The sequence below is a fragment of the Melospiza georgiana genome, chromosome 12, assembly GCF_028018845.1.
Source record: "Melospiza georgiana isolate bMelGeo1 chromosome 12, bMelGeo1.pri, whole genome shotgun sequence".
In the NCBI taxonomy this organism is placed as follows: domain Eukaryota; kingdom Metazoa; phylum Chordata; class Aves; order Passeriformes; family Passerellidae; genus Melospiza; species Melospiza georgiana.
The window spans coordinates 11240732-11383630 of record NC_080441.1 but is presented as its reverse complement, the minus strand read 5'-3'; the positions used below and the strand labels follow the sequence as shown (position 1 = coordinate 11383630).

Below are 142899 nucleotides of genomic sequence, written 5' to 3'. Positions count from 1 at the left end.
CTTTACCTGCTCACATATTAGAGTGTTTTCAAATCAATTTCTTACATTCCTTATCCATTTGTTTGAATCTTTGGAGTTATTAATTTTTTAATAAGGTCATGCCCTCACAAGTAGTAAGGTATCTTTCTGTGGACATGAAAAAATGCTTAAAAGAATTTTTAAACCCAAAAAGTTTCCTCAGAAAATGATAAAATTGTAAAAGAAGTAATGAAATTATTACTCTTAGTACTTTAAGTCTGTTTAGAATTTGTACGCTGGCAAGTCATGTTTTTAGAAATGCCCGTATAAATGTACTGTAACACATTATTACTGAAACAAAGTTAAATAGATGAAATGACACACTGAGTAATAGCTTGACTTTCCCAAAGAGGAGCAGGACCATTTTAAAGTTGTAATAGTTCCCCTTATATAACTTTTACTGTGAAGTATTGTGCAGATGCCACTTGCTCTGTAAAATGTATATTTTAAAAACTTTCTTTAAAAGCAACTTGGAATTATTACTACTACTGTAGTAGAAACACATCAAAACAATAGGAAGGTGAATCATTGTATTGTACTTGGATGATTAAAGCTATCCACAAAGCAGGGTGTAACTCAACTGGAAGAACATAGCCTGCAGGAACAAAAAGCAAGCTTGGAAAATTAAGAATTTATAGTACTCTTCAGACTTTTCCATAAAAGGAGCCTGTAGGCTTTCAGCTTCAGCCTTGTGAAGTTTTAGACTATTATCCAAGTGTGTGTGAGGGGTTGAAAAGTTGGAACATTATCTGTGTAATCAGTGTATCTCTGTAAATGGCCTCTCCATGAAGTGCAGCACATATGAAGTGGGGATTTGGCTGGAAGGTGAGCTTGGCAGGTCCTGGGTTGCACTGCACAGTGTTTAGAGCATTTTGTATAGAAAATGCTGAGCCTTTATTGCCAGAAATTATAGAAGTGTGCTGTGTCTTGGTCTCGTGGGATGACTGAGGTGATTTCTAGTCAGCCCTGGGTGCCAGAAGTAAGGTGCTTTGTTCTGGGGTGATTTGGAAAGGTGTGTTTTTTGCTCTGCTAGGGAAATAGATGTGACACAAACACATTGCTTGCTATTTAGCAAAAGTTTTCTGTCTGTTTTCATCAGAAACACGGTTTTTAACAGCTGTCTCTTCTTGTAAAATTTGTGATTTTTACAAAGGAAGGGTAGTGCATTTTTAACGTAATAAAGTAGTTTTGGCTTAAACTAAAACAGGGTATGAAATCTTTTTCTACATACGGTGCTTGGCTTTTTGCTGTGACTTGAAAAGGTGTATGATGTAAGAAAAATGTGGAGAAAATATGCTAATATGCTGATGAAAAGAAGAAGCTTTCAAATCACTCCTTTAACAAATGTGTTCTTGTCACCAAAGTAAATGTCAGATCTTCAGCCCACTTTTACCACAAATAGTACAGAGAATTTCCTTGAATACCACAGAGGTTTTAAAGTTAAATGAGTTGGTGACCATAAAGAATAGTTAATGGTCTCTTCAGTGTAGTGATTATATGGTTTGCTCTGTGGTACTTTTAACAACCTTAATCTCTGTGAATGTATAATCTTGTTAGGATTAAACCAGAATCTGCCTAGATAATTAGAGTGAGCTCCAGCCTGTGGTTTGACCTGTATCTCTTAGTGGAGCAATTTCCATGTGAATGTGTTGGCCCTGGGACGTGTGGAGTGCTGGGAGCCTTCAGCAGAGTCTCAGGAGTTCCAGTGCCTCAAGTGCTCTGTGGAAAATCACACGGGAGCTTTTGCAGTCTGGGACTGCACCAATCCGGGGCTGGGGCAGAGCATCTTCTCATGTGGCACAGCACGTTTTGGTAAACGTGTTTGCAGACCCTCCACTGTGCAGAGTTGCAGGATAGGTTGAATCCTGAAATGAGCATTCCTGTTGAAGTTACAGCAACATTTGATATGTTTCGACCTTTCTCTAGGGTTCATTTATTAAATTAATTTCACACTGTTTCCTTATGCAATGCAAAGAACCAAATTGCCGGTTTTGCTTTGATGAGGTTGCTGTGTTGTCTTTCACCCCTGGGCGATTTTCAGGTGTCCTTGCACTGGGCCAGGCTGAGTACTGGTGTTACTGTCCTGGATGTGTGAAGAAGGCTTTGCCTCGAGTCATGCATCGAGTTTTGCTTCTTTGAACTGTTGCACCGAGTGCTTTGTATGCCCTAAGGCTCCTCTCTAAATGAGGGACTTGTACCATCTGCCTTTGGAGATCTTGAAAGCTTGAACCTCTAACCAATGAGGCACAAAACAGTAAAAAGTTAATTATGGCTACTTAAAGACTCACCATTCAATTGCACTTTCTTCTATGGGCAAGCGTGAGACTGTGAAGTTTCCAAAGAATCTGCCTGATTTTTATCTTTCAGGCTAGTGCTATCCAGCCAAGTTCTGCAAGTCTTTCAGAGAGGAGGGGCAAGGTTTAAAATCCAGCTAGTGAGTCTTAATTACAGTCTGTCAGTGGTATAGTAGGATTAATTAATATATATATGGGATCCCCAGTGCTGCTATCACTTTTCAGCTCTATTAAAGGATGCTTTATGAATCACAAACCAAAGTATTTACCAAGTATTTTGGATAGAAGTAAATAAAGGCTATGAAAAGGCAACTTGAAGGGTTTTTTTGGTTGTTCAGTTGAAGTTTTTATTTTTTACTAAGTTACTGTCCACATTTGGAGTGATTGTTTTACAGTTTTCTCTGCAGAGAAGACTGTCAGCCCAGACATCTTTGTGCAGTGATATTGGCTACAGATTTTATTTGGATTATATTGTAACATTGAATTTACCAGAGATAAATTTTCCTCAAGTGGTTCTGTGTTTTCTATATATAATAATAAGTATTCTTTGTGAATAACCAGACAAAATACTTCAAGCATCTGTTTCATCAAGATGTGTTCTTTTAATTTCCATTAAAGAAATTCCATTGAGAAAGTTCCTTCCCTCCCCTTCATTCTGGTGTTATGAACTCACTCAGAGGAGGGCAGAGGGGTACCAGGTTTCAGGCCTAAATTCCTTAGCCAGAGGAATGTGCAGTGAGGCACAGGTACAGACTAGCTCCACGACATACTTGTTTAGAGGGGCCTTTCTGCAGCCCAGCAGCTCACAGATCTCAGATTTACAGCACTTCCTTATCTGCTTTTGTTTTAAAAAAGTGAAAAGCAGGATTAGTCTTTGCGAAGAATGTTGTTCTTTAATTTTTCAGAAGGTGGATACTTTTCTAGATAGGCAGTACAAGTGCTTTGTATGACCCTTAAAGGCTGTGTATGTGGTTGTGAGAAAGGTGAAGTCGATTGCAAAGCACTTACCCTGCTGTCAGTTGTACTCTGGCTGCTGTATTCAATTGAGGTCACTGAGAATTTAGTCTGCAGCTTACTTAGTGTGTCACTGGGGGCCTCACCTTCTTTTGGCATTTTATTTAGTGTCTGGCATGAGTAATGCTGATTTTCCTTCTATATCGAATGTCAGTGGCATCTTCAACCTGCCTATTTAGATGTTACCTCACACTGTATCAAAGCCGCACCAGTGTCAACTTGTATCTCCAAAAAGTTGCACCGAAGTGCTGAACTGCTTCCATTAAATTCATCGTAAAGCTACTATGGGAAAGGAATTCAAATTCTGTTTGGAACCAGATTATCTCTGTAAGATGAAACCACCACAATTCATTCAATTGCTTGACAGAGTTGTGAAATTTACTGTGCTTGCTCAGTTTATAACCACTGCAGCCTCTGCTCTTGATAAGCCTGAAATCTCTTAATTCCTGTGTGATGGTATCAAGAAACTGCAGCAGGATATTGACTTCTATCAGATATTTTATGATTAGGGCAGGAAGCTAGCATTTTGTAGATAAAACATGAGGACATAAAGAAGATTGTGGATAAAGAATCCTAGATTATATTATCAATATAGCTTGATGAATGGCTTTGTGTAACTTTCTTAAATGCTCCATACCATGTTTGTAGCTATCTGTAAAATAATCATACTGCTCCAGTGGTTTGTATGCCTGTTTATCAAAAATTGCATGTATTTCTTCTTTTTTTGAAGTCATTGTGCTGGGGGGGGCTGCTCCCAGAGGGGAGGGTATGCCTCAAGGCAGGTAACTGTTGGTAACACTCAAACAAATTTAGTGGGGAATTGAATGAGCACTTATTTGTGTTTTCCTCAAGTTCCTAAGGTGATTCAAGTATTTTTCTTTCTTGAGTTTCATAACCAATCTACTAGCTTTTCTAATATGTATTAATAGAGAATTATAATAATAATATAGAAAATATATATTTTGTAAAAACTGATCTGAATGCAGGTTTGAATTTCAGTTTTAATTTGACAAAACTGAAAACTTTACCTAAATCTTGTTCTTTTCTTTGCATGTATTCCACTCAGGTGCCATGAGGCTGGCTAGAAATTAGTATCACTTAAAAAATTAGACTGTGCCAAGCAAATAGCATCTGTGTAAAGAAGCAGAACAAAGTTAGTGTTATTTTGTTCAAATTATAAAGGCATAATGTAAATAAAACCATGAGGTAATATAGTATTTTACACAGGGATACAGGTGATGCCACATTTTTCCTTGAAGTATTACAGCAGGGTTGGGTTTAAGAGCACCAAGGATTTACTAGCTTTAGAAAGCTCTCGTTTTAACAGTAACACATGCTATTTTTTAAATATATAAAATAAAACATCAGTTTCTATCCCTAAAGCTTATTTGAGGAAACCAGGAGAAAACAAAATTCTCTTTAAAGTATCAGGGTTTCTTCCTCAGCTTTTAGGTCAGGTGCTTGCCTGTAGGGACCTGTCATGTAACATCTGGATGTTTGACTTAAGCACTGGTGAGGAAATCAGAAGAGGAAATCAGGAGATGGTTTTCCTGAGACTGGATTATCTCACACCTGTCAGCTCTGTGGTTTGCTGCATCTTTGCAGGAAGTAATTGGCACCTGGACCTGTTTGTTTAGGATATCTGACAAGCTGGATGGAGATCTGTTTAGAAAGGTCAGAGTTGGACAGCCGGAAAGAAAAATATAAATCATATTTTCTGGCCTGCAGAATCTGCTATTTTGGTTATATCATATTTGATGCACACTGGGCACCAGTTAAGTGTTCAGAACAAAGTTCAGTTTTTAACAGACAGTAATTGCTTGAGCCTTTTCTAAATAATGTTTTTAATTGCTGTGTGTTTGGATGAGCTGGAGTGGGAGGAGAAAAGCTGTTAAATGGAGTGAGAAACTCCAGCAGAGAAGCCTGCCAGGTGTCAGGAATCTTGTTTGCTGTTGGCATTTCCCAGCAGAGGCTGTGCCTGGCCTGGAGTGGGTGCACGTGTATGGAGGGAGGATGGAGGGCAGGGGGATGCCTCTGCTGTGTCCTTTTGGCAGTTCTGTGTGAGATTTGGTGCAAATAGGGAATATTTCTGTAGCTGGGTTAAATACCAATAAGTTGGACAATTTATATCTTAATACAAGATAACATATCTAACTAAATAAATTGGGTAATCTTAATTCATTCTTTATTTCCCATTTGTGCCACTCTGCAAGCCTGTGTGCTTTAAAAGTAATCAAATAAAGTATGTTCTTTCTTTCAGTTACTCTTTCCATGCTGTTTTTATCAAATGTCTTAGCTGAAATTAATTCAGTGAAAAAACTAATTTGAAACCTTTCCCAGGTCATACATTTGACTGAAACTTGATATTAATTAATTTAGTCTTCTTTGCAAAGTACCTGTGGTATATAAGCTGCCATTGTTAGGACACCTTAGCAAAATCTGAAATGAAATATTTTCTTTTGAGCTCACTGCTCGTAGATAAATGAACACTCATGTAACCTTTTGTTTGGTTTTCTATAGAATTTAATTTACAAACTTTGCTGGAAAATAACCTTTTGCCCTTATTAATGTATTCCAGCCCACAAAGGAGCCTGCGGGGTGTCAGGGTGTACAATGTGCAGCCCCTGCTCTGCAGTGGGAAGTTGCTGTTTGTCTCTCATGGGGGGAGGTTAGGAACTTCATGTTTGGATCACTTCACAGCTGAATTTTTAGCTCAGATATTATTTCTCCCATGGCAAGTGTAGGCCTTGTGCCTGTCACAGCAGGTTTGTCTGTGAGATGAATGTTGTGGGAGTATAGATAGCTGTGAATTGTTTTTCTTGTGGTTAGAGGAAGGAAATCTAGCACTTATCAGAAGTCCAGAGCATGCAATCTTATTCAGATTTTACTTTTCAAAAATACCCTTTAGATAGTACTTGTATCAGCTTTGTTAAAAATCTGAGATTTGAGTATCTCCATGGAATACTTTTTTCTCTGGAACTCCCAACTTTGTGAAGCTGTGAACTTTCTTGCATGTTTATCTTGGTTTGTAATGCTCCCACCTGTGAACTCAGGTCACCACATCTGACCCTAGTGTGCTCTCATACATGAAAAATCAGAGTTGAAATACAATCCTACTTTAAAGATTTGCAACCTGCCAGATATGTGTGAAACCTAAAGAAATCCTGGGAAAATATTGCTCAGCAAGGGGCAGTCTCATCACACCAACTGTAGAATTGTGCTGCTGCTGTTTAAGAAACTGTGTACACACAGCTTCCTCTGCTATTCTAGTTAAGGATGGCAGCTTCTCTGTCTCTAAAAACCTGGAGAATACCTGAGCTCCATGTTGTTCAGGGTATCGAAGTGGAGTTTCAAGACTGATTTTAATTTAAAATCACTGCAGTAGGAAGGTGTTGGTAATCATCTGGCTGTGAAAAGTCTTGGAAACAATTGTTGTTGCTCCCAAAACTGTTCTTTCTCAGTCTTGTGGCAGGATAGTGAGCTCAGAGCACAGCTGTGCTTTATGCTACTGCTGTGTAAATAGGGACCATAAAAAAGGAACCTTTCTGCAACAGGATTTTATTGTTAAGCTGATTGTTGATGTGATAGCTCAGATCATAAATCTTTTGAGTCAATGATCCAAAAGAATCATTCTCTTCTTTTCCTTGCAACAACAGAAACATTAGTCTTCTTGAAAACATCAAATTATTTCATTTACTGAGGGAAAATCTGCCCCAGCCAGAAAAGACATCTCATTTTTCACTCTGAGAACATTGCACACTCCTCTTATAAATACAGAAATTAATCAGGGTTGTAATCTTTGGGTCAGACTAACATTAGAGTGTCCAAAGTTATTATACTTGATTCAAGTCAAAATCTGTGTGGGTGTATGTTTATATACAGCTATTGCTTAGTTTTGACCTCCTGGGAATCTCAAAGAACAGTAACGGCAGGTGGAAAGAATATTTGGGGTGAATTTGACATCATATCCAGATTATTCAGTACCTCTCACTGACACTTTTGATCTCTAGAGGAAGCTTAAAGGAGAAGAGGATATTTAGCCAATCTAGTTTTGGAGCTAATTTATCCATTTAACTGAGGCATGACTTGGAGCATAACCATTAATAACCTGAGTCCTTTTATGACCAAAGGAGGATGGGAAGAGAGGGAATTCTTTGGGCACCAAGGTCAGATGACTGACTGACCTGAGGAATGTCAGTGCTCACCTCTGACACAAAGATTGTTTTTCATAGTGTGCACACTTGTAAACTGGCATGTGGGTGTACATGAGAGATCTGCAGGAGGATGGGACACAGCACAGCTGGGCACCTATTCTTTCCTTGCAATGATACTCCCAGCAACTCTAAAGGATTTCATCCATCTAAACTATTTCTGTAGGTCCCAGTGCAGGGTGGGCAGCCTGTCCATATTCCATCACTCTGGAAAATGGGGCTTCAGGGTAGTTATATTGGTAACAAAACCTAATATAGCCATTATCAGACAACAGATAAAATAGAAGAAACAAGTGTTTTGCCATTGTGGAGTGCAGTGTATTCCTGCAGTATTAGCAAACCAAAAGGTTTGTTTTGCAGCATACCAATAAACATTGCACAGCACCTTTCAGGTGCTAGAAGAATATACGATTTTCTCTGAAACAGTGAGGAATTTTTTAGGAAGGCTGAATAAACTTATTTGTCTTGGAATATGACCAGGATTCAATGTCTAATAACTCCAATATCTCTAGCTTCCTAATGGTCACCAGATGCTAGGACCTCTGGCTTTTATCTCATCTGAAAGAAAGTCTAAGTCATCAGAGCCCCTGATAGCTCAGGATGGTCTGAGATAGAAATGCTTCCTGCTAATTCCCAGCCCTGTCTGTTCTATCACTTCTGCTTCTGGTGAAGTTTCTTATGACAACACAGTTGTGCTGAGGTTGGGATTTGTGAGCTGGGGTTAGGTGCAAAAGGTTGCAACTTTCCTGTGAGATACACACATTCCTTCATGTCAAGGCAAAGGTTGTGGTCACTATTGTCATAACAAATCAAAATATATCTAAACACATTTCTCTAATATATTTTAACAGTATTGGATCTCTCCCCCAAGAGTAACTTAATAGTCAGTCTTTAAAATAAGGATTTGTTATCAGTCATGGATTCAGGAGTAGTTTTAGGACCAGAATTAATTAGAAAACAGCTTGCTGCTTATAATTTCACGGAGGGATTTCATAACTAGTGAGCCCTTTTTTTGCCCTTTCCCCCCTCTCTTTTTCTTTTCTAACCATTAAGAAAGCAATCAAATATCATATAATGTGCAAGAAATTAAGTATTTAATGACGGCTTCCGTCTGGGATGTTTTGCAAATCTCTGTATTTGTGGACCTTGTAAGGAAAATATAGAAACAAAAATGTTCCTTCTTCAGTCCAAGTGAAGGTGTCATGCTCCTGTGTCACAATACTCAACAACTGTTTGTGAAATTCTTCTCTTGGCTTGTAGTCAGTGAAGGATATCAAGGCTTTAATTATTACTAAATGCAGGAATTTCCCTCACCGCTTAGGTTCAGTAGTGATTGTATTGCATTACATGCTAACAAGAGGATAAACTAATGCTGTTTGTGAATGGGAAAATATATAGTATTTCTTTAATGCAGTAATTTGACAGAAGGAGAATCATACAGCGTTGGTTTTGCTTTCTGTATTTCTTTAGCTATCTAGATAGCTGTAAAATACATAACCAGGCATGTTTCAGACACATGAAATAATTTTATTGTATTATATTTGTTAATGTTGTGCTGGCTATGAGCAACTACTGTTGTTTATAAAGAAAACAGATCTTTTCTTCTGAACTTTTTCTGGTATGTTGTGTGGCAAGAAATTTAAGCCCTGCTGCCCCTGAAATTTTGGACACAAGCTAGTGTCCAAAATGAGAGTGAAGAGCAACTGTAGTTCCCTCACTGAGTCTCCAAACAGCTGGTTCTTGTTTTCAGCCACCACAATTACTTATAAATACAGAAACTTAGCACATATCTTCCAGGTGAATAAGAAGAAACTTTATTTTTGGCTACTATTTTGAAAGGCCAGCTTAAATTCCATATGCTGTGCTGTGCATCTTTGTTAATGGAGCTTGGAGGGTTGCCAAGGGCAGTTTGTTGTCTCTCTCTCCTTTTTAGTGGCGAGTGAGACTAGAAAAAAGCTGCTGATACTGTGGGACAGTAATAAGCCTGTAAAGGGTCGTCCTACCACCTGCTGCAAGGCAGGATATTGAACTCCAGCTCCTGCACAAAGTGAGTGCAGTGCATGCTTCATGGAAACTCACACCAGAAGTGGAAAGAGGGAGCTTTCAGTCCTGCGCTCCTCTTTTGACAAACCCTAGGAAATGTTTTCTGATCCTGCATCTCTGAACTTCTGGCCAGCTTTTGTTCCTTCTTTAAAGAATTATCAAAGTTCAGCAATAGTTGCAAACTAGAGCAGCAAGGTTTGTAGCAGTCCTACTTAGAGGGGAAAATGGGAAGCAGCAGAGAGTCATCTCTTAGGGAGATGCATCTACTTATCCTAGAGGGAGAATGATAGAAGATGAACTTGACTGCAGATCTGAAGGTCAAAAGAAAGTCTGTGTCCTGGGGAATGCAGTGAAATCTGCAGCACTTTTGGCAGCTGAGAGTGAGGTGGGTGAATTTGGGAGTTAGGCTAACTAGAGAGATGCAATAGCTGTTTATGGGAATGGAGAAGCTATTTTATTTATTTTTATTACAAGTGCCAGTACAGTATTTCCAGCAAGAACTTCAATCCTTAAAGCCTTGCAAATGAGTTTCATATAACAGCATTTGTAGAAGAGCTGTGAGCAGATTGAATGATCTTTTTTTTTTTTCTTTCCCATCTCTTTTCCCTCCCTCCAGCTAAATTCCAACCTACATCTGCCCTTCCACTGAACGATTAAAACCTTTTTCCTTCTGTGTGACCTTTGCCCTCCCTTTTAAGCAAGTGCAGGAGCAGGGGTCAGGAGTCTTGTCCATCTCCTCCCAGCAGCAAGAGCTCTTCCTGAACATGGGAAAAATCCAATGAGAAAATCAGGATTCACATTCAGGCCAGTCCTGCATATGTTAAAACCTTGACACTTGGATGTTATCAAAATATTATTGCCAATATTGAGCTCTTTTTAGTCCTGTACAATTTTTCTTTTCTTCTTAAAATTTTGGTAGGTGCTTCTGCTCTTATTTTTGGAATCGAAGTATGAAAAGCAGAGGGTGATTTGAACATTTCCATTTTTAATAGGTCCATTAAGAAGACAGTACTGTTACTGTCAAAATACAATTATTCACACAGATCTTATATGTCTAATCTGACATGAAAATGCCTTAGACAATGTAGGCTACCTTTGCTCTCCTAGGAATCTGACAAGATCAAGACCTACATGTTTCTTTTCACAAACTATGGGCAATTTATTTTCCCTTTTAGTATAAATTATTTATTTCCTTTTCATTCTGACCTTTACAGAGGGATGTCAAACCTGGGAATTGCATCTTTTGAAAAATACCTCTGAATACAAAATAATTGAAGCTGATGGTTTACATTCAATTAGATCTTATGAATGCAGATCAACATATATAAGCCATAGGTTGATGGTGAAGGTTGTATAGAATAACTAAAGAAATGTCAGGCAAAATTCTGGTTTAAGCCACATGAGGAATGAGTACATGTTTTTAACATTTTAGATATTAGGTATGTGAAAAATTGAACATTCTTTGTGGTCTGGCTCTTGCTTTTTCTGTATGTACCATCCTAACAGTTTTTCCTGAGCACAGAACAGGGAGGGGTGGTTTGCAGTGCCCAAGCTGTGAGGTGGCTCCCTCCTGGTCTATTTTGGCATTTTGCTGACCTGTACTAATGCCAGACTCATATGTTCGTTGTTATTTAGATCTCTTAAGAGATAAATTTGTCTCTGCTCATAGTTACTAAATTTAAAGGGGCTTATGTATAGCAACTCTGGGGAGTTGCTCAGATAAATAATACTGAGAGATTGTTTGGCCTTGTGTAGATTTAAATGACCCATTACATCACGGTGACATGTTTTGCAATGAGTAGAACTGTGGTCTTGTACAAAAAAAAGTGACCATTCTTATTTGCTCTGTGCTGTCAGTGCTGTAATATAACAAGATATGCAAGGATACACTAAATAGTTTTCTATATTCTGCTCTGAATATGTGAGTGTCAAACAACTCAAAACAAACACGAGGCTGAATTAGGAAAATGAGCCACATGTGTTCTTGGTTGTGTTGACTTGAGTCCATGCTTGGCATCAGTTGTGAACTTGGATCCAAGACTTCATGCAAATATATATATCTGTGTCAGAGACAGGAATAAGGAGGCCAGCTGAGCTGTGTCACCCTTGCCTTCCCTGGCTCTCTTGACATTTTGGAAAAGTACTTTCTAAGAACAACCTGAGTATTGGGAGGAACATACAATGTTCAGACAAGATTGTGTGCAAGTGTTTGGCAGTAAGAATCTAGAGCTCTCCTAGTGAAATCAAGGTTAATGTGTCTGTGGTGAGTACCTCTAAATACATTGATTTATGACAGGCATTGATACTTGGTGTTGTTATTGACAAATTTTGCTCCCTATATTTTATTTCATGTGTAAAGAATAATGTTCAGAAAGAATGTTCAAAGGACCGTGAATTCTTCAAGAGTATCAGGGAAGTGGAATCCTGTCTATATTACCTTGGGGTTTTTTTTGGCCATTATTTTGGTGTTAAAAAGATCTAAAATCAACACATTTCAACTGCTGGTATGCAATCTTTCAATCATGGTCAAAGATACCTTAGCATTTCCCTATATTCTTGTGCTTCTGCCTTCAATTACATGATTTCTTCTGCTGCATTCAAGGTGGGTAAAAGTCACAGAACATCCAGTTGTTCCCATAGTCCATTGAGCTGAGTGGGGAGATGTTATGATTTAAGAGGCCCTGGAGTCTTCAGGTAAACAGTCTTCACTGTTTAAAATGTCAGAGTTTGTAAAACTCTCCTGGTGCTGTCTTCTTTAAACACGCTGTTTAAATTCCAAACTGAAAAAACAAAGAGCAATTATAACAGATATCCCTGACAGAATTCTGTTTACTTTGCTCTAACAATGACACCATATATTTGTTTAGAGACATAAAATATATATGTACAAATAAAGGCAGAATTGGCCTAATCAAACTGTGGGTGGGAGGAAAGTGAATAACCTTGTTCTGTGAATGAATGTAAATTTCTGTAGTGTGGTCTCTTTAGATATGTTCTCAGATGTGTTCTCGTCATTGTTTACATCTCATCTGTTCCTGTTTTCTAAAAGCACTAGTTTGTTTCACATTGCTGACATAAAACAAGTCTTTGAAGATGGTCTACTGTAAGAGAAACAACCTTGTGTCATAATGCATGTGCCAAGCTGAAATTAAAAAAATCAGAGTTTTGGTTGTGGGAGCAGTGTTAGTAATTTTGCTAATGTCCCTCTGTATTTCACTCTGCGGCTGTCAATGGGAATAGTGATAAAGGTGATGAAAAGCTGTTGGCTAACACTGATGAAGTATATAGTATTTCCAGTATACTTTAAGCTTTGAGTATTAGCAGATGCTGTGTATGAAAAAACATTTTGCCAGGAAACAAAATTTTAAACATTTAACTGTGCTTGACACTGATGTTGTCCTTAATGATGTTGTCCTTATGCTGCATTTGCAAGTTGATTTCACACTGACAGCTCTGATTTCTGCAAGATCATTTCTGTAGCTATTCTGAAATTAACCATTAGAAACAGCATTTGCAGAGGAAGAGGAAAAGAATCCAGCTAAGATATTTCTGCAGTAGGTAGAGCTTTTAATGCAGTTTAAGGATCTGGACAGTGCTAAAACTTATCTTCTACAAGATAAAACAGTAGAGCATAATTGCAAAACCGTGGAGAAATGTAGTTCTGGTGATGCTTCAGCAAATCATATGCTAGCCTTCAGATGACAGAGCACTGAAGTGTCAGGCTAAGTCATAAAGAAAGACACTGAGTTGGCTGTCACATATTCTGTGTACAGACAGGAGTGAGATTTGCATCTTCCAGACCTTAGGAACATTTGGTCACTGTGACTTCTCAGATATAACCAAGAGTAGCCATGCAACATCAGCTGGCTCCCTTGGTACTTGTGGGGACACTTTTAGGTTATAGGAACCTGTGTATGCCCAGTTTGTGTAAATGTCCTATATCCAGCAAGCTTAAGTCTTACAGACTGCAACCAGAATGTAAAAGACCCCAGATCCACAAGCAGGTTAAGATTCAGTAGAGTGCTAAAATGTTGGCTTTGCAAATGTAGTTGCGAAAGGAAGGAACATTACTATTGTGATTTAGTTTATAAAAGGATATAATGTGACCTTCAAACATCTGCTTATAAAGAGAGGGTGTTAAGCAGGACTATAGGCCAGATCACTTTGTTCTTAAAATGACATTTTTGGAACTTTCATTACAAGGACTGGCTGTTCCTTGCTTTGTGAGAGGCCCCTACAAAAGTGTACTGACATGTGAAATTCCTCTCTCATAGTGCTGCCTCTCTGGGCTGCTGTCCTTCTGCCATATGGTCAGTCAGAAGGATTATTTGCTTAAATGTTTGACAATAACAGGAAAGCTCTTCAAATGGTGAAAGTTTACTAGTGCTGTACAAATGTGTTTAGTCTTGGCTTAGCTTCCAACAGCTGAGGCAAGGAAGTTTATCAATCTCAATATAATTATTTACTGCCTTATAATGACGACTCTGATGGCCTAGTAGCTAATGCATTGCTGGGAAATATGCTCCTCTATCATATGTAGTCTTTATATTAAAATTCTGTGCAGGAAAGAGCAGCATAAGCAGTCCTGTTGTTCCAGTCTTTTAACAGCGCCAATAGTCCCTCCAGAGCACAGTTAATTTTGTGGGACCATAGACTGGAGTGCATGGATGCAGTGATTGCTGCCCTGCAGCTCCTTCCTTAGCATGTTTGCCCAGACATCTCATGTGTCAGGTACACCCCCTGCTCCTTCCCTGCATGGCTTTTGCTATGGATTGAAATGAAATGGGAAGTCTCTCACAGTATGGGAAGAAAGTAACACTGAACAGGGTCTAAACCTCCCCATACTGAGAACTGAGTAGCTGTGGCTCTTTGCTGTGCTTTGGCAGGAGATGGCTGTGAGGAAATTCCAAGTGTTGGAGCAGCAGTGTAACAAGTGCAAGAGATGGCAAATTACTTTAATTTCTTGATCATAAATAAGAGGTAAAAAGGAAGCATGGAGCTGAGTATGTAAACTACTTCTTTCCAATAATAGACTGTGTTTGTGGAGTTCTGTGTTTAAAATCCACAGATCCTCTCTTGGTCCTGGTAAACATGAAGGTACCCTCAAAATAACATTTCAGTCTTGTTCGTGGCTGGTTCTTATACATAAATTGAAAATGTGGGCTGTATGGAAAATGTTTTGGTAGTTTTATATCTATAGTTTTGTGTGTATATATATATATAGACTACAATTTCTGGTGCATGTACGAGGTGCTTTCTCTAAATATCAACTTAGGGTTGGGCACACAGTACAAAATACTGCCTTGAGACACAGCCAGTACTCAGTCACCAGATAAAATGGCATTTGAATTTGCTTGAGAAGGACATTTTGGTAACAAGCTCAATCTCGCCTCTGTTGGAGTCTGTCAGAAGTTTCCATTGACCCCTCTGAATGCAGGATTCACAAGTGCTTGCAAATCTTTAGTGAGGTCAGATTCTTTGCCCTTCATGCCAGTGCACCCAGCAAAGAAAAAGACTAATCCCACGAGGATCTGAGCCCATCAAAGTGAGAGAAGTAAATACAATTGAATACTTAAATTCAAACCTTGTATCCCCTATCTTCTATGAAGTGCAGTCTTACATTGCACTTAATCCTATCTAAGTGTGGGCTACCCTGTGTCCTGATTGTGGTTTCCTGCCTCCCTTTTGCTGGATCAGTTGGTTAGATGGTGAGGCAGATCAGTTTATTGTTCTGACAGAGAAGCACCCTCTGCTGTTCTTCTGACCCTTCACAGACTCACAGTTTGCTGCCTCTGAAGAGGTGGGAATGGGGAGCAACAAGACAGGGAGAGGAATCTGTGAGTGGAAATGAGACTTGGGGCAGCAGTCTGCAGTCCAGAGGAATTAATGTGAAACAAGGATGATTGTATGAGTAAACCTTGCCAAATCAAACTCTGACTGGCCTGTTCAGGTACCAGAAATGTACTCAAACTTTTACTGACTGGGCAGAGTGAAGGAACTAAGCTAGAACAGTGTCAGTGAAAACACTGTGAATGTTGTCACAGCAGATGTGTTTTGTCCCTGTATGTTTAGGGGTAATGTAGCACCCATTCCTACTTGCATCAGGCTGAGACTAGCCTAAGTGTATGTGCCATCTTCTTGAAGAAGTTTCATAGCTGTTTAGCTTCTAAAGACTGTTACATCCTTCCAATACATCCTTTCACTGACCTTTGTTACTTAAATTTCAGCTAGAGGAAGGAAGAATTACAGCAGTTGTTGAGTAAGTTGCAGAAACTTTTAACTTCAAAGTGCTGCACAAATGAAGGGGGCCTCTCAAACAAACATGCTTTTTCTGTTTAGTGCTATTGCAACCAGATTGTGTTCTCTGTGTGTGTGTGTCATAGGTGATAATGTGGCAAAAGTACCCAGGAGTTGTCTGGTGGAGATTGTTGCTAGCAGGAGGCTTTCAGGACTGCAGGACTGTACAGCTCTTTCTCACTGTTGCTTTATATCCACCTCTGGAGAATAATGCAATGACTAGCTTGTGCTGTAGATGTTCTCAGACCTCAGGCCTGGAGAATTGAATTTTTTCTTGTGTGAGGCTTTTAACCAGAAGGGAATTGTGGAAGTCTATTTTAATAATTTTCTTACTCAGTTATTTGTTACAAAAATTTCTCTGTTTCATTGGGTTGTGAGCTCAGATGTCAGTCTTATTGAGCAAGACTATCTACTTTTTTTATTTATTCAGGTCTCTAACATTGGATAGAGGCCAATAGTCCTGATACTTACCTGGAATTGTCCTGTGCATGTATTAGTATTCTGTCCTGCTGATATAGTCTCACTGCTGTACTGAATGGCTCTGCTCTGTACTCTGTTTCTGTATGTGTTAATAATGCTATATACAAAGTGCTGTAATGATGCCTGCAGTACAAAGCATTCTCTCAGAAAACACTGATTTTCTTCACCAAAATGGCGTTTGTTTGGTTTGTAGGCCTATAACAATAACACTGTTTAAATTTTCTTCACTAGATTTTAGATTTTCTTTTTTTTCCTGCTGTTCTATGGAAAGAACAATCACAGTAAGAGCGAAAACAAGGCTTTCAAGACATAGCTTTTTGAAAATTGATTTGAAATGGTTTTGACATCTTCAAGATTTTGAACCAGAATTTGTGGCTAGTTGTTTTGGTGATTTCAATTATTACCACTATAGTAAATAATATTTTCTAGAGCTTTTGTAGGTTTCCTGGATGTTTGTGTCCTGCAAGCCCAGGAAGGTGATGTCTCTGCCTCTGCATTTACTGTCTCCCAAGCCTTCTATAGCTGGAGTAAAAAAGCAGCTAGGGAAGAAAGGAGGCTGGGGAGTCTAACTGAAGTGTGTTTATTGGCAGAACACACCTGGTCTGCTCAGTGTGAGGTTTGTGATTATAACCCACAAGGCAATGGCCAGGTCCATCTATGGGTACATGGCTGTTGTAACCTTGCAGCTCTGGGAGTCACATCCGTTCAGACTTGATGAGTAAAATCATCTTGTAAAAAGCAAATTATTTAATCTGAAGTTACCTAGATAACTCAGTCTTACTGGACAGTTCAAAGTATAAATTCTTTCCACTCCTGCATTTTCAGAAATTTTGGGGAACACGAAACACTAAATTTTAAGTTATCCCTCGTCCAGATCTAAACTGTGTTGCTGCCTAGTTTAACTCTTCAAGGGGCCATGCAATGGGAGTCTTGAAATATTCTCCTAAATTGCAATGCATGCAAATATTACTAAGCCTGTTCTGATGCTAGGGCAGAAGTGGCTTTGGGAAATTCAGTGCAGGTCTGTAAGTGTTCTGTCTGTTTAGATGGATAGCTTTTCTTTTTTCATGCTAAATTTGCTGTTTTGTCCAAAATTCTCTCCAAAGTTTCTTCTTTAGGATATACTATTATCCTCTAGGCCATTTTTTTTTCTGATATTGTAGGATCAGAATTCTTCAGTGTGTTATGTTGTAACTCTGTATCCCTGAACAAAGCAGCAGGGCTGCAAGGATGTCGGCTTTCATTGTGATCTGCTCTGCTGCTTTTTGGGGCAGGGTTGGTCAAGGGGAATTCAACAGAGTTTTGGTAATAGGCTCCAAAATCAAATGAACTTGTGCAAGGCAAATTTACAGCGTGCCTTTTCTCCTTAAGAAAAATCTCAGTGGCAAACAATGTGAAAGGACCCAACATCTCAATAAGACACGGTCCCTCCCCTCTGCTCCCTGTCCTGAAAGGGCCCTTTGTTCCCAGGTTTCAAGGTGGGCTCATTGACTTTCATGTTACCATGGAGCCAGCGTGTCTTTCTGCCTGAATTATATTTGCTGGTAATCTCCACAGCTTTTTCAGCAAATTAACACAGGTGATTTGTGAGTGGACTTGGTTGGACTAAAGGCCAGCGAAGAACCTGTTTGAATAACCAGATGAAGAAATTAAAGGTGTAAAAATAAAGTTCTGGGGTAAGCCTTGGTTGAAAGAGGGAGGGCAGCTAACCAGAAATGCTGTTAACTTCTAGTTTCTATTATGTGTAACACAGGAAGGCTGGTGTTGGATTTGAATGCTGGAAAACTTAAATACAAGTGAATCAAATAAAGGTCTGTTAAAATTTAGAATTTAAAATTGACAGCAGTGCCTATGGAGTTACTTAGATGAAGAAGGAAGAGATACTTTCATGGTAATTAATGGTCCACACAGTTAAAAGCTAGATGATTCTGATTTGTTCAATAAAACCTATACATACATTTACTATTTTTTCTCAATACATATAAGCCAGTTGTCAAATAATACAACTGCATTTAACCACTTAGATGGAATAGTTTTTCCCTAAAAAATTCTGATTCAGCGAATTTGAGGAATTTGATGAAATGGACCAGTTTTGTTGACCTTCTGTGCAAGAATGATGAACATTTTCATTAAAATAAGCAACTTTGATTCTAGTCCTGTTGTGGAAGTTTCATGCTTAGGTATTCCAAGGAAGAATGGATAATTTCCTAGAAGATACATATGTGATTTTTCATCAGTACTGTGTTAGACATATTTTCTGTTGGTTCTCAGAGAGTCCTTGATTTGCTGAGTGTGCTGTCCTCTCATTGAATCTCAGAGTGCTCAGCACATGGTAGGGCAGGTCCCTGCCAATAAGAGCAGTTCCTTTTGCCTGGCATTTCCTTGTGAGTGATAGCACTTGGAAATCTCTAAATCTCTGAGTCTGTTATTTTAAGAACATCTCTTGTTTCGTGTCACAAACCATGGTATTTTTCAACAGGAGCCAGTGTAAAAGTTAGAATCCAGTTTGCCAATTAAGGAAAAAACGGAGTAGTCCTTTCTTGATACAGTACAATTTGAACTAAATAGCATGCAAGTGAAAGTACAATAAGCCAGGCTGTACAAAAACACACAGGAGAAATTAATATCCAGTATAGAGAAGAATTGTTTGTTCTTCCATTCGACTTTTTACTTATATTTGTGATGTTATTATTATGCATGTGGCCAAAAAATAAAAAAAACTGCTTAAGTTGGCAAAGTCCTTGAAAAAAGTTGTTTGAAATAGCGTGGGTGTTTTTTTCTCAGGAGGGACAGCTGTGCTTAGCTAGCTTGTTGCTCAGTGAGACCGTAAATTTTAGCACTAATCTTCATTTCATGAATTGTTGGGTTTGCTGTTCTGAGTGATAATGTTCAAGGTTGGATATTAAGTTACTAAGAATTTTCTAGTAGTGTGTTTTCTACATTGCATGTACAGCAACTTTTAATCTCCTGGGTAGGTGCTGTATGTGTAGTGTAAGTCATCCCTTATCACACAATGCCTGACAGCTAAGAAATAAATGAACTCAAAGCTCAGCTTAGGGCACTTTGAAAGTTTCAGATGAGTTATTGGTGGTATGGTTTCAACTATTACAGTGTCCATTCTGAGCAGTAATTCCTTTTTTGTTTCTTTTATCTTCTTTTTCAGTTTTTTTTTTTTTTTTCTTTAGTAAAACTCACTTTGAATATGGTGGCAGCTGGTTCTTAAGTGAAAAGCCTTTTACCCTCTGAGTTCTCCATGTCTGAGCAATTCTAACTGCACAACAGTGGAGTCAGTCCTGAGGCTCTGCTTGAGAGGATTTATACAAACAGGTCATAAGATGTTGATTTCAATGAAATTTTGTGATTCTTAATTCCACTGTAGTGGTTTCTCTGTTTAGGTGACATCTGTCCTTTATTATCTCTGGTGGGTTTCAGGGAAGACAGAGCAAGGTAATGCCCTAAGCAGAATGGATGTACTCTTACAGGACAACTTTATTGTTTTACAAAATAACTTCCGTAAACATACTTGCTTGGACTTCCAGAATTAAATAACTCTTTATTTAACATTTTGTCCATTTTTTAATGTTAATTGGTTAAGACTTCATTTTAGCTGCTTTTACTTCCTGAGCTGTTTTGTGCGATCTCCCAGATGGGAAGTCCTAAGATATGGCTTTAGGTTGGACAGGGGTAAAAGGGGATTAGAGGGTTAAAAATTGTAACAAGTCACCATTTCAAACAGTTGCTTGCAAGGGCACACACACCTATTGATAAAGATCTATGCCTCTGGCATGAAAGAGTTCTGAAGATTATATAAAGTAGGCATTTCGGTTCTAAATTGCATCAGACTCCACAATCTAATTTTGTAGATAGTTTTAGTCTTTCTGATGACAGATTTTCCTTTGCATGGTTTAATAAAGACTGAAAAAATATTTCTTTAAATTTCATGTCAGATTCTGTGACAAAGTGGACATCTGAAGGTTCATGTTGAATATGCTCAGTATATGCCTTTCCTTATCTGTAAAAGACTCTGAAACAAAAGTCTTGGTTTCTGTCCTCCAACATACAAAATAATATGTGAAACAAAAAAAAAAATATAAAAAAAGTTTTACTTACATAGAGGAAAAAATGAAACTAAAATCTTAAATTAATGTTTGCATTATTTTCCAGTTGAGGAGTTGTGATAATGATGTCTCCAAAGACACATTTTCAGTTTTTTTAGCTGTTGCTAAGAATAGTTTCCTTTTGCCTCAGTTTTTCCTTCCCTTATCCAGTACTAGCAAACCAAGACATTTGGTTCTGTGCTTTCTAAAGCATACCATTCTAAAGTTCATACTCTGCTTAATAGCCTAGAAATACGCCTAAAAAAACCCCAGGATATTTGTAAGTAAAATCACACATTTATTCTGCCAGTTCTATGTTTTGTCCTTTTTTGGTTTCCTGGGAGAAAGTGTGGCAGCACACTTTGTCTCAAATTTAATCAGTACCTATTCCTCAGCAAACATACTCTTGTCCTGTCAAAATACTGCATCAAGCTATACCTCCTCTGATCTGTTTAATCTAGATAAATGTTATAAAGGCTTTTTGTCTTTTCCCACTCCAGACAGGTAAGATTATCCATAATGGGGACTGTACATTTTGTCTTGGCAAAACTTTACAAGATCCACAGTTGATGAATAGACATCCGCTCTGCTCTGAAGTGTTACTTGAAATTAAATAGGCCTAACAATAAATTAAATACATGGCTACACAATGGAACTACTTAAATTTCCTTTGATATTTTATAGTTGTTTACCTTAGTTTATATTTTCTCACTTCTCCTTTATCAATGCCACTAAGAAGAGAAGTTACCACGATATGCCAGGGTCCTCTCCAGCGTTTAGAACACCTTAGCCTTTTTTGGTTTCTCAAGTTGCTGCCTAATTTACAAATAGCTCAGTCGTGTGCAGTGTGCTCTGTAGTGAGTCTGCACTGTGCTTGCTGGGCTGGCTGCAGGGGAATCCTTAAGCAAAGCAGTTGTGCCCTGCAGGGAAGGGCTTGGCTGGCTGAATTACTATAAGGGGTTGTTTTACCATGAAAGGACAGGTTGCTTGAAAGCCTCAGTGAAATGAGAAGGGCAGCCTAGAAAACCAATCTGAGCCAGCAGCTGTAATAGTAAATACAACATCCTGTTGTATATGTTATGTGCTATATCTACAGAGAAAAGTTGATTATTCTGTGGCAAGAAAGTCACAGTTTGATTTTACGGCTTGGATTCATCAGATAAACCAGAAACCTCAGAGTCCTGAGTGTTTATCTAAAACTGTGGACTGTGGTGCTATGTTTGCCCTGCACATGTGTCCTACCAGGTTCAGAGACAGATCCAGGAACCTCTTCCAGGGGCTCTGCCATTGCTGCTCTACAGAGCAAAAGTGCAGAAAAGCACACTTTCAGTATTCTTTTTTCTTGGTCCCCCCTTTGAATTTCCAGGGCCTGGGATGAGCTCCCCTCAGAGCTGTTGTGTGAATGTGAAGTAAGAGAGGGATTCCTGAGAATGTGCAGGACCTGCATCTTTTAAAGTACCCCAGACATACTCAGCTGGAGGATAGGGAACTAGCAGTCTTGGCTGTAGCTGTTTATACAGGTTGGGCAGAATTTGGAAAGGATTTGTAAAAGAAATTTGTATTTCTGTTGCCTAAAAGTCTTGAGTTCCCAGCCTTGTGTCCTCCAAGCCCTTGTTACTCTGCTCTGCCTGATCTGAAGCTGTTCTGTCTCTTCCTTGCACCCCTTCACCCCTACCATTTGTATCTGCATTTTGGGATTGCTTGCTTTTGTTAGCTTCCAACTGATGGACAGGTGTTTTATTTGCTCCCATGGGTTTGAGAAAGCAACTTTCATTGGGAATACTGCTGGGGGTAAAACTTGAGAGGCCCCACAGAATCTGTTGGTGTAGATGAATGCTGGGAAATAAGTTGGTTTGTTTGTTTTTTTTTTTTCTGTAGAAAGCCTGCCTGGTCTCTGCCTGCCTTTTTCTTTTCTTTTTCACGTCAGCAGCCAGAGCCTGCAGGCATTTGGGTTCACATGCTGCTGAAACCCAAGCTCCTGGGTCTTGCTACAGAACTTAAAAGGTGTGCCCAGATCTTTCTCCAATGTCAGAAACATCCATTTTATTTTATCCTGGAAAGACTAATTTTTCAGGTTTTCTTTTTTCCTAACCTTTGTTCCCTATGGAATGAAAAAAATGTAAGAAATGTAGTATTTCCAGTAGATAAAATTTTTGCCCTCCCTGTCTCTTCCCAGAGATAGTTTGTTTGAAAAATACTTTGCAGGACCACCACTGTGTTTGTAGAGAACATTAAGATAAATGTGTTTATAGATAAGCTGTGTTTAGAAACATATGGTTATTTTCATCAGTATGATAGGAGGGCTCATCAAAGTCACTTCAGTCTCTACAACTATAGCTAGAAAAGGGAATTACTTTAGTAAATCCATGGTTAGTTATGTAAGCCTGCTTGCATGATGATATAGTATCTCAAATGCATACTCTTGGTTTTTTAACATAATTTACTTTTACGATTTTCTACCTATTGCTTACTCTTTGTAATTCTGATATTTTTATAGCATTGGGAAATTCTTAATTGCCAACTGATTTATCCTCTGTTAGGGACTAAGTGGGCAGCCTTTGGACTTCAAAGGGCATTTAGACTACATTTGCTGCTTGGATGGGCCTTTTATGGAACTTCTCTTTTGCAGAGTTGTAGGGCTACAGACAAACAACATGTCTGAATTTTACTCTTATTACTTTTAATTTGTTTGCTTTGTTGAAGGTGCACACAGATGTACATGCAGTTTTAAGGATGTACTATATTCATTATTTTTCATTTTAACATAGAGGAACTGATTTATCACTGACATTTTTGCTAGCACAAGATGTTTGTAAATGGTACTGATGTCCTGGTGGTATTCTACATTTCTCATAAAGGATAAATGACCAGTCAAGAGTGCAAAGTTGTTAACAGCCAAGAGTAGACAGTTGTATGATGCTGGGACATGTTGAGACTTGATAAGTCCCACTCCCTGAAGATAGAAATAGTACACTAGAAATAGCATAGAGGATAGAGGAGCAGCTCCAAAGATACTTACTTTTTAAAAAAATATTTTTTTCTTAATTATGTTTGCTAGTATGGTGCCCAAACATTAATTAACAACAAGGACCCATTGTGCAAGGACACAAACATAGTAGCAGACATCTTTTTCCCCTAAAGGAGAGCAATTTCTCTGTGATTCTACTCTTTGAAGTATTTTGTGGGTGGAGCATGCAGTGCCTCCCTGGTTTCTTTTGTGATTTAATTAACCAAGAAGACGCTATGTGCATGGTACTTTCCAAAGCTGATGTAGTAAATCTTTCCTAGAGGACTTAAAACACAGTGGGATGTCTCACTGTGCTATTTGCAGTGGCTTTACTCTGTTCTTGCTTCAGTCAATGACAAAACCTCCAGGGAAATTAGTGAGGATGCATCCACATCCAAGCCAGCTCTTATTTTCAGGATCACAAAGTGCAAGGGAATGTCTACAGAGATGGAAGCTAAAGAGTTAATCATGTTGGTACTGTAACAGGTTGTCTTCTGACAGTTCCAGGAGATGACTGCATATGTTTTTATTTAGATACTCTATAATTATATAGGCTTTCAGCTGTTTGGGCCTTTTGGCCCTTCTGTAATGTGTGATGAAGATTGTCTATTTAAAAAATAGGGTGAAAGCTTAGGTGAGAGCAAATGGGTTGCTGAGTTGTTTATCTGTGGCACCCCAAAAGGAAGGAGTGACCTTGGTGTAGCTATTGTAGGTGACCTGGGAAAGATGGGTAAACCTTATACCCATGGGCCATCATACTTTGCCAACTTTTGCTGCTCATGAGAGTGGTTCTTGGCAGATTCCACCATCTGCAGCTGATGTGTGCCATTGATTTTGGAAATTTACTCTGGGGTAAGTATATTAATTATCTGAACAGACAAATACTGAGTCTGTAGCCATTTTTTTGGGATACAGGCATAGGTAATTGTTTTTGTATAAAATAGACAAGCCCAGCCCATCTGTGTATAAATTCCATTATTAATTAATTCCACAGTTATTAATGACAAGCTCCCGGAGCAATAATCTCTTTCTATAGGAACATTTCTTAAAGTAAACTCAATTGTTAGTCACTCACTTTCATTTTCAGAACTGTAGTCCTCTGGTAATTAAGCATGGGACATCAGAGTTTCTTAATGAGTGACTTGATAATGTGACCAGGGATTTGAATACAAGGCACTGTGTGAGATTATTTAGTGCAGATTTGGAGTCCCTGCTGCTGTTAGGAGTGCTTGCATTCAGTCCCCAAAATATGGACTTTGTAGAGTAAGAATTGTCAGACTAATCTGGTGGTTGAAGTTGTCCCAGACTTTTTTTTATGTTCTATGTTGTGGGATGGGGATGCAGAAGCTTTCCTATGTGTGCATTCTGCAAATACTAGAGGTATAAAATGGCTATGACTAATAAGGATTCTTTATTATTTCTGTCACTTTGCTGTGGAGGAAAGTTGCTGTCTAGGTTTTTTCAATGTCTGTGCAAATGTGCATACCTGGGCATTCAGTGCTGAGGGCAACCTTTTCCTAATCTGACAAGGAAGGAATCTGTAATATTCCAAACATTTTATTTTATCCTATGGGCTAATCAAGGGAAACAAGTGCCACATTCCAGCTAGAAGCTACATGACATATTTATTTAAAATAAAATAAAAGTATCAGATAAAAAAGGGATTTTCACACACTTCTCTCATGTGTTTAGGAATAACACTGCTTTTCTTATAGAGGCATTTTCATCTTTCTCAAGGTGATTATTTCTAAAGAAGGAATTGTGCTATTTGGTTTTTCTTTCCTTGTCATGTTCAGAGTCATCTGTGGCAGGGAAGGCCAGTCTGCTGTACTGCTGTAGCCTTTGTGGAAGCTGAGGCAAATCCAGGAGGACCTAATGCATATCCTTGTTTCTTTGCAGGATTGTTCTGTGCTCAGGGAGGTATCCTGTGGGTGTTTCTGAGGCTTTCTCTGAGCAAAGCCAGCATGTGCCCAAGTTCATCTCTGTTAAGCAGGGCATTCAGCTGTGTTCTTTAGTCCCAATGATGTCAGAATTAAGCATGGAATTGTAGAATGGATTCTTTTGGGTTTTTTTCATGAAATATATATTTAACAGGGTACAGCAGTGTGCGGTCATGCTTTTGGGAAGGTCATGTTTTCATTAGGGAAATAAAGTAGTAGTTAATAAAAAAATTAATAGTAATGTGGATATGTGTGCCATATATGCACAAACAGAGCAGACCTGGGGGGGTTTTGGTTATTTTTTTGGACACAAGTTGTTTTACTTTGGAGAGAATTTAATGGAAGAAACTGGAATGAAAATAATTGAAACCAATGGTATTCCTTTGAGCAGGATTGGTGATGGCTTCAGTGACATTGGTGGTTACACAAATTCTTTTACAATACCTTGAAGGATGCAATCAGAATAGCAAAGGATTAGACTCAAGTGCAGTGAGGGTTGACTGGCTGGAACTCCCAGTTTGCAGCTCCCATCTGTGTTTTGGGCAGTGTTTAATGCTGAGTCAGCTGAGCCTGCAGACCAAGTTGTCCATGTGAAGAAATGGCTCAAAAGCCCCTTGGCTCAGAGGCTCTGTTCATGAGCAGTTCCTTGTGCTCATCCTGCTGTCACTGTTACTCCCCAGCGGAAAGATCAAGTCCTTTGTTAGATGGTTTACCTGCTCCTACCTACAATTTTTGTATTTGCAGGCAGGTCCTTCCAGGCCATGTACTTTTATTCTGTTGCCTTTTATGTTGCTCTAGAGAAGTTGGAATGAACACTCTGGGACACCTCTTTTGGCATCACAGCTGTGAGGTCTCTTTACTCTTTGGCTCCAGTCCAGAACAAGCTGAAGTCAATGGAAAGATTTGAATGCCACTGCTTCTTCATGAATCAACTGTACATAAATGCTTGATAGAGGTACACCAGGAGTGTGAGAGGAAAATTGTCCTTACAATGACTCTTAGCTTTGAATGTCTTTTAATAATAGTTTCTCACTTGCATCAATACTTCTCAAATAGAGTGTTTTGGGTTTTTTCTACATTGAAATCATGGTAGTGATTCTTATGTAAGCCTGAAATAACTCAGTTAAAATCAGGATGTATGTTACTCAGTTGATATTATGGCTGTTTAAATCTCAGAGTATGAGTTTTTGTAACAGTGCTGCTATTTTGTTTTTTCTTTTCAAGATCTTGGTCTGCTTCCATGCAATGAAATGAAAATAGTTTCATTAATTTCTCTTATAGTGCTGGAGCTTACCAGTAAAACTAATAACCTTTTTTAAAGTCTTTATTTTTTTCAAGAGCATATTCATCAATCTGAAAGGTAGAGTAGTAGGAAAAAAATCCCTTCCCTGAACATGCACAGAACAAGTGTGACAGGCTCATGTTTATGTGGGTCAGGTTACAATCTGTAAATGTTTGAATGACCTTACATTCATATATTTGAATGGGAAAATGTATTAACCTTTTCAGAAGAGAACACTGTTGTCTAGAATCTTACATGCAACCTTTAGAGTTGTGTTCACAAATATTATGCACATGGCTGTTTAGGATTTAAATAGCCATGGAGTGTCTGATGTCAGCTACTTCCCCTAAATGAAATACTCAGGACATGTACACCTGGTTTGGAGCCAACTGGCTTTGATTTGCTTCCTTTCCAAATGCCTTCATTCATAAGTGAGCAAAGTGATCCTCATGCTGTGAAAAAGAAACCTAGAAGTACATGGTGAACACAGTTTTACACAAAATAAGGACATATCTTCAGTTTTTCACAAAGCTCAGTAAGAGTTTTATCCAGCTTCCTATAAATTAAAGAGAAGCTTCCTATAACTTAAAGAGAAATATTTCTTCTGACTTCAGTGGGATTTTGACTAAAGCCTTATTTACTACACTGCATCAATGATGGGAGCAGCAGGAGCCTGAGGGATAGAAAAAATCATGGATATTTGTCCAGTCCTTGCCCCTGGGAAAGACCTGACTGCCACCAGAGCAGGGGATTAGTGCTTGGAGACAGTGACTACTGCAAGGCAGTGAGCTCAGGGGGATGCAGAGCTATGGTGAATGGGAACTTCTTTGCCACTGCTCACTCCTGGGAGCCATCAAATGGGCAGAAACATGGGCCCCCAGGGCTTGTGAAAGTGGCTGCTGGAACAAGGAATAAGCTGGAGAAAAAGTTGATTGGAAGTTTAAATCTTTGAAGAATTCAAGGTTGAATAAGTGTCTGGGGAAGCATAATCTGACTACCTGGAGGCATAAAGCTGTGTGAAGAGTTTAAATGCAAGGTTAAGCGTCAGGAATAGAGATATGCATTGCTTAGCAATGGGTCCAAATCTCCATTGTGAAATGTGCATATAAGCATGGGAAAATATGTATCTCAGTGCTCTTCACTCTAAAAACAGGTTGACAAAGAAATGACCTCTCAGCAGGGTGTCCATTAAGATAAGGACCAGATTTTCTGTACTGAGCCCTTGCTGTTGCACATTGCAGACTCAAGTTCATGGTGACCATTCCTTGTCTGAGGAGAAAGCTTGGAGATGCTTTTACAGTCTATTCTATAATCTCCAGATGCAGTTTGTCTCTTTCTCTTTGCTTTTGGGTAGTTTATAGGCTGGCTGGTAATTTTTGTTTTCTTAGCTGTTTGGTTTTCTTTTACCTCTACTTCATTCTTGATTTTCTGCTGCTGGCAGAATTGTCTGTGGTGCATTTCCCATTATGGTGCCTCTCTTTTGGTGCCTTTCTTCAGTTCCAGTTTGGTGTTAGATCCTACCATAGGATTTTAATGAGTAGTCCAAAAGCCCCATATCTAATGGGGCTTCATCTGAACAAAGCTGCCACAATGTCTGCACAGTGTTTCATAGGATTTTTTTAAAACTTGATACTTCTTAGATTTGCTTGAAGGTTGTTATGACTATTTTACAGCAAGAGATAACACTTCTTTCTGTATAGGGAAGTATGGGAGATTGGATTTAAGGCTTTTTGTTAATATCTGTTAATTCTAAGTCCAAAGGTGTTTAATTTAGCAAAACAGCATAAATATCAGCATGTGTAGAGGTTTTGATTTATCTTCAGCAGAACACTGATCAAGTGATATCAGACTAGTTACTTTCTTTGAGAAAGCTGATTCAAAGAAGCTCAAAAGTTGAGAAGCTTGCATGAATTGTCTTTCATTTTTCACGTTCCTCACTGTCAGAAAATTTTAAAGGCTTTAAAAATATTTCCTGTGAATGCTTTTAGTAAAGAAATTTTTGGCTCCAGTCTGAACTTGTTTTGGCATTTAGTTTGATCACTTTCATATGAGTAGCTTAAATGTTTATTCCTTTCAGAATTTCAAACCCAGGCACTGTACCTGAACATGCTAGACAGTGAAAGTTTCCTTTAAGAGGGGTTTTCATAGTGTGTGACAAAACTACATTGCTAAAGGGGACCTTTTTTCCAGGACTTATTGCAGGGCTTTGGGAAGCCCAGTCCTTCAAACCTGTTTAGTGTGGAAGCAGGTCAAACTCTATAAACTAAATTCATGTTGTTAACTTTCATGCACTCTATTGGCTGGGAATTAAGCTTGTGATATAGGGACTTCTGATTGACATAAATATTGTAATTATTCTTGAAACAACTAATGCCAGTGCAGAAAATTGGGAATATATTTTCAGTTTAAATCCAAATCCACGGTGGTTTCCTACACACTTCCTTGTACATGTGTTCTTAGTTAAAAATGCCATTTTCTCTCATCCAGTAGCTTTTGTTCTTGTGCTTTAGGGATGCAGCTTCTTGTTCTTAGAAACATGGAAGGGTCCCAAAATTAAATTTGTCTTGATAGTTCCTATTGATGTAAAGATACTTGTTTATGCAGGATGGCTGAGGCACAAGTTGCTGTTACCAATTTTGATCCTAGTCTAATAGTGTACTGAGAATCTCAAAACATCATCTATTTTCATGGGTTGAGAGCCTGGGGAAGCACTCTGCACCTTGCAGAAGAGCACCAACTTGTGTAAATTCACTTGTCCTCAAAGAATTTCTAGCCCAACTTTTTCTGTTTACTTGGTGATTCTGAAAAGGACTCAACTGTGGAAAATTTAAAATGTAACTTTGCCCAATTACTTCCCAGAAAATTCACACAACAAAGGTAATGTAGGTGAAAAGTGTTGACAGAGCAAGTGGTTTAATTAAAGAAGATCTTCTTCAGCTAACAAACAGTTATGAAATTCGATTTTTTCAAAATTTTTCTTTCTTTTTAGGGTGGAAAGAAGTCCTACATTGGGCCATGTGGGGGCCGCAACTGCAGTGCTGGATGCAAATGTTTTCCAGAGAAGGGTGCACGGGTAAGTTTGTTTACACTAATATAACTTGTCCTTGCCTCTTACCAATCTTTTTAGAAATAAATGAATAAATAAACACCATGTTAAAATGTGTAATTCTCAATCTAATGACCTCATGAAATGACAAATTATGAAGACCAGCTGCATTTCAAATGTCCCTGGCCAAGATTTCAAAAGCTGTTCTAAAGATTTACAAATGGCTCGCTTTGTAATGAGTCTTCAATAGAATCCTATTTCTTTATGGGATCTGAGCCCTAGTTCAAAAGAAGTCAGATGGTCTTTAAGTAGATTACAACAATTAAAATTAAGAAAATCAAAGTAGTGTGGGCTTCTAGTACAGATTTTGCCCAGGCCTTACTGGAATAGCTTCTGTTTATTTGTGGAAGTGTTTTTGATTTGTGTATTTGGTTGTGGAGGAGTAATAACTCAAAATGGATCTAAGCAATTCACTTTGAGGAAGTTGGTTGTGTAGCTAAAGTTTTTCTCTCCAAAGTCTTCATTTGAAGAAGCCAAATGTTTAAGCAAGATTTCTGTAAAAATCTTTATTTCTTTTGCTTTTATGAGCAGACTACAACTTATCTTAATGCAGCTGCTTATCTCCTCTCTTAGGGGAATGCAGTAATTGATTTCACTCTGCCTTCAGTTGCAATGTTAATTTTTGTCCAGACACCATCTACTTAATGTTTTATCTTAAGCTCTAGAGCATTTTAACATGTATGAAAATGAATCTTACAGATTTTGCTTTTGGAGATGAAAGGAGGAAAGAGCACACAGTAGGTACTTGAGGAATTTGAAAGGCTTAAAGAGAAGGGAAATAATACAAGTTGTCTTGTTTAATTAATCAGCTGTACTTCCTGAAATCATATTGAAAACTTATCCTCTGAGCAAAACCAAAAAAGAAAAAGTATTATTTAAACACCAGCAATCCTGGTTTTTTTCCAGTCTATTTTAGTGACACAGTATGTGTATATGCAAGGCATTACTTTTTGGGTTGAATTTAGGAAAATGTTGCCATTTACAAATGATTGTTTTAAAAATTATGGTTTTTCTAATTACAGACAGAGTGTGAATGCTTAATTGATAACTGGTGATGTGTTTGCTCTGGAAATATAAAAATTCTTTTAGTACATCTTGTGGCGGAGGGGAAAGCATGTCTAAACAGATAAGCAGAAAAACTTTGCAAGGAAGTTCTCAATATACCCTAGAATATGAACTAAAGTGAATTGCTCAATACCTTTGTGATTAGATACAGTAAGGGACAGACCTAATTTGGTTCTGGAACACAATATCCTGTAAATGCTTTGACCTTTAGACAGCAATGAGCATCATTCTTCTGTCTCTCTACATTCCTGGGTCCAACTTGATTGTTTGAAGTGGCCACAATGCTGTTGACCTTGCAGTTTGAGCTCTTGGCATCTCTTTTGTTAAGATGTCACAAAGATTTTAGGCTGTTTTCATTGCTGACCTGAGAACTCATTTGGCTTTTAGCTTATTTCTTATGTGACCTGTATGGGTTGAGCATTTTCAGTCCCCCAAACACATATTCCATCCTGCTGAGACCTGTCTATGGAGTGGAGTGTCTGCTACAAGTGGTAATCTTTCCCTTTTACAACACTACTTCCATCAAGTGTGCTGAGCCCTCCTGACACCTTCTTGGACATCTGCAGGCAGCTACTGGAGGCCTGCCATGCCTGAGGATATGGAGGTGACTGGCTGAACTGGGAAGGGATGGTGTGATTATGTATCCTGCAGCACAGCTTGTTTCTTGCACTGTACAGCCTGAGGCTAATTCCTTGGCTTCCTGCCTAGCTGCTTCCCCACTGCTGCAAAGCCTTTAAGTTCAGAAACAGAGACAGGACTTTGTCAATGCCCTGAATCCATATTTTGTGTAAAAATGTTTCAGCTGTCAATTTTCCACAATTAACCAGATCAGAATAAAGCTAAGCTTTCTTTTTGAAAGAAGAAAATAGCTAAAAAGCACAAAAATGACAATAAGCTGACAGCTTAATGAAAATAATATAGACAATGTCCTTAAATGTCCTCCTTGAATGCACTTTTGATCAGATCAAGCTTTAAATTTTTTATTTAGGCAATAAAAATGTAAAAACTGCCTCAGACTACTTGATTAGTAAGAGATGTTTCTAGAAACGGGATGCAGATGTGTGTAATCCACAGGTGCTCACATTCTTGTTTTTGCTATAGACTGCTGCTGTATGTGCAGGGTATATTAAAAAACACCACAAACCGCAAAGAAACACCAACCAACCAAAAAAAAAAACCCACCCCAAAACTCAACAAACCAGTATAATCTCACTATCTGTAAGACTGACCTTGTTAGAAGGCTAATCTCTATGCAGTGAGTCAGCAATTTGTGGAATAATTGAGATTCTTTTCTGAAGGAAGGGTGGTAGAGTGCTTCTCTAGCACCCCTTAGGGAACTCTCCTAGCAGTGTGGTAAGGCACATCTCCTAAAAGCACAAAATTTCCCTTCTGTTGTCTGAATGCTTGCCTTACATTTGAAAAGCAGTAATGTTACCTTGTACCAATTTTAGGCTGTGCATTGAATCTTGATATGATCCAATTTACTGTGAGGCCTGCACAAGGAGAAATCTGTTATGGAAGCATTTTCATCTTAGCCAGTGATTCAGAATTGGTTCTTTTATCTAATGATGAGTTAATGAAAAGCCTGTCTCTGTGTAATTCAGTGGCCAAACTCCTGGCCATTGCAGCCATTCTCCCCTCCTTATCAGTTTTTATCTTGTAAAGATGTGTGAGTAGCAATCCAGTGATTTGTGCAGAAGTCCGCTTCTTCATGGAGAAGTGTTGTCTTCACTGGAGGGTCCCAGGTAGGACCTTGTCTGGAGGTTTTCTCAGAGGTCAAGTTAAAAGGTTAAACTGAGTGTGTGGCTCTTACTACTGAAGTGCTCAGGAGGATATCTGCACATGGTGTGATAGGGTAACAGTAGATATAATAGCAAGTCAAGCCCAGAAACCTAGGAGTTTTGGATCTGGTTGTTCCCCTAAACTGCTTTGCTAGAACTTGTACTGATTTTGATATGAAAGTTAATGTAATGCTCTGCAAAGAGCTTCCCAGAGGCTGCATAAGCCCTGCCTAGCTGGAGTCTCTAGGTGAACGTATGCATCTTCTAAATCTCTGTGTCCCTACTCTCATTTTTCTGGCCAGCTGAGATACCAGTTATCCAGCTAAGGCAATTTGAAAGGGAATTCTGGTGTGATAGTACCCAAATGAACCCTGGTACATAGAATTTTTTGGGACAGGAGACAGTGTGAACACACACTTACACTGAACCCACTTTTGCATACAAGACTTACATACAGTCATCTTTAGGAACAACAACTGATGGGCAGAAAAAGTGCTTTATATTAAATTATGAAGCACAAGAGGAAAGGTGAAAGAAAATCAACCATATTAAATAAAAAGTTAAATGAGGAGGCGAATGTAAATTCTTATACTAGTTCCTATCCTAGTGCAAAGATATGTTCAGTTTCAGTGCAGGTGAGTGATCTCCAGCTAGAAGATTTTTGGGACTGTCAGAAGAATTTACTGTGTTTTAAAAAGTGTTTTTCATTCCACTTGCTCACTGTTTGTCCACAGTTTATGGGCAGGGATAATGCTGCTGAGAGTTTCATGCTGTATTGGTGGCTGTCTTGCTAAGAAATGCTCTGCAGATAAGTCAGCAGGGAACAGGAGGCATTTTTCATACTTTCAGAGTATTAAGAAGCACTAAATAGTTGGCTGCCTGCACAATTTCATTTTGCAGCTCATTTTGCATTTGTTTATAATAATGTTGGCTTTTTTGTTTTTATAATGTCATCAACTTTCAAACACTCACGAAGATAAAGTAGCAGACCCAGTCTTTGTTGCAAGTATACCTTCTCCTGATGCCTGTTCACTTATCTTGGAATTTATAACAATATTAGAGTTTGTTTTAAACTTTGCTCAACATGTGCTGGAGCTAATCTTTTGGGTTTTTTCATTCTCCCCCACCAAAAAAGAAATTAAGGAACAACAATTTTTAAATTGTTTCCAAGGCTTCACAAACTACTCAGGAGAGGCTGTGTCCCAGGCAGCTTTTACAGCTTACAGGTGCTGTAAATTGGGAAAAATTGGTATTGCTAATTATATATTTTTTGCCTGTAATGTGTAATCATATTATCAATTAGAAAATTATTAATGGCACTATAGAACCACTTTTCTGTCTCAAAAAATATCTCCACAGAGACTGTTTCTAGCAGCTGGTGTGGCTGGAAAAGGGTGTATCTGTAGAATGAGGCAATTGGTTCTGGGGACATGGTGGACACTTTACACTGGTCCATTAAAGGACTTATAGAGTGCATCAGATGTGCCAGGCAACCCATCCCCTGACCTGGTCCCACTCCAACAAAATCCTCTCTGTCTACTCCTTGACTATACCACAGGCTGCAGCAAAGCACTGTGAATAGGAGGAATTGACTAAGATTGAGAGATTTGCTGAAAAATGTGGTTGCTATCTGAATGAAAGGTTGATGTGCCCAGAGACACATGCAATTCCCCATGATTTTTGTGAAGTTAAAATGATGACAGTAAATGTAGTGTAAATTATCTCTGGGCAATCAGTTTTTGATAGAATAACTATGGTATTCAAAGAAGCAAGAAAAGCTAGACAGATCCTCAACCTCCATGCAGTGAACAGTGTAACCTGAGGTCAGAACTTTGGATGATTAATCTAATTGTTATCTAACATAAACTAATGTCGCACTGGCAAGAGATCTTAGATTAACTTTTGTCTGGAACTAATCCCCTCAACTTAATGCTGGGTGTACGAAGTGTCTCTCTTGTGATAATTAGTTGAAGATTGGTTGACCTTTCTTTGTTATGAGATTGTAATAATTATAAATGGTATTGTTAATAATGTTTGCTGATTTCTGCTTTGGCTGGTTAATCACTCTCTTTGGAGCAGTCAGAGATTTCCTGATGAAACACAATTTCTTTGAAAGTGTCGACTCAACAAAATGATTCTTTTTTTGCAGAAGTGCTTTACACAAACATATTCACTGGTGACAAAAATTCTTTAATGCTGTTGGTTCAAACTTCTCTGTGTTTCAATGTGGCTTCCTACTCCCTGGCTTGACAAGCACTGCGGGACATAGTGCTGCCATTTGGATACCCATGGCCTGCAGGTTGACCAGTTAAATTCAAAACAGACTGTGGGATGCTGCCATTTCTTTCAAACTGACAATGCCAAGGTGTGAGCAGTGATAAATGCACTCACCATGGATTCAGGTACAAGTAATACTGGGATTGTTATCTGGTTATTTTTGTAAAGATAGACTATATGTAAATAATGTCTAATTCTTGTTCCAGTTCCCTTCTGGTTAAACATATAAAATGCCATCATTTGGTTTGAGAAGAGGATTATCTATAACATTGAAAAATGTTGACCATCTGTTTGCTGTCATTAAGAAGTTCTGGAAATATTTTGGAAGAAAATGAGGTAATAGTTAAGTCAAACAAGTTACGTGCCAGCTGCTTTTTTTAACAACTGCCAAGGTTTGTTTTTTTTTAAAGTAATAAAACAAACTTTGCCAAATGTAGCATTAAACAATTATTGTACATGTCGTCCTGACTGAACCTAAATACACTGAGCTTAGCTCTCTAATGAGAAGCATGCCAAATACTAAAGCAGCAGAAATAAAACCAAACTCATTGCATTTGAAAGGGTTCCTTATGCAATGGGTATCAAGACCAAACCTGTTCCTATGTGCAGTCTTGCATCATCTCTTTGGGAAGACTTTTCATGGGGACAGACCCCCATCTTTTTGTAGAATTCAGTATCAGTAACAACTGTGTTGAAGCAGGGTGACCATGGAGGCTCTGGCAGCAAACCTTTGGTTTGCAGTTTTGTCTGAGAGGACATGTGTACTAAGGGAGGCTGAGTATATTCTAGGAAATATATCTTGTTAAGAAGATTTCCACAGCTTTCAAAACTAACCAGGATCCATGGCATTTCTGTGTCACCAGGGTGGGTGAGGTAACTCTGTGACCTGAAACTGTTTTTCACTCTGCCTGCAAGGGCAGCAGATTTTGTAATTGCAGTGGGGACCTTTGAAATCAACCAGAACACAGGTCTTCAAGCTGTGCTCCACAGAGCACTTCCAGATGGCTTAGAAAAACCCAATGAAGATGTGTCACTGTTCAAGTAATTGTGCTCCATGTGAGCTTTAACCCAGGATTTTTAAGTCTTTACACTGTTTGGGAAGCAAATCGGGCATTTAAAAAGCTCCTTTTTTTCATCCTCCAATACTGTGAGTTGTCTTAGTTTAAGAAGTTGTGTTGTTTCACTATATCAAGTGAATGTCCTTTTTGTTTCTGTTTTTTAGTCTGAAAGTTTCTCGTTTTCCCAAACTGAGCTTCTCAGAGGTGAGGTGTTACTGATATGGATGGAAGCTGAGGTGACTCCTAGAAGTTGTGCTCAGCTGGCACAGAATTGGGTTCCTCTGCCCTGTACTGTGATAAATCCTCCCAATCCAAAGATACTCGGTGATTCTCTGCTCTGCTGCTGGCACAGCTGAGGGTGCAGGCACGTTGCCCTGGGAATGGGAACTGTATCATCCCTTGTTTGTCCCAGCTGCCATGGCTACCCCGGTAACCTGCAGGAGGAACGTGCTGTTCCCCTTGAAGGCAGCGCCATCACTCCCACTGATTTCAATTTAGGTGTGCAGACAGATGGGAAGGCAGAGCCAGACTAGCCTTGTCTCTCCCTCTTTGGAGCCTTGCCACGACCGACCTTCTGTTCTAACTTTGTATCTGTGGCACTTTCTCCAAGACCACAAGTGATAAGCTGTGCTGAGGATTTGCTCCATATGGACAAAACAGAGAGTTCAGGAGTTTCCTAGTACCGACCTCCTCAGCTTCCTAAGTACTGGAGAATAAAAGCATGTATCCAAATTCTTTCTTTGTAAAAATTTTCGTTGCCTTTCTTGGCTATAGAATGGAGACTTTGATGAGTCTGTGATGTCTCACTTGCCATGTAACTCCCTAGAACAGGACTAGCATCAACCTTTCGATTTCTCTTGTGTATTTATTTATTCAATCAAGGAGAAGAATTGTAAATATTCTTAAAATTGTTTTCAGTCAGCCACTTCACCTTGAAGCCAGAAAGAAAACTAAGAATTTCTGCAGGAAGATAAACTCTCTAGTGTCCTGCCCAGGACAAGAAAAACAAATGTTATCGTGAGTCTTAGAAACATGTAATTGCCTGGTTGGGCTTTTGCCTAATAAAAGCTGTAGAATTTTGTGCAATTAGTCCTGCAATGCTGTTTCAGTTGAAGAGAGATTTTTGGTACCCTCTTACATCTGAGAAATGGCCCAAGACTTCCCTCTCTAAGCATTTTATGGACAAGAAGGGGTAACCTATGTCCTGCCTTGAAATTACCCAATTGGCATTTTCTTCCAGCACATTCTATATTACTCGTGTGCAGTACTCACCACCTAGAGTATATATTTTTGTCCAGGTTAAATTTTTTTAAATACCTCATTTTTGTCATGCCCTTTCCTCTCACCTCACTCCAAAACTTGCTCATCTTCTAAGTGTGATTGGCTCAAAGTATTCCTGGTACTAATTATTTTTTAAGCTTCTTAAAATGAGAAGAGGTGCCCTTTGCAGAAACAAGAGTCTTTTTTAAAGAGTTTCCGCTGGCAGTAAGTGAAAGGTGTGACAGCAATTTCCAGTGTGATTCCTTGAGCAAGTCAGCCTTGGAAACAGAAGGATCACAGAACCAATCTGTGAGCAAGGCCCAGTTTGAGGAGATTTGGCTGACAGTCAGGTTAACCAGTTCATGAGCCAGGAAAACAGCCAGCAGCAGGGATTACCACAAAGCAAACTTAATTAGGCAACAGATAGGCAGGAAGTACGCCAGTCATGGAGCCTGCAGCCAGGGAGAGCACACAATGGAGGGGCTAAGCAGGCAAAACTGTGTTTGCAGTGGTAGGAGAGGCTGAAGTGCCAGTTAGTTGGAAGTAAAGCTGAATGCATAGGTGTCTCAGGCTACCTGTTTTCTGGGAAATATGTGCAGTATTTTTGGTGTGAGTCATAGCTTTTCCTGGTAGGAGATGGGAGATTTTAGGAGAGAGGAGAACAGATTATACATTGTCCATCAGTGATAGGCAAGGACAATGGGGAGGTGCTGTCTCCTTGTGAATGAAGAACATGTGAACACGTGTGTTTGCTGGTGTCCAGCAAAGTGCTAGGGCTGACTTTCTGAACACTTGATGGTGAAGAAAATTAAAAACAGGAATAAAAGGGAATGATGGCACTTTAAAAAAAAATTTAAACAAATAAAGCAACATCCAAATAACAGAACATAGTGGGAATAAGAGAAGAATTTATAACATGTAGGATACAGAGTGATCTGGCTGAGAATTTGGGTATAAGTGTAAATGGTATAACTTTTCCTTTGATTTTACGTAGTCAACAAAAATAGAAAGAATGTTCAGGTATTTGCCAGTCTCCTCCTTTAAAGCTATTGATTAGAGAAATTTTAGCTCTTGCTCTCTAATCAGTCATAAATCCATTGATAGAATAAGCATTTTTTTGTGACTGTCCTGATTTGATGATTTGATGGGTGACATGTTAGGGTTACTCTTTGACCTTCTGTGGAATTGCCAAAATAGAAGACAAATTTGGAGGAAAGATGCAACATTAGTAAGAATAGGATACTGTGAATTGTATCAGGTATTGCATCCAGCTACTTGTTTTGGAAATAAAAACAATTTAGTAGTCTGAAAAGTAGCGTAGATGCAAATGTCCTTGTTTGTAATGAGTGATTTTTGGAAAGGTTTTTTTGTGGGTCTTTTTTTAAAAGGCAGTAGAGTGTTGCCAAAACTAATAAGCAGAAAGTTAAAATAATTGCAGAATTTCTGGGTTTGATCCATAATAAAAACAGTACAAATAGTGCACAAGTTTTGAAGGACTATTAAGAAACATCTGGTTGTCAATACTTCTTTTAAATGATCAAAGAAAGCTGTCTGTATAAAATGACTCAGCGTGTGCTGAATTCTCAGTGTATGGTAAAGGAAGAATTTTTTAGTACCTGGTGTTTAGCTCTAAGGGTGGTGCAATTCTGCACTAAATTCTGTTTTTCAAGTTCTATAAAGCTGCTATCTCTTCAGACAGATCTCTCAGATTTATGTTCTCATCCATGATATTCTGCTGGAACAGTACAGGAGAGCTTGTCCTGCTTTATACCTGAGCTGTGCTCTTCACCGGCTCTTGAAGCTGGGATATATTTTAACAGTGGCAAATCCCTCTGAACACCAAATTTCTTTTGCTTCTATCTCTATTGTCAGACTGGCACCATCTGTCTACTTGTGTGTCTCTATTTCCTATCTGATTCTACAGAGTAAAAATTTCTAAATGAAGAGGGATAAAAAAAGAGAACTGCATCAGCCAGGGTATTCTTGCCATAGCTGTTTGCTGCAACTGCTACACTTAGGGAATAGATTTTGGTGTAGAAAGAACTCCAAGCTCCTGGAGTGTGCACATGCAGAGCCTGTGCTCTGGAAGGCAAAATCACTACATACAGCAATTTCAGACTTTACCTCTGTGCTAGTCAGTGTAGGTCATGGAACTAAAGGATTGTTTTGAGTGTGGACATCCTGTCCCCCAGTAGTTGCAAGATACATGAATGATCCTGTTCAGTAAAGTGGGATGGCAGTTTTTTGTGTGTAGTGATTTTATTATTTATGACTGGAACTCCTAACTGCACTGCTGGTGGTTTGGATTGATCAACACTGAGGCCACTCTCAAAAGTGCAGAAACTGTAGCCTGAGCTCCTGGACAGAGACTCTGGGACCTGCCCAGCGCAGTGGCTCCCTCTGGTTTGGAGTGGTGCAGGAGAGCTTCACCCCAGCCCTTCCTGGGGTCTCCATGCAGGTGTACCAGCAGCCTCACTGGGAACACTGGGTGGTGGTGCTTCCCAAATGTGTTGAGAACTGCTGACCCTGGCATCACTGATTATCTAGGAACAGCTGGAATCTAAGTCAGGATGTTTTGATATGAGAAATATAGGTGATATGTATTTTCTAGAAAAATTTTAAACAAGTTTTGTTGCTTCTTTGTGCAGCTTCATTTCCCTTGATGCTCAATGTTGTGTGTTCTGAATACCTACATGATGTTGTTGTCTCATTTCCTTTATTGTGATGACTAATGGCCGAGGATCCAGCTGAGATGGGGAAGTCCTGCAGTGCAGGGCAGTTACAAACATACAGTAGGAGAAAACTCATGCTCCAAAGTGCTTTCAACTATCTGAGAATTACATTTGTTTTATGTTTCTTCAAGTTTTAGTTAAGAAATCTGTTGCTTACTCAACTATATTTTCAGGAAAGTGACTTCACAGAAAATATTTTGATATAAAACTCTAAAAAGTTAGCTTTCTGTACTCCTTAATAAGAGACCTCTGAAAACAGTTAATCACTTCTTCTGGAATACATCTTCTCTCCAAACTTAGAGACATTTCAAAGAGAACAGAGCAGAAGAGGTTTTCTTGTCTCATTTTAATTAGGGCATATCTTCCTAAGAGGACAAAATGTTTTTGGAAGATGTCAACCTTTGGAATATCCTTAGCTATGGAAATATAACCCAGCTTGTCTCACAGCAAATTTAAACTGAAGAAGTAAAGTCTGCATGCAAAATCAGGGCAGCAGGTGGTCATTCCCTGTATAACTCCAGCTGTACTTGAGTTGTAAATCCAAAAGCATTACAAAACTAGCAATAGGACACCCAGTGATTCCTTACAGACCTGTGTTTCTGGGACCTTAAAGGAAATTTTCCTGAGATGTAATGTTTTCTCTTGAAACAATAAATGACATAAGTGTTATCTCCAGTTTTTTTCCAGAGCTATAAATAATTAAATTTCACTTGTTTTTCTAACATCAGGACTAAAACCTGAACTAATCTAGTTTAATCATTCCCTTTTTTTTTATCAGCTGGAATGTGCATTAACTCCTGAGAACATTTGGGTGAATAGAAGTTCTGCTTGCAGTGGCTGGATTTTGTACACTGGATAACAAAAAGTAGTCAGGGTTTTCTTCACAGAGTTGATGTAGATGCTGTATTCTGCATTATTCTTTCTTGCAGAATCACATGGCACATGTTCCACATTTAGATGTCTTAAGGTTTATTTCCTCAGTATCTGCTGTAAGCAGGACTTGGGCTCTGACACACTTTTATTGTGTTGTGTATCAGTATTATCACCTCTCCAGTCTGGACTGAAGAGGAAAACTGGGTTCCATTGGTGTTATTGAGGGGTTTCCCAACATCTGTGAGAAAGACAGGATTTTAATTTTCAAACCTTTAAAGCAAATTGCTTTCAGGCTTCTAAGAATGACTGTTCAAATAAGCATTTATGTGAATTTTATGTGAAATTTGTGTTAATGGAAGCAATTTCAAGGGAAGTACCTCCTGATCTATTTTTCTTTACATTTGTTTAGAAGAGTTGTGTGAGTGCTCCATATGGAGTTGGCAGGATGTTATAGCTGGAGGAAGTGCATTACTTTAAAGTGGATCTCCTCTGCAAAACTGAGACTTTATTCTGCAAATGATACTCAGCTGGGACCATGCTGAGTCAATGTCACATCTTAGAACTTCATCCTACTTCACTCAGCTGCAGTGCAGGGTTTTACCCTGGGAGGAGGTGTCAGCTCTGTGATCTGGCTGCTAGAAACACACACAAGTTCCTAAGGTTGAGTTTTTGATGAGATCAATTACTCTAAAGAGGTGAAGATTTTCTCTTCAGCACATGGACAAACAGGAATGGGCAGGAGAAAGGGAGGAACACTGGCATTTTTCATGTTTTACAGTATCACAGTATACTTTGCCATGGAGAAAAAAAACAAGCTGTGTGTCCCTCAAGGATGTGGAAATTGAATGATCGTTCCATCTTGTGCAGTAGTCTTCTTTGGAACCTCCAGATATGTGATCTTTTCCAGACCTCCTCTTCAAGCAGCACAATTCTGCCATTTTCCAGACTGTCACTTGCAGTGCCTCATGAGAACTGTTTAACTGTTTAACAGGGGTTTGAGATTTTTATTGTTATTTCATAAAATGTCTTATCAACTTGTGAGCAACTTTGGTGCTGGTTGTTTTTAATGATGTTTGATTTTAATGATGTTTGAATTTTAATGATGTTTGAAATTTTAGAAACATCATTCTGTTCTTCCATCTTCCACTTTTTCAGTGAATACGTCTCTTGGCATAAGGGAAATTGAAGTGGGAGTGTGTTTCATTAAAAAAATAACATCCCTGTCAAATAAATCTGTACTTAATTAAATTTCCTCTGTTTTAACTGCAAATAGGAACAGATAACTGTGACAAACAAAAATAAAGAATCTTTAGGAATACTGACTTACCTCTGATAAGAACCATCTGGCCTATGCTTATTCTTTTTTTTAGCTTATGCTTTACTAACAAGTCAGCATTTGGTTCACATTTCTTCCTTCTACTTTGGGCTTGCCTAATAGATTAAAGATATGTGACTTGAAGACTAAAGCCCTATTTTAGGATTTTTAAATTACCTTTTTCTTATGTACTGAAAAGCATAAGGTGCAACTAGCTTTTGCCTAGTAATTACATGCGCACAAACAAATATTTGATATTTGTAATTTTTAATTTTGTAATTAAAACTGATTTGATAATTTCCCTATTTGATAATTGTTAAGAGACTAAAAAGAAAGGGATAACTGGTTTTCACATCGTTAATAGTACAGCTGTGGTTATTATCTTGATAGCCAGCTATGTTAATTGGGATTGCTTTCAGTGCTTCAGACTGTGGCCATAAAAATCTTAGATGACCTGGCAAAATGACCTTGGAAAAACAGTTTCGTGTTCCTGTGGCTGTTTCCACTTCCATGTGCTGCTGGTCCCAGCTGTTTGTCCCAGGGCTGTGTGGATGTCTGCAGAGCACAGGTCAGAGGCTGCCCAAGGCAGGAGTGTGTGACCTGCACATCCCTGCCCAGGTCACCCAGCTCCCTTCACTCTGCATTTCCTGTCTTTAGGAGAGGGCCAGCTGCCTCTTTTCCCACACTGCTTGTGCTGAGGGGCTGCAGGGGATGTTGGGTGCTGTGGTTCAGATTGGGAATGTGGAGCTGTCCTTTCCAAGCTCCATGGCAGTGAGTGTGGAGTTCTCCTTTAATGTCTACCCAAACTTTTCCAACTCCTCCAGCTGCACAGACACTGCACCTGCCTGCCAGGTGCCAGCAAAGCACAAGCTTCAACTTGGAGTCTGGTCAATATACAATGTTAATCTGTGTTATAAGTTTGCTGCTCAAAATGGCAGAGCACATGGATGGAGTTTAGCTCAGAGAAGAGCCTGGCACCCTGTTTGAGGATAGAAATTCTCTTAGTAAAAAAGGCAACTTCAGGGCCTGATAATTCTGTAATTTCTGTTTCTGGCCACATTAGAATATTAGTTGAGTCATAGGAACAGGCAATGAAAAATTGGCTTTTTGAATGGCAATTGATCATGTTAAATGTAAGTTGATTCATTTCAACAAAGAGTTTAAATAATTTCTCTTATACTTCTCATTATTTTATGTGTGGAAATTTTGGTCTGAAAATAGATGTGAAGTAAACTGTGAACAGAAGAGTTATGAGACTTTTATGTTTTCATGGGATTTGTAGCTACTTGTCCATTCCCTCAACAGATCAGCCATAGAAATATCCCCTGTAAAGAAGCTGCCTCACTTCAGTCTTTGATTAATTAGGGAGCACTAGGGCCAGTATGGTTTTAATATATTACTGGTTTGGGCATTTGAAAACTTGAATGCAAAAAAGCTCTGACAGAACAACTGTCTTTTGGTCCTATCTCATCACAAGACCACACAAAAATGGTCTGATTTTACTGCAGAGGAATAGAATTGATACAAGAGATGGGAGAGGAAATGTATTGCCACTCACCTTTTGAGGTCCTTTTCTGAAGGAGAGTAACACAGAAATTAAAGATTAAATAGTACATTTTTAATATCTCAAAATTTTTGGCTGCTCTTGGTCCCATCTGAATTGTCTTCAGCAAATATTTGTGATTCCAGGCCGAGATTTTTCTGTGGGGATATATGAAGCAGAACAGCATCTTCTGTTGGTGTCTGCCATTGATTTTTAACTGGGTGATGTTCCTCTTTGCCAGTAGAAAGGAGAATGATGCACAGGGAACTTCTCAAGGTACTTCAGGAAAAGGCATCACCAGGTGAGAGGAGCTTGTGAGGTTGGACCTTTTCCACAGCTCTTTGCAGAGTAAACCCTTCCTCTGTTCCTATACATTACATTATTGGTGAAATGCATCAGGAAATGTTTATAGTCAAGGGAAGTTTGTACTAACACTGTGTCATGCAGCTAATCTGTTTGCATTCTAAAGAGAGAACACTAAGTTAGCTGCATTTTGCTCCAGACTCAAGTGTCTTATTAAATATTTATACATGGATTAGACTGTTTACTTTCCATCTCATACTATAGTTGTATTGGGAAGATCCAGAACACCTGGGATTTAGTGAAGTCTTAAGGAAAGTTTGCTTCAACTTTCCAAATTAAAAATTAGGAACTCGCTGAATTACTGAGTATATGCAGGAGAGTTTTAAATCAAGAAATATCTGTTCTAGAAACATATTTCTAAAACTGTGTATAACCAAATCTTTGTGAATACCAGATCTTGATTTCACTCTATTCTGCTGCATTTCTACACTTCTCAGAGCAGTGTCAGAAATACCAAAGAAATACCAGTTTCTCCTGGTTTAGCTTTGCTGGAGGTCTGTTCTTTGCATTAGTGAAAACCAGTTGCTAGGATTAAGAAGTCACTTGGCCAATTTTGGTGATGCTACTTTAGCTTTGTGCAAAAAAAAGGTAAATGAATGGGATCCTGGATCACAGTATTTCCAGTATGCTGGCTATGTAAAATATCCTTTATATAAGAGTATATCTACTCTTAGTTTCCATATTAAGGTGTAACTACATGAGTGTAATTGATATCCAGAGGTAGAGATGAAGTGAGAACAGTTTGTCTAGGCAGAAAGCAGAAAGAATAGCCCAAACTTATTTTGCAGAGGATAATCCAGGCTCTTGGTGTGGAAACACTGATTCCCTGTGTATTTAACAGTTGTATCTCCTGGAAGAAACATTAAAAACTTTAATGTTCTTTAAACTACAGAAGTGCGAGTGAAAAGCTTCACTTGTAGAATGAAAGCTACAGCTAAACAAAGTTGAAAGCTGGTTATTTCTGTGTAAGTCATCCTAGGCTGTGCATTTTATTAGAGAAACTGGGGAGCACTACTTTTAAGCCATGGTTTTTGGTGTTCTATCTCATCTTGCCCAACACTGCCAATGTTGGTGCTGTCCAACCATTTCACAAATCAGCAAGAACTTTTCTGATCAGCACTCACCTCCAGCAAATATCTGCTCACTTCACTATGGGATGTGAACATAGGAGACCTTTAACTCTTTCTCTGTTGGCCTGGGGTCTTGGGCAGCTTGGAATGTAAATGGCTTCTGAACAAATTTACACATTTGTAGGTCTAGTGCCCTTTGCCAGCTCCTAAATGTCACTGCATATCAAAAACTCCCTCCTAAACACAACTAGCTAGTCAAGTTACACACTTTGGAGAGCTTCCGAAAACCATAGCAAGTACTGCTTGTCAGAACTGGTAGATTTTGCTAATTTTTGCTAAATATATAGGATTTGGTCTCATTTCAGCTTTACAGGAACTAATATTTTAACCACTGTCTTACAAGAGTGAAGGAACCTTCTTCTGGCAAGATGAAGTAGTAATGAAATGTGGCTATGACTAATAATGCACTTTACTTTCTTTCTGCTGATTCTGAGCTAATGCTTCCTATGTTTAAATTATTTCCCAAATATTTTGCCCAAGTTTTGGAAATAAATAAAACCTAAATTTCTAGGTATGTACTCTTATAATCTACTTTGCCCCTGAGTTTGTTTGGATAGGATTTAAGAGTTGTATGTGCTGTGTAAAATTTGTGTTCCAGACTAAACAAAAAATATATTTACAAATTGTCTGCTTAGTTTAATTTTTAATGTTCTTTCCACAGAAGGTACTGTTTGAGATATTATTTTGTTGATATATAAATGAAAAAATATTGAAATATTTTCACATAACTTTTGTTGAAACCTAACAAGTAAAATTAATTGTGGAAGAGATTTTGTTTCAATCAATTACTTTTTCTTTATTTATTACTTGATTACTTTTTCCTTGCATTGAACTTACATGCTACTAGAAGTACTACACAGATTTATTTCACCCTCTTTGTAGAAGGATCAATTTATTCCTGTAAATTAGAAATATTTCTGTCCTGCAACAGCTCTGGTAATGTGGGAGGTAAAAAGCTATTTCCAGTAGAATTGGAAGGCACCATTTGTGCAAAGACTCTGGTTGCTTTGGTCTGGTGATTGTTTTCAATATTTACAGTACAGCAGGGCCTGGGGCCTCAGTTACACATCAGGATCAGTTGTACTTTGTATAAACAATAAAAAAGCCTTGCACCAAATAACTTTTCTTCTAAGCATTAAATGTCCTGATTTTTTAAGGAAAACACACAGCTGGGACCAAACCATGGAATGATCCCAAACCAGCTGGACATAAGGGCAGATCGGGATTTCCTTCCATCTGTGTTCAACTGTGGAGCATTTGGATTTAGTGCTCACAGGAGACATAATAGATTAATAGACATCTAAAAATTCATTTCATGGCTCCTCAATTTAATTAAAATAAAACATTCCCAATATACACCCAGGCAAATCTGAAGGATAAGACACTCAATGAAGAAGAGCCTGAGAATATTTTGGTAGCATCTGATTCAAGCAAGCAGAGGAGTTGAGGAGGGCTGGGGGTGGAGTGGGGCAGCAGCCAGCTGGCCATACCTGACTGGGTGAGGGTGTGCTCAGGTCATGCAGCCTCTCAACAGAGTTAAGGAGCCATAAAAGCACCACATGACTCTGTGGAATGTCCTGTTTCTAATCATCACAGTGTGGATCAAGTTTTAGCATTCTTTTATTTAATTTAGAGAAAGATAGGTCACTAATTTTACCCTTATTGTATGGCTGAATGTATGTACACCACATAATTTAGATTGACTTACAGTCAGGGGTACAAAGCATCTTCAAGATAGTGTTGTCTTTCTGAGTGCTGGCCTGCTAAATACCAGGGGGGATCTGATCTGTCCTGCTTTCATGAAAGGTTGCTAGATTTGGAGATACAAAAAAAAAAAGTCTTTGAAGCTGCTGGAAAAGGATGTGCACTTCAGTATTTGGAAAAGAATGTGTACTTCACATATTGCCATAGTGGAGAGTAAAATGAAATAGTTGGTACTGATAGTCAATTATTTGTTTGATAAATACAGTATGAACTCTTAGCACCAGAAAGATGTAGTGATAGACAAAAATCTATTTGCTGTTTCAACCAAGCAAAGATGGGCTGTGCTGGCAGGAGCAGTGGCAGTGGAGGAGTGATGCCTGTCCCTGGCACAGGGCTGTGCTTCACTGCAGCCGTCCTCATGTGTCTGTAGGGATGTCACTGAGAAGATACCACAGTCTTTATGTGATCTAAAACTCTGTAGAAGTGAATGTGTGTTCACTGAACCACCTCACTGTTCTGCTGTTCTTGCTGGCTAAAAGGCTGTTATAAATGCCTGTGGGGATTATCAAGAGCTTAGCCTGGTGTGAGAAGGGTGGTATGTATGTGTGGGCTCAGGGCAGTCTGTTGCATGCTAGGCAGCATGGTTTGAAGCTTTAAAAAACTTCCTATGGAAAAGCATTGCTGCAGCTAGCTGTGGTTTAACTGAAGTTGGAGTGAGTGCAGGAACAAGGGAAGTACAAAGCCAGTTTACAGCAGTGATCAAGAGAGGATTCTTTTTTTCCTCTATTCTTTTAAAGTATGCTTTGCTTATTTTTCTCAAATGGCAGCTGGATGGTTGGTCCTGGCTGATGGCTCCAGGGAAAGGGCTTAGAGTAGTTTGTGTAGCTCTACAGTGGCTGTTCTGGCTGCAAAAGGAGCACTGGCAGCAACTTCCAAAGAGTCCTGCTGAGTCTGTGCAGACCAGATCCACTTCCAGTGCTTGTCATCCCAGGGTTTCTGGGGGCTTGCATTTTTTTATGAGCTGTGGGAAGGCTATTTGCAGATCTGAGACAGTTTTGGTTTCTCTGAAATGACATGTCATCATGTTGGCATGTAGTGACACTACTCTTTGATGTAATAGGACGATGTTGAACTAAAACATCACTTTATTGTTGTGTACTGGTCCCCATTTGTTATTTTTTAGCAGAGTGCTGTCTGAAACAAATCTGTAGAAGTGGCTGTGCTGTGAACTTTGTATCTTTCAAACCTTAGATAATGCCTGTCATTCACTGTGCTCCAAGTGAGTTCAAAATACACGAGAAATATGCTATCAACTTTCAGAGCAATATTGTTACATCAACATAACAAAACTTGTGAGATCTCAGTATTTGCTGTTAGAAGAATATGTATGCAAAGAGGAGAAAAGCAAAAAAAAATTAATATCTACTATTTCTTAAAAAGATAAAAAGGGAAATACCTTGTTTTTGTAAAATGTGGTGTCTCTCTACAGACTTTTCCTGATTTCCATCATTATACTGTCCTGGTAACTTCTGAACTACTAAACAGTCTTAACCAAAGCTTGGAGTTGCCAGTCTGTAAGCTACATTGGGGTAAAGACTGCTTTAATCTCCTCAGTCTCTTCTAGACATCAAGATTAAGGCCTACTAAAAGATTCTGTTTTTTCAAGTGAAAAGCAGTGGATAAAAGGCATTCAATATCCTTAAGGTTTTTAAATTTATACTGGTACTTCAGGTCTTTTTTCCTTGGTTTTATTTTTAATTCTTTCATTCTTTTAATGTAACCTTAAAGCATTCTGAAAACAATCAGAAACAGTTGCAGCTTTGATTAGCAGCTAAATTAAAACAACTGATGAGCTACCCTACCTCTCCCTTTGTCTTGCTGGCATGTTTGCTTAACTGCAGGATGCATTCCTAGCCCTTAGGCTTTTCAGTTCTGCTGGGTGCAGTGAAGGCCATTTTCTGGCTTGCCATCCATCAGAACTGGGAACACTTTCACCTTTTATTTTGAGGAGGAAGAAGCTTCTGAGCTGATATGGAAATAGCAGGCTGGTTATTGTCTGCGAAAAGCTGCTGAGACCTGTGTGCAGGACAGCCCCAGTCAGGCTATCCTGTCATCAAACACAGATCGCTGATTATCACACACCAGTGTTTGTGATCTTCTGCAGTGCTGCTTCCTTCTGTCTCCCATCAAGGCCCAGTGAGCACAGACCGTGACAGGTAAAATCTTCTTCCAGACCTCAGATGCTCCCATACAAAGAGCCATGCTTAATCCCTGGCCTAGTGTGTAATTTAGTAATCTGCATGGTCATGAATTCCAGGGATATATGGGCAGGAAGCGCAGAGCAGTGTGGGTAGCAGAGCAGGCCTACAGAGTCATTTAAGTCTTTGTTGTATTGTGTAGTGAGGGATTTTGGGGACAATGAGACCTGTCTGTCAAAGATTAAGCAGACTGGAAGTGTGGTTTATACCAACAAATGAATGAAGCTTTTTGGAGTGTTAATACAGCCACGCAGTAAATGTCCAAGGACTTAAACATACAATTTATGTGATGACAAGCAACATTGGAATAGATCATTTATTCTATATACCTTAGCCAGTGGGAATTCAAGTAGGTGAAAAGTTCATTTCCATCCTTACCTCGATCAATTTGCAACACTTATATAGGACAAGTGAAAAATCCTCTGTTTTTCCCTCCCAGACTTTGGTTTGAAGTTATTTTTACTAATTGCAGTTTATTCTCTGCCACTGCCCAGTAAACCAGCTGCTGACTGACTGGCGCTTATGTTATCAGGTCCTGCAGTGAAATTTTGCCTGGACCTGCTCTGCTTGAGCCCCTAGAGATAACTGGAATCTGGCCAGATGTTATGTTAGTAGATATGCAGACCTCTGCTAGTCTCCACTCCTGCTTTGACCTGTGTATTTCCAAGCAATGTATGGATGAGAATTCACAGACTCCATTTTTTCCTTTAAAGTGAATTGTTTACGTGTTTGTAAAGCTGCCCTCGGCTCTGCTGTGTCACAGATCTCTGGGAAGAGGTTTTGTTCTAAATCTGCTATCTTGAATAAGCGTGAGATGGTTCCCATCTGAGTTTTAAATCTTGACTAATATTATCTATTCCAACAGATACTGTTGGTTTTAGCAGAACCCCTTGCAAGGAAAGCTGCTCAGACCTTTCTGAAGTGCCAGGAACATGCTGGGAAGGCTATGGGAGGCAAAATGTAGGGGAAACTGCTTGCAGAGAATCTATTGTTTGCTGCTGACCCTGTACTGGCCAGATCTGTGCATGGCCTACTTTCCCTGCCTGCCTTTCTAACTAGAAGCATCCTTTGGGGCTGAATGACCTTAGTGGATAATGAGAAGTTTTGCTGTGTTTCTCCCTTGTAAACAGAATGTTTAGCATGTGGAACATGATCTAGTGACTAAGATGGATACTTTTTCTGAAAAAATGTGTGGAGGGGCTTTTTGTCGTTGTTGTTTGTTTTGTAATTTTTTTTCTTTTCCTAAAAAGAGGCTACTTTGTTCACTAGACTATTAATGTTGTACATGATATGGTAGTTAAGTCTTAGAGGCAGTCATGCTGCATATATCACATGCCAGGCTCAGACTTGCTTTCAGAATTACATTGTACTCAGCACTAATTTGGATGTAATAGCACAAACACTGAGTATCAGACAGGGGAAGGGACATGGTAGGGCATCAGTAAGAACAAAGGGAAAAAGACAAGATTGTTTTTCTGGAACATTGCTTAACTTACAGCAATTTACAGATACACATTTTCTGTGTAACAGTAAAATGCCATAGAATAATTAGATTAGAAAAATAATAGGACAATCCAGTATGATAAAATTGATCCAAAAAAGCAGTCATAAGATTGTTGTTCAGAATAGGCTGACTGGGATTTCTAGCTAAAATAAAGGAAAGGTTCAGGTTTTAGATTCAGTTATCTGAGCATTTTACACACTTTCAGGAATTTGAGACAAATAGAGAGAAACTCCTAGAAGCATAAATGGATGCAGACATTTAAATCTTCTTTTAGAATAGCAATGTTACATTTGGGATCCAAATCTCTATTGTTCATCTTCTAATGATACACTTTGCATTCTGCAGAAACAGAGAACACAATAACAATAATTGAAAAGTTTTATTTAATGATGCTATTATTACCAACTGAAAAACCACAGCTATGTTTTATTCAAAATATGAAAAGAAATCTGTATGATTTTAGTTAATACTAAGTAATCTCTGCAAAAAATTCATCTTGATATTTAATTTATTGCAAAATGCAGTAAGACAAATGTCACTGATATGAGCAGCCACATTACTGACTAGAATATCTGCAGATAGACAAAGAGTAGAAAGCAAAGATTGAGCACCTTTTATGAAGATTCAAAGACAAGCTGTTAAATATAAAGATTGTTATATTAGTTGTTAATTTTGCAGCATTTAAACCAAGATAAGTTGTTCTGGTTTAACTGGATTACCATGAGAGGGTTGACAGCACCACAGGAAACTTCTGTAAGAAGTGTGAAAAATAGGGAATTCCTTCCTTCCTCCCTCCCATACAGAGTGCAGCTCTCATTCTCTCCAGGTGCAGCCAGGGTTCCCCTGGACAGTGCCTGTGTGGGGTGTGTGACACTCAGCAGCTCTGCCCCTCAGTGCACCAGGGAATCTCAAACCATCCTTTCTGCTAAGGAATAGCTGTACTTGGAAAACGTGGTACAGGCACTCTCTTCCTGCTAGATCTACTCTTAGCCCACATCTCTGTTCGGCCTCTGAGGAAACACTAACTTTTCATAGCCTTTGCTTGCAAAGGGGAATTAGACATTTTTTAAAAAGGGTTTGTTGTAAAGGAAAGAACTGGAGAGGAGCCCAAAGCAAATTAACAGATCTGGACACAGCAGACCCTGCAGAGGTTTGGAGTCTGCTCGGCTTCAGCATGTGGCTGAACCCTCCCTGCCTTTCTAGATACAATGTCCTTTTAATAGTCTTAACAGGCCTGACACTGGCAGGATTTCACTTGCTCAGTACACTACTTAATACAGCTAATTTTCTACTGACAACATTTTTTTGCAACAATGAATCTTCTGTCACTCCAGTCCATGGGGAAGGCAGCTTGGAAATGCCAGCCAGAGGCAGGGGGAGCAAGTTCATTGTAACTGCTCACTTAAACAGTTCTTTAGAAACACACTGAGATTTCTTTTGGTTTGTTCTTTGGGGTGCTAGGGATAAATGGAAGGGAAAATAACACAACACTGTGTGTTCTTCTTTCCTCATGAGCCCACAGCAGATCCCTGAACATTGTAGGGGGTATCTTAAGGAGGGGCAGAAGCTGTGGGTTTGTGGGCAGCAGTCCTGATGTGGCTGCCCACGAAGTTACTGCAATTCAACATCTGTTTTCCCCAGGAGACTTGTCTAATATCTGTGATTAATGTTGTGTCTTCCTCTGTAATGAGTTAAATAAAATCCCTTTAAATTGTTTGTGGAAAATAACTTGCTTGATCTTACCAAATGTGTGGGAGAGATGATAAATATACACATTTATGTACTCATGGCCATGAGAGCCAGGGGACAGAGGGGCTGTGACCCTCACTTGTCATTCTACCATCCCCCTGTGGGGACTGAGTGCCAAGGAGCTGCCCTTGGTCATTGCCATGCTCCCACCAGAGATGAGCTGTGTGCATCCTGGGGAGGAAAACACTTTGCATATGCTACCTTGTCTGCTTTCCTGTACAGCCACCAGGACAATGGAAAGAAGTTCTACTAGGGAAACCCTGTGTTTTCTTCTGAAATAACTAATTCTTTTGTATTAAAATTCAGCTCAGGACTTACTCTACTGACAAGAGATGTACACAATACTCAAATTCTCTTCCTTCAGTTAAGGGCAGGAAAATGTTATGACAGCTGCTGTCCTATGTGAACAGGTCGGGGAACTGTAAAGGCTTTCTAAAACATTTTTCAGAGATTAAGCACTGAAGGCTTGAGGGAGAGAATATGAACTGAGGTTGCAAAAGACCATAAAATCTCATAAACCATTCAAACCTTTGGCTGTACTGTGCTCTTTTGTTCCTTGAAGTCAGGAATGAAAAACTGAAGTCAGTTAGACCTCACTTGCTTCAGCATTTTTGTTAAGTTTTCATAATTGAATATTTCAATATAAGCCCTATTTTTTGAATGTTGACGAGTGTAATGTAGTGCCAGAGCTCCATGAGGTGCAGCAGCAGTTCCTGCTTATGCTACCTCCTCCTTCATGTCTCATTTCCTCAGCTGCCTCCAATTCAGGCTTAAACATCTGCATGATTTTAGAGGAGTGCCTGTTGTCAGTCTCATGTGCTGTCTGCACGAATTGTCTTCATTGACAGTGAATGTGTATGAAGCTTGTACTGCTCTGCCAACTGAAAGCACGAAAAGGCCCTAAAGATATCAGTCAAGGTAACAAAAAGAGCTTTTGCTGTGGCAAATAGCAAAAATTGAATCTCAGATGACCAAATATCACCTGGGGCTCACGGCCAATTGGCTTAAGCAAACAGTGGGTAAGCTGGGGATTCGGGGTTGATCACCTCTGCTCTGGTGACACTCTGTGATGCAATTCACTGGGATCTAGTCTCTGCAAATCTTTTCTTTTGCTCAAAAAATGGTATAATTTTGACTGATCGTGAAAAAGGCAAGTAAATGTAATTCAAACACGTAATACAGCTCCTTAAAAATAAGCTTTAACTCATCATTTTCATACGTTGGTTATTTGTTTAATAGAATACAATGTAAGTTATCACTCTGCTTTGTACATCCTGCTGCTTGTTCTTTAAAAAGTCCCCATAACTCAAATCTCTCTGTTGCTGCAGTGCCCATCATTGTGGGTGTTTCCTGTGGCTCCCCTCCTGTCTGGAGCTCAGCACAGGAGGGCTGTGGCCTCAGTGGTGCTGCTCTCACACAGATGTTACAGCCCACAAGGGCTCTCATGGCCTTTCATGTTATCTGTGCTCTCTGGGGCCTGGAACCCTTCCACAGGAGCTTATTTCTTATCTAACTTGGACATTTCACAACATCAAAGCAAAAAAAGCAACCAAAGCTGAAGTAATGCTTTTTCACTTTCGCACATTTTTCATAGTTGCTTCAGAAAGTTGTGAAGTATAAAATGGAATAATTACTCTCAGTTCATATTGAGTCACTCCTGGCATTGTCCATGGTGGGGAAAAAGATGACAGTATGTGGTCTCTTTGTGTGTTTTAAATAGAAATAGCAAATATGTGGAATTGATTGGATCAGGATGTTTCATGAAAGCTTTTAACTGGAAATCAAGCATTCTAAGGAACAAGCTTTTCATAGATTTAATATCCAATGAAAAAAATACAGATATTTTTAAAAATTGTCTTGAGTTCATATGTAGTTCTGTATTTATAATGTGGTAAGCCATCCTTTGCAACTTTGTTACTGAAGTATGGAATTCATCAAATGATTTGTGGAATCAATTTCCAATAATTTTTTTAAGCAGTTAAAAAATAGGGTGTAAACCCATATATTTAAATATGCACACATACATACATATACACACATATTTTTTGTCACCTAGATTTTCTACTTGCAGTCATGTCTAGTCAGGCTTAGTGGAAATAAGAGAAATATTTTTGAAAATGGATTTTATCATATGAATTAAAATTTTGAATTGTTATAAGAACCCAGCCTGCAGTTGCCCATTACTACATTACCAATTTTACTACATTAAAAATTGGTCCTGACATGACCAGAGCAGCCTTGACAGCCAGCAGCATGAGCATGCCAAAGGCTGCTTTGCATAAACAGAAGACTTCTGAAAGGCATTGTGATACTAAAGAATTTCATATGGTACATGAAAAAATTGTCTCTTGTGTTAAAATTAAATGAAAAAAAAAAATTCACCCTAATATCCTTCCTTAAACAGAGAAAAAACAGAAAAAAACCCCCAAACAATGGCATTTTTGGGAGGATGCTGAATGAAGCAGGATTGTTGCGCAGGATTGATTTCCTGGTCCATTATTTCTGTGTGCACATACAGTTTTTTGTATTCTTCTCGTGCTGTGTAGGTAAAAAGCTGTGTAGAGGATTAATGAATCATATGACAGAAATAAAGGAGCCATTTTTGACTTAGGACTTGCCCTAAGTTTTTAGAGGAAAAACTGGAGAATAATTTTCTTTAAAAGTACAAAGCGTTTTTCAGTTGAGAGAATAATTACTTACTCTGGAATGTGAGCAGGACACTGGATACCTGACCTGTAATTTAGGAAAATGGTGAAGGGGTTTTCATCAGTAATTATTATTATTACAGTAGAACTGTGGGGCCCCAGCTGAGAGCAGGACTCTGTTGTGCTACTCCCTGTCTGTCTGGCAAGAGAGAACCGCTGCTGTGGGAATCTTGCTGTGGAGGCAGAGCAGACCAGAGAGGAGAAGGGAGGAAGTGGAGGTGGGAAGCTGAAGGGTGGCCCAGGGCTGTGCTGCTCCCAGTGGACACAGCTGCCTTGCACTGGTAAGTCACTGGCAGAGCCCTCATCTGAGTTCAGGGCGATCCCTGGGTCAGCTTTTGTAACATGGTGGCTCTCATCAGAGAGAATGTCCCTGGTTTAAGTGGGAAATGCAATCTGTGTGTGTGAATGAGCATCTTGAGGGACCAGTCCCTTGGACAGGCTGTGCTGTCCAACAGGAATTGGGAACACAGATCTTCCTTTAAAGTTTCAGCCTTAGAGTATGCAGTGTATGAGAACATGCATTTTTAGGGCCAGAATGTAATGAGTTAATGGTTGGCTGTTTGGTTCACCTTTATGTCATCAAACAAGCATAAGATGCTTCAAACAACAAAGCATTTGCTCATGAAGTAAATGTTTCACTAACAATATTTTGTGTCAATAAAACATGTTTTATGGGGCAAATAATGGTGAAGGAATAGAGCACGTGAATAAGAACCTTTTAAAAATTTTGGTCACTGAATTCTCTTAGAGAAGGAACCACATGTTAGTTTCAGAGGACATGAGCATATTTAAATTCAGTTGCTCTTTTCATACACGGGACGTTAATTTTGCTTAGAAAATGAATAGTGCTTTGCTGCTTGAAATAGGGCAGTCTGCAAATTTACTAATCAGTAGTATTTTCTGCTCAGTTACCAGAGCTGCTAGATTTATCCTAGTGGGTTCCAGTGTTTTTTATGGTGATGAATCACTGAGTTGGCATTTGACAGTGACTTAGGCCAGCTGAATTGTTCCCCAAGTAAGTATGTACTTGTTGTTTTTGTCCCAGAAATAAGGGGCCTATCCAGTGGTTCCATACCACTTCCATGTGTGTTCCTTTACACAGTGACAAATCAAATAGATTCATGCTTTATTCTCCAAGCTCACAGAGGCAATGGGAAATAAAAGAATGTTTGGAATTTGCAGTACTATGTGTAGCAGCTCTGCTTCAGTGGGCGAAAATTGACGTGGGTTTTTAGAGTTGGAAAAGGGGTAGGGACAATAGAGAAACTGTGATGGGTTGGGCAGCAGCAGAGGCCCCATCATTACCCATTGTTCAAGCCTTTCCTCATGACACCCTGGGACACAGGTGAATTTAAAAGGGTATAAGGAGGAAGGAACACGTTTCAGAACCTTTTCCATCTTGAAAGACACTGCCATCAAATTACACTTTCAGGCTGTTTGGTTTTACTGCCTTCTGCAATGTGGTGACTCAGAAGCAATGGGAGGTTCCCTTTCCAGGCATTTTTTGCCTTTGCTTACCACACATTGAGAATGAAAAGCTGAATGTCTGAGCCAGCTGTGTATTTGTAACGGTTTGCAATGGATATGTGCAGAACAGAGCTGCACATGATTCATGCTGATCTTATGACAACAAACTTGGTCAGAATCCAAAATTATCTGTGCAAATGCCCAGGTATATAAAAAAATGATGCTATTTTTACCAGCATCATATTCATTACAGACAGGCATCTCATTTAGAGTGCTGCTACATTGTAAAAGCCTGGTGCACAAATATGTTCGAGAATGCAGGTCATAAATTTCAAATATGAAATTCTAGTGGGCATTTGAGAGAACATTCACAAGTAATTTCATTGGCTTTGTTATTGCTTGGTGTTATTAGCATTCTATAATTTTCCACTCTTTAAAAACGATTATCATACATCTGGGAAACCAAAACACTTGCATTAATTGCTAATGGCTTTTCTGCAGGCTACTATGTAATATATGTTGAACATTAAAGATTAAAAATAGGGACCTCTGTTGATTCGTTGTAGTTTTTGTTTGATGTAATCCACATTTTATATTTCAGCTTGTCCTCACTGCTAGGAGTTGTTTTATCCTTTTTATCCTTTGGATAAGTAAGAGCAACCCTGGTGCTAAAGCACAGTAAAGACTAGGTAAGCACATTGAGGTCAGACAGAAGTTCCACCTGGCACTGAGCTCTCTAAGTTTACCTTGTGGTAAAACCTGAGCCTTCATTGTGCTGTTATCCCCGAATTGCTCCTGCATGCCACTGTGCCTGCTCTTTATAATGCTCTGATCTTGGAACAGTTCATGGGAGTGCTGCTGAGTGACGAAAAATACTGCTTTTTTAGCAGTGAAGGCAAGTCCTTTGTTTCAGCATAGAAAACATGATTTCCATCCACACGGACTTCAAAAGAAACAGTGGGAATTCTTGAGAGCCTGATTATAATGGCATAATCACATTATCAGAGAGATTAGAAGCACTTTACTGTGTCCTTATGCTTTAGTGACACTCCAAGGCACTGGACAAAATCTTCAAGTGCTGTTAAAATCTTTCTTGTAGGGCACTAAATGGAGAGAGCCCTGAATGGGGCTGTGGGCCCTGAAATCACACAGAACATACTTAATTCTTCTGTCAGAGAGCTGCTCATCCAAACACAAGCAGAAGGTGTAGTTGCTTGTCTTTGCTCTCCAGTCTAGGTATATTTCTCAGAGCCACCTGCAGCAGAGCAAAACAAAAGCCTCCTAAAATGTTAATTCCCATCAGTTCCAGTCATTGTGAAACACTGTCATTAACCAGGCAATCAAGCTAATGGAATACAGAAGTATTAGCAATTCAAACAAATGAGGAATTCACAGTGTGTTTTCTCTGCAAACTTGGTGGGCTCTTGGATGCCATTTCTTTTGTGAGAGGTAAGTAAGACTGTGAGTGTAACTGTGCCCATTTTCAGGTTATGCCTCAGCACTGCTGTGATGCCTTGAGGTAAACAGTCCACGATCCAAGCTTTGTAATTGAATTGTTGCCTAAAAGCCTCTGAATTGCTTGTGGTTATGGCAAATTCAGTCTCAGCTTTAACTTTTTTCAGTGAGAGCAAAGCATGTGATTTTTAACGTTTCTTATTGTGTATGGTTGCCAAGGACAGCTGAAGATTTGGGGATTTATGTTTTGATTATATAGTTTCCAATAAAAAGGATTCCATTGATAATTAGCCTAGAGTGAAGAAAGCTAAAAATAATCAACACAAAAGCCTTTTCAGATGTGAGTCTGTGCCTCTGGAAGCGCACACTATGGACAGTGTCTAGACAGAAAAGGTATGAAATATCAAACATGCACTTGACCTCCGTTAAAAGGCCAGGATGAAACAATCACAACAGAAAGCGCAACATGGGAGAATTGTTGCAGTTAAAAGAAAACGGCAGCAACAGTGAAGACGGACACATGGAATATGGGAAAAAGTATTTTAGCCTAAACAGGTACTAAAAGTGATCCTGGAAAAAGAATTTTTAAAATCTTGTACACTTTGTTTCACTTTGCTTGATTTTAAACATGTAACAATGCGTTTTTAAATTAACAGTAAAAGTCTTGTACCTGCCAAGCCATGAGTCAGGGCTTTGTATGTCTCCAGCTGAGACTACTAAAACACTTGCAGCAGGGAGCTGCATTCTTTCTGCTGTTTTACGGAGTTAGGGAACAGAGAAACACACTTCCATGGACATGAGAATTAAAGGGAGGGGGGATTATATGGTGGAATTATGAAGGTGTGGGGATTTTTTAACTTCCTCCTCTATTTTATTTTATGTAAGTCATGATTCTTTACGTGGGCAACTTTGTGTGATCCACTGATCGTCTTGCCGGTGGAAAGCATTGTGATAAACCGCATTTTCTGCTGATAGAGTGGGAGCTTAGCGTGGTGTCTGTCTGGGCATGGCCCCGCAGGGCGCTGTGGGCGCAGAAACGCCGGGCCGGGCCGGACACTGTGGGCGCGGTAACGCCGGCTCCGACGGATGCTCCGAGCGCGGTAACGCCGGGCCGGGCCGGGCCGGGCCGGACACTGTGGGCGCGGTAACGCCGGCTCCGACGGATGCTCCGAGCGCGGTAACGCCGGGCCGGGCCGGGCCGGGCCGGACACTGTGGGCGCGGTAACGCCGGCTCCGACGGATGCTCCGAGCGCGGTAACGCCGGGCCGGGCCGGGCCGAGCGCTGAGGGCGCGGTAACGCCGGCTCCGACGGATGCTCCGAGCGCGGTAACGCCGGGCCGGGCCGGGCCCTCCCCGGCACCTCCGAGCCGGGCAGCGCCAACCCGCGGGGGCCGCGCCCTCTGCCGGCAGCGCCCGGCACTGCACCCGCGGAGCGCTCCGCTCCCTCCTGCGCTCGGGCTCCTCCGGGCCAGGGGATTCCTGACAGCGACCCCGCACCCTGAGCGCTGCGGCGAGTCGGGGAAGGGCAGCGAAGCCCTTCCTTCCCATCACACCTGTGCTCCAGATCCAGCTGAAGCGTCTGCAACACAGGTGTGAGGGGAAGCGCCTGCTGGAGCTGGGCTTGTTTAGCTTGGAGCAAAGGAGGCTCAGTAGGGACCCTGTGGCTTTCTGAAAGGAGGCTGTGGTGAGGTGGGCATCGGCCTCTTTTGGGCAACCATCGATCGAGCAAGGGGAAACGGCCCTCAAGTGCCAGGCGAGACTCAGGCTGGAAAATAGGAAAAAATTCTTCACTGCAAAGAGTGGTTAAGAAGTGGAACGTAGTGGAGTCACCGTGCCTGGAATTGTTAAGGAAGTGAACAAATGTGGCACTTGGCAATATGGTTGAGTGTGTATGGTGGTATTCAGTCAAAGGCTGGACTTGCTCTTGGAGGTTCTTCCCACCTTAATGATTCAGCACATCATCACCAGACAGTTTAGGGAGGTGGTTGTCTTTCTCTACTCTGTGTTGGTGAGGCCCCATCTCTAGTCCTGTGTGCAGTTTTGGGCAGTCTTTGTCTGAAAATGTACAGGGAAAACTTTAGGATGTCGTAACTACCTAGAGAGGTATCAAATTGCTTTGAAAGTCAAGTTGGAAAGAGTAATTACAAATGAGTTTGTGGACATGATGCATTGACTTGTTTTTAATGTATATTAGGGTCGACCAGGACCAATTGGGCTTCAAGGACCAATAGGAGCACCTGGATTTACTGGCCCAGAAGGTTTGCCCGGAGCCAAAGGTGAGAGAGGAGCAGTGGGCCCTCCTGGACCAGCTGGACAGAAAGGTGACAAGGTAGGCTCAGCAGTGACTTTCCTGTCCCTGCAATAGTTCTATGGCCTCTTCTATGTTTTTGAGTGAATAAAGATAATCTTGGGCTATATGTCCAGGGATAAAAACTACAATGGCATTTCAACAGTATCTTTTGAGAATTGTCTGCTTTTATTTTTGAATGAGAATACACATGCTAAAGCTACTCAACAGTGTAGCCATCCTGGTAGGTGAGCTACAGCCAAATGAGTATTGCTGTTGCAAGTAGTCTGTCACTTCACATGCCCAGGGGTAGGTGGTTGTTGTTCACACTCTGTTCAGGGAGACATGGAGACGGTTCCTGTGTAGAAGATCCTGAGCTGGCATCTAGAAAAGCAAAAAGAACGGGTACTAAACAAAATTTGCAATTCAGTTTTGCAGGTGCAAAGTTATTTCTAACTTTGTATTCTAAAAAGAATACAATAAGCTACATCATAATAAATATAGTAGCCCATAAGGTATAGGTGTCAATGAATGCAGTGCGCAAGATTGGAAACAATTTCTTTGCACTGAAAAAAATCCATTTAGTCCAGAACTGTTTCTATCCCCTGAAATGATACATATGCAATACCAGCATGCCATAAGATTCTCTCTCTTCATCCCTTGAGGGAGAAATATATTTTACCTTTCCAAAGCAGGAACATTCTAGGGAATTCTGCTTGCACAGTCTGTTTTGCTACTATTCAGAGCAGAGCAACAAGTTGTGGCAATTACTTGCAGCTTGGGCAGTCTGTAGTTAATGCAGTGGTCTGCTTATCTCTGAGGGTCCCATCCAACTGTAGACAGAAAATTATGTAAATTTTGTTGAAAGTCTTGGAAAGACAAGGGTTAAATTTATAGCAGATTGTTTATTTTCCTGGCATCTTGTTTTCTCCAGATGTGCAGTAGGAGATTATATTTTTACTTTTAATTGCCTGATTAAAACGTTCCTGAAGTAATCATGAGATATCCAGTCAAGCTCAGATGCTCAGTTCCTGTCTTCACTGACCCCTGTGGTCAGAGGCAATCTGCATGAGATAGTTTGCTCCTTTTGGTTTTGAAAGCAGAAGTCCAAGACTGAGAGTGTTGGAGTGAAAAATATCTCAGAGGTGACTGAAATCTACAGATCAATGAAGTGAAATATAATGTGTACTCTTTTTCATCAGGGTCCAATGGGAGTTCCAGGATTCCAGGGCATCAACGGGATCCCAGTAAGTTTGCATATGTAAATAGAAATCACCAGAATGGTAATCACAACCAAAAGCACCTGAACATGATTAGATTGTCCTAGCACAAGCATAGTGTACCTTGCAATTGCTTGCCTCTATCTGGGTGTTTGTTAATCCACCTGGTGATTCTGTGCTGGTTTGTAAGACAGTAGGAAGCTGATACATATCAGAAAGTGACCCTGAGTTACATGGGGATCATTTGCATGATTAATTAGTTTTTCTTTCAGCACCACTGCCTAAAAACCCCTGTATCATTAAATCATAGACTTTCAGAGTTGAAAGGCACCTCAGGGAGTCAAACAGGCATGGTCAGCTGTGCTTCAGGCCATTTTTAGCATGTGTTTCCTAACCAGTTCTTAAAACCTTGTGATGATGGAGACTACATTCTCTATTAGAAAAGCTTTGCTAACTTCAGTCTTTCTTTTTGCAGTTTAAAGCTCTTAGTTCTCATGTTACTGGTCAGGGATACAAAGAAAAGTTTGTTCACTTTTGCTTTGTAGTAGCCTTCTTGTATGTGGTAGCTGTTACCAGGTCTCCCTCAATCATCTTTTGCTATGACATGAATGAAAACAGTGATGAGAGCTGAGGCCCTCCAGATTACCCTTAATTCTCTTCTAGTTTCTAGTCCTGGTTTAGATCAGGTGACAGGTAGGTAACCACTTTCCCTGACCATCAGGAGCATTTTGTTTCCTTCATTCTTTAGAACTTTGCATTATAGAAACAGTTTATAAAAAATTATGTGGCTAGAGTGTTTTTGCCAGCTTTCTTTTGCTTGGTCTCTCCAGTGATTTTTGCAGAGGTATCTTGCTGTATCTCAGGGGAACTTTAACTGGATCAGCTTTAGAAGTTGCCCCAAACTTCCTTACTCTTTCTACTCTTTTTGGTTCATCCTGCTTTCTCCTTCTGATATTAGAATGATTTTTATTTTCTTGATGGCATTTTTCCATCCTGTGTGTCATTGTGCCTTCAGACTATGCTCATACCCTTTCTCATCTTTCCTGCTTTCTCAGATGGCCAGGAGTTTCCAACAATTGAGCTGTGTTTTCTTACTTCATATCAAAAACAGAATAGTTGTGATAGATTGGCTGAAAATGCACAGTTGGCCTTGTAAATGAACTTGTTTGATTCCAGTTCCTTCCTGGCCCTTGTCCTTTAGTCCCCCTCTGCTCATCCTTGCCTGTTTTCTCTCCTGCTCTACTCCCTTGCTGCTATTTTTTTTCTTTTACCACCAGCCAACTGTCTAGGTCTGAAGAGAACAAGCTGTTCCCATAATACTTAATTTAATTGAACACACTGTGGGAACATGCTGTTCTCAGGGTGTTTTTTCAGATGAGGCTCTGGAGAAAGGGGATTCCCAGCAGTGAGGGGAGGCAGAGATAGAGCAGCAGCCATTGCCAGGTAGTTGGCAGGGACAGGCGTTCCAAGGAGAGAGCAGGGAGGCAGATGAGAGGATTCAAAGCCTCCAGCATATGCAGATCTACTCTGCTTTGCAACATTCTGCAGGTGGCTGAATGGGAAAGAGGCAGATTTTGCTGGTCAGGAGTAGCAAAGTGCTCAGCACTGTGGCTCTTCTCTGCCACAACTGCAGGGCAGAAAAAGGGGAAAGGGAAACTTGTTCATACTGCTTACATTATAACCACTAAGATAAATGCTTCCATTGTGGCGTGAAAATAGCAACCACCACTGCTTGAGTAAATATTTTTACTTTTGTCATTACATTTCAGGATAGGGAGCAGCTTAGATTTTTTGTGAAGTGTATACCAGTATAGGCACTTTATATGGATGTGTGGAATGTGGAGCAAAGGAGAGAATGTGTGTGTGTGTGTGAGAAAGATGGGAGAAGTAAAAAGATTTTTGCTGTCTCTGCACATCCAAATACAAAGAGAGATTCTTTGTAGTGTGCAGGTGTGTTAGTGTGGGCAGGTGTAGTTTAGTCATGGCCATGGGCAAGGCTCTTTTTCAGAGGGGATTCCCACTGTTGACCTTAAGGGAAGGTATTCCACAGAGTTCCCTTGGGGAGTGCTGGTGGCAAGTAAATCATGTTGTTGCAGCTGGCCTGACTAATCCCTTTAACCTAGTAAATACAGCAGCTACATGTGTTTATTGCTAGACTTTCATGTCATGCTGTAGGAGAAGCCCTCAAATCCTTAGACCTACTTGGGAAGTTTATTTTTTCTTATAAGACAGGATTCAAGGACACCTCTGGCAAAGGCTGGAACTGAAGCTGGGAGATGTATATAGCTTTTCATGAACTGTCCAAGGAGTTCTAGAAGGAAATACTTTTATGATAAGTGAGCCCTTGTCTGTGCCATGAAAGCCAAAGCTGTATGAAGAGGCAGTTTTGTGACCTTCCTAGAGTAAAAGCAAGCACTTGGCAATAGTTGTAGAAAGGCCACTTGCCTTAGCAACCCATGAAACTGTTTATTCAATTAGTTTTGTATTCATCCCTAATTGCATTTGTTTCTCTGTTTTAATTATTCATTGAGCTCTCCTGTTGGGATTGCCTTTCCCCTGTTTGATTTACAAAAGAGGCCCCTTGGGATCACAGTGTCAGTGTACAGCAAGAGTCAGATAAAGGAGGGCCCAGATAACCAGTTCAAATTTCCTTATCTGCCTCACACCAAATGCCTCCTTTTGTGAGTACAGGGAGCACAAGCATCTCTCCAGCCTGTGTTTTAACTCAGATCTGTAAACGAATCACCCTGACATGTATGAGTAAAGTCTGTGAAAGTCTTGTGCCTTAGTCAGTTGAGGTGCTTGTGTTCAATTGGCACATCTGCCAAAACAGGAATTAGAGAAGGTGAGAGCAGTGAAACTATTAACCACCACTTTTTCAGGTCAAACCAGCTCTTTAAATCAGTATTTTAAACCCCTGGGAAAAAGCTTCTTTTAAGGCAGGACTTAGCAACTCTGAAGGAAGTCCGTTGTGGGTGTTCAATATCTCCTCAGATAAGGGTCTTAAAACAAAATATTATGAACTCTGATTGCAGATTAGCTTTAAAGTAGGAAGTCCTGTGGATTGTTTTCCTAAAGCAAAAGACACAGAATGTGTGTGTGTGCTTGTGTGTCAGTCTGTGTCATGCTTTGGCACAGAACCACAGACACGGATGCCATGGGATTAAGTGACAGATTTATTTAGCACACATAAGAAATCACTGAGATCAGCATATTTTATGTCCTCTCTCTTAAGTCCTACTCACATTTTAGGAGGATACCAAAGTCCTTTGGGCCTCTTACAGGTTGTCTTGGTCTGAGGGTTAGGAGATCTCACCCCAAGCGTTTCCCAGGACGTGCTCACCCAGCAGCTGTGTGCCACGGGCTGGCTCTGGGCCAGCAGGAAAGCTGCAGCAGCTTGGCTCCCTTCTGTCTCCCTCTGAGGGGCAGATGTTGGCCCTTTCAGCTTCACTAAACCTTGCAGCTGGTCACCTTGTGCTGTAACCAGATATGTGTGCACCCACATAACTCCTGATCTTGTTTATGCTGTAAACAAAGTGGAAGACCTGATAGACACTGACAGCTCTGGCCTCTGACTCTGCAGCACTGCCTGTCCTGTCAGAGACTTGATGCTCTTGGCTGTGACGTACTGCACGGATCAAATTAGTTAAGTAATTTCTAAGAGAAAAATCTAGATGGCAATACATTGATGCTTCAGCCTGCTCCAGTTGCTTTACCAGGGCCTGGCAAGTTCCTGCTTGCACGCCATGTGTGGTTATTTTGACAAGCAGACTAATCATCAGAGCAACTGGTACTGTTAATGCAGTGATCTCTGATGGTAATGCTTTAGGTTGACTTCATTCCATTCCTTGTTAAATCTCAAATTTATTCTTGTCTGGGTGAGCTGCCTTAATTGTGCAGTTGAGACACGCCTGACATTGATCAGTTTGTACCTTGTTGACTGGCAGAAAGCAGATCAGGTCCCTCTCGATCTTGTTGGCACAAATCTCAATGCAGTTGCCAAATGAACTGGACCAAGGACTTGATCTGACTGGAAATTAGCCCCATTAAGAAATAGAACAGTTATTTCTCTGCTGTGTTTGTATCCAGCACAGGGAGTAGGTATGTGTGAATAAGCAGCCATATGGAATAGCTGTCCTGGCAGCAGCTGAGCCCAGTGATCAGCTGGAGTAATTACATAAATGCGGCCCAAGTAGTTCTGCATCCTTGGGAAAATCACCCTGCTACTGTGTGTCTTGAGCTTTCCATCTATAAAATTAGATTATAGCATTCCCACATTTTTTCAAGGTATTTAAAGATCCTTAGATAAAAAGCTTTACATTACTGCAAAGTTCTCATTGAGTTTCATCACAGTATATGCTATTGGCTTGGTCTGGGAAGACTTTTAGTGCTGCAAATGTGCTTTATTTTAAGTGTCAGGCATGAAGAATTGTTAATGTTCTGCTTTATCTCCATTTTATCCGTGTTTGTTTTTTTTTTACTTTCCTAATGTGAGTCATAACTTGCTTAGTGCCATATCTTAAGGACAAATCTTTGGGATCAAACAAAAGTACTTTTGGGATGAGTCAAGATCACTGTGTACAGAGAGGGGAGAGAACTGTCAAGTTACTGATACTATCTCCATAAGTTTAATTTTTCTTCTTGCCTTAAAACAATGCTGTTGAGTGCCACAGGACTCACTTATAGGAAAAGTAGTGCAGAATCAGGAGCTGCCTGACACTTGGGCTTTGTGACTGACAGTTCTGCCTTTCTGTCTTCTGCCTTCACATATTCATGTGGCACTGAGGAAAAACTGCCTGAAGTCCCAAACGTTGATCTCCTTTGCATTAGTACCATGAGTAAACTCCAGTCAAATTAGTAGAGCTATAGCAGGGCAAAAGACTTGTGAAATCAGAATTAGGTACAATTATATTTTGCTCTGCTTGATTAATAATTGGCCATTGCAAATACTTTTTAAAAAATGTTGTTAGTTTAATTGGATCTTTCTCCCAATTGCTTTGCCTAAGGTCTTATGTTTAATTTAACAAATAAAGCTGTTGTGCTTGAATGGCCTGATACTGGAGCTTTAACATCTGTTGATCTATTAAAAGAAGGAATCCACACTGGAGAGGAAGAGAAGCCACTGAAACTCCAAGCAGATTTGGATTATAAATGCTCAGTATTGTTGAGTCTGCCTCTGCCCTTTCTTTCACATGAGCAGCTTCCATTGCTGGTGTCAGGTGTGCCCTTGCGTGCTGTTTGACACTGTTACATTCCATATGGTCCACACTGCTGTGGGATGGTCCCTTTTGGGACCTACTCATGCACAAGTTATGTTCTTCAGAAAACTGTCCCTTGGAGAAAAAGGTAATCAGATGAATGCAGCCAGTGTTCTAGGATTTAACCTTTAGGGAGGATGAACAAATCTGGCTGAAGAAGCTTGTTCTGTTGCACTCTGCCATACACTGAACTTGCTCGGGAGTTGTGCAATTCTTTTGGTTTGTGTTGCCATTTGGAAGGAAGATATGAGTTTTCTGGGGACAGCAGTATTACTGGCAAATAACAGATCCTGTTGGTCATTCTCTGTCTTTCCTTTCACACAGGGTCACCCTGGGCAGTCGGGACCCAGAGGCCCTCCTGGCCTCGATGGCTGCAATGGCACCACTGGGAGTCCTGGCATTTCTGGACCTGATGGGTTTCCTGGCCTACCTGGACTGCCTGTATGTCCCAACTCAAATGTGTTCTGTTGTCTCTAAAACAGGATTTGATTTTTGTGATATTGTTGGAGAACTAACTGCCAAGTACTTACGAAGAACACAAAACCCCCTAAGTTTATTGGAGTTGTTAGAGCTCAGTTTTCTTATCCACTTTGAGGATAAAATTAGGATCCTGTGGATAAAATCCCCTCCCTCACCTGCTGCCATCACTGCTTTGGATGCAGCCCAGGATATGGGTGGCTGGCTGGGCAAACTCACACTGACAGTTTTTCATCCACAAGTGCCCCCAAGTCCTTCTCCAGGGCTGCTTTCAATCCAGTCATTGCCCAGCCTGAATCTGTGCTTGGGATTGCCCCAACTCAGTTGCAGGATCTTGCACTTGCTGAGGTTTACATGGCCCCATCCCTCAAGCCTGCCAAGGTGCCTCTAAATAGCATTGATGTGTGTATGAACAGGGGAGTTCTACCATGTAAAAAAGGTTCAAAAAGGATCTAAGGTTGTCAAAGGCCTAAAATGAAAAGGAAATCCTATATAAACAGGGAAATACCAGAGAAAATGCTTGCAGAACCTTGTTTTTCTAAAGCTGCAGGAAGTCTTTAGTTCTCATAATAGCACAGCTTCTCTGGCAAAGCAGCAGTGGTACTTTTACACTTAACTGAGCCAGGAGTTTGCCTTGTTCATTATGCTAATCAGAGAGTCTTTCAAAACTAAAGCAATATTTTTTCAAGAAATTTATTTTTTACTATTTTTTCTTAAATCAGGGTCGTCCTGGCCCAAAAGGCCTCAAAGGAGAACCTGTTTTTGCTCAAGGCAGTCTTAAAGGAATGAAGGTAAGACTTGTCATCGCACAGGAGAAAATACAGTACAAGAAACTTTGATGTCCCACAGGTTGCAGGGCTGATACTGCAGCTTTGATTGCTCATGGTGTCAGTTCTGGGTGTCTGAGTGCAGAGCTGTGCAAAAGGCCTTGTAATAACTTCATTAATGACACAGGATACTCTCAGAACCTGGAATTGCTTGGTTTTTAAAGAGATCTTGTTCATCCCATACTGGGATGCTGAGACACTGCTCATCCTGTTACGGTTCGGTGGATGTTACAGCTTCTGCTGTGAGATTCCAGCTGCCTCTCAGTGTTGCTGGTACTGGAAGGTACTAGAAGTTTATCAGTCACATTCTCAGTTTACATACGTGCTTCATTAAATATTGAAAATAATAAAAAATTCACTCTGTGATATAAGGCCTCTCACACTGATTTTGCTGGTCAGCTTTAGGAACTTTTCTGAAATTCTATCCACACTATGTACGCTCATAAGTTTGTAAAATAGGTCCTTATTAATTGACTTCTGTATTTATGGGAAATGAAGATAATTTCTTATTATGATGATGTGCTTTTGCATATTTTATAGCAGTCACGTAATAAGTTTTTATAGTGTATTTTTAGCAGTTTTGTAATTAATATTTTTAATGCCACTTTATTTTCTCTTGTTATGCACAAATAAAATGGTTCTAATTTCTCTAGAGGTCTCCATTACCCAATTCAAATATGGAAGCACAGATTTCAAGATATTTTCCCATTTACATTTGATCTAATATTAACTAACAGCAAATATTTCTATTTACACAAAGCTTGATGTTCCTTATAGTTTGCTGCAATAATGCTGTGTAATTTTTACTTATGCATTTATGATTTTTAGGGTGAAAATGGTCTTCCTGGACTGGATGGAGTTCCTGTAAGTTGTTTGATATGGGGCATAATGATTTTAAACAGTACTAAGTAGGTACATTATCAGGTATGGAGTCTCAAAGACCATTTTCAAATTAGTGTGAAGTGTATTTACATGTGTGATACCAATAGTGTAAGCAATTCTGGATTTGTAAGGGTATGAGTAGAGGAAGGGTATGGTAGGGGGAGTCCAATTTTTCCTATTACCTCATTATTCCTTTTTCAAATCAAACTTCCTTCTACCATTGAACTCTGTAACTTTGTTTTTCAAAGTACATCTAATAATATGAAATAAATTGCTTTAATATTTAAATTGGCTTACTTAACTAGAGGATATTACTTAATGTCCTGAGACTCACTTGGGTGGGTTAGATGGAGTAAATTCTACACATCCTCTATTTGTCCTCTGCTCTTTTTATAGGGCCCAAAGGGTTTTCCAGGTGCAATAGGTCCTGCAGGCCCTATAGGATTACCAGGTTTGCAGGTAAGGGACCTCAGCTGTTGCACTTGTTGATGGAACAGTTCCAACTGTTGGCGGTTTCCCGTTCCCCGTCTCTGTTTGTGTCATGGCAATGAGCAAGAGTGCCTGTGCAGCTGAAAACCCTGAGCACAGCTGACTTCCAGCACAGGATGCTCAGTCTTGGGAAGTTTAATCTGATCACAAGAGCAGAGGCTCCTCTCTGGGCATCCAGAGCAGCAAACGAGGGCTCCAGCAGAGCTCTGCCATGCTCCCTGCAAACACCAACACCTTGTTACACTGCTCTGAGCACTGCCTCATCCCAGGGCTGGGGAATGGGCTGATCGCTGATGCTTGAAGCCTTTGTTGCCATGAGATATGTTGGAGTTGCTTTTTCAGGATCCTACAAGAGAATCTCTATTGGGCAAAGGTAAAACCAAACTACATTTTTGTTGGGTTTAAGTTGAAGTTTTCTCTTAATTAATGATGTTGCCAAAGAGCTGTGCTATTAGAGATGTGAAGACTTGAGAGCATGTGTGTTGCTTTTGCTTTGGAGGCAAGAAAGTTCAGGTACCACTGCAGATCCCTGCATTGCTCTAATTAAGTCAAAAGGAATAAAATCTTGATCTTGTTTACATTTAGGGTCCAGTGGGTCTTCCTGGGCAACCAGGTCCCAAAGTAAGTAGCTACCTATCCTGTTTTCTTTTTACACCTAATTTTTGGGGTTTAACAGTGCTGCGGGGTTAAATAATAAGGAGTGGTGTTGTTGCTGTTGTTTTATTATTCATTCATCCATGGATTTTTTCTCTCCTAGGGTAACATGGGATTAGGCTTTCAAGGAGAGAAAGGAGAAAAGGTAAGTGAAACTTGTTTTATTATGGAAAGAGCATAAAATAATACTCCAGAGTTCCATCACATCTTGGTCCTCTAGAAAGTGTCTAAATTCTAGCATTTTTCTTCTTTTCTTCTCTTGGAATGACTGGCAGTTCAAATGCTAAAGAATCTTTCCGCTTCCTTGTTTGTTGGTACACTAAAAAGGATGGGAGCCTTTTCTGGGTGAAGAAGAAGGGGAAATCTCAAGTCAGTGCAGTATTTTTGTGGTTATCAAGACTGGAGGTCATTAGACATCTTTTGAATCTCCACTTCTCAGTTTCTTTGCATCATCACCTGTTGTGTTGAGTTATTGCAATGACTTCATTCTTCCTGACTTTCATTACATTCTTTGAGTAAACTGGTGTGTAATTGATAATCTCACTATCCTAAAGGAGTGTCTTGCAGTCAAAATTTACACAGGCAAAATGGGGCTTCTTCAGGTTCTCAGTCTGGAACTTGATTCTGCTGATTTAAAATTGGTTCTCCACCTTCCACAATTCTAATTGTTCCTCCTCTTCTTTTTTTTCATATTTCTCCCCAAAATTTTTCTGCAATGTTTTCCTGTTGGTTCAATAGCTGAGCTTTTTCTTTTTTTTCTCTTGGCGTGTTTTATATCCACAAGGCTTTGGAAACAGATGCATTTTGTTCATCCTGATTTTCCATCTGATCTTTTGATTCCCATGACCAAAGTCCCATGCCAGCATTCAGGCACACAGATTTATATACATGAGATATAATTGAAGTGGTTTTTCTTCTGATTTGAAGGCTATTTCCATAGAAAATCAAACATGGTCTGTTATGTTAATATCTTCCTCTTTTGTTTACAGGGTGATGTGGGGCTGCCTGGGCTTCCAGGTCCCCCACCATCCACTGGAATTCTGGAATTCATGGGATTTCCAAAGGGGAAGCAAGGAGAAAAGGTCTGTAAATTCAGTTTACAAACCCTCTCCTTCTCCATGTTCTTTCATTCAAGAATGAACAAAATTACTGTTATATTTCCAAATCAAAATAATTTTTTGTACCAGTTTATTCTGCCAAATGTTATTGAATAAAAGTATTCATAGCTCAGAGCATTGTGGACCACTAGAGAATACATACCTCTCAGAAGAAGAAATCTGGAAGCTATTTAAAGGTTTTTGTCATTAATCCTAAAAATAAGTGAACTGTAGCTTGTTTTTGTTAAACCTGTGAAATTGTGTCAGCTGAAGCAAAAAAATCAATTTAGAAAAATAAATGGAAGCTCCAGCTCTTTTGCCTTAGTGCACACTACTCTGGAATAATCGGGTTTTTTCACCTTTGCATTGTTATTACTGAGATGTGAATTTAGGTCATCAGTGTTTTTATGAAAGCTGTGTGGTTTGAGTTAAAGATTGAGTTAAAGATTCTCTAGACATTTGAAATTTAGGCATACTGAGTTTATCTGGGATTTATACAGGCTGGTTTGGGAGCCCAGTCTGAGCTTTCCTGAGCCCCTGTGTAAAGTTATGAGAGATTGTTGTACTTGGTCAATTGACATTAGTGTGAGCTGAGGCTCAGACAAACCCCATTCCTTTGGGCTCACTCTGGAGTTTGTAAGCAGAGTTGTGAAAACATTGCTGTCCCACCATGAGCTGTTCTGCTGCTCTCACCAGGCACTGTGCATGCTGCAGTTTCCCAGCTGATGGTGTGACATGGCCCTGCTTTGTCTTGTGGCAGTTGTGGCAGCAGAGCAGCAGCTGCCAGGCAGTGGCCAGAGGAAGCACCAGCTCTGTGCTGGGAGCCTCTGATGCAGGGTTTGGTGACACAAACCCTGGTGGCACTAACCCAGGGCACTCCCTGGCAAACAATGGACAGAGCTTTGCTTTAGGTGCCAGGAGCACGGGTGGACAGGAAGGTCTTGCTTTCACAGGCACAGTGATTTATTGTGTTTGTCTCTTCCCCCCTGCCAGGGAGAGCCAGGTCCTCGAGGATTCCCTGGAGACCAAGGATTGCCTGGCATCCCGGTAAGGACAGAGGAGTGTTTTTAACATGTGCCCAGCTGGGGTTAGATGGTTCAGCAATCTCTGAATAGCTCACAAGGCTTCTACAGGAGTTTCTAGGCACCAGAGAACTTTGAAAATCTGATAAAAGTGTTCACAAGACTTTTTGAAGAGTGTAACTGTAATCTGATCATTTTTTGTCCTGTAGATACAAAGAATAAAATGCTGTCCTACTACAGACTTGCAAAGCTGCCCAGATTTCAGTACCTGCAGACCTGCTCAGAGCTCTACCTGTGTCATGGCCACTTGATGGCAGTGTTCCTTGTCCCACAGACATAGGAACAAAAATCCTATTTTTTTCCCCTTTTATTATACCTAAACATATATTTTGTTATTTTACTTTAAAGCTGTAAAGCACATGCAGATCTTTCTTTCTATCCATATACACCCAGTTAAAATGGGCTGTTGAGTATTAGTGCTAATCAACTCAGCATGGTGTTACATCTCCTCTATATGAATTAAGAAAAACAATTTAGCCCTGAATTCCAGAGAGCTATTTCCCAGCTTAAAACATTTTGTAAACAAAGGTTGTTTCAATAACTTTAGGGAATAAATATTTTTGGAAACTTGTGACTAATAAGATAAATTGTTTGCCAGTTTCTTCAGTTACAGATGTTCTTAGGAGAAATACGTGCAAGGAAAACCTGTACATGAGGCACAGTTTGTTATTAGCCTTCCTGGACATATTCCATGCTTAGCTTTATGCAGCACAAGAGGCTCATTGAAGCTGGTGAAATTGAACATATGTACAAACTTAACCACAACTGTAAGATATTTTAAGATTGAAGCCTGGAAATTGCTTAACTACTGTAACTCTTGCTGAAATTAAATCCTGGTGTTCTGTCTCTGGATTTGATACTTCTTGCTGACTGGGAAAGCCACCAAACATTTCCATATGTTGAGCATGAAAATGCTAGTTTTGTGTCATTCATGGGCTTTGGAAGGGAAAAGCATGTCCTGAGCATTCCCGGGAGCTGCTGCTGTTAAGAAATGAGACTTGAAAGAGTTTCTCAATGTGGAATAGAATACAGAGTAGCATTGGCAGGTCTTTGCTGTCTGTAACATGGGGTCACTTGCAGTTGCTACTGAAATATATGCCATGGTTTAAATGGATAGAAGTCTTGGGGAATAAAGCAGGTCCTGTACTACACACAGTGCCAAGTCTGATTGATTGGAGCTTTTCTTGCTGGGACAAAGTAGTCCCAGCAGAAACAGTCAGCTCCCTTTGTCTCACTATTGTACTGTTTGTATACATAAGTGGGTTTGTGTTCCCTTTACTTAGGGATGTGCTGTTCAGTTCCAAACAGATCACAGAGATTTAATGTTGACATTTTTCCTCAGGGCTTTGCAGGTGTTGGAGAAAAAGGAGAAAAAGGTGTGCCTGGCTTACCAGGTGGCAGGGTAGGTAACTTCACCAAGTCTTTAAATGCCTGTTCTCAAACACATGAAGTGGGCTTTTCATCAACAGACTCATTCCCTGCCATGATGTGCTCCTGTGCAACAGGAGGACCAAGACATTCTGTTCTGTGTGTGCAGAATAAACTGTCTGATAGAAAGTCTTCACCACACTACAATTTATTAGTTTTGTGATTACAAAGTAACACCTAAGTTCCTTATAAATTGAAACACCATGACTTCCTTAACTTGAACTACTAATTAGAAATCCAGTGGTTAAATGAGATAAGCCTGCTTTTATCAGTTATTTTGTTAAATTCTTTACATTGTTATTGTTAATAATTGAGAGATAAGAAAATCAGTGGTAGCTTCTCCTTTTGAAAATTTTAACTTTTAATTCTTTGATGCTGAGATATTTGAAGCCACATCAAGCTGGGATGGAGCCTCTAAAAGTTAATGTGTTTGCTGTTCTAGGGTCTTTTGGGACTGGATGGATCTGAAGGAATTCCAGGGAGAAAGGTGAAATTTCTTCTATTTTTTACTGTATTTAAGAGTTACAGAAGCCCTCTAACTGCTTAAGATTTACCAACTTCTTATATTGTGGCTTCAAGTTTTCTGGTGGATAAATATACCTGCCTTATTGAAATAGTTAAGCTAAGTAGAAAGTACAAAATCAGTAGATCCTACATCTCTAGGTGTTATTTTAAATGTTTTGGTGACAATAATTTTTTAGAAGGGAAAAACAATGGGGAAAAATGTGTGGGACAAGGAAAAGAATGTTTTAGACTCTTCATTTTGCAAGCATTTCTACAGTTCTGTGAGAACTCCTAGTTGTTCTCCTGATTTGTACACCTTCAGCCTGCTCACAAGTTCTCACCATCTTCACAGCACAAGGAGGCCTGAAGGAGCTCTGGTATTTTGTGAATGCTGAGAAATTGATACCATCAGTTTTCTCGTTCTTTAACTCTTCCTCAGGTGTTTGGTAGGACAAAGAATTTGGTTTGTGATTTGAGTCCAGGCTCTGCAGATGTCTAGCTAAAAAGTAACACCACTTACTGTCTCACTGTGTATCATTGTTCCCCTGTGGGGTTTTGCAGGGCCACCCAGGTGTTCCAGGCTATCCAGGACTGGATGGAGTAGAAGGCATGAAGGTAACTTCTCACTAAAGCATTGGGTTTTTAAAGGTATTTTTATGAATAAATAACTATCATTGCTCTAATCAAACCTCCTGTTTGCCCCTATATCACTGTCATTTTCAGTATGTTTCAGTTTCTCATTCACTTTATTGTTAAGCACAAAAATGAGTTGTTGCTGAGCCATGAATACGCAGGTATTTTAATAATTTTTCAATGTTAATCATTGAATTCATGACTTAGAATTGTAGGTGTAGCCTTTCTGGTCTCCTTTATCCTTGCACCCACATTTATTGGGCCATTGAGGCAAGATTAGGTGGAAGTGAGTTGATGTTAAGATAGTTGCCAAGTCTATCTGAAGTCTTGGATCACAGTTCTACAAGTAGGGACAAGTCTGAGAACGTGTTCAGTTTCTTGGACTAAATATAGGTGATGCATAGCAGACATTTTCTGGGTATCTTACAATTTGGGCAGTCAGACAGCTGGAAACAGAGTGGAAAATGAGTTTGCTGTGAAAACACCGATCTGCCACCAAGATTGCAGACTTGTCAAATGCAAGTACAGAAGGGATGTTTTGTGCAGAGTACATGGAAGAAGTAGTATTAGATGTTTCTGTACAGAGAAGTAGTACTGGAAGAAGCAACGAAGTGTGCACTGCCTTGGCTCACTGCATGGTGTTTATGTGATAAATATGATGGCAATTTGGATGACAGTCAAATTTTGTGCTTGTGATTTCAAAGAGGATCTGATACTCTTTGAGAGTGTCAGTGAGAGGAAGGAATGACGCTGCAGTTTGTCACAACTTGCCTGTTCTACCTGGATGACTTTATGAAGGAATCCACCTTTCTGTAAGCTTCTATTATTGAAATTCAGTGTTGCAAGGCAACAGATAGCTGAAGTGATGAAAGCTTTTAAAAATGAGATAGCTCGTAGCAGCTTTCACCACAAAGTGAACAGATATTATCTACCTGATGCTGGTCAGTGTGCTGACATAACTGGTCTCCAGTACACATTGTTTATACATGTCTGTGCTTCCTACTGAGGTAATTGGAGACCTTCAGAGGATGGCTGGACAGCAACAGCCATCTTATCTGAAGCAGCCATCAGCTTCATCAGACAGGAACGATGTAAGTCAGGACAGCAGATGATTATGAATAGCAGAACAAAGTGAATTCTTCAGCAAGACAAAGAATGATGGTTACTCAGTGTATGGCTGCAGACACTGGTACCATAATACAGTCTGCTTCCTGACCAGCAGTGTCCTCTCCATCCCCCATCTGAGTGTGGTGTGAATCTGTTTTCTTTACAGGGTGAATTAGGTGACATCGGTCCCCCAGGTCCTCCTGTCATTATTGACAGGGAAGGTGTAGTCATTTCAGGTACACATTTCCATTTTCTTTTGGAACTCATCTAAAGCACTTTTTCTGATCCAGCTTTCTTCCTTACTGTATTTTAACACTTTCCCACATTGTATACTGGCTCTAATTTATCCCTTGTTATTTTTTCTTTATTTCTGTATTGTTTGGCTACACATATTTAGTTTTTTGTTAATAACTTCAGAATTTAAAGAAAGCCATTTGAATGATGTGTCCCAAGGCAGAATGAAATGTCTTGCCTGGGATAGACAGACTGTGTGTGAACATGGGCAAGTGCTGTGTCTGCTCTGTAGACACACTTCAATCTCTCTTCATTGTCCCAAGGAAGAATGGCTTCCTGGTGCTGCATGGTAAAGGGTGATCTAAATGTCATTCTGCTGTTATTTGTTGTCCAATGAGGTAAGACTATTGTTGAGAAAAATGAGCTTAATTAATGCCACAGCTGATTGAGGCCTGCATGGGAGCAGTCTCTGAAGCCATAAAGGTAAGGGACATGGCATGGTCTCTCCTTTTCTTTCTCCTTCGGTCAAGTTTGAAACAACCTCTGTAACAGCTCAGGAGGAATTTTTCCCAATATTATTAACTTTGACTAACAGGCTTCCTGCTCACAGCTTGGCAGCCTTTGCTATCTGAGAGATCAATGGCCACTACAGTAATTGACTGAACAGTATTTCAGCAGAAATTCTGATGAGATTTTCTTCTTTGCTTTCCTCTTTCTCTAATAGGTGCCCCAGGTGACCCTGGAAACCCAGGAATACCTGGTCCTCCAGGAGATGAAGGAATTGTTGGCTTACCAGGCCTTCCAGGGGCTCCAGGGTTTCCAGGCCTGGAGAGAGGTAAAGGAGCTGGGACAGTGCTCTTGGCAGGCTGTTTGCTCTGGGTTTGTGGAGAAATTTCTGGGTGGTGGCCTGGAGATGGTTAAAGGTATTGGAGCAAGCCTCTCCCTGCTCCTGCAGCTGATTTGCAGGCTGCTGTATGAGAAATAGGAGGCAGGGATGGCTCATAGGGAAGCCAATTGTTGGCTTAGATGTGAGCAGAATTAGTGCCACAATTATTACAGCCCAGTCGTCACATGTGAATATTTGGTGTGGCAGTGTACACAGGAGGCTGTGGTTTGATTTCCATTTTAAATGTGCTGATTGGAAGAACTTTTCCTGCCCTTTAAATTATAATGAATATTTTTGAAAAATTTTAATGACTTTTTCTATTTGCAATAAAGAGCTAACAGATTGGCTTGATAAACCCACTGGGCGTGCAACCCATTTGTCCCATCCAAGATCTCACTCAAAAGTTTTTGTTTCACTTGAATGTCATCTGGGAAATTCTGGCCTGCAGTAATCCAGATATTTGGAACTGCCAAGAAAATCAGAAAATAACCCCCCTGCTCAGTGTTACATAGTTAATTGTCTGATTGTTCACAGGGACTTAAACAGTGCTATGAAGTATTTTGGGTCACCAAAGGAGTGTGTAAATGGGAGCCAGTTATTCCCTACAATTAATACTTTTTCCTTGGTGTAAAATTATGAATTGTTCTGTCCTAACATGATTGCAGTTCAGGGTACAATGGTAATTATCTTAACATTAAAAATACTTAATGTGTTTGCTGCTGGAGAGCTGCTCATTGTGTCATTGTTGTCTAGATGGAATGGGCCCTGGAGGGTCTCCAGGTATTCCAGGAGTGAAGGGTGAAGTTGGAGAACCAGGAAGAGCAACAATTGGAATACCAGGCCCTCCTGGCAGAGGTGGTTTGCCAGGTCTGCCAGGGGCGCCAGGATTGCCTGGTTCACCACGTATGTAGAATTTTTACATCCATTTTTGTATTAGATTCAGAGTGAAATAGGATAAATAATCATTTATATATTTAGTTTTTTGCCAGGAAGGATTATTCATCTGTAAACTGTAAATGTTTGACTGACACCTCATTGTGATTGTAGCTCACAGACTTAAATATATGAGTTGACACTCTTTTAAAGTAAGACAATAAATGTAATTATTGTTGAGCGTGGTAGCCTGAGAGACTGAAGCACAAAGTTGTGTACACACAGTTTATGACAGCAAGGGCTTTGAAGGTCTAGGCTAGTCTCCTGTTGGCTTAGGTAAAGAACAGACTTTATGAACACCTGAGGTAAATGTCTGTCTTGTGAGCAAGTAGTTTGGGTACCAGGAGTCAGATAGGATTCCAGACCTAAGGAAATAGATTTTGTTTTTGCATGTTCATTTGCATGAATGTCTGTATTAAATTAGTAGTGCATTGTTTTGTTTTCCTCAGAAATTGAGTATTACAGGATCAGGGTTGAGTTTACAAAACTGTGTTTTACCATCCTGCCATAAGCTGGGGTTTTTTTGAGAGCCAACCCTTCAGAACAGGGGACATTTCAGTGATGTAGCCAGTGAGCAGATAAACTGGTTTTCTGAGGAGAAGAAATAAGTGTTCTCTTAACTTTTTGCTAGTCCAGTCCGGCTCAGTTTTCTGCAGAGTCTGCAAGGCTCCTGTGGCTGTGTTTAGCTGATGGCTGCAGTTTGTCTCCATGGAGCATCAGACTGTGCTGGTCAGCACTCCATCTTACTGTTGTCACAGAGGGGAAGGGTTTGCAGACAGTGTAATTTTAGATTATGTTTGATTGCTTTCTGCTGCTGTTTCCATCAACTTATGTTTCGTTCTATTTAGCATATAAAGAGATGTAGACAACAGTCCTGCAGTCATGAAATGAGGGACAGGGAAAGTCCCCTTAACCCTTTTGCCCTTTAGTGTCTTTCCTGAGCTGCAACCACTGAATGAAAGTAATTTGCCATTCTTTACACTACCTGTCCACAGTTTGGTGAGTTCTTTGGTCAGCTGGTAAATCTGTGAAAAAGTGCAGTGGCAGAGTAGAGGAATTAAACTCTGTTGGATGCACACTGTGAGAACTTTTGCTTTTCTGTATGAGGAGCTGGAAGCAAATGTGGCAGAGAACCATAGAACTACCATGGGTGGTACCAACCAAGACCCATCTCCTTGTGTTGCATCCACAGTTACAGTTTTATCTGGTTACAGTTGTATCACTGATTTTGTAAGTCAGTAATGAGCTGGAGATCAGCCTTCTCATGGCTTTTCCTTGCCTTCTTTCTGCATATAGGCCCTTCATTCTCCCCAGGGATAATCCTGAGTGGAAGAACTGGGGTCCCAGGGGAGCCTGGGCCAAGAGGGCTGCCAGGAGCTTTGGGTCCAAAGGGCTACAAAGGTAACTGACTCTTGTTTTCAGAGAGCTTTTCAGCTGTCATCAGGCTGAAAGATATTTTTACATGTGGTTAGTATCCTAAGGGATGAGTTCTTAGTGTCTCTATGACAAATCACAGGAGGGGTTGAAGGAGCCAACAGCCTTTGCAATTTAGAGAGAGTTGTGCCCAGCACTGTCAGTAAAATCCTATTTCTTCTTCTTATTCTGCTCAGGCAAATAAGCTGATAAACATATCATGCACAGAAAATTGCCTAAGTAAGTTATACTTTAAAGCCATGAGACTTAGAAATAAAATCTTATTCACTGCTTTTTGCAATAGAGGCTGTAAATGACAGAAAAACTTAATTTCATTCTCGCCTGTGCTAAAAATCATGAGAATTTGGGTCTTAGTGTGACAGAACCAGTTATTTATTTATATATAAAAGCCGTGATGACACAGATATCACTGTGCTTGGTGATTGTGTGGGTCCATGACCAGTAACAATTGAGGGGGTCATTGTAACCTACTGGGAGGGGGGGGAGTATGGATTTGTTTTCTCTGATAACCATCTCTTAAAAAATGCACAAGACCTCCCTAAAACTCCCCTAAACCCATCTGTTTAGGAAAGTTTAAACCTTTGGTCTAGAAGTGCTGAGGTATGTGCCACACACAGTTATTTGGTGATGAGCATTGCATGGAAATTAAACTGGAGAAAACCTGAGCTCCTCTTTCTTGGCACTCGCATCACTTGAGCAGAGGAGAATGAGAATATGAGAATGGCTTTGTCTTAATCGAATCAAATACTGCTTTTGGAGCTCTTGCAGGTGAAAAGGGTCTTTATCCAAATGAAACTCAGTTTGGAGTGTTGACTGTTTTCCAGGAGAGGCAGGTGATTGTGCTTGTGATGGAGGAGTTACAAGAGCTGGCCTAAAAGGCATCTCAGGCCCACCAGGTCCATCAGGAAGCCCTGGTGTGCCTGGTGCCAAGGGCATTGGTGGGGACCCAGGCTCTGTGGGAGCACCAGGACTGCGAGGCCCTCCGGTAAGGCAGCAACAGTTTGTGTTGGTTACTCTGAATTGTCACCAGCAATTGCTGGTCTTGAATGTAATGAAAGAACTTTTTTTTTTTTTTCATACTTGCTTCTATTTGTTTGGATTAAAAAAAAATCAACCTAGAAACTGATCTGTGTAAAGAAACTGAAAGTAGAGATACTATCAGCTATAAAAATGGGAGAACAAATGGTTCTTAAATTCTGAGAACTGCACATTCATCAGTCAAGAGAAAAGCAGTAAGAGTTATTCATCCCAGGATTTCTTGGAAGTAGACATACATTGGATTAGACCCAGGGCTCTTCCTAAGTGAGGGCTGGCTGGGAAGGCAGTTGTACATGTGCATGGAGAGAAGATCTGAAAAATCAAACAAGGAGATCTTTCCACATTATTGCTCGTAGCTGTAAAAACTGTGCTCCACAGATGGAGTCTGCTTCCTAACTGCTGTATGCTAAATACATCAATGGGAGTTGAGCTCTGGTTTTTATCAAACAGCTACCATAACAAATAGGATTTTCCAAAGTGCTGAGCATTGCTCATTGCAAGTATTTACTTTTGAAAATCGTAGTCCATAAGGATACAAATCATTTATCTTCAGAGGATCTTTATCAGTGTCAGTAAGTGCAACACACCAAGCAATAGGGAAGAAGTTTCATTACTTGGGTCTCATTATATCACAAGTGATGTCATGTTCCCAGATGCCATGCAAAATTGCTATCACTGTTACCAAGGTTTGGCTTGCCACTGCAGAGCTGTAGTGACAGTAGAAACAGCTGAAAACAAACCAACCTCTTTCCCCTCCCAAGTTAATGTACACAATAGGAAACCCTCTGGAGATTCATTCTGATCTGGTCATTGTGTTCTGCCCTTGTATGACATTTTTAAGAAGCAAAACCTTCTCTTTATGTATTGGTCTGTAGGCTTCAGCTGGTCAGCAAGGACTTCCAGGCCTTAAGGGAGAAAAAGGGGATCCATCCTATGCAACAGTCAAAGGTGCTCGTGGGGACCGCGGTGCGACAGCACCCCCAGGACCTTCAGGCATCCCAGGAGCTCCGGGCAGGGATGGACTTCCAGGCCTGCCAGGCCCACCAGGCCCTCCAGTAAGTCCAGATTAACCCAGCAGCAGTGCTTCAGAACTGGAATAAGGAGCAGAGAAAACAGCCAGGCCTGGCAAACTGGTCCTGATTAGCCCTGTGGTAAAGCTTCAAATACATCAAAAGCTCACAGTCCTGAGCACAAATTTGTCTTGGTCAGGATTAATAACTGGCATTCCAAATGCCTCTATCAAAAGATAAACTTCACTAGGCCCTAATGCTGTTCTATGTTGAGTCCTAAAAGACATAAGCATTGTAGGCATAATTATAAGTAAAATCTTGAAATAGAAAAAAAAAATCACAGCAGAATCTTATCAATTAAAAAGAAGGTAAATATCTTTCAGAATCTGGAGTATTTGCATTTTGGCAAATACAACATGAAATATTTTTTGTTATAGTCACCAAATTTTGCTGCATTTTAAAGTAAGGATGGATAATTTACAGTGGTTTCTATATATCTTTTCAGGCTCACATGACCTTTGCACAGACCCAACCAAACTCTTACACACTTGTTAAAATTATAGTGATGGACATTCTTTCTGCGTCCCTTTGACTCTGAGCTGTAATTGTCTTTGCTGTGCACAGGGTGATGATGGGCTGGGTTTCCCAGGTGAAAAGGGTCTGCCAGGATTGCCTGGCTCCAAGGGCCATCGAGGAGAGCCTGGTTCTCCTGGTGTTGGATACCCAGGCCCTAGTGGAGTTCGTGGACCACCAGGTGACAGTGGAATGGATGGGTTTCCAGGACAAGCAGGTCTTCCAGGCCCTCCAGGTAGGTATTGCTGGGTCTGCTCTTACTTTAAAAAGGGTAAAGCTGCAAGTGAAATACTCAATTTACTGCTGTTCTTGTGGCCAGGCCAGAAGATTGCATTAGGCTGAAGACTGCTCTTCAAATTATTTGAAACTTGTTTGTGGGCTCACCAGGCCTCACATGGCAGTCACAGATTTCTCAAGTTGTCATGTTCAGGGGGACACAGATAATGAGCAATAAATACTCAAGCAGTGCTGAAATACTGAGAGTATTAGATGGACCTGCTCCCTGACTATTGTTGGAGAGCCATTTTACACCAAAGGTGGTTATGAAGAGTGATAAAATGAGGTTTTTGAAAACACCTAAATCATTGTCCAAATAAAAATAGTAATTCACTGATATCTGAGGTGTCTGATTCAGTTTTCAGAACTATTACTATTATTGAAATAAGAGCTCCAGATTTTTCTAAAAGAAGAAATGGTAATGCATTGTATGAATGAACAGGTGATGATGAATAAGAGGTTGTCAAGACAGTCAGGTAGGGAGTTCAGTTAAGACTTGTGCAACCAGCTCTGGGCTCTGTTTGCTTCCTGAGGTACTGTGGTTTGCTCAGTAGCTGTGTCATTATATGCACCTAAAGCATACCATAATGAGTGATAAAGTAAGTAAATATGGGTTTGATAATACTTCACATATGATGTTTTATGCTCATTCTCAAATTTAGTTACATGGAAATTCATGTCTAAACATTTATGGAAAATGTTTTCATTACAAAATGACTACAGAAAGCTGGTCCCAGTGTTTTGATTCCATGTCAGCCATTTAAATATAACTTAAGGTAAACAGTATTTTCTTTGTCACTGATGATTTTCAGTGTACTTTGCATGCTGTGTATACTTGGGCTTCTAGGTTTGTAATTCTGTCTGTGTCAATAATGCAGAGCTAGTAAAGTATTTGCAGGCATAATATAGTGGCATAGATTTCTGGACTGATGCTCTGAGCTCAAAACCCTTGGTGGTGAGACCACCACAGTGAGAAGAGTTGGCAGAGGAATCTCAGAGCCAGAGGGAGGTGAGAGCAAGGCCAGGGCAGCCCCAGGAGGTTGCCAGATGTGCTGGATGGGGATAGTACCTCACACCAGTGTCATGCTGCCTTCTTGTTATGGGAGGAGATGTCCATTGTATTGATGTAGCATTAATCTCCCCCAGGGATAGTCTGCATAAGCTTTTTTTCAAGTCACTTGCTAAATGCTAAAAGCTTACTAATTCCTGGTTGTGAAAGCTTACATATTTGTTCAGTAAATTTTCTCCTACAGAATCTGGTAAATTAAAGTTGCATTTTGAGATAAGTAAAATGCTCTGTGCATGATGTGAACTCCATTTATTCTGCAGAGTACATCAGAAGCCAGCTTTTTATGAGTGCTACATGAAAGCTTTGGGAACAATGAACAGTCCTTTGTGTAGGAGAGTATTTATAGTCAGAACATGTGGGAAAGGGAGTAAGTCATTAGCCAGTTCAGTTTGCACCTCCACCGAGATGTGTAAGAAAACTTGTACCTTTCCTCCCATACTAGGAAATAAAATGCATACATAAAAATACATAACATCCTTTGATAACATCCACACTTTGTAGGATGTTATGTATTTTAATGCATACATTATAATACATAACATCCTACAAAGTGTGTGGGTAGAAGAAATAATCATTCTAATATTAAAGAAATTTCTAATATTCATTCATTTCTAATATTAAAGAAAAGTGTGTGGGTAGAAGAAATAATCATTCCTTATTTGTCCACATTGAAAGACCTTATTGTGAAAATGAGGAAAAGCATTTAGAGTCTATGACTTTGTACCAGTTTGAAAGCAAACCAGTGAGAGATCCCAAGTCAGAACTATGATTTAATAAGAAAGTTAAGATAAAGGCAATAATACAGTATCACTGGTTTAAACTGGCAGAGTCAGGCTACAACCTTGGTGTTTCTTTGTTGTAGGTATCACCTTGCCCTGCATAGTTCCTGGAGCTTATGGGCCCCCAGGGACTCCCGGCTTTCCAGGACTGCCAGGTGGGGACACAGGATGATGTAATGCACTGACTGACTGCCAAACAGCTCTCATTTGTCAAAGAAGATAATACCTCCCAATTAGTCCTCCTCCAAGGGATAGTTATTCCAGAGGGTTAACTGGCAGAACAATGTCCTTTTTTTTCCCAAAGTGACGAGGCCTAAATCCCATGGAGGATCGTATTAACCGCACCATTTTTTAGCCTTCATGTAGCCTTGAACACAAAGCTTCTGCTTGTATGTGGCCATGGCTTTTAGACTTCATTTAGCTTAAATTTTGTATCCAGCACCAGCTTTGCAGAAAAGATTTGATCCTGTTTTCCTGTGCTGTGTTTTTTGTCTTCTGCTATTTGTTTGTTGATATTATTAATTAATTTATTTTTATCCTTAGGTCCCAAAGGCAGCAAAGGCTTTTCTGGCATTCCAGGCCAACCTGGATTACATGGGTCTAAAGGACAGCCAGGGTCTCCAGGAATAATAAGCTTGCAAGGGGAACCTGGTAAGAGGGAAGTTGCTGGAGTTCTTTCTGTTGTCTGATCAATGTGTACAGTACTTTATCAGAAGAGTTATCTGGCCTTCCTGGCCACTTCTGCCTCACACATTCATAATGCTCCATTGAATGTTCCATTGCTCTCCTTGCAAATGCAGACAAGTGATTGCAGCTTGGGAGAAAACAAAGGAAATATTCAGGATGTTTATCACCTGCCTGTAACACTGTATCACTGCTGGGAGAAAGGAGAACAGTCAGCAGTTTGTTTCTCCAGAGTCCATTGTCACGTACTTGGTTCCAGTCTAGGTTAGCCACAAATTTAGTGTAACATTTATTTTAAGCCCCGTGGTACTCTGGTCAAGGCACACTGTACACAGTGCTTGGACTCATTTTAGCCATAGGAATTTCTGATGGTTGTGTAAAGACCAAGAAGCAAAGATGATGAGGGTTAGGGGTTTTGTCCTTTTGCTTAACCTACCATCTAGCAAAAGCAAGCTTGGAATGCTTTATATAGCTGCAGCTGCACACTTCTACAGTATTCTTTTCTTGAAAAAAAAAAGGTCCAAAAAACCTAAACCTTTCAACAGCTTCATCTTTCCATCACCAATTATTGTTTCTAATTCAGTACTGAAATATTTTGCAGCTTTTCAAGCAATTTTTTCTTTAATAGGATTTTTTTTAATGTGTATTTTATTTGAGATGTTATTGGAAGCAGTATTCTGTACTTCTGTTGAGTGACTTATGGATCTTCTCTTTGAGGCTTCCCTGGACCTCGAGGAGAGCAAGGCTCACAAGGACTTCCAGGACTGGATGGAACAGATGGTTTGCCTGGGAAAAGGGGTGCTCCAGGCTTAGCTGGAATAAAAGGAGCTCTTGGAGATGTATTTGGTGCTGAGAGTGGAGCTGTGGGAGAGCGTGGCCGACCTGGACTTCCAGGTGATAAAGGGCTTACAGGTGATATTGGATTTCCAGGACCAAAAGGTAAGCACTGATATTGTTTGTATGTGGGAATATCAAACTATTTCTTTTTTCAAAGACCCTTCCTATTTCCAATCACTTTAAGATAATGCAGCTCCTCTGAGCTGCTCACAGATGGTGATTTGCTGGTTTTCCATTAGAATCTAATGCAACTCAAAGGCTTTCATTAAAACTCATTTTAAATTTAAAGTGTGAATTTTGCTTTCTTTGTTCTGTAACCTCCCATCTCTCTGTTTCCAGGGCTGGATGGAAGACCAGGCCTCCTGGGTGTTAAAGGTGCACAGGGTCAGCCAGGATATTCCGGTGTCCCTGGACTGCGGGGTCCTCCCGGCCCTGGAGGCCCTTTTGGCATTAAGGGAAAACCAGGACCCCTGGGGTCAGCTGGCCTGGCAGGAGCACCAGGTATGTGGTGTTTTCAAATGAAGACAAGGAGCTGAGCTCTGGGGTGTTGAAGTGTGGGAGAAGTTTGGCATTGCTCAGAGTGAGCCCCAACCTCTGGTTAGGGATAACAGTGCAGAATTTGGGCCTCTTGACTCTGGCTGCTGGGCAGTTCCTGCTGGGAAATGTTATCCCAATACTTTAGGAAGTACAGTAGAAAGATAGAAGAAAGCATCTTAAGTGTCATGAAGTTTTTAACATCTTTGCTCTTACGTGTTGGCTGTATCATTGACTAATCTTCATTTCCCATTTTCATGACAATTAATTTCTATTGTGTAGGGTTACTTGAAATGTGATTTAGATTGAAAAATTGTTGACTTTCTCAGGACAAGCACTTGTCTTCTCTGTCTTTCTCTTTGCTGGAGCAGAAGAGAGCTTTATTTTCCTTCACTTCAGAGGAAAAAATCCCCACCACTGGAGTATAGTGGTATCTGTAAAGCTGCACTGACTGAAGTGTTTCATCGCAGTATATGAAAGATTTGAGAACCAAGCAAAGAGAGACCTGGGAATTGGTAGATAATGGTCTGGGACATAAAAGTGCTCTTCTGACATGTGGAATGTCAGTGCTGAAGCACAGTGGCAATGAATGAATGAAAGCAGTAACATCACTTGACATAAAAATTATAGAGATTTAATTTTTTAAAATTTTAATATTAACATTCTTTCTGCCTCTCTGTTGTTTCACATTTATGGTCTGTGTGCCATATTTGACTTTCCCTCAACTGTTTTTAAAAATCTCCTATTGCTAGGATGATAAGCTCCAAATAACTAAGTTTTTTTTACAGCTGTTGTCTCCCTGAATCATTAATTTCTTTTGTAGCCTTGTTCTTCCTGTTTACATATTTTGTCTGTTTTTTCCTTCACCATGTTTCTATTCCATTTATCATCAACTCTCCATTTCTGATGTCACACTGTTTGGTTATGGGTTCTTCACATAGGCTGTCAAGGTGAGAAAATGCAGTGTAGCATAAAAGCTCATGGACTAACAACCCAGCTTTTAATGCTACAAGAATTGCATTGACCATAGGTGATACCCCTTATCATTGCTAATCGAAGCAGAAGGCAAGGAACCATTGTAATGAGAATGCTCAGACAGTAACAAAGTCTCAACCCTATAAGGAAATTATTAATATGCAGAGATTTTAAGTGTGTGTGTCTTCTTTGTCTTCTTAAATAAGGCAGCTCTTTCATCTGCTTAAAAAATTGCTGGGTTGTTGCACAAAGCCCTGAGTATAACAGCTTGAATATTGACAGCAACTGCAACAAATGTAATTTTTCAGAAGCAACCTGAGTTTTCCTTCTCTTCGTTCCTTTGGATCTGAGCATTCTGTTTTCAATGGTTTGAGCCTTTGTTTAAAATTGTAAACCATTATAAAGCTTCAGCTAGAAACATATAGAGGCAAAATAGTGTGTATGGTATTGGTTTTGTGAGAGCACAATCAGCTTGTTCCTGTAGTGAGCAATTGGCTCTTGAGAAGTACAGCTCAACTCCCAAGGTGAAAAAAGAACTTGTGAAAATAAGCCTGTCTAGCTGATTGATCTCTGGTTCACCCAGATGATGGGGTAGGGAGCAGAAGGTGGCATTAATGATGCTCCCCATTCTGTCTTGGCTGCCCTGATGATGAAGGTAAGACTGTGCATTGCAGGTCAGTGTCTGGTGGTCAGAATAAGGGGTTTCACTCTTGCCAGTTGTGTAGTGGTGTAGGCAGTAACCCTCCTTGTAGGTATTTCATTATTAGATGACTAATGCTTCTGCAGTTCTAAGCTTTATGCCTTCTAGTAGGCTGCATGTGCCATAAGGTCCATTTGTCATTAAAAACAGTGCTGTGTTTAAAGAGCTTGGGAAGCTGCCACAGGCTGTCCTAGTTCTGTGCAATATCCTGGATTGAGTTCTTTCTTGTGTTGATTCAGGACCTCCTGGAGTCAAAGGTGTGGCTGGGGATGTAGGACCACAAGGCCCTGCTGGCATGAAAGGCTTCCCAGGTCTTGATGGTGCTCCAGGATCTCCTGGGGAAAGAGGATTCGTAGGGCCACCTGGGCCCTTTGGTCAGGATGGACATCCAGGTTTCTCTGGGCCAAAAGGTAGGTGTTTCAGTCCTGAGATTGCTGTGTCCACAAAAAAAATAACCTTGCTGGTGCTGATTTTAGGCCCAACTTGCTGGAATGGAATGAATCCCCAACTAGTGTTGGGATGCATTTGTTTTGCTGCTGAGTTACAAATTATGGACTTAATTATCAATAATGTTCCTAAGAAAATCTATCTTAAAGGTCTTAGGTTCTTGTGGACAAAGGATTGTGTAAATCAAAATAAACAAGAAAATTGAAGAAATGAACAGTGAATGAAATTTATAGAAAGAAGGGAGTAAATCAAGCACAAATCAAATGGGAAGGAAAAACTTGCAAGCTCTGTGGTCTTTAAGCACCAGTACAGTAGTTGGTTACCTGGAGAATAACACAAAGCAATAGAGCTGTGGAACTGCATGTTGTTCTCTTGCAAATTGATTGTGTTTGATCTGCACTGGAAGCAGGCCCAGGCTCTCAAAGGTGAACTGAGAAGTGCTGGTTGAAAGTATTGTGGGTGGAGACAGTGACAGTGCTGTGCCTGTGCCATGTGCTTAAGAACCCAGATTTGGGTGATTGGCCAGCCCCAGGCAGCCTCTCCCTGCCCCAGAGTGGGTGTGCAGGGTGTACGAGGAGAGACTGATATTCCCTTTTTAATTCTCAACATTTCTATGCAGGTGAGAAGGGCTCTTCTGGCCTGCTTGGTTTCCCTGGTATGCCAGGACTGCCTGGTGTCCCTGGAGTGAATGGGTTTAAAGGAGCTCCTGGCACAGCTGGAGGAAAAGGAGGTCCAGGAGCTGTGGGACTTCAAGGTCAAAAAGGTGAGAAACATCTGAATGGCTTTTGCAGCAGAAGGACTTAGAAGGCAATTCTGAAATGTCTGTGTCTGGTATTATTCTTCTAAATATTGTAATCTTCTATTTTTGAATACTTTGGCCTGTTTACCAAAGAGTACTAATGAATTTGCATCAGGAGACATGGAAGTTCTGTTTTTCTCTGCTAGATTATTTTGCAAGAAGATTTCCCGACTTTTTATTTCTTCAGGTGACAGAGGTGATATAGGTCCACCAGGTGTTCCTGTTCTTGGGACTTCAGAACAGGCACTGCAATTTAAAGGAGACAAAGGAGATCCTGGATTAGCTGGACTGGGAGGATTTCCAGGACCTAGAGGTATTTCACAACATTGCAGATAGTTGTCAGTATCAGTTGTTCAGTATCTGGGCTTGTTATCAGTGGAGCATGGTCTGTCTTTTTGGCAGTGCCCACAGTGTTACTGTTTTCAGTTCTGCCATTCCCATTCTAGCAGGACTTGCATATGGCAGTTCTGGATTTTGAGAAAACAGTTTGTCTTTGGAGTTCTGTTCTGTAGATCTAATGCCACTCCTTCTTCCTCTTTAGGGGGGTTTAGGGTAACAGGTCAACTGACCCAAACGAGCTGGATGTCTGTATTATTGAAATTCCACTCTTCTGTATTACCCAGGTGATAAAGGAATGCCAGGAAGCCGTGGGCAGCCTGGTCTCCCTGGTCCAGTTGGGTCACCAAGCAAAGAGAGAGGTCCTCATGGTGACCCAGGCTTCCCTGGCCCACCTGGACAACCTGGCCTGCCAGGACAGAAGGGTGCACCTGGTATCATGGGATTTCCAGGAATGCCAGGAGAGAGGGTAAATACCTTCTTAAGTGTCATCATCTTCTCTGGGTGCTCTTTGCAAAACTCTGTGTTCTAATTGGTACTTCTGTAGCACAGCAGCAGAACCTGGCAGGATTTTTCCTTACAAAACTTCCAGATTGTTTTTGGTTGGCTTATATAATTAAATGGCATTTTACACAGTATTTCTTCCTACACCTTTGTGTTCTGTTATTCCACATGACCCAAGCTTGGAACAACAAGAATAAAAAGCACAATTTAATTGTGGTTGGGTTGGTTTCTTTCAGGGTTCAGATGGCACCACAGGAATACTTGGATTCCCAGGACCTATTGGCCTTCCTGGTCCAAAGGGTAAAAAACCTTTCACAGTGTATTTGGTCTTTCATTGTGCACTGTTCTAATATTAATGACCCAAAGGAATCAGCAGTGTTCAGGAAGTGCCCATTGCTCTCCAGTGACTGGCTCCAAGTACAAATTCCCTTGTAAGAGGCTTCACTCAGACAAGACCCATACCAAACATAAATACTTTATGGTCCTCTGGAAGTTTGGCCACAGCACTGTGTGAAGCCTGTTGGACAGTGCAAGGAGCCCCCTTTTCTCTAATCTCCTCATGTCAAAAGTGCAGGGTGTTGTGGAATTATCTGTAAATGTCTCTTGTGCATTTGCATGAGTGGATCTGCATCCACTGGTGGTTATAAGACCTGGGTGCATCATTTCCTATTGTCTTTGTTTGCACCATGAATTTGAAATATAGCAAGATTTATTTTCTTAAACAAGCCCTGGAAACTGATGTCCACAGTCAATGACAGAATGGCCTTTCCTTTCTTTTCCAGGTGAACAGGGAGAGTCTGTTGGTGTTCCTGGCACTGCTGGTCCAAAAGGAGAGAGAGGAGACCCAGGGTTTCCAGGTAAAGTAGGCCTTGGTTGCTCACTTCAAGAATACAAAATTCTAGAGATGAAACAGGTTGGCATTGCCAAATTTGGGTATTTTTGAAATCCTGAAAGTGAGATTTGAGGAGTCTGCAATCCAGGTGGGCACAAATCTGTGTGATAATGAAAATATCTGAGACCAGCCCAGTTGTAATGCTGGGTTCCCTTCACTTCTTGAGGAGTGAACTTGCACTGGCATTGGCACCCTGGGAGTCCAGCCCAGGGCCCAGGTGATGGCTGAGCAAACACCAGTGCTGCAACCTCCACATGCCTTGTGTCTCACCCTCTTCATGCCTTCCTCCAGTTTGACTTGTTTGTTTATATCTTTGTAGGAGAGAGAGGGAGAGAAGGACTCAAGGGTGAACCAGGCTATCCAGGAAACACTGGGGTGAATGGACCCAAAGGCAGCCCAGGAGATCTTGGCCAGGAAGGACCAGCAGGTACTGGACTGAGCACCCAAGTTCTGCAGCTCCTGTTGTGACTGTGACAACCTCACCTTGATGCTTCCTGAGCCCTCTTTGGCCTGTCTCAGCTGAGGCTTAAACAAGAAATTTGGCAAGAAAATGGGAATTTTCTTGGACAGTAGTGTAAGGTGTCACCTTGTCCTGCTGGTCAAATATGCTGAATCCTGCAATACTGAAACCCAAAGGAATCCCATTAACAAATAGAGAAGATCTCAGTTAGATACAAGCAGTAGCAGCTTCTTCACAGCTCTTTCACTGCAATGTTTTTGTCTGTTCCCTCTCTAGAGCCAAATCTACCCACACGAAGGGCTACAAGTGTCTTTGGGTTGTGGGGTAATTAGCAGGTAGATTCCCAAATGATTATCAAGATCAAAGGTTGGAGAACAGTGAAAGTTGTTAGTGAAATGTTTTATTTGAAAAAACAATTTAATGAGTTATTTGTGTGTGACCTGTTCATGTGTTACTTAGTGGATGATGAAGAATGTCACTGCTACGATTAACAAAATCACAAATAGTTTGATAAATGCAATGCTGATGGTGGCATAAGGAGAGATTTGGATCTGATTTTGCTTTATTTAGATATTTATTCACCTATCTTATGAGTTAAGTGCAGAAACAGAAGCTGTAAGATGGAGCTGTGAGCTGTTTCAGCCTGGACATGATATGTAGTACAGGAATATTTTTCTGCTTGCTTTTAGGAATCTCTGGAAATGCTGGGCTGAGAGGAGCCCCAGGCCCACCAGGACCCCCAGGACAGCCAGGATCTGTCGGATTCCCTGGAGCTCGTGGAACAATGGGACCTAAAGGTAGATGTGCAATCTGCAGATGGAAGGAGGATTTGGGTCAGAAAAGCAGAGTTTTGGCCAAGTGTCTTGGGCAGGCAGCGTGTGATGGGCCAGCTGTGGGAAATGGCTCCCTCTTGGCAACCTTGTGCAGGCACCAGCTGCTAGGAATAAGCAGAGGAAGGGCAGGAAAGGAGGGGGCTTCCACTTGGTTTGAATCTCTAATGGGTGTTCATGAGGGTAAAACTAGGGGGAGCAGTGGGAAGAGTTTCTGTGAAGGGAATTTGTGTGAAGGAAGATTTACAGCTTTATGTACTGTGCTCACTTTTGTGTTCCCAATGTCTCCTCAGGCTTTCATGGATTTCCAGGTTTAAATGGTCTGAATGGCTTGCCAGGCACAAAAGGCTCTCCTGGAACACCAGGTAAAGGAAATGTGTGGTGGAAGTGTGATAGCTAGGGAGATATGTAACTGCTCCTCCATGAGAGTAATGTTTCCCACAAAATTCCCCTATTTCACCCAGTTCTGGCTTTAATTATGACCTAAAGAAAAACCTCAGGATACTGAATGTGCATTAACTAACTCTCCTTCAATGCCAGTAAGAACAGAATGCAGCCTGTGGAGTTAAAAAGACTTTTCTGGTGATGGTTCTCCTTGAATTCCTGAAGGGTTGTGTCACTTCTGGAAAACTAATAGAATGAAATCATAAAACTCTTTCTAATGGATGTTTGATTTGAGCAGGACAGCACCAAATGCTTGCTTTGAATTGGACTTAACAATGAAATGTTTCTGTACTGCTTTTCAGAGCCCTCCATTATATGGAGCTCAAGGAAGGCATCAATAAAATCAGAAGCTGATTTCTTTGATTTGTTTCCAGATTCTGCTTTTAGGGAGCTTTTGCTGGACTTTCTCATATTTGAGTCATATGAAATGGAATGCAATTCTGTGTTGCAAACAGGGTTTTACTAAAGGAAAGAAGTGAAGAAAGATCTTACCAAAAAGACTTGTTTAGTTACAGTCACGTTGTAAAGTAGCAGCTAAAATTTGTGGCAGCTGTTTTATGGATGAAAATGGATAGACTTCATGTGTACAACTCAAACAATACCTGTGTTTTCTTTGTTTAAAACATTATCAGAAGGCAATGATTTGCAGCATATAGATCCTCCACAGTTTTCCTGAGAGAGCTGCTTTTAGTGTATCCTTTTTCTAGAGTGGCATTCTGAACATCTCCCTGCAGCTTTTCAGGGAGCCTCTGCCCTGCACCACTTGTGCCTGTGTGCATTCTGCTGCAGTCTGTGCACACTGAGCTCCCTCCCTGTGCTGCAGCATGAAGCCCACAAGGTTATTTAAAGACCAGAACCTTGAGTCTGGTGTGTCCCAGTGAGGGACAAGCATACAGGCTGGCAGCAGATCCTGTCACAGGACTGCTGTGTTCCCATTCTTGTGCAAAAGCTTGTGGGGAGACCAGAACAGTCATGTGCTCTTCTCTCAGCATCTCACAGATTGTTTAAATTCACTCTGCACAACCAGAGTAACACGTGAGGCACCAGATCACCAATTCCAGCTGCTCTACTGAAAGCAGCAGAGACAGTAGTAAAGGGCTGGGTTTTAAATCACCACTCATTTTGTGTCATAATTTGGCTGCTATTAGGCAATTTGAATGGGCTCTCTTACCTTTGTTAACCATGTTTAATTAGGTCTGAGTGAAGCTGGACTGAAAGGACCTGCAGGTCTCCCAGGTCCAAAGGGTGAAGAAGGCTCTCCAGGCTTGGGAAGAGGAGCTGCAGGATTCCCTGGACCAAAAGGCTCAGCAGGAGACGTGGGTAAATACTGATGTTGGGAAAGCAGGATGTATTGCAGCTGAGGTTAATGGATTGCGTGGTCAGCAGAGCTACCAAAGACAGTTCCTGAAGCCACAAAGGTGGTTAGAAGCTTGACAGGCCAATGTGAAATCTGTGATGTTGCTCTGTACTTTGAGAAACAGTTGGTTGCACAGTTCTGAAGGTATCTATATCTCTCCTGAACAGCACAATATGTGTTGTTTCTCCTCCTTTAGTGAGATGTCTCTTTGTTCTCCTCAATAGAAATGCTCCCCAGCCACTGCTTCTGTCAATGTCTCTGAAGATCAATGAAGACCTTTGGTTGTCCCTCATTTTGTGTTTCTTATTCCAGGTCCCCCTGGTCTTATGGGAGTGCCTGGCCTGCCAGGAACACCTGGAGTTTCTCTTCCATCTGATATAAGGGGCAGACCTGGAGATGCTGGTGTTCCAGGCACTGATGGCAGTTCAGGTGTGTGGTTTGGAAGCTCTGTCATGGTGACACTGGTACCATTCAGTACCTCACAGCCTTGTTGGAGAGGCTGAGACTCCAGCCTTTCCCCACACAGAAGGAAATGCTGGGGATAGGCCCAGAATTCACTTTGCCACAGAAACAGATTTTGCCAGCAAACTCTGTTGTCTCTAGGTTTTCCAGGTGCTCCAGGACCACGAGGGCCCCCTGGCCCAGCTTCTGACCAAGGGGACACAGGCACTCCAGGTTTCCCTGGTGTTCTTGGCTTGAGAGGCATTAAAGGTGATGTGGGACTCACTGGTCCAATTGGACTCCCTGGAGCATCTGGATTGAAAGGTAAGCTTGCCTTGAAAGGACCTGGGAGTGCTTTGGCAGCTGTCATGTGGCAGTAGGAATGGCTGTTGGGTGATTGGTGTAGCCTCCTCCTTCAGGTGTAACAGCTGAATGTGATGGCTCAGTCTTTCCTTTTGGCTCCTGCAGCTTTTACCTACTGACTCCAAAAGCAGCAAAGTGGGGCCAGCTCCAGGTGTTCTCAATGTGTCCCTAATTATCTTTTTCCTCTTATCTTTGTCTTTTTTTCTGAGTAGAAGGTGTCCACCTGCAATGTTGCTGTGCTTGTGCTCTCTGTGCAAGGGCTGGAGTTGCTGTTTCATCCCACCTGTCCTGTATGCTCAGAGGCATTAGTGTGGTGGATTTAGGTCTCAACAAGAGGCTAAGAGGATTGTAGGAGTTCAAAGATGTTGTTCTGGGCTAAGGCAGGGAGCTTGTTGATCTCTCTTTGGTCTGTAGAAAGGAGGCCAAAGAGAGCTGCACACAGGGACTCCAGGAGCAAGGTTTGAGAGACACCACACAACTCAAAAGACAGGGCAGGATGGAGAACCTGGAGAATCACTGCCAGATGATCAGCTGTGCTGTCTTTGTAGGCTGGCAGATCCCACCCCTCTGTGCTGTGCACAGAGATGGATTTAATAGTAAAGATGTGTACTCTCCAAAGCCTGTCCCTGAGCTACCCAAGGAAGGGGAGGGGTACTTTCAATAAAGTACAGTTAGGTAGCAGTGGAAATTCTTGTCTTGAGGCTCTCCAGCCATTGTGGATGTGAAATTGGGCACAGACTGCCTTGAGGGTTGTGGTCCCCTCCATCTTGGAGCCCCAGTGCTGTTGCTGCCATCAGTGGGAGCCACAGCTGTGGGTCAGAATCAGTGCTTAGCCCAGTCTCAGCTGTGTGTCTTTGCAGGTGCACGAGGTGAGCCTGGCCTGATGGGGATGCCAGGTAAAGATGGGCCTCCAGGGGATCCTGGTTATGCTGGCCTGAAAGGTGAAATGGGCCCTCAAGGTGAGTGCTGGAGGATTAAAAAGCTGTTATTTATTGCTCCTGGTTTGGGCTGGGGATGATTTCAGAGCTCCCTTATGGGCTTATTTGGGAGACTCTTGATTTCTTTTAGACTGAAACAAGTAAGAAAGAGCTTGACATGCTTTTTACAAGACACTCAGTGCAGATGTACAAAGGTGGTTCTAATTTCACATTTTTCTCCTTTGTGTCAGGATTAGCATCAAATCTGTAGGTTTTTGTGGGTACTTACACATCCTTTGCCCATGTGCAGGTCTCCCTGGCAGACCAGGGGCTCCAGGAATAACCCCACAGCCAGAAGAAGTCACAGCCCCTCCCGGATTACCTGGTCTGCCAGGAATTGATGGCGTTCAAGGCTTTGAGGGAGACCCTGGATTCCATGGCCCAGCTGGAAAACCAGGTAAAAAGTACACTCAGATCACCAAAGTGCTGTTCTTCTGGAAGAAAAACACTACTTTATCAAATGCATTAGGAATCTTTACAGGGTTTTCTACTTAAGGAAACAATTCCATCAAAATGCAGACAAATATATATAAATATAATGCTGCATTTTTAACCATATGTGATACCCAGCTGCACCTCTCAATCCTTTTACAGACAACCAGATCAGGTGGAGCCTCTTTTGGAAGTGGCTGTTTATAACCACAGCTGGTGAAGAGTGAGCTCTTGGCATGGCTGCTGACATTTTATTTCCCTTCTGGAATATGACTGCAGGAGTCAAAGCCAATAGTATGAGGAAATAATGATACTATTAGTTGTATTTTATTTCAGGCCCAAAAGGTTTGCCAGGAAGATCTGGTTTGAAAGGACGTGATGGCTTACCTGGAACCCCTGGCATAGCTGGGGATCCAGGACTTCCAGGTGCCCCAGGATTACAGGGATTTCAAGGTAATTTTATGATTTGGGGAGCACAGATAAAAAGAAGCCATCAGTAGAATTCTGTTTGCGTACATCCAATTAGTTTAGGAAAACCAGAGGATTTCTATGGTATTCTGTTTTGTATCTGCAATGAAGGAAATTTAATCTTCAGTGAGGAAAGTTCTGTCACATGTCCTTGTTGATGTTACAGCTGGTGTTTCTGCAGGTGCATTTCTAAACGTCTTTTGGTTTTAATGTTTTGTGGATGTGGGAGTGATCTTGAAGATCTAGAGGAGTGATATGGTATTCACAGTAACCATAGCTGTGAGGCTTGGACAGGAGAGGAAAGGCACAGTGACAAAGAAGAGAAAAATTATTGAGTGCTATAGCAGAAAGGAATGAATTAGGTTTTGGTTGGTGCTTTGAGGTCCTCAGAACTACTGTACTGTGAGATATACCTAACACACTGGCACCAGAGTTGTTGGGCAAAGAAAGAGAACTAAAAGAGGAAGGGAATGGGTGGGTGTTGCTGTGAAATGGCTGCATTTGGAGCTGTTCAGTCTAGTAATTCATATAACAGCCATATAGCTTGGGCTCCTCCTTGTACAGAGTGCCATAAGCAATGCCAGGCGGGGTACAGAGGCAGGGATGCCCCCCTGTGCCCTGGCAGTGGTGGTGTTCCTGTGTCCCCAGGGGCTGTTGGGAAGCCGGGGCCCCCTGGGCTGCCGGGCATGCCGGGCCGCAGCGTGGGCGTTGGCTACACCCTGGTGAAGCACAGCCAGTCCGAGCAGATCCCGCCCTGCCCCATCGGCATGAGCAAGCTCTGGGATGGATACAGCCTCTTGTATGTGGAGGGGCAGGAGAAGGCCCACAACCAGGACCTCGGTGAGTTGATAGAATTCTCTCAAGAATGAACAACACAAAATTACTGTTAAAAAGCCATGGCATCATCCATGGCAGTGCAGAGGGCTGTGGTGGGGCTGGTGGCAGGTGGCTTGGCCAGATCCACACTGGGAGCGGTGTCACTCGTGCCATCCTCACCACTAAAAGTTGATGTGTATGGTTTGGAGATTTTGGCAGATGCTTGGTATGACTGCTGCTCTGCTTCTTCCAGGCTTTGCTGGCTCATGTTTGCCTCGCTTCAGCACCATGCCTTTCATTTACTGCAACATCAATGAGGTGTGCTACTACGCCAGCCGAAACGACAAGTCCTACTGGCTCTCCACCACTGCTCCCATCCCCATGATGCCCGTGGACAGCGTCCAGATCCCACAGTACATCAGCAGGTGCTCTGTGTGTGAGGCACCTTCCCAGGCTGTGGCTGTGCACAGCCAGGACATCACCATCCCACAGTGTCCCCTGGGCTGGCGCAGCCTGTGGATAGGATACTCCTTCCTTATGGTAAGGACACTACTCCTGGTGCAAAGGCAGCTTCAAACATGTCCATCTCTCCTCTCTAATGAGGTCAATGAGACTGTGTTCTGTGAGTTACTAACAGGAACCTGAAACCCTGTCTCTTCTTACCTCAGTGCATTTCTTCATCAGCTGAGTTGCTGTAGCTCTGAGTTTGCTCTGTGCAGCACCTGCCCTGATCAGTTTTGGTGGTAACACTGCTGCCTAAGTTCTGTATTGCCACAAATGTTTATTCTTAAAACCTTTAAATGTGGAAACAGTAGTTCAGCTACAGTATTGACTTAATCCTCTTTCTCAGTGGAAAAAATTTTCCATTGCACTCTCCTAGAAGCTTATTAGTGTAAGATTGTTAGAAAAACATGATGACAGCATCATTGTTTCCAAATTTTCCCATCTTTCAAATGAAAAGCTGGTTTTCCATTATTCCAGGCCTGCATATTCAGCCTAAGTATGCTCCTTTGCTCTTTACCTTCTAGCCCTGACTCAAGAGACAGATACACATAGCCAGGGTATAATTTGATTGCCCGTGTACCTCTTTCTGTTCCTTGGAGCTCACTGAATTCCATCTTTATTTCAGCACACTGCAGCAGGGGCAGAGGGCGGAGGCCAGTCCCTGGTCTCACCTGGCTCCTGCCTGGAGGATTTCCGAGCCACTCCTTTCATCGAGTGCAACGGGGCTCGGGGCACGTGCCACTACTTTGCCAACAAGTACAGCTTCTGGCTGACCACGGTGGAGCAGGGGCAGCAGTTTGTCAGTGCTCCCCCCTCAGAGACTCTCAAGGCGGGGCAGCTTCGGACTCGCGTCAGCCGCTGCCAGGTGTGCATGAAGAACTTGTAGTAACAGCAGTGCAGATATGGGAACAGTCTTTGTTACCCCACGTTAGACATCGCTGCCTGGAGAAGGGTAAATTCACAAACCTCTTTTGTGTGTGTTTGATGGGTAAATCAAGACAGCCAGAACTCTACAGAAATCAAGTTTCAAGTCCAGGAATTTGTGCGCAGAGGAGGGAAAGACCAGTGTTCTGAAGCCATTTTTTAATGGAACATGGTGCTATGTTTTTACTTTGATGTTTTTTTCCCCTCTTTTATGGCTACCTCAGAAAGTCTCAGTGAGTTCCTTACTCAGACTGAAGAGCAGCTGACACTTTGTACCACTCCTCTGTCCAAGGCACATCCAGTCATCACCCAGAGACACTTTGCCAAAACTAGGCTGAATTAGTGCCTTTGCACACAGTATTTGGTCTAGTGTAAGGGAGTGGAGACTCCTGTGAAACACAGAACCAGCAAAAATTTATCAGGGTATGCTGGGTGACTTGGAAACACTATGCACTAATGGTTGATAATGGATTTTCTTTAAAAAATTGAAAAATGAATTATTTGCTTTGCTTATTACACAGATGGAACATTCTTTCCTCCAGTGACAGGTAACCAGTTCTAATACAGCCTGCTATCCACAGCCTACCTTCATGCAATTTTTCATGTGAAGATAAATCCAAAACATCTCTACCATTTTTCTTTGCTTTCTGTTGAAATATATTCCAGGTCTGTTGGCTTCAAGGTCTGTGCTTATCTCCTTGCAGCCACTGATATACAGCCATACTTTATTAGCCAACATTTATTACTATGAACATAAATTTCCTTTCTGAGGCAGCTTTGGCACACTTATTTTCAAGCTTATTATTTAAGCTGTGTGTGTTTGAAAAGTAGAGCCTTCACTAGATGGCACGCAGGCTTATGCAGACACAGGAGTAAGCAGCTATGGGATGTACATTTTTTACTCCTGCAGTCACCATGTGTTGTATCCTGCTTCCTCTGGGCTTTATTGCTGTAAGTTTAAAAAATTGTATCTCTACTGTCTGCACTGTTAACTTTCCTTCAGGGCGTAATTAAAGAGAAGTGCCACTAATTGGATTTTCCTTGTATATTTTAGGGGAAAGCCATGACAAAGGTATGGTTATACCTATAATGAATTCATTCAGTAGGACTAAAGTTATTACCTTTAACCTCTCTGGAGAGAAGGGTGTGAAATCCTTGTCTATTGACATCCCAGGACATTTCAAAGGAGTGCCTTGCAAATACACTGTCACCTTGGCTTAAAAATCTTTAGGATAAAATTATTCAGAAAATTCTTATTAATGCATGACTAAGACATTATTTTAAGCAGATAATAATCAGTAAAAATGAAAGTATTATTTGCATAACACATTATCATCTTCACAGATGGAGGTCAGAGCTCTCCAAGTCCTGGAGTTAAACCACACTGGAGATGAACAGGGAAGTTGAGGAACAATGTTGTCTTTCACTTATTCCTAATTGTGAAAGATCAGCAACTGCTCTGGATGTATTTTGCAAGTATCTTTAAGGCATTTTAACACTCCTGAGCAGCAGTCCTTTCATGCAGGATATCCACTCTAGTTCCTAGCTGTCCTGGCACAGAGCGTGTGGGATTTACATCCTGGGTTATGCACATGCAACTTTACAACACTGGTGTGCACAGAGCAAAGCTCAAGACTTCTGAAAAATAACACAGATAACTGACAAAGTACAAGGAAATTTTCATCCACCGGCTTCCCATGGTGCTACAAAGAGTCTGGTTGGTCAGGTCTTTTATCTGCAGGGACTTGGCTTTATTTTTGGACATGACACATGCAAACACAATTAATTTATTCCCCATGACCAGAGCTTTATGCATTTTTAGCAGCACTGCCTTTAGAGAGCTGCTTCTCTCAAAGGAACCAGCAGCTCCACTGCTGTCCCTGTCCAAGCTTCCATCCAGTTCCACCTTGCAGGTGCAGGGAGCAGGAATTCCAATCACCTGTTCTGCCATCAGCCCCATTTCCATCCCTTTACCCCCACCCAGAATCCTTCAAGAGCTCTGCAAGGCTCAGGCTCCTCTCTGAAGAGGCTGAGGGTGGCTTGGGGAATGAGCACCTGGTACTCCACTGAGGGTCTTTTAATTATTTTTAGCAGGTACTGCTTGAGACTGAGCATTTCAGAGCAAGGGCTCATTTTAATTTTTTGTCTGTAGGGAGGAGGGGGCTGCAACTGATATAATAAGCACAGTAACTTCATGTATTAATTAAAAAGAAATACTTTGTTAAAAAAAACAACCACAAAACCTGTGCAGCTACTCCATGGAGAGGGGAAGAAAATGGTATTTTTTCTATATGTATAGTTTCCAAACCATGGCTAATAAACATTGAAGGCAAACAAGATGAACTGTGTCCAGGTCATGACTATTTTCTTGGAAATCACACTGGCCCTGACCCAGAAGTGCAAGTGAGAGGAGACAGCATTCAGGATTTCTCTGCATGGTCATTTATTACTGAAGATGAAAGTGTGTGACTCACGTGCATTACACTATGGTGACAAAGTGATCAGAATGGGGACTGTGACAGTAAAAAGGAACTGTAGAATGAATTAAAAGATCTTTGCCTTTATTCTGAGCTGGTTTTCTCAGAGCTGCTACAGAGATACTCTTTCTAAAAAGAAACAAAACTGCACTGGCTCTGCTGATAAAACTGGAGAATTAAGGCACTTTTACCAAAACAGATTTCAAAAGGCAACAAGTCAAAACCCAACAATTAAGTAATTTGCATATGCCTATATATTAAGTTTTAAGATAACCTGGGTTATATTTAGTTCACACAAACAAATTAACAAAATATAGCAGCATACAACCTATGAAAAGCTTAAGAAATTTATTAGATGCACAGATAAAGTGCAGTAACAGAGATACTTGTGTAAATCTTTTTTAAAATAAATAAGGTACAGTTAAACCACCTTTGACTCTCTTTAGCTCTGGAAGAAAAGTCAGCCTAAGTTTTAATGATTGAACTTTAAGGTCAAGGTGAAATATATCATAACTATAACAGTGGTTGTGATCTGTATCAACTCTTGGAGGCTCCTGTTCCTCTTGAGGTCTCCCAGAAACAGGAAGGCTATTGCAAAATGGATACGTTAGACATAGTTCCTTTCACAGAAACATTTTTGTCATAAAGTGTGGTTGCTCAAATACATGTTAAAATATTTAACAAGGAAACAATTTTCTCCTGATCCAGTTGATCTTTTAAACAAGACAATGCATTTTTTCTATGATGCAGCCCACAGGAAGGAACAGAAGTAGACATCCTCCTTAACTGAAGACTCTTGCTTTAAGAACTAAACTATTGCATTATATGAGAGCAAGAAATACCCATTTTGTGTTTTCCCTTTCTCCAAACATACAGCCCACTGACAGACTTATTTTTGCCTTAATCTCAGAGGTCCATTTGTCTTCAAGAAAGACACACATTAAAAAGAGGTTCCCTTTCAGGGTCTTATAATAAAATCTTTCAGTGCCTTTCCATCTGGGGAAGCTCTTTGACAGAAGGAACTGTCCCTGTAGGAGTTTTGGATGATACCAGATGTTTGTGCTCTGTTATCCATGATTTCAGGCACTTTTGGGCTAACATGGCTGTGTAATTTATGTCAATGCAGTAATACCAGCAATGTGTTCAATACTCAGATGGGTCACCACAGTTTCCTTCATACACTCAGGATTTCAAATTCTTCTTCCAATTCAAATAGCTTGTCAGTAGATTCAATAAGTTCTGAAAAATAAATTAAACAATTTAGAATGTGAAGACATGCCTGATTTTGTTTACTAAAAAAACCCTCAAACCTCCCCCCATCCTTCTGAAATGCTGCCTTTGAAATATTTTCAAAGACTTAAAAATATCTTGTGCTAACACATGTAAATTGGACACGGCCTGTTTGGATAACTGATACTCTGTAAGAGCAAGGATTCAATCATGCAGTGATTGCCTGATCCTCAGGAAAGCCCAGTTATTCCACCTGTGGTGGATCTGCTGCTGGCTGAGGAGCCCCCACTCTGTGCCCAGAGCACTTTCAGTGTGCCACACCTGCTCCTGTGGTTGTCACTTCTGGCTTGCTTGGAGGTATGAAAGGAGGCCAGTGGGGTGGGTGCTTCTGCACCAGCTCAAACATCCGCAGGCTCTGCTGCTTTAGAATCTCCTGAGGACAGAATACAAACCAAAAACCACTTTTAGTATTGTGTATCTATCAAAGAACAAAGGCTGTAAATTCCTGTTAGGTGAGGTACCTGCCATCATGAATCACAGCTTCACACATCTCTAGTACTGTCCTACTTGAAAACACACCTGGAAGAGGGATCTCTTAAACTCCTACAAGTTACCAGTGCATTATAACGAGCTTTTATACATCTATAATTCTGTTTATATGGAGCAAACACATAGCAAGAACATACATCTGCCTTTTTAAAAATAAATTACCTGCTTGGACCTCTCTGTGTTCCAGTTTTATGCTGATCAATGGGAACAAAAACCAGATCTATCTACTCAAAAAAATCCAAGAGATTTTGGAAGATAGGCTTTGATCAGGAGAAACACGTTATTGAAGCAAAATTTCACTGCTATCAGATGAGCTCCAGCATATCCTCTACTTCAGTTATTTGCAAACTGTTTCCTGTAGCCTTTTTTTAAATAAATGCTTTTGGTTGGTGGTACTTTATTTTCACATTCCTGTTGCTTAATATTCCAGTTGCTTGCTGTTTGTCAGTAAATGACTTAGGTATGAGCCACTAACACAGTACTGCTAACAGAAGACAAACTCACAAGGGGGTGGATGCACTTCTTCTCCCAGTGCCAGGGCTCAGGGTTACAAAATGCTGAACAAGCTCCATCAGCAGTGTCAGCCCTCCCTGATCATGAGTGCCACCTTCACTGGGGATCATTTGATTTGCAGGCCAGGAATTTCCATTAACCAAAAAAAGAACAGTATCCATGATTTCATACAGATGAAAAGATAGTAGTATTACCTTTTGTACAAGACTACACCAGTTATCAAAATCACATTCTTCTTTGCAAAAGAAGCCCTAAGGAAAGAATATACAGAGAAATATTAAATACAGTATGTCAATGAGCAAAGATGCTGTGGTATCTATGTGTGGGTTATATCTTGTGACAATCACCCATAACCCAACTAAAGGACACTGGCACGAGATCAGACTGAATTTCTTCAACTACCACAGTATTTTTTTGGTCTATACTGGATTACTTCTACAAGTAATTCCACCTGAAGATTTGTAGATTAAATAAAACAAGCTCAGGTGAGTATCTTCTTGAGAGCAACCACTGCACAGATGATAGTGATGGAATAAAATAAGGAAACATGATTCAGTTCCTTGCTTTGACTTTCAAACTACTTCTTGGAAAAGGTCTGTGTTGCCCAGGAAAGAAACTTAATTGGCTCCCCAAGATACAAACAGTTGGTTCCTGCTTGAGCTAAAATTAATGTATCCTATGCAGTTCAAGTACTGTGTGTTGAATTTTAGATTGCACAAGAGTGCCCTGAGATCTTGACTGTGATCAAGGAAACATGGTGCTGCCCTTACCAATACACAGAGGTATTGCTCTGAACAAAGTACACACATTTATCATTTTCTAACACCTACTAAAGCTACTGAAGGGTCCAAATTCATGATCTTCATTCTGTGAGGGGCTTGCTGGCAGTGGAAGCTCTTGTCATCAACTGTGCCATTTTCTTCTGAATCTACAAAACTCTGAGTGGTGTGAGGGTCCAAGTAGATCAGCTCATTGCCTGGAGGGGTAAAATCCACATGGTGATAACAAGCAAGAAGCAGTAATAATCACTTATTCCATCCAGACTTGTAAAACATAAATTGGATTGTCAGCACAGTCCATATCTCAACTCTCTAGCTAGGGAGTCTTTAAGAGAACTGTACAACAGAAAGGCACAACAGTATCCCACAGGGAATTTAGTATAATTTTCCACTGTTACCTTTTCGGGTGGATTTTTTTTCTACCTTTGTCACATACTTTCCTTTATCTACATGAAGTGCAGTACATTTTTTAAAAATCTCAACTGCAGTAATCCCTAACATTCCTCAGATCAAAGATACAGGATGACCACAAATCCAATCTGTAATCCCATTAGGCATTCACCCAGAAATTGAACAAATAAGTCTGACTAAAACAGCTCAGGTTTTACAAAAGAGAACAAAATATCCAAGGAGTTACAGATCAAACCAGGGTAAAATATCAAAGGCTGAATCTAGGATCAACTATTGCAATAATTAATAAAGACATGGAAGAAGGTGAAAGACATACTGCTTTGAGAAAAAATTGAAAAATATGAGACAATAATTTAAGAAAGCCAGGAAGCAAAAGAATAAAACAAGACACTCTTCACTAGAAAGTATTAATGATTAGAAAAAATACAGTATTTAAGTAGCAGTGACATTTCACATTTTTTGAATGCTATCAACTTTCCTTAGTGTCTTGTTTTGCTTATATCATTCCATATTTTTATATCAAGCTTTGCTGCTTCTTTTCTGTTCCTATAAGGATGGTCTCATACTGTTCCTGAAGTGTCTGAGGTATGTTTCTTCTTCTCCATTTTCATGCTTAAAATGCTTACTACTGCCCCTTCCCAAAGAAAATCCTTTCTCTTTCAGTCATATGGATATTTGGAGTAAGTTTCTTTCTTCCTTACCTAAAAATCCTATAAAATAATAGGCATTATTGGGTTTCCCTCCTAATGCTCCCAAAGACTGTGGCATCTTAAAGCATTCCTAGGAGTCCAAAGAGAGAGAAATTAAATTGATTTGTTTATTGATGTACAAGATACCTGAACTTTTTCACATAGACAAAGAAGTGACTGAAGAATGCCTTACTTTAAATGCATCAATATACACTGGGTTGATGTGATTAATCCCCAGGCGCAGAGGGATAATGAGCAGGAGGGGCTTCCAGCCTGGGCACAATCCTGCTGTGTTCTTGTTTGGGCCCAGAGCACTCCTGTGCAGATGTGCACTGCTGTGGGCAACACTGCTGCTCTGGGCAGGGCACCAGCACATCTTCTCTGGAGGATGAAAAGAGACATCAGTGAATGCACACAGCAACACAGAGCAGATCTTTCAATCATGAATTAAATTGCTTTTCCAGACAGCTTTATAGAGCTCCTGTTTTAAGAAAAAAGGAGCAGGGCATGGAAATCCTGACTATTTAGTAGAAGTAATTCTGGCAGTCAGTGTGTGTGCTGGCACATTAGTGAGACATGGGAAAAATGAAGGGATGAATGTTTAAGACTGAAGTTGCATTTACTACACGCAGTATTAAAGCTGTCAAGCTTTGCCTGGGAGATGATACAGCAGGGAGGAAGCATTAGAAACTCTTCAGGGAACTCTTCATTCCAGTGATGTAGACAAAAAATAAGCAGAAGTAGGGACTAAAGTAGAACCAGGCTGTGGCTAAATAGCACTTGTAAACCTTACAGTTTATAAGTTGAAAGTGGGCCACACATTTCTGAAGGATCTGCCCTTCGTTTCCCTTTTGCCTGACAAAAGCAAATTTCTGCCAAACTCTCTATTACAAACAATTCTCTGTATTTTTACATACTGCAACTTCATCCCATTGCTGGAGTAGGAGTTAAGGAAGAACAGACCAAACTCCACTTTCTCATCCACATGGTATGTGAGCTGGTCACCAAAAATACCTCACTGTTCTGTGCTAACTTTACTTCTGGAAGCCCCAAACCTCAGTATCCATTTCCTTTATTCCTTTTCTTACCCTGGGAACACATAGGGATGGTGCCAAGATTTTGCTCATACTTAGATACATTCAGAAGAGTGAATTCAAATAAAAAACTGTCACCAAGGAAAGAATCATCAAATTATTTAGGCCAGAAAAGACCTTTAACATCATCAAATCCAACCACTACCCTAATGCACCCAGAAGTAGTTTGTCCAAACAATTAAATTTGCCATGAGCTGGAGCAACTCTTCATTATCTGCTGAGACACTAGAGCAGTCCTGCAGAAACTCCTGTTTCACTTACTGATGTCCTCGATGACCACTGTATTGTCCATAGACACATAAACTGCTAATGAATTCCATTCATCAAATAAAGCAAGTTTCCTAGAAAACACAGAGGCAATAATTATTAAAAGCTTACTAGGACCATGAGGATAGCTTTTAACTCAGGAGAGTTAAATAGGTCTTGAGTAAAAAAGTCACTTATTTGGAAGAAAAATTTGTTGGGATTTTTAAAGTGTCCATGCAATAAAAAGATAACTTTCAGTGTTTAACATATTTAGAAAAAAATAATAATGAGTGGTTCCAGGAAAAGCACACACACTGTATCATGTGAAAGCTGTTTTGTCCTTTTGCCAAATGCAGGATAGTAACAGCTCAACCACATGATCAGGTTTATTACTTTTTATTGCAATTAACAGATTCCACTGTGGGATTCTGCCCATGGTGCCTAACATCATGCAGAGAAGAAAAAAATTCCTATGCCAGTTTTTCCACATTATTCTGTGCTTAAAAAGTTCAGTGGAACTATTTCAGGTTGTTAAAAGCCAGAGCAGCTCAAGATTTTGGAACCCAAAAGTTAGGAGGGTGGCATAATAGCACACAGGTTTCTGTCCACTTGGTGTGACATCCAGAACTCTGGGATGGAAGGGAGCTCTCAGGCTGCACAGGCAGTGCTGGGTGTCTAAAATAAGCCTGAAGAACTGGTATGTGAGTCAAGAAGAATTTGTAAGGGAAGGGAGCTGGAGGCCAGGACATCCTTGAGCTCCTTTCTCTCTCCAGAACATGTCTGTGCCAGGGCTGCAGCAAATGGCACCCAGGAGCTGCAGGATGGGACATTCCCTATCCCTCAGCAAAGACAGCTCTAGTGAGGCCTCCAGGCCAGGAGCAGCTCCCATGCTCTCCCCAGCAGCCTCAGGCAGCCCCAGGAGCACATCCCAGGAGCCCCTGCCATGACTTACTTCAGCACTTGAGCAACTGTATTTGGTCCAAACCACTCTCCAATGGACTTCCCCTCTCCAACACCCATCTGTGCTGTTGTGGAAAGGGAAAACACACACAGGAAAAACCACAGAGAGGCTGGTCACAGTCTGTGTCACACAGCATGGCCTACCAATACCTTCACAAACACTCCAGAGCAAGCTGTATTTAGCAACAATTATTTTCTCAACCTCTACTCTTTTCAACACTTAATGACTGCTGGTTACCTCAGAAGTTGTTCCTAAACTGTAATGACAACTACAAATATGTCCTCACTTACAAATTACTTCTATATACAATAACTTCTATGACTGTCTATTTGAACACTATCAACTCTCCTACCCAAAACCTGCACACTCTATTCTAGAACACAGATTTATTTAGGTCTAAGTATAATATTTCTGAATTATTATACTTTGTACCCACTTGCATACATTTTTATTTATATGTAAAAATACACATTGTCTTCATAATCACTTTTTTAAAATGTTTCATTAACTTACTTCAAATAAGAAAGTTTCAACGGCATAGGAATTTCAGCAGACAAAAGGAAGTTGATGTGTGTTCTTACCCATTTGGTGGATGGAATAACAGCAATCTTTTCTATCCAGAAAGCACCGTAAGATTCTATGATATTCTTCTGGTTGCTTTTTGTGTTTTTCCCATTGCCAATCTTTCAGGAAAAAAGTTATATAGATTAAAAAATAATGCTTTCATTGTACTGATCAAATTTCTAGATGGCAGAAAGCCATACAATGAGATTTTAAGAGACAATCCATCTCTAATATTTACATTTTCTTTAGAGATCCTAGAAGTCACACCTTGTCATTTATTACCAAGCTGCCCTTTATCTATTGTGGGAAAATTGGGAAACTAAAATAATAATGCCAACTGCAAGTATATCCCAAATGATCACTGCTGAGAATTGATAGCTATTGCTCTATGTGAGCTTCCAAGACTATTTAAAACTATCTGTTCTGTTCAGACTTTATCAGATTTGCAAACATTTGTAGGATTTGTAGACTCATAAAGCAAAATCCAAACACAATGCTGGCCCTCTCCCACAGCAAAATCCAAACCATGGCTTTGCCACATGAGCTTCTGACATAAGGTAATTACCTCACATTTACTAACAGAGAAACACATACACTGGGCTGATGCTCTTTAGACCCATACTGCAAGTTAAAGATTAGTTTTTCTCAGGTAGTTATGTTTGTTTGCCAACTCTTTCAGTTAAATTTTTGCACTACCATTTTGTGTATTCAGTTATTAAAGTGGTAAATCCAGACATTGTGCTGCCACAGAAAGTGTGCCAAAAGAGCACAAGGATCACAGACCCAGCCACAGCAAGGTTATTGACAGGAGAGTGTCACACAGAGCACACTATGACACTCACCTGTGGCTCTGGGGATATGGGGTGTCAGTACAGAATTACAGGCACTGCTGGGGTCTGCTGTGGGGTCTGGACTCAGGCTGATGATGGGTGAGTGGTTGTGAAGTACTTTGTGTGGAGCCTATCACTCTGTCACTACTGACACCATCACCCTGGGCTAGCATTTTCGTGGCTATATAATGAGAAGAGGGGAAGATGTAGCAAGTTTTCCCTTAGCTTCAACTTGGGTATTCCTCAAAAAGATTTATTTTATTTATTTATTTAAAAAAATAACAACAGTGGGATTCCCTATCTGTCCTTCCTCTGTTTTTGTTTCTCTGCTTAAGGCTGACATGATTTTGCCCCATCAGACAAAAATAGTTCAACAATAACTTTATCAGGGCATCAAAGAGTTTCATTAATAAATTTAGGTTTTATGCTTTTATGGAAAATGACAACAAAAATGAAACAGCCTCCAAATAACACAAAAGTTGCCTCAGCAACAGTACTCACCTCTTCCTAAATGTCTGCAGATCAGTGCCTGGGCCAGCATCATCTGCCCACACCTCAGCATGCATCCCCAGCCCGCGTCAGACGAGGGACCGGTGCCTCCTGCAAACAGAGGGGCTCAAATCAGCACGGGCTGTGCATGGAGCCAGCTCTGAGAGAACCCACAGAAAAACCTCTGAGAGCTGAGACCCACAGGCACACCCCTAATAACTGAAACCCACAGTCAAACCTCTGACAGCTGAGACCCACAGCCAAACCTCTGAGAGTCGAGACCCACAGTCAAACCTCTGAGAGCTGAGACCCACAGGCAAACCTCTGAGAGCTGAGACCCACAGGCACACCCCTAATAACTGAAACCTACAGTCAAACCTCTGACAGCTGAGACCCACAGTCAAAGCTTTAACAACTGGAACTCACAGTCAAACCTCTGAGAGCTGAGACCCACAGGCAAAGCTTTAACAACTGGAACTCACAGTCAAACCTCTGAGAGCTGAGATCCACAGGCAAAGCTTTAACAACTGGAACTCACAGTCAAACCTCTGGCAGCTGCCCCACAGCTGAGGGGGAGCCAGCCTGCCCCACTGAGCCAGCTCCTTTCTCCCACAGTGCTGCTGTCACTTCACTGCTTGCCCCACAAACATGAAGACCTGATTATATACAGGTACAAGCAAACACTGATTTTAATAGCTTTAATCTTTTGTTTTCACACACAGTTAAATTATGATCAAAATGTTCTAGTAGTGTAAAAATAACTTTTCAGTCCCCAACATCATCACTAATCCTGCTAATCCATAACCAGGCTGCTGGAGTGCTGCATACTCACCAATAGGTGAAAACTTTCTTCTGTAAGTGAACCAGAGACGAGCACTTATATCCAACAATAACTTAGATTTGTCTGGAATAATTTTAAGAGGAAATACATTATTAAAACAGACTTAAAACTGAAAAATTCAAATTATCCCTGTACAGTTAATATATAGAGTGCATGGAAGGCTCCTATAGCTTTTACAAACAAGACCCTTAGTACTTCAAACATTTTTTAGCAATTTAAACACAGAGAGCTTTTGCAGACTGCTAATTAAAGTTAACTTATTAAGGATGAAATAATTACTAGCCAATGAAATTTTACAAAGTGCTTGGAATGACTATGCCCAGCCTGAATAAAACAACTCTGGAGAACTGTCCTCAGGAAAGAACTGGTAAAGCAGGTTAAGAAGTTCTACGTGCAAATCAACATGGAATTATACATTACCTCCAAACCCAACAGAAAGTGATTTTAAGAAAAGGTTAATAATGTTAAATTGAATGAAACCTCTCTTTTTTCTGTTTGTTTAAACACGTGCACTTACAGAATCCTCCAAAGGCTCTGAAGAATGCTTAAGAATCCTGTTTGCTGCATTTTCCCTTGGCTGTGGCTCAGACTGGCTGGCTTTTCCAAAGGATTCTCCAGCTGATCAAGGCTGCCTGCAGCACCCTGGGCTGTCCTGCATTGCTGGCCACTGCCTTTGACATGTAACACAGGAGGATGGCCCTGTCTTCTCCCCAGGGAGCAAAACTCATTTCTGAAACCTTATTTTTATGTAAACACATTACTCTGCTCTAACTTTTAGGCCATGTACTTATTTTCACTAAAGTGCAGTACATGCCATAGACTAACTTATTGTTGTTACTTGAAATATCATTTCAGTTGCAAGTAACAGGCTGTGGACAGCATCCCTCATAGGAAAATGACATCAGTAATGCCGAACATTTCCCAAAAGTAATTTATATATTCATTTCTGAGTCCCTGTGTTGTGGAGACTCACATCTGACAGCCTCTGCTATGAATGTGACCATATTGCATGAATTATCATGGGAGGACACTGGCCTTGGTTCTGGTTTCTGGACAGGAGGAATTCCACTGCTTACACCTGGTGTCTCACTGATGGAGAGCAAACTTCCCTCATGAGACATTCAGGGAACACAAGGAAATCAGGAGCTGTTGCTACATGTGAATCTATGAATATTCTACAATGTTACAGATAATTTAATTCTAAAGATACCTGTGTTTAGGTGGTGTTGCCTTCCTAAAATCCACACTGGCTCATCAGTTTCTGGAAATTCTTCTAAGTAGTCTGACAAAAGAGTGATCTGGTTTTCATACCTAGACAAAACTGAACAGGAATACACAAAATTCAAACTCCATTTTATCCCCTTGTTCCTTTATACCCAACCTGGAGCTCAAACTGAACTAGTTTGTAGTAAGTCTTTACAGCCTTTGGGGCTTCTGAGCAGTGCTGCCAGCTGCTTTTAATTTTCTCATTTAAAAGCTGTTCTGACACTGAAATAACCAATGCCTTGGTTTTTATTTATATCCTCAGTGAGTGCTGGGAGAACACCAGGAATAACACCTTTATAAGCTGTCTCACTGAAGCCAGTGACAGAAGTTCAGGGTGACTGCAGTGAGGATGAGATTTGATTCAAGATAATGGGGAAAGGGAAAAAAAAAAAAAAGGCACCACAGCTTGATCTGGAACATAGAAAAAATACAAATCAGAGTGATTATGGCCTCATGCTTAATGGAAAGCATGTGAAAAGTGTTAGCAAGACTGGGCTTTACTTTCCCAACTGGAGATTTGAAACACTTAAGAAAAAAATAGATGTATTAATGTTATTATTCAACACCATATCTATTTAGTGAAAAATAACAAACGATAATTAATACTACCAAAAGAAGACAGTCCAACTATTTTCTAGATCATTAAAATGGTGCTTTTTGGAAGAGTGCAAAAACCCTTCAAGTATAAAAATTAATGTAAAATCATATATATAAAGTAAGATTTCACTTAAAAATAATACACATTCCAGCGATCAGAAGGGAGCTGCACCACCGTCTGGCTGGAGCCCGGGGCCAGCAGCGCCGAGCCCCGACACAGAGCGTGCCCGCAGGCAGGGGTGAAACACCGCGCCAGGCTCCTCCAGCCCAGCAAAGCAGCTCCTCGCCCCGCGCTCTGCATTCCCCGGCAGAAAAGCCGCCGCTCACTGCACTTCCAGAGCAAAATATCTGGTTTTTACTCCAAAGACTTAAGACACTCTGGATCCCCGAAATCCAACCGGAGGCACCTGCCCCCCTTTCGCGGCCGCCTCTCCCGCCCCCGCTGCCGTCCGACACCCCGGAGCGGTGGCGAAGGCACCGCCGGGGTTTCTTTTCCCTTGCCGGGATCCCCGTCCCGGCGCTCCCCCACAGCGCTCCCCTCGAGCTGCGGCGCCTCCCGGAGCGGCGCTGCCAGACCGGGCTCCGGCCCCGCGGCTGAGGCCGCTCCGCGCCCCGGCCGAGCCCCCTCACGCCCGGGCCCCCTCCCGACCCCCAGCCCCGGCCCTGGGAGAGGCCGCGGGACCCCAAGCACCAGGCGACCCCTCCGGCACCGCGCCGGCTCCTGTCCCTCAGCCCGCGGGCATCTCCCGCCGCCGGGAGCCCCGCTGGATCCCCGGAGCCCCGGCCTGGCCCCTCAGCGCCGCCCCGGCAGCCGTGCCCGCGCCCCGCGCCCCTCACCGGCCTCCATCCTCCCGCTGTCACCATCCTCCTCCCCTTCGCCCCGACACGGAGACACAACACGGCCGCGCCGCGGGGCGCCCTGGGAGCTGCAGTCCCGCCGCCGGCCGGGAGCGCACCGTCCCCGCGTGCAAGGGACTACAAAGCCCAGCAGCCCCCGCGGCCCGGGCGGTGAGAGGAGCAGGCGGGCAGGGGCGATTGGCTGGACTGGGCGCCGGCGCCCTCCTGATTGGCGGTTTGCGGGCTTGGCCCCGCCCCGCGGGCGGGCAGGCGCGGGGGCAGCATGGAGGGCGCGGTGTCGGACGTGGCCGTGTGTAACCTAGCGTTCGCGGGGCGCCTCGAGGAGCTGCGGGCGCTGCTGCTCCGCGACCGGGCCCAGGCCACGCGGGCCGACCAGGTCAGCCGGCTGCGGCCCCGAGCGGCCTGGGGGCGGCTCCTGCCGGCCGCTGCCCGTCCTTGCCCCGCTGACCGCTTCCCTCCCGCAGGATCACCGCACCGCGCTGCACTGGGCCTGCTCGGCGGGACACACGGACGTGGCGGAGCTGCTGCTCGGGCTCGGCGTGCCTGTCAACGACAAGGACGATGTGAGTCTGAGGGACCGCGGGGCGCTCCGGGGCCGCGGGTGCTGCCGGGCCCGCTGCTGTCACGGTTTCAGCCGCAGAGGGGCTCTGACAGCGGCCGGAGCCCTCCCGGAGCCGCTTGCGCCGCTCCCTCCTCGCCCTCGCCCCCTCCTGCCGCCGGCCGCGGCCTCCAGGCGGTGTCTGGCGCTTGGGCAGGTCCCGGCTGCTCCGTGGGAAGTATTCCACATTTAGAAATAGGCGTGAGGAGGAGATTTCAGACCTGCTTATTGTCCCGGAATTTTAAAAGAGCTGTATTTATGAAGGAAGTTGCAAAACCAGGGGTGCTTGGGTGGTTCTTGGGGTTTTCTCATTGCCTTTATCTCCGTGTGATCTCTCAAATATGTTGTGCCAAATCATGAGGCAGCCTGAAGGTCTCTCACACTGGGGAAGGCATAAATAAAGCAGGTGCAGGTTCAGTGGTTTCACAGTTGGAAAGGCGATGGCCTGCTCCTGTTCTAGAGGAAGAGTTGGAATATTTGTATCCGTTACAAAGCATCCTAAATGTCATCCATGAAGAAGGAAATGTCTCATCCGTTTAGAGAGTAGGATATAGGAAAAGTTGTTAATACTCTTTTCTACTACTGCTGTTCCTAAAAAGGCATTAGTGTAAATTCTGCAGGGACAAAGTGTTCTGCAAAGATACCATGCATTACTGCATAGCAGAAGTGATTTCTGTCATTTAACTCATTTAACTGACAGCTTTTTCCAGGTACTGAATGCAGGGGTGTAAGAAGACATGAGCCTTGCATCTAGTGAAAATCAGTAATATTTTAGCTTTGCACTGGTAAGAATATGAGCAGTGTGAGTAGTTCAGGTTTGTCTGGGTTATACATTATCATGTTTTTATGCCTGAAACTCATGGTTTGAATAATGTGGATTTCTTCTTGCCTCTGTAGGCTGGTTGGACTCCCCTGCACATTGCTGCTTCAGCAGGCCGTGATGAAATTGTGAAAGCCCTCATTGCTAAGGGTGCTCATGTAAATGCTGTCAATCAGAATGGCTGCACGCCCCTGCATTATGCAGCCTCCAAAAATAAGCAGGAGGTATGTTTACCTAAGCTACTGGAGCTGGTGGTGTTCTTGGAAGAAGGATTTAGGTGTATTAAACCCACATCCTCCTCCCCTGCTCCTTTCTCTTTCAACATGCTCAGATTGCAATCATGCTTTTGGAGAATGGGGCAGATCCAGATGCAACAGATCATTTTGAATCCACCCCGTTACACAGAGCAGCAGCCAAAGGAAACCTAAAAATGGTACAGATCCTTGTGCAGCACAATGCAACTTTGGATATCCGGGACTCTGAAGGGAATACTCCTCTGTAAGTAATTTTTTATTTTTATTTTGCTTAATATAGAGTAATCCCTGTGAAATTCAACTCCATTAGTTCAATGTCTTTTTCCTTCTTTAATTTTCTGTTGCTTCAAAATACACTCTTGCTTCACATCCCTGTGCAATTAAAAAGTATTTCAGAAAGTCATACTTAGTATTTTACCATAGTGGCATGCACACTTTACCTTGTGTTACTGCATCCACTTAAAGAGTGTAGAACCCATTTTGTATTAATCTGGAATACATTGGTTGTTGCTGCAGGGTAGAAAGTGAGCTAATGACATCAGAGTCAGAGGAAACTGGTCTTGCAGGCTGGTCTACTCTGTCCTGCCAAACAAGAACTCATTGCAGAAGCTTTTCTTCACTTCTCTAAAGAAAATCAGTTGCAATTGAAGTACAATCAACCCGGTTTTTATTGTCACCTTAGAGATCAATTTGAATCTGTAAGGGTACCAGTTACTTTGAAGTTGGTGTCAAAACCACAGTGGAATCCAGATTTTGCTGTGAATAAAATCAAGCAGTAAGTTTTAGCTGTATATAAACCCCAGTATGGCCTTGGAATGCACACAGTTCTTCCTAAGACACTGTGCCAAATGGAGAAAAGCATTTGCTGCATTTGCAGTAACTCATTACTTTTTAGCATCAGACAATTTATTTCTCACCTTCAATTTAACAGAGATTGCCATTTTCCATTCTCACCATGGATTATGTTCTCTTTAGCTTTGCTGACTGCAGAGCCAAATCCTAACCCAAAGAACTGTCTTAACATTGCAAGGAGAGCAGCAGGAGGAATGTTCTTGAGTTGCTTAATGACAGCAGAGGGACTGGACAGCAAGCTTTGGAATCTGTCTAGGTAGTTGGCTGCTTGTGGATTTGTTGTTCTCAGATGTATCTCCCCCCAACACTGACACTGTCATTTTGACAAGGTGTAATTGTTGCTCTTTACAAGCTTGGACAGTTTTAACAGTGGCTGTGGGTTTCTTGTTCTCACTGCAGCCATTTAGCCTGCGATGAAGAGAGAGTGGAGGAGGCAAAGCTGCTGGTGTCCCATGGTGCAAGTATTCACATTGAGAATAAAGAAGAGCTGACCCCTCTGAAAGTGGCCAAGGGTGGCCTGGGAGCCATCCTTAAAAGGATGGTGGAAGGCTAGAGGGGGCTTCACTTGAGTCTGTCTCCTGTTGCACTTCTGCTTAGGATTGCAAACGTCACATTTTGATAGTTCATCTGGGATGTCATGTATGGTATCAGCGTGGTAATGAAATGTTTTTATTGAGGCTGTCCTTCAAGTGCAGTGCCAAAACAACTCTTTGTACTCCCTGTTAATTAAATTGTTCACTGACTTTAAAGTATTTTTCAATATCTTGCAGTTTTCTTTCAGTTTACAGTGTGATGTGTATAAATGTGGTATTCCTTCTACTTCAGATCCCAGTTTAGAATTATTTCTTTCAAGAAACAGGACCAAAAATGTTTTCGCCGTTTAAATCCAAATTTGTTTTCTTCTAGAGTCTTTGTTTTTTCTCTTAGCTTTTGTGATTTGTGTGTGGGGTTTTGTCTGTGTTTTGTGGGTACTGATTGTCTTTCTCCAGATGATTCTAAGCTACACTGTATTTCTCTTTGTGGAATGCAGTTTGCTTCGTTACATAGATAATTGTATCCATTTTTGCTACTCTTGGTGTATTAAGTTTAAAGCTTTTCTGTTGTTATCCTGTTTTTCTCTGAGTCTTTAATACATGTATTTGATGAAGTGCCCTGGACTGCTTGCAGAATGCAGGCACAGTTTCAGGGTTACCTTTGCAAATACACTGTTTTATAATGGGTGGCTCTGGATACTCCTCTGGGATGTACTTCAACTTTAATTTTTTCCTTCTTGTTCCTTTTGAAGGTTTCTTTTTCTGTTCTCTTTGACTCCCATATGCAGCACTGACACTTGCAGTTTACCATCTTATTTTATAACAGAAGCCTGGTTTAACCTTTATTTACTCATAGCAAATCCTGATATTAAGTTATTACAAGGCAGAGCTAACAAAGTAGAGCCTGAAAAGTGACCTTCTGTCCTGATGTTGTTAAGATAATTTTTGACACTGGTGGATAGAGTTCCACTTGAACAAAGAATGAAATTCTGTGAAATAAAGAACTTTCCTAAACAACAGTCTTTTGTATTATAAAACTTTATTAAACTGACATGTAAGAAAACCAGTATTTTCTAAATATACATCCTATGTATGTTTGGGGTGTGAACAACAAGATGAAGCCCTGCCATCCGTTACACAGAATGCAAATGCAACATGTTTGCTCTTCAGCCTCAAGGAAAGGGTGAAATGCAAGCTGGCAGTTTCTACAGTTTGACTTGTAGGGATTAAGGTAATGCACTTTATTTTGATAAGCAAGACAGAAACTTACAACCATACAAATACCTTCACCAAGGACTTTAAATGTATCTTAGAACACAAAATGCAGGTTAAATTTCACTGAGGAGACTCATTAAGAGCAGGAGGGATAACTTGCCTGTACAGTAAACTCTGCCCATGCAGACCTTGATTGAAGGAGGAACCTGATTGAATAAATGTTTCTTATATATTGCACAGGCATGGCTGAAAATTTGATTGGAGAGCAGCTGAAGCTAAGAGTTCTGTGTTCATTCTTGGTTTTTGCATAGCAAAAACCCTGCTCTGTAGCTTTGTAAATCTGCTTCCTTAGGAGATGGTAGCTTGAATGTTGGCTTAGTTTCTGATGTCCATATAAATGATCCCTACTCCCTATGCAAGATAAATGGGCCATGCAGCACAGACTGTTGGAGTATCTAAAGCTTATTCTGAAAAATGTTTGTGCGTCCTGCATAGCTCTGCAGGGTTTTAGAGCTGCACACCGTGGATCTGTACCTAATTGGACCTGTGCTTTGCCAAGAGTATCAGTGGGGAGCTGGGAATGGTGCCCCATCCTTCTTAATAAACATTAGATAAACACCAAAATGAGAACAAACATCTGCCAGAAGGCTTACAGAAAACACCATACTATGGTAAGAAACTCCAAATACATGTTATTTTCCAGTACATGTTATTTTCTTTATCTCCTTGCTCCTAGCAGCCTGTTTTGCTTCTTATTTTGCCTTTTTACTACCATCTATTACTCACTGGCGGTTAGAAGTTTGAGAGGAGTCATTAGTCAAGATTGTGGCGAATTATTCCTTTCTTTTATGTAAAAACTTAAACACAACTTGAGCAATTTCTACTTTTTTAAAAATATAAAAGCTGTGGTGTTCTAGGAAGGCTGTACTGTCTACAGTGACAACTTCACCAGCATAAGCTCCTATCTTATTGTAGCAAGTTAGGTAAGGAATACCAGCAGATCAATGTGGGAAGTGAGATGGAGGAAGGATTAAAAGAAATATGACCACATGATAGAGTCCCCTCTTGAATCACAATAATGCTGCTGCAGAGGTGTGGAAGCTGGAAAGGTGTAGCAGTAAGAACAATGTGACAAGAACATACATGCAGGAAATGGCTTTAGAAGAGCTAATGCAGCTAAAGCAGTGACAAGAAGCCATTAATCTTTTCCTGTGAAGGGCAAGAGTAAAAGAATGCTTAGGAATGTCAGATAAAGTATTTTAAATTATTGTTGTCAGCTAAGCCTTTGGACCAATAATTGATTTGAATTATATCATCAGGAGACACCTTCAGTAAGAAATAGCACTCAAAGAGCAGCAGGTAGTACTGACTGTTCCTTTGCTGTTTCTGAGTGTGTTTAATGTCATCATCCTGCAGGTTTGCACAAATTGGCTGTCAATATCAGATCTTTTCAGTAAGCTGCTTAACCTGGATGGCAGGATGGGAGGGAGGAATTTGGCCCGGCACAGAGTCAATAAGAGCTGCCTGGTTAAGGAGATTTCTGTATAGATCCCAATTTGAGATTTACCCCGGATATTCTGGGGAGAGAGGAGTCTGAGCATCCACTGCTACAACGTGGCAGTTGGTATTAGCAAGGGTGTGACCCTCACAGACTGGCACAAACAGTTTTTGGCTAAAATAGTGCTAGAAGAATACCATTAATGCTATTTTAATCTGGAATGAAGCTAACGCTTTGATGGGACACACCTATCAGACAAAAATATTTGGAAGTCAGAAAACTGAGGAAAGAGCAATGAATACAATTATGCTTGAAGATCCAAAATAAATATTAACTAGGATCTCATGCCTTACATCCTTAAATATTTAATCCACTTTTTTTTTTCCTTTTATATATATTTTTTAAAGTCACTATTTTGAAAAACATACTTAGAGCTGTAGGAACTGAAGCTGAAAATTTTAGCCCAGAAATCTTAAAGATAAATGTTACATATAACTAATGCTCATAGTCTAGGAACAGTCACCAAAGGATTTATGAATATAATGATCCTATGAAGGACTTAAGTACCAAAAAACTTGAGATACCTGAGCCAGATATGTTTTCCTGCAGTGCATGAGACTGAAAGCAGTGTCTGCCTGTATCAGCAAGGCTGTGGGTCTGCATTTGCCTGAGCAAATGGTCCTTGAGCTTTTCTGGAAGGGTTATCTTTGCCTTTATGAAAAACTCAGTTTGTGTAACATTAGAAATGAGGCCCAGGGAGAAGGATTGTCTGGTGACCCAGATGTGTATGGTTTAATTCCCTTTTCTTCTTCCAAGGGGGCACTCATGGCTCAACTGCTGCTCTCAGTGTCATTGCTGGTGTGCTGTGCACCACTTACCTCCCTCTTGATGCTTTCATCTGTAAAAGACAGATTGCTACACTGGGATAAGAGAACAGAAGAAAAGTAGCCTGAGTATATTGCTTAGTGGGTAGGACTAGCCTGGAAAGAGATTTAAATCATCTCAGACAGAGGAAGCAATCAAAATTCGTGTGCTGTATAGAAGGCAGTGTCACTTCTAAGTTTTGAAAGCAACTCTATCTGTGTGTCATGAGGAATGTGCTGCTGAGTACCCAAATGCCAGTTCCATTAAACTGAAAATCAGAATTGCTGAAACAGACAGCTCTGGAACACTGGCACCCTTGGGAGCTTTAGGCCAAGGAGGTCACTGTTGACAGAATGTTTTCCATGTCAGGCAGCAACGGGGTAAAATTTTCCAGGATTTTTTTTTTTTTTTATTCAGACACGCAAGATTACCTTGACTCAGGTCTTAACATCTGTTAAGATGTTGACAGATGTTTCAGCATTCTGATGACAATAATGTAACCTGTTTTTACTTCTGATGTGCAAAATCAGTTCCTTGAAATACTGCAATGTACTGGCCATGATTACTTGGTGCACATGAAGCAGGCTGGCTAACACTGTTTCTGGACAAGGCTGCTGTGGTTCTGAACTCTGTGCACACACAGCATTACTGGGAGTTCACTGGAAAGCTCTTGCTTTGACAAATGCTTCAGCCCATTTCCTAATTAGTTTTGCAAAATAGTTTGATGTTGATGATACTCTTTTTATACTTAATTTTTTTTGCAGTATAACTAGATAATAAAAGAAATTTGGTTCATTTTAAAGGCCAAATCTTCTGCTATTTACAAAGTGCCTGTGTAACAGACCCTTTTTAATCCACCCCAGTGGGTCGCAATACAAATGCCTTGAATACAAGTTTTAGTCATGCTTCTATGTTAATTCATTGACAACAATTTTTGTACAAAGGGGTCCAAAGGTGACAAAGAAAACTCTATTATAAACTCTAGGCTGTTTCTTCTTTTCCTGCTTCTTGCTTCTCATCATTTTCAGGTGTTGCAGGAGCTGCTGTTTCCTCAACACTTGGATATTCATTTGTTGCATTGCTTGATGGAACTGTGGTCACAGGAATGTTTTCTTCATTGGGTACCTGAACATAGTCTGCATTGGATTTTTTCTGAACCATTTCTCTGCAGAAAGACAGGATTAGGATTGTGATCTCACATGCTGAAATCTCATGTACACTGGAGTCTTTCAAAATAATGAATCTTTGTATTTGCTGTCTGAACAGTGACTCTGATGTTATGATGACTGTTTCAAGATAGTGTGAAAAGGTTACAACACCACTGGTCTGAGACAGAAAGACTAACAGCATATTAGCTAGAAAGACATCTGCATTGCTGGTTTAAGCGATCCCATTAGAATAAAATAGATTTTAATATGTTTAAATGTTGTGCCAGGGAAGTGGAAACTGAGTGCTGGCAGCATCTGAGGAGTGATAGCAAAACCTGCTGCTTCATGTGAGCTTTCTGGGAAATTCCATGTAGATCTGGGGTCCCATTGAAGTGCATGAAAAATGGAGTTCAGTCAGAAAAGAATTAAGAAAAAACTGAAATCTGGAAAGGTAATATAAAATATATTTTGTATTTTAGAAAATATGGAAATCTAGAAAAATATTAGTAACAGGTATTAATTCCTTTTATCTTATCAAAACAATAATTAACCAAGTCCCAATACTGAAGCACTTTGACATGGTAAAAAATATCAGATGATAGTGGATTCATTCAATGCAGTAAGATTTATTAGGATCCAAGTACAAAACTAGGTGTTAATGCTGCATCAATTGAAAGCAGAAATCAGGGGCATGAGCGACTGATCACTGGTCTGGGTTAGCAGAATTCCGTATTAGGAAGTCTTAAACCTGTGCTACAGGGAAGTCACAGTTTTTTTTCTGGCCTCAGCTGTATGTAGTTATTTAGCATTTTACATCAATGGGCTGAAAACAGTCTACAGAGTGCATGAGATTATCCCTATTCTGAAGATTTGGCAATTTAGGGGAAAAATGAGCAACCAAAGCACAGAGAAGAAAACATCTCCAGGACAGGATCAAAATGGACATTCTGGGCTCCATTCTGTTGTCTAAACCTTGTGTTTCCTGCAATCTGAGATGCCTGGGAGTATCCCAAGTGTGTGTCCTGTAATTTCAGATAGCACTGACCTGAGCCCTCTGTGTTTAAATATTAGAAATATTAGTAAATTTCCTGAGGTGACCCTTAGCTGCTCTTTCTTTTTTTACTTCCTCGACCTGCTTTTAACAGACCCCATTAACTTTAACTCTAAAGAGCTGTTTTTATAACTTGCCACTTTAGTTTGTGTTGTTTAAAAACATTTACTTCACTGTTTCAGATGCTGCTAAGTGGAAGCTGCCTGTTAAAATAGGGAAGAGGGCAATGGCACCTTCTGTTAAAAGAGCAACAGGTAAAAATCCCCCAAAAGCAGATGTTCACTCTGGAAGTTTTCTCAGAACTTGTATTATGCATTTCACTTTAGTTCTTTACAGCAGTGCTTTACAAAAATAATTGTCTTAAAATGAAGTAAACAGAAATTCTTACTGCATCTCATAATTTGATGACTTCCTATTTTTTGCCTTCTTGGTTAAGACCCAGACAATAATGCAGATTATAGCAGCTGCCAGAATTGCTCCAATCAGTGCTCCAGCAACAATACCACCATCTGAATCTGCAAAGAAAAAAAATTACTTTTTATAAAGTAGTAGTATAGCAAAATCCCATGGAAATTTAGTGCAGGAGCCTTTAGCAGAAAGAAGGGATTGGATTCAAAGAACTCTTTGCAGGAGGGTGGCCAAAGATGCTCCAGGAAAGTGAGAGCCCTGTGCTTGGGTGGTTTTTTACTGCCTCCTCTCTCACTGGGTAGCTCCCCATCCCAACAAACTCCCTGTTTGTGCCTGGCTAAGGGAATTATTGGGCTGTAATACTGACAATAGCTGAAAGCCTTTGCTTTTCAATCATTGCAAACACATCCTGAAATCCAGGCTGCCTTTAGTTCTGTCTTTCAGCTCGTGGTCACATCTCCAGTGCCCCGATCCTTGCATTGCCACATTTCACTGATGGTTGTAATTCTGGGGTGGGGAGACCTCAGTGGGGCTGTTGGCTGGAAGAAACTGCTCAAAACTCCTTGTCTGTCTGTTCTCAGCAAAGATTCTGCAGTCAGAACCAGGTCCAGCTCCTGCTCCTTGCAGGAAATTAAGGTGAGGATGTTAAATCAGTTTTCTAGGTCGTCATAAAGCCTGGGCAGGCCTGGATGAAAAGTCCAGAGCGCTCCAAATCCTGTTCTGTTCTTACTTGAAAAAAATAAATAAAAAATCCAAGCTTCAAAGTTGTTGAAGAATTTTCCTGCAAGCTGTGCATGTCCTCCCTCAAAGGTGGGATTGCTTTGGTGTGTTTTACTCACGTTTTGCTGTTAGGTCCAGCTCACAGGTGCTGTTCCCCAGCTGGTTGCTGGCTATGCACCGATAGTAGCCAGTTTCAAAGGTGGTGAGGTTGCCAATGTAAAGGATGCCAGAGTTTGGATCTGTGACAAGTGGAGAGCAGGTACACATTACTGTTTTTTATTCTGTAGAAGCAAACAGTTCTCTGTAGTGGGTAACAAAGAGCTATTAATATATTAGAAAAAGGGTTCAGCAATTATTGATTTATTCGTGTGGGTTTTTATATTCTTTAAAATAAAATATTTACCTTCCTTGAAAATTGCTTCAGTGGATTTTTTAGGGGTGTATTGGAAGCCCCTACTCTGCCAACCAGTCTGGCTGGTGTTTTACCCAGACTGATTCTGTGGTTCTCTGTGTAACTCCACAAATGAAAATGTAACAGGTCCAGAAAATTTCTGGGAGGGAAGGATGTGCTAGTACTTGAATGACAAATTTATTCAACTTCAATTCACTCAAAATTTCAAGGGAAGAGAGATGTAAAGACATATATATTTCTCTCATTTTAACAATTTAAAGGCATGGACAGGACTTCAACTTTTTAAAATATATATATATTAAATAGAAAAAGTATCCTGTGGTTTTGATTAGTATCAAAAGTATCCTGCTGTCAGTTGATTTGAATAAGTAAAAATACAATCCTGTGACATTGACTACTGGAAGAGAAGGATTAATTTTTATTAGCCTGTGTGATACACAGCATTTGGAATGCTGGAATTTCAGATTCTGAACATGGTGTGTTAGTCCTGTGGTTACATACCAAGTTGTTCTCTCACAGGCTTGAGGGTGTTCTCATCAACTTTGTACCAGTGGTAGGTGGGGCGAGGCAACCCCTCTTCACAGTTGCATAGGAGGTAGATCAGATGGCCTTTCTCAGGGGTTCCTTCTACTTTACAGAAAGGTTTTGATGGTTTGACTGTAAAATGAGAACAGACAAATCAGGAGTGCACACCTGGGCTGCAAACATCCGCCCCAAGTTCTGGTAACAAGCTGCTGTGAGCAAAGAGCTGAACCCCACCTACAGGTTTCCATCCAAGAGCAGAGTCTCAGTTATGGAACTGACCAAAACCTCTCCCATTAAAAAAATTGAGTAATATTAAATATATGTACATGGCCTAGGATACAGTTTTATTGTCTTTCATTTGCATATTAACTGTTAGGGAGGTGTTGGGACTACAACTATCAATTATTTTCATTGTAATGGGCCACTCACTATTCACCATACAACATTCTGCCACAAAACAACATTTTCTTTTTCTTTAGAAAAAGAAAAACATTATTTTTATTTAGACGTGGCAGGCAGGAGCTTTTCCACAGAGAGGGAGAGGATCAAGGCCCAATTCTTTCAGTATATTAACAGTTGTGAAGGAAATAAATCAGTTATAGTTCTGTTAAAAAATGTATCCATTTTTGTATAATGTCCTCACTTTGCACAAAAGGGAAGATTCTGTCTTCACTTACACCACTGTTTTTCATTTCCTACCTCCAGAAATGCTTTTGTGGTTCTTTAGAGCACTGTCAAGGGAAAGCACCAGCAATGAACGTAGCCCAAACCAACTTTTCTTGGTTTTCATGTAAAAAGCGTAAGCCTTTATTCTACTGCTCCAAGATTTACTATTTGTTTTGGGAATTTTAGACAGTAGTGCTTTGGTTTTTCAGGAAATCAGTTTACATGTATTTTTTGCTTATCCCTGGAAGATAGGCAAGTGCTACCGAGTTCATCTGCTTTTCACACTTCTGCTTTGCCTTGTTCATGGTTGAATTATTGCTTTCTTTCACACAAAACAAACTTTGTACTACTTTCATCCAATAAATACAAAGTTTCTAGAGGTTTTGGGAATTGATGTGAGTCAGAACTCTTGGGCTGTGCTGCTGCCTCTCCCTAGATTTATGCAAGGCACTATGATAAACATTAGGTACAATTAGCAAAGTTTTGGACCGTGCTGGGGCTGCATGAGGTGGTTTCAGTGAGAAGTTGTCACTCCCAGCTAAAATGGTGTTTTATTTTAACCAAAACTAGTATCACTTTGATTTCCAGTATGAAAAATGGAGCAAAGCTGGGGAATTCTAGCCACCCTCTTACCTGCTTACAGAAGGGAACTTTTGGAGAGCACAAAGTGACTCTGAAGGGCAGTGTTGGGAGAGTGAGGTTTGCTGCAGCTGAGGCAGAGCAGCTGTGGAGTGGGAGCAGGTGAGCTGTGGCTGGAAGCTAGAGGGCAGCCAGGCTCTGCTGCCTCCAGAGCCCTTGGAAACTGCAGCAGTGACTCAGGGAGCTCCCTCTGCATCATGGGCCTTGTTTACCACAGCCTGTTATTCCCTCTGGCCCTACGTATTTGCAGCTGTGAATTCAGTGTTTCATAATGTGGGATGGAAAAGACAATACAGCAATAGAAAGGGGAGGCACTTACCCAGCACATTGACAACCACAGATTTTTGACTCTGTCCAGCATCACCCTGAGGGCTGAAAACTTCACAGGTGTAGGAACCAGTGTCTGAGGGCTGCATGTTGGAGATTGTTATTGATGCATTCCCTGGACTTGTTGAAGCTGTTATCCTGTTCTTAAATGCTCCATAGGAGTAAGACTGGCCTCCTGAATAATAATAGATCTGTGATAAAGAAACAATTGTTAGTTTAATAACAAAAGATCTTGCTGCTTTGTTTGGTACTCAGAATATATTTGATTTCTGATTAAAGCCAAGCAATGTCCCCCCTTTTCTTGCCTCCTCCCCCAAGAAAGCAGAAATGAAAACATATTGCATTTGAATACATACTTCTAAAGGTCCTTAAAAAACAAGCTTTTCAGAAATGGTATTTTTAATTGTGTAATTGACAGTGGCTAAATCTTTGTGCATACTCCAAGCACAGACTGATGCAAGTGCAAAAACAAAAGCAAGACCATTGACCATCAAATGACAATTCTGTGAAAAAATGCTAAGTCATGCACAGTGAATAATGGTATTAAGTGAAGCACTGATAATTTGTAATAGCATTAATAAGAGGCTGAGTAGAAGATTATGAGAAGACTATATGTATCTGTCATTGGAAAAAGTGGGGGGCTCCAGAGCTTTCCAGATACAGAATCTGGAAAGGATTCTGTAAAATTCCACAATCAGAGGACTGAAATGAATTCACAAGACAAAGGTCTAAGCAAACAAGTCACCTGATCTTTTGGCAGTAAATTCGAAAGCCATGAGGATGCAGTACAAGAACAGAGCAGAGTCATCACACACGCTATTATAGCACCCATGCTGTTCTTGTTTGTGTCATCAGCTTTGGTGGCAGTGTCATGGACTATCTTTGCTTTTTGAATTTATATCAGGGAGGAAGTAAAGAACACCTGCTGGCCTCAGTGCTTGGGGAGTTCCTATTTGGGATCAAGAAGTTTCCCTTTTACTAAATAGTAAAAAAATGGTTTGCCAAATGATAGGTATAGTAAGGATAAATGTTTCTAAGGTATGCAGCATTTCCTCTCAAATAAAAATTGCTGATTTAACATTGACTGATTTCACTGACTTCAGTAGCATCAATTGCCCTTAGCAGCATTGTGGAGTAGAAGTGGCCTCATAAGCCCAAACTTGTTGTTTGCTGAGGGAGAGGAGAGGTAGAATTGTGCTCACTGCAGAGCCTGGATGGCAATCTGAGCCTTGGGCCCTGAATCTCTTTAGGAGCTGCAATATCTCATCTGCCCTGGGATAAGTGTAGTGGTTCTCAAGGAGCACCTGCCCTCTGTCCAAGCTAACTCTGCTCTGAAACCAAGATCTGAAAGAACAAAGATGTGGAAAACTACGATTCATTAATTGTTTTCTGAGGTGTTAATGATAGTGTTGTATAAAAATGACAGTATTTGGGTAGGCAATATGTTCCCCTGTGTCTACATACACACCCTAGGCAAAGTGAACACTTCCAGCACACTCAGTCACTTCTCTAAACTTGTGAGAGGTGTCCATATAGAATTATAGGTTGTGAACCAAATAGATCTAACATTATTCCTACTGGCAGTATTTCAGAATCATCACTGAAGTTGAACTAACAGCATGTTTTAATGGAAATAGTGGGAAAATGCTTGTAGGAAAAAGTTTCACAGACTCCTCTTCACAGGCCATTCTCACTTGACTGGTATCAAAATTTCCTTTTGGTCAAAGTTCCCTGCCTTTTAGGGATACTGCAGATCCCTGGTGAGAAGTACAATTTGCTTTACTTCACAGATCAGCTGATTGCATTTTGAATTAAGAATATTAATTCTTAATTCTGTTTATCCTCCCTGATACGGTGTTGACTGAAGTCTTTAAGAAATGTTATCTAAAAGCCTTTATTAGCTTAAAGCAAGGTACACTCCAAAACTGTCAGAGCACAGCTGGTTTATGCAAAGATATGGCTTTGGAATGAAGGTCAGAATCAGCTTGCACAGCACCAGCAGCTCCAGGGCTGCAGCTTGGCCCTCTCTCAAGAGCAGCTTTGCATACTCCTCAGCCAGACTTTATCTTTCCCTGCCCCAGGATTACAAACACCGGGTACAATTGAGGCAGGGCTCTGAACACCAAAGCATTCCCAAGGTGTGGAACACTGCTGGCACACTGGGGAAGTGTAAGAGGTCAGCTCGATGACAGACCTGGTTAGAAAGTGCTGAAGCTGGATACTGCTCCCAGTTTCCACTGAGTACATGCAACACCATCGGTTTTAAAACTGATTTTGTGCATTGCAAATGTCTAGAGATGGAACTCTACTGCCAAACCAGAGTCTGGATGGACACACTGTATTCCCTGGGGAAGGAGAGTGTTCAAAATAGGGAGTTTGGTTTAAACAAATCACTCATCTAAATTTGTCTACCTGAAATCACAAAAGCACACAGGCCACATTAGTCTCATTCTACATTTATCTGAGTGTGAGCAATAGCTGAGTATTATTTATCACTGTTTCTTGCAAGAGTCTGAAGTTACAAGAACCGTGAATTCTGACTTCAGCCTCTTCTGAGGTTGATATCCTGGATAGCTCTCAACAGTGATGGGCTGGATTTCCATCTCCTCTCCAGCTGCACTCTTGGAGTAGGGCAGTGAAAGGGGTTCCATCAGCTCCTTACACTAATGTGACATTAAGCTCTACAGCGATGTAAATGAGGTAATGTGTGTCTTGCTGCAGCATGAGAGGAGTGTGAGGCCCATCATCCCCTATTAAAGGCTTGGTTGTTGGACAAAGGGACTAAAGTCTACTCATTCTACCTCAGAGTGATCTGGAATTATGTGAGAGTAAAGAGTAGCAGAAGGGGTCCATGGAATGCTCATTTAGACACAGCCCATCTTCCTGGGAATAAGACTGGCACTGCAAGTTGTAAATGCAGCCAGGGCATGCCAGTAAACCCTGCAGAGGAGCAAGTGCTCCTTGGTGTATTTGACCTGGAGTCAGGGTGAGTTACATGCTCAAGTCCTCATACAATGCACTGAAAATCTAATCCTGTGTTCTCTCTTTCTGAATCAATGAATTCAGAGAAAATATTTTGTGTATGCTGTTCAATCTGAGGCAGGTGTCAACACAGCAGAGATTATTTCTTCTCTTCATAGATTCAAACAGAATTTCTTACTGGATCACTTTTTGTCAGCCATGGACATAAAGCAGTGAAACATTCTCAGGCAATGTGTTCAGCTCCTCTGCAGGCTCCTGCCTGTTCTCTGTTCTCTCCTGTTCCCTGCTTATCTCCCTGGCTCTGGAGTTCATTGCCTGAAGGAAGGCAGTAAACACCAAAAAGGCTGAATAATGTTCTGATTAATTGCTGAGTGTATCTCTTGTCCCAGAGGTATGATTGGACTGTGTACACAGGAAATTTCATTTAAGAGGAATATGTTTCAGTTAATTGGCTGTGAATTCATAGTCCATTTTAAACAATATACTCAAAATGGATATTTTAAACCCTGGTTCAAAGTGGTTTTATGCTGTCCTTGAAAAGCTGGTTTTTTGCTTTCAGAAAACTGAAATGAAAATCTTTGCAAAAGTGTTTCTGCTTTGATTCAAAAGTAAAAAAATTGTTTCCTCTTGAAGTTATGAAAAACTTTCTGGTTTTGGGCAACTGCCAGCTAATGTTTTCTCCTACAGACACACATCACTGACTTTTCTTTCCATATTATCTAAAATGTATGTATGGGAAAACTGTATATTTAGGCAATGGTAGACTTCTTCTGGAAACCTTTTTAATCTTGTGTGATAAATATATTTTAAGTGCATCATCTTGAATGCAAAAAATTACGAAAGAAATCTGCTATACTTCCCTTCAAACAAGCTTTTCATGTCCTCAAGCAAATCATGAGCAGCTGTAGTGAAGTTGATGATTTACCAGAGCAGAAACAATATTGAGGGTGCATTAATGGTTGTTGCTTCTCCTTACCAGCGAGTTTGTTCAGGCAAGTTATCATATAATGGTGCCTTTTCACATTTCCTGGAAGCAGCTGCCTGGGTGACTAATCAAACAACTGACAGAAGAAGGAGTGGAGATTATCACTTCTAAAACTGTTGTCCCTAATAACTTCACAATCTGAGACACTGGTTCCTGCTGAACAGCACAGTCGCCCATCTGTGACCTCAGAAAGGGCTGCAGTTTAGTTGGTTGTTCAGCCTGTGGCCAGGCAGTGCCCAGAGCTGCTGCCCAGCCATCCTAACCAGGGCTGTGGTTACCATTCATGTCCACAGGCAGTTTCTCCCAGTGATGGTGTGGAACATATTTGCCTGCAGAGGAAGCAGTCAGCAGAGCTGAGGACTTTGAAAAGCTGCCAGATGTTCAGCAGAGTGTGTAGAACCCACCTACAGGTTTTTGTTGTACAACTTCCGTAGAAAAATCTTCCTTCGGGTGTGAAGGGGGTGTGTGAAGAAGCAGGCAGGAAATTAGAAGAAACATGCTCCTCTCTGCTTCTCTTCTTCTTTTGGCAGGACAAATGTATACTAGAATTTGTGTAAATATGTGTCTTTCAGATGGCTTTGGATGGACTCCTTCATAATTTCCAGGTCAATACTCCTCCCATCCCCATCTCCTGGAGTCTCTGCATCACAATGCTCTACATGCCCAGTACTTATGGATATCAGAGTGATGAGATGCACTTGGAGAGGCATTAGAAGTGTCCTACTAATCTCCACAGAATCCTGATTTCCTGACTGGAGGACACTTTCAGGACATGACCTCTTTTCCAGTACCTGCCTTTCCACCACATGTGAAGCTCTAGGATCCTGTTGGATGATGTTTTTCTGATGGATTCAGTGTGTGACTCAGTCTTTGCCTGGAGAGCTGGAAAGCTCCAGCATCCAGAGGGCCCTGTCATTGGGCTGTCATTTTCTGTTTGACATTTTCTCAAGCTACTAGAAAATGGAGGATATTAAGAATTTCACTTGTTTGAGATTGTGATCTCTTTATGAATTCTGAGGACAGACAGAATTTATAAAATAACAAGGGGGAAAATGTTCATCGCTTTCTTAAGCATCTTACCATCTAATGAGAGAACAAATGCCACGCAATCAGAGTGTTAATGAAGGCCCAAAGCTCAGATTCTGAGCTCAGCTAGCTAAGAAAGCAAATGTTCACACATGTGTTGGTTTCTTTGACACATTGCATGACTGAGTCTGGGCCCAAATCTCTTCTTTCATCCACAGCTTCTTTTCACACATTTTTGTCAAAACTCTGATCTGCAGAAGGTAGTAGGGATATCACAGGGATATCCCTTACTGGGAATTGGAGGTATTAATAATGACAAGTGTCTTGTCACAATAGTGCACTGGTAGAAGAAGAAAGGAAGGGAGTCAGAAGCCTTTAGAGGATTAATCATTCAGCAGCTTTAACTGATGCAAATATATTGAAGGAGCAGCTCTTTCATGTTCTCACAGTATCATTCTTGTGGCTGAACTTTTAGTGAATAATTCCCACCAAGAACAAATGTGTTTTCTCAGTGCATTTGGTGTAACTGCCCTTCAGCAGTTATTATTAGATGTCAGTTTACATTAGGCTGTCCCTGTACCTCATGGTGAGATGGGAACCCTGCTGCAGTCAGAGAGTTTGGAATGGATTAGGGCTGGAACCCTGAGCTGACAGCAGAGAGGAAGCTGGTTCAGCTCAGTGTCCTTGGTATCCATCACATCTCAAAATGGTTTTATATTCTAGAAAGGAGATCCAGGATGATTTTTTTTTTTCTATGTAAATATGTAGCCCCAAGTTTGGGCTGCCCAGTCTGGCTCACATTCAGCCCAGAGGATCCTTGTGGGTGCACACACCCTACAGATACCCTTTGGGTAGAATATTCCTGAAGGTGCCAGTTCAGCCACCTAGAATAGGTGGGGAGGAAAAACCCCCACACAAAAGCTACATCCAAAATAATTTTGACAGAAAAAATGCAATAAAAAATAGGGTGAGTTAAAAATTCTGGATCATGCATCCAATTCAACTTATTTCAGTCATGTGCGGCTTTTCAGATTTCAATACAGAATATGAATACAGGTTTCACAGTAGCACACATCTAGTAGAAGCTATTTAGCTCTCTTTCCCCCTTAAGATTATGGGGATTGTTTTCTTACCTTGTATCTCCAGCTACATCTTCCCCGTGCATCTGTCACATACACCGTCTTTTGACAAAGACTGACTGACTTTTCATCCATACTCAGAATACCATGGCATGGGGAATGCTGCATTTGAGTAAAAATGTGCTGATCTGAGAGTTAAATGAGACTTTAAATGTTCCCCCAAAATCAAAGAGCCATTTCTCACACAGCTCCCCACCTACCATCCGTGCTGATCACGAGGGCAGGTGCCTCATGTTCAGTGCTTTGTGCAGAAAGTACCTCAGGCCTTGTCAGCCACAAGGTGAAACCAGCTTATTCCTAAATTCTACCTAAAATTAGGCACACTAAGATTAAAGTCTAATGTTTGCTACAAACACCCCAGTTACAGCCTGATTATTTTCTTCTTGTCTGCACTTTGTGATTGCCACAGGCAGTGCCCATGGTCCCAGTGACACCCAGAGTCACTGTAATAGCAGTGACACGTGTCCCATGGTCCCAGTGACACCCAGAGTCACTGCAATGGCAGTGACAAACACCAGCAGCTCCATCCCTCTGCTCTGCAGGTGCTGCCTCTGCTCCCCATGGAGCTGTTCCTTACGGTGCCTGCTCAGGCATCCAAGTGCTAGATAAAACTCAGTTCTAAACAATCAGCTGTAGGCAAAAGGAGATGCTTATGGATGAGAGAGGTCCTTTCTTTGCAGGGAGTTTTCCTGCACTCTCAGGAGGTGCTTCCCACAGGCTCATCTTTCTCATGGGCTGGGATGGACTGCTCTGCTCCCAGGCTGGTGTCCCCTGCAGCACTGACAGCTCTGCGGGAGCATCTCAGGGGTCTTGCGGCTCAAAGTGTGTGAAGGTGTCCCCTGAACTGCTCAGCCTACATGGAGGGGAATTTGTTCTTTCAGAGGCTTTGATGGAAACCCCCACATACAGGGCTGGCCCTTCTCTGCCTCTCACCTGGGGTGGCCCAGTGCCCATGGCTGTGCCTTGCCTTGTGCTGAGCAGCTGAGTTGTGCTGCTATTGGGACTACTGATCATCTGAATTTGGGGTGTCAGGGTGGAAGGAGCTGACACATCTGTGCTCAGGTCACTTTTCTTGTCTTTCCTCCTTTGGGCTTTCCCTCCTTGTCCCCTGTTGCTGACCAATGTGCCACAAGTTCATGTTTTTTGGAGAAGATTTTCTTAAGAACTCTATCAATAATTCTGTTTTGCCTAAAAGTAACAGGCATCCATGACCTTTACTCATATAGTGAATTTAAAATTTCAATCAAGAATCCTGCCCTGGGCACATCTTGGTTGGCCAGGCAGTGTCCCTGAGCATTTCAGTGACTTCAGCTGTGGGTGGCCTGGGGCTCAAGGCGTGGCCCAGGCTGGGTTCAGGAGTTGGATTTGGCTTTGCAAGGCTGCAGCCTCGCCTGTGAAGAGTCAACAGAGGCTTCAGCTTGCAAACATTTGCTTAGGTGCTTTACACTGGGGCCAGCCAGGTGACTCAGAGCATGAAATGAAGCACAGATGTAGGTCTGAGCAGGAGCTGGGCTTCTGTGCTGGACCCTGGGTGAGCAGAGCAGTGTTAGCCTCAGTTTGTGGATATGTAAAATAGAGATCACTCAGTGCTGGAAAGTTCTCAAGATCCTTGGCTGGGAGTTATTATTTCAAACTTAAATGCAGCACTAAAGGGCATATTGCTAAGGGCTAAATGGGAAAAAGAAAAAGTTAAAAATATGTATGGCATCCTATTTTCCATGATTTTATACTTACATTATTAAGTTCAAGTGAGGGAAATTACTTCTACTAGAGAAACTTCTCAGGAAAAGAGCAGAGTTAGGCTCATTTGGTAAAAGGTTTATGTTTACCCACTAAAGCTGTGCTGTCTTCAAAGGAGTGCTGTGAACACCTGGCTCTGTTTGCTTGCCTGAGCAGCCTGGCTGTGGTGGCTCCTCCCTGCCCCTGGTGTAACTGCCAGGGCTGGAGCTGTGACACCTGTGGCAGCCCTGGGGAGGGGGGACAGGGCAGGACAGGGCAGGAAAACACCCCAAGATGGGAAATACCACAACATGCAGGGGATGGAAACACCACAGCAAGCAGGGGATGGAAAAAAACACCACAGCAAGGAAGGGATGGAAACACCACAGCAAACAGGGCAGGGGAATACCACAGCAAGCAGGGGATGGAAATGCCACAACAAGCAGCAAAAGACAAAACCAACCTCACCAAGGCAGTGCTAGGAGGCAGATCTGCATCAGTAGCAGGGCTGCAAAGTAAAGAAAAGCACAGCCTGCCCTTGTGGCAAGGTAAAATCTGCTGCTGAGCACTTAGGGACATTAAATTAACACTGACACTAGTCCTGCTCCTGGCATTGCTGATTTCACTCCGGGACTGTATCTGAGTTTATAGATCTCAAAACGTAAATCTGGACTGTAAGTGGCAGTGTAAAGTAAAGGGGTACCTATGGGCTCTGCTTTTTATATGTTATGTCCTAAAATCCAGTAATTTAACCCTCCCATTCATTAATGCTTAATGCCAAAAGCTTCTTAATGGTATAAATTTGCCTTAATTATATATAACATTTATAAATGTATATAATGTTTACAGCTTGCTGTGTTACTTGTTGCCACTGTAGAAAGGGCCATGATCTCAATTGTTTAAATAAAGAGTATTTATTAAAATCAATATTTTTTCCACACATATTTGTTATAGAGAATATCTCCTCTGCTTAATCTTATTATTTTCAGTATAGTTCCTGTGTGAATAACATGGTCATCAAGACATCTAGCATTTAGTAAGATCTCAGGAATATTTTAAAATTTAGTAGGTGGGAGAAGATGCATTTTCTGTAACTTTTTAAGAAATTGTAAGTCTCCTGTCTTCAAAATATTTGGCAGAATTTTCCAATAGTCAAAAATGGAATTTGAAAATGTTATCCAATTAGTTGCTGAAGAAAAGGGCAAATTTTTAGTAGAGCCAGAATTTTCAACAAAATTTTCAGGGCAAACATATGCTATTTACAAGGAAGTGTTTGGTACTTTGTTATATATCTCATAAAACTAAATAATTTTATTCCAATTAAAATTCAAGCTATTGTTCTGGTATTCAGTAAGATATGGTGCCAGTCTTTCCAATATAGTTGTGTTTACCATTTTACCATATTAAATATATTTTTGCATTGTATATTAGTATTGTTTTACCTAAACAATGAAAGCCAAAGCTGGCAACCTCCTCTATTTTCATGCATATGTTTCCTACTTGGAACAAAATGTGAAACTCAATTCAGCAATGTGCCAAGCCACCAGGGCAGAGCCAGGTTTGTAGAGAGATTATCTTTTTGTTTAAACTTGTGAGAGGAAAACATGCAGGCTTTCAGGCTCCCAGTCCTTTCTGAAATTCAGCCTGAAATAGAAATACCAGCCTCATTCAGAGGGAGGGTGAAACTCCAACTTTATGTTCAGCTGTGTGGTGTGATTTCCTAAACCATATTTTCCACAAGCAGTCACAAGCCTTTCGTCCAGAGTTTGCATTGGCACCGTTAATTTTATTGTGAATAGGTTGAAAATGGGAAGGAATTGCCAGGTGGTGGTGAAAGGACACAGGGTCCAAGGCTGAATCCAAGACTGAACGGGTTGCTGAAAGCGTTTTAAAAAGAGCAGTGCCCAGTCCTGCAGCCTCCAGGGACAGCAAAGGAGCCCTCTGAGCCTCCCTGCCAGCCCAGGAGAGCTGCAGGGACAGGGGATTGTGCCCTGCTGTTCAAGGAGAGGGGGATTAGCACTAACCCAGGGCCTTCTCACACTGAGCTGACTTTATGGAATGAAAATGCAAATCACCCATCGCAAGCACAGCCATCCAAATGTGTGAATTTGCCGTGAAATGAGTTTCAGATGGGGGAATTCTGCTGCAATTTTCCCCAGCAGTGCTTCCCATGGATCTTTATAGGCACATCTTTCCCTGTGCCTGCAGTGAGAGCACTGGGGGGATTGATCCATAAGGTTTCCCTGACATCTGGTAGTCTTGCACTGGTTAGTTCTTGTTGAGTGTATTCTGAACCACCCACAGTATTTTATGATTGTAATTTTCAGGGGGTATTTTTCTCATCATTAGCCACAGTTTACAAATGATTTTCCCCTCCTGGATCTCTTGAAAGTGTGTGATTCTCCCTCTAAAATACTTGTAACTGCAATCTGCTTATTTCTCTTGATTGTGACCAGAAAAAAATATGGTATTTAGTGTTTTGCAATATGGAAAATTTGCTGCCAGTAGAACAGAAATACTCTTAACAAATCTGGATGAGATGAGCTTGATTGTATGTCAGTGCTATACTTCCCACCTGAACAAGCAATTATAATTTAAGATGTAACATACTGGATCAAAATTGTAATATATTGTATTATATGCAACTTAGGAAACCTGTAGCTACCACCCTTTCAGGTGGTAAGCCTGAAATAATTCTTCATTTAATAAAATAGTTTTAAGTTGAGGAAAGCAAACAATGAGTAACAACTACTCAGCTACACAATCAGCCAAGGTGTGCCTACATCAGTCTTTGATCCAGCTAGAGTCAGAATTTGGGATGGGCCCAGAGTTTGTACTTAGCACTGATACAGGCTTTATCTGTGGCTGTGATATACTGCAGGTGAGTGAGCAGCTCTGTCTTGGGTTAAATTGCTATTTCTTACATTTTGACTATTGCTGTTCAATGCCAAATACATTACAACCTGCACATTCTGCAAATTGCAGGCTAATTCTGCTGTAATTGACAAACCAAATGGAAGGTACAGCTGCATCAGCAATGGCAAGCCTCCTACTGAAATACTATTAGGAAATAATAATGAACGGAACAAAAATATCCTGAGTGTAGACTGTGACACTTCTCTAAGTCAAATCTCTTTACATCAACTCTCAGCAGTAATGCCAGGCAGGAGGATTGAACTACCAGAAAAAAAAAAAATATGTTAGCAACAGGATAAAAACAATGGGAAATGATTGTTCCACAAGCACAAGCCAGGGCATGGAAAAGGAATCCAAATAATCTTCAAGGATTCAGCAACACTTCTAATCAGGATTTCTTCTTCTAAAAGAATGTGTTGCTGACTGCTCACCACCTGTCAGGCCTGAGCTGATGGGAGCTCATACCCTGTGTTATGCTGGGAATGAAATTCATGGGTTCATTTCCCCACCAAAACATAAAATTAACAGATAGTTCTTGATGTTTGGGCAGCAGTGTGAGTACATATAGGCAGATCCCATCTCTGACCCCTTCCAGGCTGAACAGGCTGCTCTGCAAGCTCCTTTCAACCACACGAGAGGCTCAGGCTCAGACCAAGTCACTGCTGCTATTGGTGTCCTTCCCAATCCTCTCCATGCTGATCCTCCAGCCTGCACCACAGTCCCATTATCCCCCAGAGTGTGATATTGTTTGGCTGTGCAGCCTTTTGGGGTCTCAGGAAGGGCAGGGCCCATTTGCCCTTGACCTGTAATTGTTCTGTTTCCACAGTGACAGCCATGGGGTGCTGGGAAATACCAATGCAAGTCTGAGTGGCAAATTTCCTGCTATGACAACTTTCTGCAGAGTGCTGCCAACACTTGCTGCTCCATTTTTTCACAGCCCACCATCATGCACAGCTCCTCTCACTGAGCTGCCAAAAGGCAGGGCCTGATCAAGGAGCTCTCATTTGACCCTTAAATGGGGAACAACACATTGTCATAGGCAAGGGCGTCTCACCAGGAAAGCAGCTTTCACAATGGCAGGAAATATCTGCCAGACAAGAGAAAAGGGAGCTGGTTCAGGAGCTGCAGCCCTTGTGTGATTTTTGGACACCTGGTCTTTGCTTCACATTTCCTGTGTGACTCGGAGCAAGTTGTTTGAATATCTGAATCGCTTTTGTACTTTCTCATCACTTTGTGAAGGCAGTCAGGCATGTCAGTGGGAGCTAGGAGCCTAGACAGTTCATCTGCCCCTACATTTCCCTGCACCCCAGTCCTTAATCTCTAGGTTAGGAACCTCAACATTACCTGGTCTGTAGTAAGGATAACCCCACCTAACATAACAAGACCCTTTAAGGACTTAAGGATATCTCAAATATCATTTCATAGTAATAACAAACTTACGGTATGCAGCTGGCTCTCTTTGGCACTGTAAAAACTCCACTGAATAAAGAAATTTCCCAGGGTTCCAGGACTGGTATACGTGCAGAGGAGAGTTGCATTTCCACCTGTAGTGACATTCACTGTCTTCTCAGGGACTGTCACCACGACCCCGCTGGTGTGGCCTGTGGGCAGGAGAATGGACAGATCAGCTGGGGCTGCCTGGGAGCCGTGCAGCAATTATTGCTCCTGTGTTACTGAACAAACTCTAGCATGGATCTGGCTGTTTCCTTCTCAGCACAGCTTCCCTTGTGCCTTGTGCGGAAATTTCAGAGATAACAAGATGGGCCTGAGTAAAAGCCAGCAAGCAACTTAATCCCCCAGAATGCTCTTGCCCTTACAACAAATAATATTCTTAAAAAGCAGAGTTCCTAAACCCCTACTTGTTCTCGCTGGCTGATACTCATCTTCTCAGTAAGAGTCTGTGGTTAAACTGAAGGTTTTGTCTGTACTCACAGTGCTCTCCTGTGCTTGCAGTCTCATTCACAGCCGTGTCTACCCCTCTATGACCCCTTTCTTGCCCTTTTTGGGTTTTTTTGCCGTTGTTTCATTAGATTTCTGGTCTCCTCCACTGTGGAGCATCATCACCTCCAGTATTCTCACTCCATACACCCTTTATGTTCCGACTGGGACTCAGTGGCACTGTTAGATCCCTCAGGCTGGAGCCCAGCAGCTTTTCTCTGCTTTTCTTTACCAATTACTTTGGTTTTGTTTAGGTTTCTAAGAGTTTACCTCCAGAAGCTGTTTTTTTCCCCAATGCTATTACATTGGAAAATCAAACTAAACTTTTTGGAAGTGTTTTTACTGTGTGGGTTGTTTAGTTCTTTAGTAACTCAATCAACCCTTTCAGTTGAGCTCAGAGCAGAAAGGGAGCAAACACAACTTGTGAGCCCTTCCCCACAGTGCTCTGATCAGCCTTTACCACACAATCACAGTAATGAAAGGAATCCAGCACCACCTCACAGTATTTATCTGTTTCTATCCTCTGTGAATTATGAGCCATGATGACACATGACAGCAAAGAGAGAGCTGTCAGAAAAATAAGCCTGAATTTCAGGTTATTGAGTCCAGTTTGAAAGCTAATGTCTATAGATTCAGACTGAGAATGTTTTTATTTTCAATGGGATGGAAAACATTAAACATTTTTGAGCTTTCTATGCAAAAGAGGCAAGGTGAGAATTTCATGTTATAATAATTTTCTTGTGGGTTTATTGCTTATATTAATGATTGAGACAAAGATGTAAAATATTTTTCTCAATGCAGGATCTGTGCATCTTCTGTTGGGTGCTGCTTTTGAGGGTTTAAGCAGAATCTGCAGTAATACTAAAGAGTATTTTGCTGAAATTAACAGCCCTGTGTGAGAAAACATTGCTTATAAAAAGAAACAATCTATTTTGTCATTGCAATATTTAATACTTAAAAATTACAAAATAGATTGTTTCTTTTTATAAACTATCTATTTTGTCATTTTATCTATTAAACATTGCAAATTCATGAGTTAATACAGTATGCAAACCTATCTAAACTGTTTTCCTTGTTTGATGGCTTCAGTAGTAAAAGCTCACTGCAAGGAAGAAGGGAATAATATACTTTCCATGTTGATGGTAGCTAGGATGAAAATTAATGGGTTTAAACTACAAGAAGATTTATATTATATGTGAAGACATACAATACAGTGTCACAGGAATAGCTGGAGCCTGACCTAAATGTGTCAAAGCTGCCTTGGGGAAAGGGGATCCCAGGACTGGCTGCCAGTTCTGCTTGTCTTGTGAGTTCAGCAGCTTAATCCTTACTGAGATCTAATAGAAAAGCTGTGCCATCTTATTTTAGGTATCTCAGTTCACTGCTCCCAGCTTTAAGAATTACTGTTGGCCAGAGGATGATTGTTTCCTGCCACAGTTTACATGTATTTATTTTCTGCTCTTTGCAGGATTAAAGGTACTGTCTTTCAACACAGTGTTATTCTGTGAAAGCATCAATTTTCCAGTCATCTGCTCCACATATTTTCTTTATCATTGTCTGGTTTTAGAGTCAGGAGTGCCACAGAGTCTGACTGTTAAAAGATTTTCCAGAAGAAATTAATTTTTGCAAAAATTACTCCACAAAGCATTCTAGTTTCCATAAAACTATATCTTGAATAAATACATTTAATTGAAATAATCTTCCCTCAAGTAAAAAGGCTACTTAAACGAATGCTAATTGCAACATGGGTCTTTTGACTGACAGCAGAGTGAAATAGAGCCTGTTTCCTCACCATGAATGTTAATGGCAGCCTCACTTTGCATTTATGGCTTCCAACCCCAAATCCCATTTCCTACATACAGACCTTTTGGTTTAAATTTTAAAAAGTGCACAAATAAGAAATAACACAATGAAAAGAGCTTGTGTGAACAGGACCATAACTTGTTAAAAATGGCTGATCCATGTCTTTACTCATCAATATTATAGTGAAACTCTTTCCTTCCCACAAAGTCACAGTTAATTAGGAATCTCCCACTTTCACTGAAGTCATTTGCAGTTTTTAACACTCATGAAATAAATCCAAGTTTGCTGATCTTTTCTGAGCCACAACAGGAACCCCCAGTCAGTATATGGGCACATTGCTAATCTTAAATCCACAACTTTCAAATTAGAGGACATTGCTTTGAAAAGTGTATATGGTACCATTTCAGAACTGCTTTTCATATCTAAGGTAAAAATCTGTTGGGCTTATATGTGTGTGAAAGTTAGAACACTGAAACTCCAGGAGTAGCTACTTAAAATATTTATATGGCACCCAAATCAGAGAATTCCATCTGGGAAAGAAGATGTGGAAACTAATTTATATTTTCTGTAGTGGATACAGGGGCTGTTTATCTCCATGGAGCATTAAAATTACTGCTGCTGTATATATTAAACATAAAGCTTAGCACAATGAAATGCCCTTGAAATATGAGTAATACATAGTTTTTACTATACCATAAAATTCCTCAATTTCACAAAGTATTATGTCCTCATTTAATTAAAAGATTCTTTGCATGCTTAAAGTTAAGCATCCCCCCCTCAAAATTTTTGGTGGTTGAGGGACTGAGGCATCATTTTCCAGCCCTATTATCAAGGGGAGACAAAAGCCAAATATGGAAAAACCTGACCTTGAAACACATGAAAGACCTAAACTCTCCACACAAGAGCTCTTTGCCACTTCCTGACATCAGAGCAAGGCATTAATACACCAAAGCTAAAATTCTGTTCTTGAGCAAAAAGCTCTTGGCAGGCAGGGGTCAGTTTGTGGATTTCCAGAGGATGGTCTGGCAGTATAGCCATGAATTTTATTCCACCCTGAAATCATTAATCTCTTAAGTTCTCCCAGTTTGCTAATCAGGCTCACCTGCTCTCTTACCCCCACAGGCTCCTTTGTTCCAGCACCATCTCAATGTTTGTTATTCTTACCTGCAAGGATGGCTAGAATTGGAAATATCTTCAGCACTGTTGCACACATCTTCTTGATGCTGGGAGAGAAAAGAGACCAGATGCTGCTTCTGGCTTCCACTGAGACTGAACTGGTTTAGTTTTTGAGGTTGGTTTTTTTGTTTTCCTTATCAGCTGTGTCTCAACACGTCAGTGAGCTGTTTCATTCTCCTTTATCACATGTGTGCCTTTCTCCAACTAGTGGTGTGACTGTTCACTTGAAACCATTTTGTGGGGTTTGAGCAACCAAGGGTTTTGTTAATAATAAACCTTTGAATCAGAGAAGCCCAAATGCTCCCACTTTTGCCAGGCCCTGCAGTATTTGCCTACTTAAGTACTTTCACTGAGTACAAGAAAGGTATTTGTGGACCTATTTGGCAATCAACCTGATTACTAGTGTTGGGGTCAGGCCTAATATGAATAATCTTTATTTCCTGTTAATTCTGTCATTTCCTTTCTAAAATGGGCATGTGTAGATAATACACTGTCAGTACATTTTCAATTCAAAGCATGTCTCTTATACATTTTGTTCAGCTTCCTGCAGGAGCCAGATTTGCTTTTTGTGCTCCATGGTGTTTGACTGAGGCTGACTCAGAGCCCTGAGCTGGTTCTGTACACAGCCATGGGCAGTGAGTGCCTGAGGACAGAGCAGAGGGCAGCATTGCCTTGTGCATGTGTGCCTGCACTGGGACCAGGGCAGGGAACATGGCCAGGGACTTTTCCTGTGCTTGTTGAAAACATGGGACTAATTCATGCCTCAGGATCCCATGGAAAGCCCTTTTGGAAGGTGGGGTTCAGCATCTGGCCATGTGAGGTTGGAGGGGAAAGGTAAAACCAGGCTCTCCCTCATCTCTCATGTGATATGGTGGCAGATTCTTCAGCAAAGAGTCAGGTTGCTGGTTGCATCAGTTACTGTTGGGATCGGGTTTATGGATTATTTTATTCTACCAGACATTTCTGTGCATGGCAGATGCCTGAATAATCTCTGGGCAGATGGCAGGGTTTGGTGATATTTTTATATCAGCCATCTCCAAAAGTTTTGGAGATGTCTTCTCCTTGGTTCTGACTGTGAGCACCTCACACAGAGTCCCACAGAGTGGGCAGTGCCTGTCTTTAAACTATAATAGAGTGGCCAAGTCTTGCAACTGCTAAATGTCTTTTCCAAGAATCACAGGGGACCCAGAGTCCAAAAATGAAGATGAACCTTGAAAAACTGAAATTCAAACTCAGATTTCTTCCAAAAGTTGGAAAGCATTTAGATTCACCTTCACTGAGGAAGTGTGGAGGGATCACAAGCACTCATGGGAAGTTTCACTGGCTTTTCCCAAAGCCCAAATTGGGAGCTGCAGCTGATTT

At 41.1% G+C, this 142899-nt stretch overlaps 4 protein-coding genes across 5 annotated transcripts; 2 read left to right on the top strand and 2 right to left on the bottom strand.

The window, feature by feature from the left end:
- Window positions 1-29686: 29686 nt before the first annotated feature.
- On the top strand, window positions 29687-99959 carry COL4A6 (collagen type IV alpha 6 chain). Its single transcript, XM_058032370.1, has 43 exons — window positions 29687-29756; window positions 60223-60357; window positions 61518-61562; window positions 67118-67234; window positions 67993-68061; window positions 68926-68961; window positions 69376-69438; window positions 70054-70089; window positions 70226-70267; window positions 71112-71204; window positions 72213-72266; window positions 73644-73703; window positions 74172-74216; window positions 74795-74848; window positions 76140-76209; window positions 76932-77042; window positions 77847-77996; window positions 79323-79427; window positions 80285-80445; window positions 81374-81553; window positions 82133-82316; window positions 84289-84360; window positions 84749-84856; window positions 85607-85828; window positions 86066-86227; window positions 88175-88345; window positions 89002-89145; window positions 89369-89494; window positions 89805-89986; window positions 90258-90321; window positions 90804-90878; window positions 91233-91340; window positions 92063-92170; window positions 92497-92568; window positions 93842-93967; window positions 94317-94433; window positions 94608-94769; window positions 95669-95767; window positions 96036-96182; window positions 96554-96670; window positions 97334-97525; window positions 97755-98041; window positions 98631-99959. Exons 3-43 carry the CDS (start codon window positions 61524-61526, stop codon window positions 98889-98891), a joined length of 4791 nt encoding a protein of 1596 aa, XP_057888353.1. The 5' UTR covers window positions 29687-29756; window positions 60223-60357; window positions 61518-61523; the 3' UTR covers window positions 98892-99959.
- Window positions 99960-101469: 1510 nt separating this feature from the next.
- On the bottom strand, window positions 101470-113347 carry ATG4A (autophagy related 4A cysteine peptidase). Its single transcript, XM_058032371.1, has 13 exons — window positions 113303-113347; window positions 111813-111923; window positions 110594-110665; window positions 109774-109872; window positions 108460-108561; window positions 107870-107942; window positions 106933-107012; window positions 105771-105958; window positions 105590-105668; window positions 104529-104674; window positions 103893-103949; window positions 102958-103069; window positions 101470-102645 (listed from the first exon to the last, which is right to left on the bottom strand). Exons 1-13 carry the CDS (start codon window positions 113310-113312, stop codon window positions 102581-102583), a joined length of 1194 nt encoding a protein of 397 aa, XP_057888354.1. The 5' UTR covers window positions 113313-113347; the 3' UTR covers window positions 101470-102580.
- A 221-nt stretch (window positions 113348-113568) lies between these two features.
- On the top strand, window positions 113569-117399 carry PSMD10 (proteasome 26S subunit, non-ATPase 10). Of its 2 annotated transcripts, none has more exons than XM_058032372.1 (5): window positions 113569-113699; window positions 113788-113886; window positions 114819-114965; window positions 115073-115239; window positions 116247-117399. In XM_058032372.1, exons 1-5 carry the CDS (start codon window positions 113586-113588, stop codon window positions 116398-116400), a joined length of 681 nt encoding a protein of 226 aa, XP_057888355.1. In that variant the 5' UTR covers window positions 113569-113585; the 3' UTR covers window positions 116401-117399. The 2 variants fall into 2 exon arrangements, with proteins under 2 accessions (XP_057888355.1, XP_057888356.1); XM_058032373.1 differs by lacking the exon at window positions 116247-117399 and adding an exon at window positions 115971-116226.
- Window positions 117400-120385: 2986 nt separating this feature from the next.
- Window positions 120386-141574, bottom strand: VSIG1 (V-set and immunoglobulin domain containing 1). The gene is made up of 8 exons (XM_058032702.1): window positions 141526-141574; window positions 138061-138221; window positions 131980-132087; window positions 125846-126044; window positions 124198-124353; window positions 123404-123523; window positions 122545-122671; window positions 120386-121122 (listed from the first exon to the last, which is right to left on the bottom strand). The coding sequence occupies exons 1-8, from the start codon at window positions 141572-141574 to the stop codon at window positions 120939-120941; spliced, it is 1104 nt and encodes a 367-aa protein (XP_057888685.1). The 3' UTR covers window positions 120386-120938.
- Between the last annotated feature and the right edge of the window lie 1325 nt (window positions 141575-142899).

Coding starts and splice junctions, on each gene's coding strand:
- COL4A6 (XM_058032370.1), top strand. CDS start 61,524: ATGGGAGTTCCAGGATTCCAGGGCATCAACGGGATCCCA. Junction 89,987..90,257: donor CAGGAATGCCAGGAGAGAGG/GTAAATACCTTC, acceptor GGTTTCTTTCAG/GGTTCAGATGGCACCACAGG. Junction 95,768..96,035: donor AGGTGAAATGGGCCCTCAAG/GTGAGTGCTGGA, acceptor GCCCATGTGCAG/GTCTCCCTGGCAGACCAGGG.
- ATG4A (XM_058032371.1), bottom strand. Junction 110,666..111,812: donor GCAACACCACCTAAACACAG/GTATCTTTAGAA, acceptor AAATTATTCCAG/ACAAATCTAAGTTATTGTTG. Junction 103,070..103,892: donor GGTGTAGTCTTGTACAAAAG/GTAATACTACTA, acceptor TTCTGTCCTCAG/GAGATTCTAAAGCAGCAGAG.
- PSMD10 (XM_058032372.1), top strand. CDS start 113,586: ATGGAGGGCGCGGTGTCGGACGTGGCCGTGTGTAACCTAGCGTTCGCG. Junction 113,700..113,787: donor AGGCCACGCGGGCCGACCAG/GTCAGCCGGCTG, acceptor TCCCTCCCGCAG/GATCACCGCACCGCGCTGCA. Junction 114,966..115,072: donor CCTCCAAAAATAAGCAGGAG/GTATGTTTACCT, acceptor CAACATGCTCAG/ATTGCAATCATGCTTTTGGA.
- VSIG1 (XM_058032702.1), bottom strand. CDS start 141,574: ATGTGTGCAACAGTGCTGAAGATATTTCCAATTCTAGCCATCCTTGCA. Junction 138,222..141,525: donor AATTCTAGCCATCCTTGCAG/GTAAGAATAACA, acceptor TCCTGCCCACAG/GCCACACCAGCGGGGTCGTG. Junction 124,354..125,845: donor TGTGGTTGTCAATGTGCTGG/GTAAGTGCCTCC, acceptor CTCATTTTACAG/TCAAACCATCAAAACCTTTC.